The 144179-nt window shown below is 45.6% G+C and overlaps 1 protein-coding gene and 1 pseudogene across 7 annotated transcripts; both read right to left on the bottom strand.

Annotated features, from left to right (window-relative positions):
- Positions 1 to 23518: 23518 nt before the first annotated feature.
- On the bottom strand, positions 23519 to 132472 carry PRRC2C (proline rich coiled-coil 2C). Of its 7 annotated transcripts, XM_088482160.1 has the most exons (36): positions 132157 to 132472; positions 113356 to 113528; positions 91044 to 91221; positions 90765 to 90877; positions 83161 to 83289; positions 82184 to 82437; positions 81073 to 81152; positions 80670 to 80791; positions 77935 to 78025; positions 75267 to 75429; positions 73552 to 73635; positions 62760 to 63252; positions 61781 to 62052; positions 61188 to 61434; positions 60828 to 61041; positions 49982 to 52267; positions 49605 to 49837; positions 49026 to 49171; positions 47446 to 47782; positions 47229 to 47314; positions 46939 to 47127; positions 40100 to 40351; positions 39869 to 39961; positions 39587 to 39688; positions 38733 to 38988; positions 38435 to 38638; positions 38011 to 38165; positions 37564 to 37682; positions 36835 to 37066; positions 36614 to 36715; positions 35262 to 35477; positions 32058 to 32164; positions 27090 to 27225; positions 26391 to 26618; positions 26110 to 26176; positions 25364 to 25453 (listed from the first exon to the last, which is right to left on the bottom strand). In XM_088482160.1, exons 2-35 carry the CDS (start codon positions 113465 to 113467, stop codon positions 26138 to 26140), a joined length of 8070 nt encoding a protein of 2689 aa, XP_088338286.1. In that variant the 5' UTR covers positions 113468 to 113528; positions 132157 to 132472; the 3' UTR covers positions 25364 to 25453; positions 26110 to 26137. The 7 variants fall into 7 exon arrangements, with proteins under 7 accessions (XP_088338247.1, XP_088338256.1, XP_088338280.1 ...); XM_088482121.1 differs by lacking the exon at positions 26110 to 26176 and having other exon boundaries at positions 23519 to 25453; XM_088482130.1 differs by lacking the exon at positions 26110 to 26176 and having other exon boundaries at positions 23519 to 25453; positions 38011 to 38162.
- On the bottom strand, positions 89165 to 89282 carry LOC148540787 (5S ribosomal RNA; annotated as a pseudogene).
- Positions 132473 to 144179: the final 11707 nt, after the last annotated feature.

Raw genomic sequence — 144179 nt, 5'->3', positions numbered from 1 at the left:
CACTTTCCAACTTTACTTTTACATAAGAATGGTTAGGTTACACTGAATACTTAAAAGTACACTGTAATTATGCAGACCTGCACTTCTGGTTATTCTAGTGTGTGAATACAATTTTTTGTTATGTGACATCTAAACAGTTTTTATTTTTTGTCTAAGGCAATAAATAAAAATTAAATAAAGAATTTAGATGTTATCGGATAGTTAGTTGTATGGCATATTTCGCCAACATATTTGCATTGTTTAATTATATTAGTCTGTATTAGCCAGGTTAAGTATCTCTGCGGTTTGACATGCTACCCTAATGTTAAACCAATGTTCTTTCTGACACCAATAATTTTCCACAGTATCCCCAACTGGCCACTATGTAGCCCTTTGTGGTAATTAAGGGTGCTTCTGCTATCCCTTGCCTGTAAAAGATGCCAGGATATTTTTGTGCCTTCTGCTCAGGACCCTGGTGGCCTCTGTCTCTCCTGCTCAGTCGCAGAGCTGCAACGCAGGACACAGGTAGTGAACCCTGTGCCGGAGCCAGTGTGGGCTTCTAATCTGTCTCAGGCAAAGTTGGAACTGGCCAAACAACTGACTTTGTCCATTCTCCTCAGGATGCCTCTGCAGTAGGACCTTCCGATGTTCCTCCTTAGCAGGTCCTTGATTGAGGTTTCCACTTTGTTCCTACATATACTGGACCTTACGTTTCCATGCCCTTCAAAATGGCCTTTTCCGACTTCCTTTCAGTCATATGAATCTGACTGAGGATTATTTTCAGCACCATTCAGATCTGAAAGTGTCCTCCGTTCTGGAGGAGGAACATACTAGTCCTGTAAACGTGGAAGCCTTATTAGATGCAGTTAGATCCACACTGTTAATTAGGGAAATGGAAGACTCTGCTTCTCAGGATCCATCTTTAGTTAAGCACAAGAAAAAGGAAACCGTAACCTTCCATTCCTCTGCACAGTTGGAAGATCTCCTCACTGAAACTTGGACCCTCCCTAACAAGCAGTTCTAAATTTCTAAGCATATTATGTTGTCTTACCTGCTCTCTCTGACAGACAGGTCTAAATGAGACTCCTCCCAGTGGTGGATACTACCATAGCTCATTTGGCTAAGGCGACTAGACCAGTGATTCCGAACCGCGGTCCTCATGGCACACTAAGTGTCCTGGTTTTAGTGATATCTATGCTTGAGCACAGGTGGTTAAATCAAAATAACAGTCACCTGTGCTCAAGTAGGGCTCTCCTTAAAATCTGGACTGACTTGAGGACCGTGGTTGGGACCCCCTGGACTAGACACTCTCTACCTACTGTAGTGTGGATTCTTTAAAAGACACCAATGATAGAAAATTGGAAGTTTTTCTTAAGGTACATTTTTCAGCAGCCATCACCTCCACACAACCAGATCTGGCCACTGCATGGGTCTCTACATCTTTAGAGAGGTGGGCTGACTCCCTATGCAAAGGCTTTTGTTTGGATATGCCACACTCAGTATTGTTATCTACTGTAGAGATTGTACAAGAAGTTTTGGCTTCCCTCTGTATGGTGTCCGTAGACTCTAGCATTCATTCAGCAAGGGTCTTGGCCTTGGTAGCGATGGCCAGAAGGGCCCTTTGACTCCACACTTGGCAGGTAGACAGATTCCAAAAGAGCTTTTGAAACTTCCCTTCAATGATGAGATACCCTTTGGTCCTGAACTGCACAAATGTATTGCTTCTGCTGCCGCCTCTAAGGCTACGTTTTTACCATCTTAGCTGCAAATCCCAAAGTTCCACACTTTCAGTCCTTTTGCTCACAAGGGCGACCCAGGTTTCAGCCCTCCTATCGAGATCAGAGTTTCTCATCTCGCAGTGGAAAGTCTAAGGTAAGAGTGTTAGGCAAGCCATAAAACGGCTCCCAAATCCACTGAAAAACAATCCATATGATGGGCTACACTCCCACTTAGGAGTTCACTGGGTGGGAGGATGTCTGTAGTTGTTCAGCGAGAAATGGTGGAAGACTAAGGGCCTGATTCAGAGCCGGTCGCTATTTGCGCTCGCTCGTCCAGAAAATAGGGGTGGCTATTCAAATGAACCGTTTGCTGTTTGCGGTCTGTTCACGCCTCTAGGTCTGAACGAGCGAACAAAACTTGCGGTCATTTTTTGGGAAACTACGCCCCCTGGCCGCTCGCATCCTACGTCATGTCCGCTATTTATTAGATTAATCGAGTACATCAAACAGGGTATGAGCTGCTCGCTATTCTTGTGGTTGGTTTTTGCTACCACAATTTTGCGAGCAGTTCTGGCTAAAAAATAACCCAGTGACGTGGTCAATGATGCTGCTATTTTAATTATGCACACCCATAAAACGCCCGTTTTGACCTTTAAGCACGCCTGCATTCGGATCTCCACTCCCCGTTTTCAAGCACCTTCCCCTGTTACCACCCACATACGCCTCATCCTGTCACTCAAATTATCAGGCATTCGCTATTTTGCGAGCGCATGAATTTCGGCCGCACTGACTGGTTCGCGCATGCGTATAGCGATCCGTACGCATGCGCAGTTGGGCAAACATCGCTCGGAGCGAACGAGCGGCCGCTTACGAGTGGCTCTGAATCAGGCCCTAAGTCCAATTCTTGGGTACGGGGCATTGTAAGAAGTGGCTATGCCCTGCCCTTCAGGAAGCCTTCTCCCAGTCATTATTTTTACCACTGGTCTGCCTCATGGATCCTTCCAAAACCAGCGCCTTACAGGTTTGCATCAGGTCCATTTTGGACGAGGGCATAATTTCCCCTATGCCTCCATATCAAAGAGGAACACGGTTTTTACTCCAATCTCTTCCTTGTGGGAAACCGATATGGATTCTCCGTCCTATTCTCAATCTGAAATCACTAAACATGTACCTAAGTCCAAAATGGGAGTCCCTCAGATAATGTACATGCTCTGGAACCAGGGATTTTCTAGTGTACCTGGACGTCAATAATGCTTACTTACATATACAGATTTGGGAGGGACACAACTGTTCCTGAGATTTGCGGCCCACTCAGACCACTACCAATTTTGGACTTTGTCTTTTGGGTTGTCGACAGCTCCTTGGGTGTTCACCATGGTAATGTTGGTGATGGCAGCATTTCCTTGGCTCCCAGGGCTCTGGATAATACTGGTCTTAACATAGCAGCCTAGTCAGAAGATATTCTTTACGAACACTTCAACCTGACAATTCGGATCTTTCAGTCACACCAACAGCTCTTGTCACACTCTCATCTGGTGGCTTTAGATGTCTTAGGACACCCGTTTCTTGTTCAAGAATGGGTTTTACAGACCACGGACATCAGTCTCAGGGTCTGTGGTGTGGTCACCATGGCAGCAAACTTCTATCGAAGCCAGATAATTGGCTGAGACAAAATCGCTTTAAAATTAAATCTGCACGACGCCATTCTGTGAATGGCAATGAGATGCCATTTTGCGACTGGCCGCCCAGAGCCATTTTAGCGAATCTCGCCCATTATAAGTACATACGGCGATGCTATTATTTAGCGTTGTGCGATTCCCACGCAATAGAGAGATGTTAAAAGTCCTCATCATACAAATACAGACAGTCACTAAAACATAAAAAATGATCAACCCTGCAAAACACGTACCATGGTGTACTCCACAAACACGTAGTCACACAATGCTAACTAGCGTCTTTGCTCAATACCCCAATACTTACACACTGCACACTTATATAAAAAGGTACCTTAGCATTAACGTGTAATATTCAAGGTTTATTCAGTATTAGTAATGTTGTGAAATAAATGTTATTTGATATCTAAGGTTTAGTACATGGTAAGCGGACCGTGTTTGGTGTCATTCTGATCCACTGTGTCTTTGCAGATTTCCGGTATCATCAGTGAGGAGATCGCAACATTTGTCTGCAAACTATGGACCATAGAGAGTTAAACATTAAAATGTACTCTGTAATGTAGCCAGGTTAGATTTATTATGCAGTGGGAAAATGGACACAAAAGAGCTGTTGGAGGCTGGATTGTGACCATACGAACTGACCTACGAACTATACTGTAACAGAAGAACCAGGAAGAAGAACCAATGGAATCATGCCAACCTGTTCTATTGTATTGCCTATCTCTGTAAGGGTATATATGTGAGCTCTCTGAAACTGGATCTCAGTCTTCTTGCTTTGCTGTTGATGGAGGTTTCTTCTTTGATGCTGGGTTCTGGATCCAGAGCGCATGCGTATGTAACGACTGTACCTTGGGTCTCTATAATTTATTTGCGCTAATTTTATTTAGATCACAGCATGTAACTATCTGTTTTTTTATTTTGAATAATAACTTTTTATGCTTTGGAACCACAATCAAAGTCTGAAAGCAATTATTTCTTGTGCGACCCATAGCGCTAAACAGCGACAATTATTTTAGAGTGTATAGGTAGGTAGGAATTGATAGTTGGGGGCTCACAGTGTGAAATCACGCTACTGGTCACTCGGTAACACTCGGTCAGCGATCTCTCAGCAAAAGGGTGGAGGCACCATAGCAGGAAAGAAGGCATTGTGCCTTCGAAAATCTGCTACCACTTTGTTGCTGAGAGTCTGCTACCTGTTATTGTGTGGTTCAAGAAGCGCTGATAGAATTTATGTTAAAAGAGGAAGTCGCACAATAGTGTAAGGGTAATAATACGTTTGGTGTAGTAGTCGCATTATTGTGTTTGCGAACTAGTCACACAATAGCGTATATGTATTTCCTGTATTGCTGCCACGTGTTTCAAACAAAGCCGTTGAGATTGCATTGTGATATTGATAGATAGCATTGTAAATATCTTGATCAGTGTTGCCATAATCTGGGAAAACGTGTATTTTTCTGCGCAGGAAAAGGGTGTGTAACAGTGAACATTTGTTGGTATGGGTAACATGTTCCCTAGTTAAGGGTATCGTAGGACCCTTAAGTGCTAGGCGCCTGGTTTCGGCCTAGTGGCACGGTAGTAGATACCGCAGTCTATACACATAAGCCGGTGTAGTTGTTGTTCTTTGTGTTAGGTATCAGCTCTCAGTGTGACTGCAGTATTCAGTAATCAATTAGGGTTATTTGAGCATTGTAATTAAACTGCACAGTTGTGGCAAATTGTGATTGTGAGTAGAGGGTGGACGAAATCACTGAAAAGGGTAGGTGTTATTGGAATGCCTACATGCTAGCAGTTGAAAGGTAGTCAAAAAGGGATTAGGTGCGTGGAAGCAGCCTGGTTATTCTTCCATAGGTGTGTGGGTGCATCCTGTTAATATCGTCCACAGGTAAGTGAAAGTAGCCTTGACGTTCTTTCACCAGTCTAAATCTCTATTGAAAAGCTTAGGGTTATTCTCTCAGAATTGGGAGCCAAACAAACGGTAGAGATGTTAGATGATGTGCTGCTGTTGGAAGCACCACTTGGGTCGGCACGGCATATTATGCATTCTAGGTACGGTGCTTATGCAACTAGGTACTGTGATGTATGGTTTAAAATGACGAGGAAGAGTGTTAGACCGTTCCCCAGAATTGGCAGCTTTGATAAGGAGGTATTGAACAATGTCCGAGATAGCATCTGTATGGTGCACGCTCGAATGAAGAAGATAAAATATAACGAGTGTTTAAAGTTGTGGCAGCATGAGGGGGATGCGTGGCTTAAAAGTGTGCACATGATGCAAACTAGCGCCACGATGACACAATACAGGAGAGTGATCACGCGGTGCTAAACTGCGGTGCGTGTGCACCTCAGAATAGCGGCCACACACTGCAAGGTAGCGTTGCAGAAGGTATTGCCAGTGGTTCACGTGCACCACCACCGCCCTATGCAGATGGAGGTGTAGGTACAGTCAATGTAAAAACCCATAAAAATGTAACAAGTAACTTGTACCCTCTCTTGAGTAATCACAAAGAAAATGTTTATGATGCGGATGATGAACCTGTTGTTATGTCTGCAATTTCCCATGCTGTACACATGTTAGATGCTCCATCACAACAAGCATGAGTGGTGGCCCCATCTTCATCATAGTACAGGAAGTAGAGGAAGTTGTTAACTCTATACGTAGCAGTAGTAGACTAAATCCCCAGCCAGGTAACAAGGTCAAAAGTAGCAATGCGGCCGGTCTGCATCCCATCAGGACAATAACTGTTCCAAATGGGAATGTGGATGCGAATGGTGTAGTGCCCACAAGGGAGGTAGCAATGCATTGTCCTTGGACAAGAGCTGAGCTAAATTCCATAATTAATGATTTCCCTGACCCTAAAAAGGAATTAGCGAAATGGCAAAGATTTTTGAAAAATTTGGGTAATGCTCACGAGCCAACCAATAAAGATTGGTGAGTGGTGTTAAGGGCTTGCCTTCCACACAATACCGATGTGAAAAAGTTTATCACGGATTGCGTATTGGATGGAGATGGTCCCTTAACAGACGAGGGTAACCAAGGTCACAATACCCGCATAATAACTCAATTGGGTGTATATTTTCCAGTAGTAGTTAACTGGAGTAAAATTTTCACCATAAAACAAAAAGAGAGTGAATCTGCAGAAGATTACTGTAACCGAGCTCTGCAGGCTATCACCCAGTACACTGGGATAGTGGATATTAAAGATAGCACTCATCACAGGGGAATGATCATCACGGTACTTATGGATGGTCTAAAAGACAATCTAAAGACCCGAGTTCAGACCTCATTACCTGGCTGGAGAGGAGTTACTGTAGACACACTCATGGAATCCGCTATTGAACATGATAAAAACATCCTCAAAAAGAGAGAGACCCAGAGCGAGAAGCTAATGGCTGTTAGTATTCGAGCTCTAGAAGGAATGAATGTAACATCGCAGCCACCAGACACAAATGCACCTGCACAGCTACACACCCTCACCAATCCTGTACCACCACAAACACAGCCCTACCCCACTTATCACACACAGCCTTAAAATTAATACTATACACAACCACCATATTACCCTCAAAATCCTTATCCACACCCACAATCTTACTCTACCACCCACCCCACTCACGAAGGTGCTTTAACTGCAACCAAGTGGGACATGTAAGTAGGAACTGTAAGCTGAAGAAGGAAGGACCCCCTTACCATGGAGTACCTGGATATCCACATAAGGGATATACATAGGAAATTTCCAACAGTCACCAGCTCCAATTGTGGCCTTAAATGCTGTATTGGAGTGAAAGTCAATGCTAGGGGTCAGGTCATACCTGTAGTCTACAGATAGTCAGGTTAACGGGAAGTACTAGGGAAGAACCGGTGATGATGGTTGATGTAGCTGGTACTAAACATCCTTTTCTTGTAGACACAGGGGCGACCAGTTCAGTGATAAAATCTCCCGCTAATTTATAGGTGACCAGCGAGACAGTACCAGCAATGGGTGTAACGGGTAAAGTGCAACATTATCCTTAACCAAATCCACAGAGGTTACTATCGGGCCATTGCATACCAGGCTTTCTTTTCTCCTGGCAGCAGCGGCTCCTACTAACCTACTGGGAAGGGATTTTTTAGGTAAGATGGGATGTGTCATATATCGTACCCCTGATGGTATATTTCTAGATATCCCAGAGAGAGTTGTGCACGAGGTGAGGGATATGTTGGACACTCCCCAAAGGATAATGTATCACTCTACTAGTTCAGGTAAAAACCCATCTCAGGTAGATCAAATGTTATCCCAAATTTCAGATTCACTTTGGACCAAGTATGGACAGGACAAATGACAAATGGCAAATGTAGCTCCCGTAATGGTAAATCTGAAATGCGGTAGGCAAGCTCCAAAAATTCCCCAGTACCCATTAAAACAGGAGGTAGAGTTTAGGTTTATCCCATAATTGAGTGATTATTACAGCAAGGAATTTTAGTCCATACAGCAAGTGTAGCCAACAGTCCCATCTTTCCTGTTAAGAAGAGTGGTGGAAGGGGTTATAGGCTGGTACAAGACCTTAGAGGGGTTAATAAGGTAGTAGAGAGCCAATTTCCCATAGTGCCAAATCCAGCTGTCATTCTTATGCAGATCCCACCAAATGCAACCCATTTCACTGTCATTGACCTCTGTTCTGCTTTCTTCTCTGTACCTCTTCATCCTGACTGTCAGTACCTATTCGCTTTTACATACAGGGGTGTACAATACACATGGACACAATTGCCCCAGGGTTTCATAGACAGCCCCAGTATCTTCTCCCTGCCTTACATGACTGTTTACAATCTTTTCAACCTGCCAATGGATCTGTTCTAATACAATATGTGGATGATTTATTGTTATGTTCTGATTAGTTTATATTTTGTTTAAATGATACTAAACTTTTATTGCTTCATCTCTCGCAAACAGGACACAAGGTTGCTAAGGACAAACTACAGCTATGCCAGTCCAGGGTTAAATACTTGGGACATTGCCTAACCCAGGGGTTACGACATCTGACAAATGACAGAATCCAAGCCATACAGACCATGACACTGCCGTAGAACCAATAGCAAATTTGTACCTTCTTGGGAATGTGTGGATACTGCAGAATGTGGATCCCAGGTTTTTCTTTTTTGGTCTTACCATTACAGGATTTAGTCTCTTCCTCTCAGCCCGATCGTGTCATACACACAGAGGAATCAGAGCAGGCTTTCCTTAATCTTAAGGATAGTCTGACAAGAGCACCTTGCATTGGGAATACCTGATTATGAAAAACCTTTTGATTTGTATTGTACGGAAGCTAATGGTTGTGCAGCAGGTGTCCTCACACAAAACATGGTGATGCCAGTAGGCCCGTAGAATACTACAGTGCACAATTGGACACTGTGGCAAGATCACTCCCAATGTGTTTAAGAAGTGTAGCAGCAACTGCTCTATTGGTCAGTAAGAGTGAGGTGTGGTTTTAAGCCATGATATGATTGTCTATACTCCCCATGCTGTATCTACTTTGCTAAACTCTGCCCAAACTAGACATGTCTCCTCAGCTAGGTTCACAAAATGGGAACTAGCCCTAATAGCACCTGCAAACATCACCATCAAAAGGTGCAGTATGTTAAACCCAGCTACGTATTTACCATATGTGCAACATTATGCACAAAGGGTGGAGAGAGGTGAGTCGCTGGCGAAAGGTGAGTTCTGCAGGTATATTGATACACATGATTGTATGGAATATCTGAATCAAACCTTTACTGCAAGACCTGACATACAGGATACACCTTTAGAAAATGTAGATGTGACATTTTACATGGATGGGAGTTGTCAGACAAACTGACACTGGAGAGTTATGTACAGGTTATGCTGTGGTAAATGACGAGGACATTATAGAAGCTGAACCTTTAGGCCCACCACTCTGCCCAAGTGGCGGAACTGGTGGCATTAAGGAGAGCGTGTGAGTTAGCAAAAGGTAAATCTGCTAATATCTACACTGACTCTAGGTACGCCTTTGGGGTGGTACATGATTTCAGCGCTCCATGGCATCTGAGAAATTTTGACAGCAGCAGGCACACCAATTGCACATTACAGACATATAAAAGGACTACTAACAGCAATCCAATTGCTTAAGGCAGTGGCGGTAATTAAGTGTAAAGCCCATACATGTGAGGATGATCTGGTGTCACTGGGCAACAACAGGCCAGACAAAGCTGCCAAATGGGCAGCAGGGTTAAAAATGAATGTACCAACAGAACAAATTATGACTTTTCAAATGATTGATATGCTGAACTTAATTGAGATGCAAAATTTGTGTTCCATTCAGGAAAAGACAGTCTGGAGCTCAAAGGGATGTGGACAGGAGTCCTCTGGACTCTGGAGAGATGGACAAGGTAAGCCAGTGGCTCCCAAGGCGTACTACCCAAGCCTGGCTGAGGCAGCGCACGGTGTGACTCACTTGGGAAAGCAAGGTATGTGCAAATTGGTGAGAGCATACTGGTGTGCACCGGGTTTTTCTTCTCATGCGGAAAAGAGAGCAATGTCCTGTCTGACCTGCTTGAGGAAAAACATTGGGAAAACGATCCCTACTGAACCATCCCACATTCCTCCGACCGACGGACCTATTCAGGTAATACAAATTGATTTCATCCAATTACCACCATACAGGAATCTCAAGTATGTATTAGTGTGCACTGATGTGTTTTCTAATTGGGTTGAGCCATACTCAGCTGCCACTAATACTGCTGCGTTTACTGCCAAGAAAATTGTTCAGGAGTTTGTATGCAGATACGGTATCCCTATAATTATTGAAAGTGATAGGGGTACTCATTTCACAGGTGAAGTTTTACAAAATATGTGTAAGTTGATGGGTATTAATAGTCGACTTCATACCCCTACCGAACGCAAGCCAGTGCCAAGGTGGAGAGGATGAACGGGACTATTACAAACAAATTAATTAAAATCATGTCGGAAATCTGTCCCCCTTTGAAATACTGTTTGGTAGACAACCTCATTTGATTATAAGCCCACAGGAGGACTTGAAAAGTAACAATGAGGTAACTGTAAGGTATCTTATAACAATGAGCAAACAGTTAAAACAGCAACAGCAGAAACTGAAATTGTTGTCACATGATATGCCTGAAACAAACTGTCATGATGTTGAACCTGGAGAACTTATGATAAGAAATTTCTTGCGTTCAGGTTGTGTGACTGATCAGTGGGAAGATCCGTATCAGGTGTTGCTGACGAGTACAACTTCAGTGAAGGTGGCGGAGAGAGATACCTGGGTCCATTCCACTCACTGTAAGAAGGTCAACCAACCGGTGGAGAAACAAGGCGGAATCGAGGCAGATAATGTAGACCTGTCAATTGCGAGCCTGTTCGGGAAGGTTAAAGGTTACAGTGAGATACCTGAGCTAAAGAAATTTGTAGATCCTTGTTTTCAGCAATGGATTGGTCTGCTGTGGTTATCTGTGTGTTTTCTCCCAGAGTTCTCATTATCTTAGGTTGTTTCAGGATCTCTGGTTCTGTGACGGAGGACAGAGGACGGAGAGGGGAGCTGATGGTGATATCAATGGAGTGGAGTCGGGAGAAGGAGCAATACAGTCACAAGGGTGGTATCTGGCCAAACCCAGTACAGTAATTGTTAAGAGATCTGCTATTCTGGATACTCGGAGACAGTGTAAAGGTCTATCGTCTGAGGATTATTGTATGTGTGAGTTCTGTGGGTTCGTAGTCAATGAGAGATGCATCCAACAGTGCCAACCTAAGTACAACTAGTATTAGGGTGGGTATCCTTTAGAGGATTATCATACTATGGTGGGGAATGTTTTAAACCAAACCGACTGTTGGGTGTGCTCTCACGTGCCCCAAGGACAGCATAATGTAGGATTAGTGCCATTTCCATTAAATGTCTCTGAGATTTAGAATTACAAAAAGGGAAGACACTGGATGGAAAATTTCTTAACACCAAACCACCCCATTTTAAACTCCACCAGTACCAGGTAGATAAAACACTCTTATGTTTGAACATCACCAACTCCAATGAACCAGGAAGTTGGGAGGTGACTGGGAATAACCAGACTATGACCTTCTCACTAAGAGCTGATCATGAGCCTATGAATTATGAACTGTTACGCACAATTAGGTCAGGTGGAAGACACTTCCGGTATAAATATACACTAAGTAACACCAAAGAAATGGTTGGCAGAATACCAGAAGGGTACTGTGCTAGGGTTATACAACCAGAAACATGTATTAACCAGATGAGATAACTTGGAAATGTGTTGGATGATCATGATGCATTCTATTCCTTATGTTCTCCCCAATGATGTATATTATATATGTGGAAGCAAAGCGTATAAGTGGCTCTCTCCGAGTTCCGAAGGTTTGTGTTATCTGGGAAGAGTACTTCCTGAGGTTATGATCCTTACACATGGTGAAATGTTTGGTATTCATAAAAACACACCATCACCATATCTTCACACACAGTATGAACACAGAGACAAAAGAAATATGATACCTGGTGATGTGCATAAAGCCACACAGTTAATTAGTGAGACAACTGGCTTTCAAGTTTTGGCAGCATTGGATCTCACCAGGATCGCTCGGGGTACACTAAAATTTTAGATATATCCAAGATCTTGCTAAATTAATAGATAACATCACCGAGATGTATGATGACACATTCAGGTACACAGGTAAAGAGTTGCAGGCCTACAAGAAAGAACTCGTGCAACATAGACTAGTGTTAAATTATTTAACGGCTGTCACTGGAGGGTATTGCGTAACTTTGGCCACCCAATTTGGTGTAAAATGTTGCACTTACATTACAAACGATACCAGCGATCCCAAGGAGGTGATAGACTGGAAGTTGGATTAAATTATGCAGCTAAAATGGGAATTTTCGAAAGAACCATAATGCTTCAGTGGCTGAAGTAGAGAAGGAAGAGGAATGGGTTTCTTGGTTGAACCCAGTGAAATGGTTCTTAGGTCTAGGAGAGTGGGTCCAGGAAATGATTGCAAGCATAGGTAAACTCCTGATCCTTATATTGGTTGTCATCTTAGTAATTGGCATGTGTGTCAGGTGTGTTCCTACTGTGTTGAAATGTGGAAAATGTAAAGATAAGGTGAATCAAAGTAATGCAATAATGATGGTGGTCAGTAATAACAATATGAATACTGAGGTAAATGTAGGACTGCATTACAATCCTGAACTAGAAGGCACCATGACATAATGTATAAAATTTAGACATGCATGAAATGTGTTATTAAAATGTTAATTTTAGACATCTTAAATAATGTTATGGTGCGTACACACTAGACGATATGCTACCTGAGCGATATCGTCTAGTGTGTACCCGGCAGAGTGTTCTCAATGTCGTTCATGACTTTGAGCACACCCACTGAACGATATCATTAATGATATCGTTCAGCGCCGGGCTCTCTCCCCCATTCCATAACATGCAGCAACCTGACATCATCAGGTTGGCCTGCATGTTAACCAGATGAACGATGATGACGAACGACCCGCAGGAACACGCGTCATCATTATCATTTTTGTTAAAGGTGGACGATAAAGTGGACTTCTGAACGATAACAATATCGTTATCGTTCAGTCATCCACTTTAATCGCCCAGTGTGTATGTACCATAAGTCCCTATTCCCCCTCAAGACTTCCTTTATAGGATTGGTGCATCCCCACATCTTTCCCATGATCCGCTGTGTGCGTATAAGGGTAGTTTTATGTCCCCTCCTAGAGACACATTATTAATGGTTTAAGAACCACCTTGTGCCATCCCATAATATAACATTAAATAATGTCATAATGTAAGCCTAAATTAATTTTAAAATCAGAGTATGATAGCATGTTTGCTATCAAAGGGTGGACTGTCGAAGCCGGATAATTGGTGGAGACAGAATAAGTTTAAAATTAAATCTGCATGACGCCATTTTGCGAATGGCAATGAGACACCATTTTGCGACTGGCCGCCCAGTGCCATTTTAGCGAATCTCGCCCATTATAAGTACATACGGCGATGCTATTATTTAGCATTGTGCGATTCCCACGCAATAGAAAGATGTTAAAAGTCCTCATCATATAAATACAGAGAGTCACTAAAACATATAAAATAATCTCAGAATTGAGCACCATGACTCATAGGTTTCCGTTCCTGATTCTTCACCCAGACTGGGTGGTTTTGTGGACTACCTTATCCTTTCTTCTAAAAGTGGTCTCTGTTTCATATAAATAAGGCGATAGTTCCATCTTTTTTGTGCAGTGGGGATTCCCAGATGTCTCTAGGGTTCCTAGATGTGGAACAAGTGCTCCGTATATGTGGATTGGTTTAAGGATTTTCAATGTTTAAGCTTTCTTCTGTATTCGGTTGTTAAATGGGGTTGGTCCACTTCTAAACAAACCATTGCACATTGGATTCGGGAAACCATAGGTCAGACTTACCCTTTAGCTAACCTTCCAGTTCTACATTCAGCTACCGACCTATCTAGTCGGGACCTCCTGGGCACCTATGCGAGGGCCTCAGCAGAACAGCTTTTGCAGGTCCACCACTTGGTCCTCAGCACACTTTTATAAAATTTTACAGTTTTGACACCTTCACCTTCAGGGACACTAATTTAGAGCGAAGGCTCCTACATGCAGCTCAGGCTCATTTCCTCCCATAGTGGACAGCTTTGGGAGTCCCCATAGTTTTCCAGTATCCCCCATGGCTGAAAGAAAACAAGATTTTGATTCTTACTTGATAAGGAGAGTTATGGTAGACTTACCTTTCTTAACTCTTTGAAGACCATAGGGTCCACAGGGAGACTTTGGGGGGGTGTAGGTGGTGGATGAGACTGGACACCAAACAGTTAAGCTTTTGGACTCGCAGAATGCTCTGGTCTTCCCCTACTGTATCCTGCCCCTGAGCCAAATCAGGTTAACAAGCCTAGGGCAGGAGAAGAGAGAAGGAAGACTGGCACCCAGACGAATCACACCACCAGACAACGGAGACGGAAACCAGTGACTAGGAAAAATAACCCACGGAAGCCAGGTGCGTCAGGGCGGGTGCCCTGTTGACCCTATGGACTTTGAAGAAAGTTAACAAAGGTTAAGTCTACCATAACTCTCCTTATCTTCTTCAGTGTCCATAGGGGATGTGCCAAAGCAGTTGCTCAAGGATGTGGATGCTCCTGTGTCGAGAGGAGAATCCAGTGTCAAAATGAAGCATCCTGAGAGGCAAATATATTGAAGGCATAGAATCTAAGAAAGGTATGGACAGACGACCACGTGGTCACCTTTCAAAGTTGTTAAGCAGAGGTGCCATGGCAGGCTGCCCACGAGGGACCCACAGAGCGAGTATAATGAGTAAGTCTGTGAGATAGTCTTGCGAAGCCACCTGGCCAGAGTCTGTTTGTTAGATGGCCAGCCCTTCTTCTGGAATCCATAGAGGACAAAGAGGGAATCTATCTTCCTAATGGAACTCGCATGGTCCATGTAAATCCTGAGAGCATGGACCACATCCAAGGAGGCCTCACCTGCCGAGAGGTCTGGTGATTGGAAAACCAGGACTACGGAATTCCTCAATGTGGAAATGAGAAACAACCTTGGGAAGGGTTAGTCCGCAGAACAGCCCTGTCCCGATGAAGATCAGAAATGGGGAGCGACAGGAGAGCGCCCCTAAATCCGAGACCCTATGGGCAGATGCAATAGCCAGAAGAAAGTCTTTGTGGTGAGCCATGTGACATCCGCTATATCCAGAGGTTAAAACGGAGGGTCCTGAAGTGCTTGGAGAACCACTGACAAATCCCACGGAGCCACTGGAGGGACAAAGTGAGGTTGAATATAGAGGACACCCTGAAGGAACGTGCAAACATCTGGAAGTGGAGCAATTCAGCACTGGAACCACATGGACAGAGCAGAAACATGCACTTTTAAAGAAGTCAGGCGAAGTCCAAGATACAATCCCGCCTGAAGGAAGGCAAGGATTCGTCAAGGCTTCTGGTAGACCACTGGAAGTATGTATGCCATACTCTAATAGATATGGGCGGAGGCCGGCTTATGCACCGTGAGGATGGTCTGGACCACAGAGCGAGAAAACCCCCTGGACCTTAGGAGGGATGTCTCAAGAGCCATGCCGTCAAAGACAAATGAGCCAGGTTTGGATGTAGACATGGACCTTGAGACAACAGGTCCGGACGTTGAGGAAGTAAGAAAGGAGCGTCTATGGAGAGGCTCAGAAGTTTGGAGTACCAATGTCATATGGGCCAAGCTGGAGCTACCAACAGGACAGTGCCTCAGTCAAGAAATTGGGAAAGTAGGGAGACTAGAGGAAAAAGGTACGCCAGATGGAAGGTCCACTTCACTGCTAGAGTGTCTATGAAGGCTGCTTCAAGATCCCTTGTTCTGGATTTGTATATCAGAAGCTTGTGATTGTATCGAGAGGCCATGAGATCCACGTCTGGAAGGCCCCATTTGTCCACAAGGAGTTGAAAGACCTCTGGGTGTAGAGACAATTTTCTGGCATGCACATCATGATGGCTGAGGAAATCCACTTCCCATTTCAGAAACCCTGGGATGAACACAGCAGAGATGGCCAGATGACGACATTCTGCTATGCGAGAATGTGTGACACTTCTGTCATTGCTGCCCGACTGAGTGCTTCCTTGGTGATTGAGGTAGGCCACAGCCATGGCATTGTCGGACTGTACTTGTAATGGTCTGCCTTGATGGATGTCCTGAGCTAGAGTGAGAGCCCTCGGGCTCCAGGACATTGATTGTCAAGACCGTCTCTGCTGGAATCCAGCATACTTTGAAGTGGTGCTGACCGGTCACTGCTCTCCACCCGCAGAGGCTTGCATCCGTGGTGAGGAGGACCCAGTCCGGAGTCCAAAATGAACGACCCTTGTTTAAGTGAGACGCCTATAACCACCAGGAGAGGGACAGGCGAACTTCCAGAGAGGATCATTGTTTGAGACTTGATCAGATGTGGCAGGCCATTCCATCTGGACAAGATTAGATGTTTAAGGGACCTGGAGTGGAACTGGTCACATTCAGGTGGATACCATGGACCCCAAGGTTTGCTGAGTGAATTGACACTCGGTGACCCTGGAATAACCTGTACACTTGTTCCTGCAGTGCTGTAAGGGGCTGTCCTACAAGGGACTGGTGTGAGGGGCTGTGGTTTGGGGGTCTGTGATGTAAGGTGCTGTGCTATGAGGGGCATTGCTATGTGGGGGACTGTGCTGGGAGGAGCTGTGATAAGTGGGCCTGTGATGGGTTGTAATGAGGGGTTTTGCTCTGAGGGTGGATGTCATATAAGGGAGACTATGCTGTGAGCGGGCTGTGCTGTTAGAGGGTCTGTGCTATGCTGGCGATTGTGCTGTGTTGAGGGGGCTGTGATGTGAGGGGCTGTCATATGAGGGAGATTGTGCTGAGGGGGGCTGTTGTGTGGAGGACTGTGCTATGAGGGGGCTGTGATGAGGAGGGCTGTGCTGTGAGGAGCTATGAGCAGTGCTGTGAGTGGAGAGGGTTTTGCTGTGCTGCGGGAGGATGTTGTGATGTGGGGAAGGGGTTGACATTGGGAGCACAGAGATGGTGCTGGGGAAAAAGGAGATGGCCCTGGGGGGCAAAGAGTAGCTGCAGCTGGACAGTGGGATGTATTGGAGAGACCCAGATGGATGGTATTGGAGAGTGACAGGGGGATGATGCTGGTGAGATACAGGGGGATGGTACTGGCGAGAACCTCTGTTGCATGTTGATGACATTGGCTTTATTCCTACGCTAACAGGCGGCTTCCGAACCATGTGATCTCCTGCATGAATAGTTTAAACTGACTCAAGACACTGCCTGTTCAGGGAGGATCAATTTCTTCAGAGTTGCAAAGAAATCATATAGGTAAGAAAATACTTATTCACATGCTGTGTTTATTCTCTGGTTAGAGGGACTGGGGGCATATCCATCAGCTCCCGGAGTGGTGGGCATGTCCACAGCATGATGAAAACAAGGAGACCAGCTTGCGGGCCACACCCCTTGCCACAGAGCCACACCCACTTTTTTGGCACGTTCCTTTGGCGCGCGCACACACAGGGTTTTTACCCAGGGCCACTTTAATTTCCCAATCCGCCCCTGTACGCAACCATCTGGCCAAAGACTGTTTATTAGCAGGCCAGCCTCGCTTATGACAGCCATAAAACACAATAAAGAATCTGTCTTTCTAATTTAGCTAGTGCGGTCTACATAGATATGTAGAGCCCGCACAACATCCAATGATGCTTCACCAGCCGAAAAGCCAGAAGCTTGCAAAGCTGAAACTACAATTTCTTCATTCATATGAAACAGAGATACCACCTTAGGAAGGTAGCCGGCCCTGGTACGAAGAACTGCTCTATCCTGATGAAATATTAAAAAACGAGAGTGAAAAGATAAGGCTGCTAAATCAGAGACCCTGCGGGCAGAAGCAATACCTAGAAGGAAAACTGTTTTCGCTGTCAACCACTTCAGGTCTACTGATTTCAGGGATTCAAATGGAGGAGCCTGTAAAGCCCTGAGTACCAATTTCAAATCCCACGGGGCTACCGGGGGAACAAAGGGAGGCTGAACCCTCAGAACACCCTGAAAAAATATTCTTACATCAGACAGGTGGCAACCTTCTCTGAAACCAAACAGTGCCGAGGCCTGCACCCTCAGAGTAGCCAGACGGAGACCTCTGTCCAACCTGGCCTGAAGAAAAGAAAGCACTCGTGAGACCCTAAACACCTTTGGGTCATACTTCCTCAGTTCACACCACTGAAAAAATGAGTGCCAAATTCTGTAATAAATGCGGGCAGAGGAAGATTTCCGTGCCCTCAACATTGTCTGTATTAGGGAATTGGAAAAACCTTTTGCCTTTAAGATGTAGGCCTCAAGAGCCATGCCGTCAAATGACATCCGGACCTTCCTCGGCTACAGGCAGGGACCCTGTATTAACAGGTCCTGTCTTGGAGGAAGAGGCCACTGAGTGTCTATGGAGAGACTCTGCAGGTCGGTGAACCAATGGCGTCTGGGCCAAGCAGGAGCTACCAGTATTACTGTACTGCTTTTCTTCTTGACCTTCCTGATGACCCTTAGAAGGGAAAACGGAGGAAACATACGCTAGTCTGAATTTCCACCTTACTGCCAGATCATCCACAAATTTGGCGGCAGGATCCCTGGTCCTGGACCCGTACCTGGGAACCCTGTGGTTGTGCCTTGAGGTCTACCTCTAGAAGACCCCATCTGTCCATGAGTTTCTGAAATACCTGAGGATGAAGAGCCCATTCTCCGGCATGTATATCTGGCTGACTTAGGAAGTCCACTTCCCAATTTAGGACTCCTGGTATGAACAATGTCGATATTGCCGGGAGGTGACATTCTGCCCAGACCAGAATGTTTGACACTTCCGACATGGCAGCCTGGCTCCGCGTGCCTCCCTGATTGTTTAGGTAGGCTACTGCGGCGGCGTTGTCCGATTGTACCTGGACAGTCCTGCCCTTTAATAATTCCTGAGCCTGAACAAGCGCTCTGAATACTGCCAGGACATTTATAGACAGAAGACTTTCTCTTGCCGTCCACTTTCCCTGAAAAGTGTGACGACCTGTCACTGCACCCCATCCTCGGAGGCTGGCATCGGTTGTGAGGAGAACCCAATCTGGAATCCAGAATGGGCGACCCTTGTTGAGACATCTCATCTGCAACCACCAAGACAGGGACAGTCGCACTTCTGGTGAGAGACTGATTGTCTGTGCCTTTATTAGGTGGTACTCCCCTCTCCAGTGAGCAAGGATTAACCTCTGCAATGGTCTGGAGTGAAACTGGGCGTACTCCACCATGTCAAAAGTCGACAACATGGAACCTAGGACTTGCATTGCTGCATGGATTGATACTGATCAGCTGAAAAGAAGCTTGTGTATCTTTAGCTGAAGATCCGCAATCTTGTCCTCTGGCAGATAAATCCTTTGTGCCAGAGAATCCAACCTTGCCCCTAGATGCACCATCTGCTGTACTGGAAGAAGCGATGACAGTCTTAGATGATGCTGCAACTCGTGTGACGACTGAGCCAATATCAGCAGGTCGTCCAGATACGGCAGAATCCTGATTCCCTGACGCAGGCAGTTATTACTGCCATGACCATGCTAAACACCTGAGGGGCCGTTGATAATCCAAAAGGCAGTGCCTGAAATTGGAAATGCTCCTGTAATACTGCGAACCGCAGGAATTGCTGGTGGGATTGTGCAATTGGCATATGAAGGTATGCATCTTGGATATCCAAGGATACCATGAGATCCACTGGTTCCATGGCCAACACAATCGACCGCAGAGTTTCCATGCGAAACCTGGGCACCCTGATAAACATGTTGAGACCTTTTAGGTTTAGAATAGGCCTGTGAGACCCATTGGGTTTCTGAATCAAAAAGAGGTTGGAGTAATATCCTTTTCCCCATTGATTCACTGGAACCGGGATTATAACCCTCAAAATCAGCCGGGAGTGTATAGCCTGCTGGAGGGCCAAGGCTTTCACAGAACATGCTGCCGGAGTTGTGCTGAAAAACCTTTGTGGGGACTTCTCCAGAATGTAAGGGCGTACCCCTGGGAGACCACGTCCTGAACCCAGGCATCCGCTGTTATCAGATTCCAGGTGTCTGAATACTGAAGAAGTTGGCCTCCCACCCTGGGATCCCCCAGAGGGAGGCCCGTCCCATCAAGCTGCAGGCTTGATGTCTTACCTGATAGCTGGATGTCTGTTTGGCCATGACTTCCTAGACTGTGGCTTCCTATAAGCATTGGCTCTGGCAGAAGACTGACCTCTTGCTTTTCCTTGTGGCCGAGAGGCTGACCGCTGAGGTTTAACAGTGGATGCCGAAGGTAGACCAGCCGTTTTAGAGGCTGCCACTTTAGCCACAATCTTGTCCAACAAATGTCCTGAGAACGGAATAGATTCCAGAGCTCTCTTGGACCCTGTATCTGCCTTACAATTCCTCAGTCAGAGGGCTCTCCGGGCCACCACTGATGCTTTGGAAGATAATATCCCCGCATCCAAAGCTGCCCCTCCCAAGTATGACGCTGCACCCTTAACATAAGAGATGGTTGTCAGCTGTTCCCTGGAAGCTTCTGGAAGAGAAATTTCCAGTGTCTTCATCCATTCCTCAATGGCCTTAGAGACCCAAGCTGTAGCCATGGCTGGTCGGATAACCGCACCCACCAGAGAAAATATTGCTTTAAGACAAGCTTCAAGATTCCTATCTGTGGGACAATTAAGCGAGGAAGCAGAAGGTATAGGCAATGTTGCACTCTTAACTAGATGTGCCACATGTGCGTCCACTGACGGAGACACCTCCCATTTAGTGCATTAATCCACTGGAAAGGGATATAAGGCTTCCACCTTTCTTGTAATATGGAACTTCCTATGTGGCAATTTCCATGCTTCCCCGATGAGATCCGAAAGGTGCTCAGACTTGGGAAACTCAGGTTTTATAACCCTCTAGCATTTAAACCATGGAGCCTTTCTTTGCACTGGCTCCTCCTCGTTAATGTTTAGCACAGCCTTGACCACTCTAATTAGATAAGTGACATCTTCAGCTGGAAAACAGTCTTCCTCATCTTAGGGTGATTCCTGAGAGGAACCCTGTGTATCCCGCCCATCGTCAGATGTACCAGAATCTGAAGGCTGAATGGTGTGTGAAGCTGACCGCCTTCTGGACTACGGCTGTACAGGCCTAATTGTCTGTTTAGGCTGCTGAAAAGCTGCTAACGACGAAGCCATATTCTGACTTCAATTAGCATACATGTCCAACCACGACAAATGCATCGGGGGGAAAACCATAGCAGGTTGCAAATGTTGAGAGGGCACCAACATTGCAGCTGGCCCAGGGCCTGCCAATCTCTCCGCAACCTGTACCATAATCAGGGAAAAGGAAGCCCATGGGGGTACCTGCCCAGAAGCTGGCAAACTTGACTGATGTGGAGACTTGATACAGCGGCCACATAACCCATCCTGTATGAAATCCTGTGGGGACGCCGCTTTACAGGCCATACATGATACCAGCACAGGAGCCTCAGTCACCTGTCTTTCAGTTTCTTTGGGCATACTAATCTCTCTATTGATATGCAAAGTCTGAGTACAAATGTGACAATGTTTCACACCCAATATACACACCTGCCACAGAGGGTTAAATGAGGGGAAACAGTGACAGATTATGACTGTCAGTTATTTAGATAAAGGCAGCATAACAGATTTCAAAATAGTCACATGTGATGCATATAGATACATAGTTTGATATATATTATAACCATATGCACCAAGCTTTCAGCCACTACCATATAGCCATACATGACACCAGCACAGGCCTAGTAGTATATTGAGCTCTGTATAACCTGAACACTGTAGAGAGACGCATACAGGGAGACTGAGCCAGCCTCCTGAGAACCTAGCCACCGAGAGCACCTGAGAGTGGTCTCTGGCTGACTCATCTAGAGGGAGACTGGGATGAGCAACCAGGCGGCGAGAAGTCTTACGACTGAACCAGTATCCAGGTTGGGGGAGGGGCCGCCAGGGGATAGCATACCTCTCTTCATGCTGTATTGATCCAACGGGCACACTGACATGGCTGCCGCCATCAAGCCTCTGGCTGTCAGGATCACTGATGTCCCGGTGGTCTAAGGCCGGAGACAGTTTCCACATGGCTCTGCACAACAGCGTCCTCCGGCGGTCTCCTACCACCGGAGGCACGGACTGTCACCCCCGGTCCCCACGTAAGTGGCCGAAGGGAACCCCTTACCTGCCGTCCCCGATGTTTTCCGGTTGCAGTCCTGGGATGGTTAGGCCCGCCAAAAGTACTAGCCCAACGCTAGAGTTGCGGCCCGGCGGGGGAAGATGGAGTGGCAGCACGAGCGTCTATATAGATGCTAAGCTGCTTCAGGTCTCCCCTCCGTCAGCCACGCGCTGCCACTCAGAGAAAAAACAAAACAAAACTTGTTTGGGGACTGCTCCTGCACCAAACAGTAAAAAACTGACTTCCTGCAGCCAGGGGCGGGGTATGTATGGAGGAGGATCCAGTGCATCCTGGGAGCTAAAGCTTGTTGACTGTTTAGTACCTGGATCACTCCAGCTACATCCCAAGATAATTTCTGTGGACCCTATGGAACCCGAAGAAAGAACATATTTCTATTAGTATTTAATCTAGCACCTTGCACCTCTCGCAATCCGTGTAGTTTCTCTTTCCTTTCTGAGTTTTCGCCCTCTGCTCTGGTGCTTTAGCGCGCACTGGTCTGTATCGCAGTAGTTTGTTGCATCACCTGAGTGCACTATAGGCACCAGAGGAGTGAGCAACACCCCAGGCAGGAGAGGAACTGCTTGGGTTGTGACAGGTGCTAGAATGAACACTATGTTCTACCCTTTACGTATACAGATAGTGTGATTAGAGAAACCTCCTCCAAGGTTCTCAGGATATGGTTCTAGTCTCCTGCTGGGTTAATGATGTCCACCCTATTCTTTACTGGGCACAGGTGTTAGAAGATCTGAAACATCTGGTGAGAATGCCCAGTTCCAGTTCACCCAAAAAAGGTTTTTACACAAAACCACTTGAAAAATGTTATCAAACTGGCGACACATTCTATATGCGTCTAAGTAGGCTATAGATTGCAGCAAGTTTTAGTACTGCTACTCTGGAAAACCAATGATAGAATGAACAGATTCTTTGCATAACTGAAGAGAACATTCAAAATGGGTTCTTTAGCGTCTCGTCACTAGCAAAGGACCCTTAACATATTCTTGTTTGCAAAAGTATTGCCATCTATTTTTTCTTTAATCCTGCATGTATTGTATTTCATATTTTTTTACAAAATCTTCTGTTTAAGCCTACTGCCTTGTGATTGATTGCTGTATTCCTAAAAAATGAGACAATAGTGTATATGTATATAGTTGTAACTTTTCCCAATTTTGATTTTTGTTTTCTTAACACTAATTCATAAAATCCAATACCATCATTTTCAAGCAGGAAACATGGATTCCCGCAGCATTGGCATTTCAAGTCTGTCAACGAGGTGCTATTATGATAGAGCAAGTCCCATGCAATGTAGATGCTAGATTGGTGGTGTGGCACAGGCCACGATGTGGAACTTGCATTAATGGAATGGAAGGAACAGATTAGCTCGAAACAGACACCGATCTTTATTTAGAGAATACTTTATTATTTCCTGTAATCAAACCCGGATAGTGTAAAGACCTTACATATTTTCATACAACGCATTTCTCTTTTTTTTTTTTTTTCTCTTAACAGAGCAGGGCTAAGATTGGCTGTAAATTCTGTACAAAGCCAAAAAAGATGAGTGAGAGTTCTATGTTGCTCCCATTTAGTTGCAAAAAAGATGACATCACAGCTAAAAAAAAAAAAAGTAAATATATATTTATTTATATTTAAAAAAAAAAATACAACTAAACTGCAGCTTCTTCTCTGTCTGCACCTATTCTGTACAGCAAGTCAAGTAAAGATATGAAAAAAACATCTGGGTTATTTTAAATTTAACTGTGGGTTTTATCTAACATATGAGTTAGAAGAGGCATTTCAATACTAATTGGAATATCTCCTGTGCCAGGATGCGTAACAGACTCAACTTTTTGTATTTTAGAAAACTACTGCCAATAAAAGTGGTTTGTTGGAACCACAAGCTTTTGATTGACCCACAAATATTTTTTAATATTGTCCCGTGTATCTGCATCTACTGTCTCCTGTCTATGCAGAATTTTCTTACATATCCATGTGTTTCATTTCCCACAGCACCCTCCTCTTCAATTATACTCAAAAGAGTTTTAGAGAAAAACAAAAATCACCCTTTGTTGGACAAAACAGGTTTTCTTTTAAGTTTAATGACAACAGTTCTACAACAAAGCTGCATTTAAAAGATTGTGTAGGTACAGTATAGTGATGTGAGGTTGTTGAAATATTTTAAGACAGCAGCAACATTGGCATGGTTTAAATGGTTTTCAGAAATAAAAATGGGGTACAGCGGGAAAGAAAACGCAATCAGCAGCTAGGTCACAGTCTATAAAACTACATAATGGACCATACATCTGTATTTTTGGATGGTTAAACAGAACTCCTTACAGAAAAAAAAAAAGAAAAACCAGAAGCAGTATGAACTGAACTGCTTAATGCCTTAATTTCACGTGCAACCTGTAACACTTATGCTCCTCTTCTTGAGTCTGGTCCGTGAGAATCTGTACATTAATTGCTTGAGAATAAATGTCTAGTAAACTAGGGCCCAAAACACACACACACATATACACGCATTGGAAAGAGCCAGATACAGGGAGACCAAACACAGTGGGTGAGACAAAGCCAACAGTATAACCCTAAACAAGACCATAAAGCGTGTTTGGGTATACATATATCATGTTGCACTTGACCTCACCCTGCTATAGCATGGCTATGAAAATAATAACCTTGCAGGGTAGTGTTTCTAATTAACCATTCAGTGTAAGCCTTCTGAGGTGGTATACAGACCCCTGCACAGAAAATCTGAATGCCCACATTTAGGCTGCACTCTCTAAACAGTCACATACAACTGAATAGAAACTATAAGATTCCATAGAACGCTAAACAAAATGTCTTCAACCTTTCACACCTTGAAATGCTGAAAGGATAGCCGCAGCAGACGTGCCCCGTTCACATAATAGCTAACTAAACTCTGCTATTCCGATTTCCTACTTGTAGATCAGCTGCTGCATATTTCAGTAAACATAAAAAACCTCATCATTATTACACCTCAGTGTAGTGCTTACAACATAACACCCCACCCCCCGAGCTGTCTCTAGGATTTTGTATCTTCTGTTTTGATGGCCTGAGGTTTTATTGGTCCAGTTCTGATGGGTTTAGTGGAGGTCGGCACTGAAGCTGGAGCCAATACGGCTGGGTCTTCTATCTTCTCTTGCGAGATCATGGAGGGCTCTAACATGGTGTCTGAAGGCTTTGGAGGGCCCAGGGTGATATTCTGAGGTTTGGGAATCACAGGTTTACTCTGTTGATACTGCTGTTGCTGCTCAAAGAAGCGGTGCGTCGACTGTAAAACCTCTGCTCTCTGTTTTGCCTTAAAGGTAAGGAAAGAAGAAACAAAACACAGATGTGTCCCATAAATGAAGATGTGCCAAGGTTTGTACACATTTGGCTTTGTTTCATTACACATTATTCTGGAACTCTGAAAATACATTGACGACATATTTCCTTTTAAAAGCTGAACCATGTAAGAATACTTTATTGTAAGAGGCATTTTATTATGCTGTGCATAAATGACCTGTCACCTACACAAAAACGGTCACTCTAGGACTAAATATACTACATTTACTATGGGTTAATGCAGTTTGATTGTTTCTATATTCTCCTTATACTCCAGCATGAAGCAATCAATTGTGTAAGGTATAAATAGGAATCTGTACAAATATTGGGAGCACCCCCATGCACTGACAGTGCTCACTGTGCTTTAGAGAAACAGACATTAAACTGTCATATTTCAGCACACTGGCTTTGAATGGTCACATGGATCATGTAACATCTGTCCACTAGTGACGCTAATTTAAAGGTGGCTTAATAGCATTCTTGATAGGAGGTGCACAGTTTATAGCACATTTTTCACAAGAACGATGCATCACTAACTAAGATTTTACTCCGTTTGCACAATGTAAACGTGTATCTGTCATGCAGTTCTGAAAAATTTTGAGTACGCATGAATAATAAAATGTCACTTACACTCAACTGCTTTTACCAAAGATGTGCCCTATTTATCACTAGGGTTTAGTTTTGTTCGATCTTCTCTCTATAAACGTTCAGTAAAAAAACAATTTATTATGCACACAGAACCTTACTTTACTGCATGATTTCATTTTTCATTACAAGTTATGAAGCTCCACTGACATCAATGAAACCATGCCACCTACCAGGCAAGAATGGCAAAAAGTCGTGCCAGTTTTGGGCAATGGTTTAAATAGAGCATTGCATATTGTTAACACTGGCCCAGAAGCCAAGCTGACCTTCAGATCTTGCTCTGCCTTTATAGCAGCATTAACTCGCATCCCAGAAGGTGGAACAGGAGGGGCACGTGACACATGGTGAAGCCGCGGATGGTTCATTAAGCCTGTTGGCATCTGTGGCGGCAGCTGACTGGTCAGTGGCATTGGTGGGCGCTGGATTGAAGGTTGGAAGGTGTTTGGGTGTGGTGCTCTGACCAGAGGAGAAACCAGATTAGGCTGGGAGAGCATCTGATGAAAAGAAACAAGAGTTAACAAAACAAAAACACCTACTACTATCTAGTGTACTATCTTGACCTTTCTATGTTGCCCATCAAACACTTATGAAAGCAATTAATCTTCACTATAAATTATTTTATTACATATATAAGCATGTCATCTTTCATTTTAGGTTTCTTTTGCAAGTCATTAAATGCCAATAAAAACCCTATACTGGCACAATGCAATAATCAAATATAAATAAAAGTGAAAAGAACTGATCAAAAAAATCCAGATTGTGCAAACATTTGGCTGTTCTGTATCCCGATCCATAGAAAGAATCCCATATCATAACTGCCTTTATGTAATCTCTTGTAAGTAAATAGACGGTTTCAAACTTAATACATAAAACACACAAATAGTTCGGAGACTGAAGATCATGATGGAAGCACTACAGGAGAAAAACATACGTAACTGTACATTCTAGCGTTTAGGATCTGTTACCTGAGGAGGGAACTGCGCCGTGGGGAAGGGAGGTTGGCCCATTCTAACATTGGCTGCTGTTGAAGTGAATTGATGCTTCTGGTAAATCAAGCTGTTCATTTTACTTGACTGGCTATTGGGGCTGGTTGAACTGGCCCTAGAGGTAAAGAATCACAAACAGACGTTGGTACTAGGCTGCTGATTACATGTGAAGGAAAAGTATAGACATACACATATTACATCAAGTGACAAAGGAACAAGAATGATTTTATGCAACACAAAACAGGAAGGTCGAATTAAATCAAATTGTCTCTCCTAGCCAGTAGATTTAACCACTTGCCTGGCACGGTCATATCAGATACGACCATACCAGACTGGGCTTTCCCTGACATGGTCGTATCTGATACGACCAGTCAGAAATGCCCTGCAGGTGGCTGTTGGAGGAAAATCTTCCTGCAGCAACCAGCCCCAGAGCCTCTGCAACTACATATTCTAATAGTTTGTGCTGATCACTGCTGGGCACAATGATCAGCAAGCCTGGCGCTTACCCCCACCCTTCCTCCACACACACACCCCCGGCACTGCTCCTCACAGACGCTGGGTTATTTGACTAAATGGAGCCTGTGCTCCTGTGCAAGCCCCGCACTGCCAGGGAAGGGAACAGGCAGCCTCCGCCTGCTCCTCCCAGCCATTCACCCCCCTCTTCAGTGATCAGCCTGATGCTGCTCCTTGCAGACGCCGGATTGTTACTATGAAAGGAGCCTTTGCTCCTGTGTAACCACTGCGCTGCCGGGGAAAGGAACAGGCAGCCTCCACCTGCTCCCCCCAGCCACCCACCCCTCTCTTCACTGATCAGCCCGGCGCTGCTACTTGCAGATGCCCAACTGTTACAATCAAAAGGAGCCTGTGCTCCTGGTTAACCGCTATGCGGAAAGGGAACAGGCAGCCTCCACCTGCTCCCCCCCAGTCACTCACCCCCCTCACCACAGATCAGCCCGGCGCTGCTACTTGCAGACGCTGGACTGTTACTATGAACAGAGCCTGTGCTCCTGTGGTAATAAATACAGTCAGGTGCATAAATATTGGGACATTGACAGAATTTTCATATTTTGGCCTCTATTCACCACCACAATGGCTTTGAAATGAAACAAACAAGATGTGCTTTAACTGCAGACTTTCAGATCTAATTTGAGTGTAATTACATCAATATCAGGTGAACGGTGTAGGAATTACAACGGTTTCTATATGTGCCTCACACTTTTTAAGGGGCCAAAAGTAATGGGACAAACTAAGCAATCCTAAATCAAACTATTAGAATATAGCCGCTGCCCCCCTGGTTAGACCCAGCTCTGCTCCACGCAGATGCCGGGTTATTGAACTAAATGGAGACTGTGCTCCCGTGTAAGCACTGCGCTGCCGAGGAAGAGAACAGGCAGCCTCAGCCCACTACCCCCCCAGCCACTCACACCCCCTTTCCCAGATCAGACCCTCCCGCTCCCTCCCAGTCACTCACACCCCCCTTTTCAAGATCAGACCCACCCACTCCCTCCCAGCCACTCACACCCCCCTTTTCAAGATCAGACCCACCCGCTCCCTCCCAGCCACTCACACCCCCTTTCCCAGATCAGACCAACCTGCTCCCTCCCAGTCACTCACACCCCCTTTCCCAGATCAGACTCACCCGCTCCCTCCCAGCCACTCACACCCCCCTTTTCAAGATCAGACCCACCCACTCCCTCCCAGCCACTTACACCCCCCTTTTCAAGATCAGACCCACCCGCTCCCTCCCAGCCACTCACACCCCCTTTCCCAGATCAGACCAACCTGCTCCCTCCCAGTCACTCACACCCCCTTTCCCAGATCAGACTCACCCGCTCCCTCCCAGCCACTCACACACCCCCTTTCCCAGATCAGACCCGGCGCTGCTCCTTGAAGATGCCGGGTTATTTCAATGAAAGGAACCAGTGCTCCTGTGTAACCCCGGCGCTGCTCCTTGCCGACGCCAGGGAAGTGAACATACAGCCACCGCCGCCCCCATCACCTCATCCCCTTCACCCCCACCAGACCCGGTTCTGCTCCTAGCAGATGCCGGGTTATTAAAATGAAAGGAGCCTGTGCTCCATGTCTTAAAATAGTTTAAAAGTGTTTAAAGTGCAAGTTCATGAATTTGAAAAAAAATATGCTATTTTTGTGGCATACTACTGTGTTTCCCCGATAATAAGACACTCTTATTTTTTTTTGGGTTCCAAAAAACACCATAGGGCTTATTTTCGGGGTAGGTCTTATTTTAACTAACATTGACAGCAGTGCCCCTTATGCAGGCCCCCCCTGTAACAGTGCCCCTTATGCAGGCCCCCCCCTGTAGCAGTGCCCCTTATGCAGCCTCCCTTGTGTAACAGTGCCCCTTATGCAGGCCCCCCCCTGTAGCAGTGTCCTTTATGCAGGCCCCCTTATTGCAGTGCAAGTACGGTACTTACCTAAGTCGCCGCCGTCAGGGATGTCCCTCTCACTTGCGCGCTGACTGGATCTAATATGATCCAGCAGGCTCGGCCGCACAGGATCCTCAGCGCGCGGGTGACGTCATGACGTCACCCGCGCACTGCATGACTGGGAACGCTGGTCTCTGCAGCGTTCCCAGCTCAAAAAGAGAATAAGGTAGGTCTTATTTTCGGGGTAGGGCTTATTTTAGACCAGGCTACAAAAGTAAGGGTAGGGCTCATTTTCAGGGTAGGTCTTATTATCGGGGAAACACGCTATGTTTCAAATGAAACAAAAAAAAAAAAACAGAAAAAAAGATTCTTTTTAAATTAAATTGTATTGAATAAGTTTTAACTAGATGTTCCTGACCTAATTCAATCATAAAAAAAAAACACGTCAATTTCAGAGTGGTTTTTGGAAAAAGCATTAGTCAGTTAAGTGGTTAAATAAATACTAGTGCTAGCTGAATGACTTCTGAAATCTTGTGCAAGTACAACACAGTGGGAAACAGACAGTTTTGTAAATGGCACAAATTTCGGCTCATTAATAAATTGATTTCTATACTTAAATCCTTCTTTCTGAATCCATTGGCTGACACTGGCCCATAGACCTTTAGCACTTTGAAGTATCCAATATGTATGTGGCTCCACCATCTTCTAAATATACACCCTGCAGATAACTCCATTGTGTAACACTAGCCATAAAAAAACATTTACCTTTGGTAAATGTAAAAAGGGAACTAGAGCAGAAAAGGTTGGGATCTCAGTGTCCCCCAAAGGATTTAGAGGAAAGGCTTTATTGTAAATATCCGGTTTTATTTTAATCACTTGAGACACAGTGGACCGTGGTGACGCTCCCATGCGGCACTCTTAGATGGGTACGCTCACAGAATTGTGGTGGTAGTGTATACCTTCACACTGTAAAGAATAAGTTTACTTGTGACAATATAAACTTATTACAGATGTGACCCATCTAGCCAGAATCTGGTTTGATACAGGACCTCATCAAGGACCAGAAAATTATTCTTCCTAAACTCGTGTCCTCTACTATTCCCCACAAGAGAAGTGGTCCTAGAATTAGGGCTATATTTACAAAGCGGCAGCTTCTCGGCGGGTTGAAGCTGAAAATTTAAGGCGGCACTCACATTCAGTGTAAAGCACGCCGGGCATGTGAATGTGAGTGCGGCTTTAAATCTTCAGCCCCAACCCACAAAGAAACTTTCGTAAATATAGCCCTTAGAATGCTTAGTAAGCTCTTAATTCTAGGAAACTGATCAGAAGTGCTCCACGAGCACCCTGAAGTTGGCATTAAAGGTATTTAGGTGGTACTTCTCATTTATCTGCATCTCATTTTGGTAAGGGATGAAAGGTTTGTAATTGCTTGTAACCTGGAACTTCCATTCAGATTTAGCACTACGCTGATGCACTGTGTGGTCTGGCAGGTATTGTAGGAAGAGGGAGTTTTCACTTCCCCCACTCTGGCAGACGAGATGTTAATACGGGATGTAGTTGAAATCTTGGCTGTCGGAACACCAGTGCCGGAGTCTCTATACAAGTCAGAATCCAGGCACCAGCATACCAACGGTAAGTAGTGGGGTTAGAAAGAAAGTTAGGCAGTAGGGGGAGAGGGTTATGTTTAGGCACTGGGGGGAGGTTAGGTTTAGGATGCGGGTTAGGATACTTACCAACAGGTGTCGGTATCCTAACCCTATCGGGTTTCCGGCATCGGGTTTCTGACTGCTGGCATCCCGTACCTAACCTATTGCTGGTACTGCTTTCTGCTCTGCCTCGATAAAGAGTCGAAGAAGGAGGAGTTATAGCGGCACGATATGTGTCACTATAATAAATCTACCCACAGTATCATTTACTGAAGTATCAATGTATGTGTGTATATACACACACATATATACATCGCTCTCTAGTATAACTAGCACAGTACTGCGATTCCAGGCTGCTTAATAAATCACTCCTCAGTAGTAGGCCCCATAGCTGTGGACTCAATGCAGAGCCTAAGACCTAGAGGCCAACCAAGCATAAGTACCTCCTTCCTCACCACCACCGGGAGAGAAGTGGGTCACTTACTTGGCCACAAATAAAGATGGATGACGTGGTGGCAGCGAAGGGCCCCAAATTCCTCATGGAGGAAGAATCACAAGGGGAGCCAGCATCTGTGGGAGGTAGCATCAATCACAGCGCCTCCCCTGCCCACATCTCAAACAGTCCAGTGAGGCTATATATATGAGTCAATATATCTGTAGCAGAGTAGTAGATCTTTAAATAAATTCAAATCAGGAACTGCAGTGAGAAAAGCACACTGCACTGAGTTCTCTGCAGAATTAGGATTAAGAATGAGAGAAATAAAACAAATGCAATATTTTAAAGTCCTAATGGAGGCCCTATACAATATGGTCCAATATTCACTAAAGTAAATGAAAGACAGACTCTTGGTTTTAAGGAACACTGAAGATTGTGCGCAGCAGAAATGTCATCCTAAAATCCATTCTAGGCTTACCGGAAAGGACTTGAAGTAGGTGTAGTGCTTCTTCCACAGACAGGTGGCGTACCAGGCTTTACGTGGTCCAACCCACTGCCATAAGGCTTAAGGTCAATATCAGTTACCTAGACAAAAAAAAGACACAATTTAAACTGGACTTAAGAATACAAAATTTTTACAGAGTCACTTTTAGCGCTTGTACGCATACACATATATACAAACACATATATATATATATATATATATATATATATATGCATTCGGTATGGAATGCCGGCTGCCGCATGACCGGCAGTGCGAATCCCGGCTGCGGCAGCCCGACAAAACAGCAGAGCCCGGCAGCGGAAGACCGACAGCGCTGGAAATCCTGATCGTCTAAAGGTAAGTATAAACTATTCTATTCTAACCCCCTAACCCTCCTTAGGGGTGCCTAACCCTAACCTCCCCCCCAAGGGCCTAACCCTAACCTCCCCTCTTTAAGTGCCTAACTCTAACCCCTCCTTCCCCGCTGCCTAAACCTAAATCCCAGGGGGAGGTGCCTAACCCTAACTCCCCCTAGCCTAACCCTAACCCTTCCTCCCCCTAGCCTAACCCTAACACTCCCGGGGGGGTGTCTAACCCTCCCTCCCCCTAGCCTAACCCTAACCCTCCCGGGGGGGTGTCTAACCCTCCCTCCCCCTAGCCTAACCCTAACCCTCCCGGGGGGGGTGCCTACCCCTAAGTCCCCCCCCGGGTGACCTAAACCTAACCCTCCCCACAGCTGTCCCGCTTGCGGCGCCCGGCATCCCTTCGATCGGGATGCCGGGCGCCGGTGTCGGGAAAATTACAGGCGTCTAAATTGTAGACGCCTGTCACTTAACCCTAGCCGAGATTAAGAATTCTAGATGCCGGCGGTCGGGATTGCGAACGCCGGCATCTTAAACATATCCCACATATACACACACACAGATTATATATATATATATATATATATATATATATATATATAAAATTATGTTTTAACTACAGTAAATACTTCAGACTTTCTAGGGCATTTTAAACTGGTCTTTTGGTTTAGATATATGTAACCGATTCACACGTCTTCAGCGATGCAGTTAGATATGATGTCTAGGGCAGCTTCCACAGAAACAGTACAGTAGGCTGTGCGCAATACAAAAGCTTATGGAAGGATCTGCCACTGCAGATCTATTACCACTAGGGGGTGGGGAAAATGCCAATGTGGATATATTTCTCTCCTGGGGGTTCTATTAACATTTGGGGATGGGAGATACAATTACAGAGAGAGCCTGCAGGGGGTGTATGTATGTATGTATGTATGTATATATATATATATATATATATATATATATATATATATATATATATATATATATATATATATATATATATATATATACACACACACATTGACAGAATTTTCATATTTTGGCCTCTATTCACCACCACAATGGCTTTGAAATGAAACAAACAAGATGTGCTTTAACTGCAGACTTTCAGATTTAATTTGAGGGTAATTACATCCAAATCAGGTGAACAGTGTAGGAATTACAACGGTTTCTATATGTGTCTCCCACTTTTTAAGGGGCCAAAAGTAATGGGACAAACTAAACAATCCTAAATCTAACTTTCACTTTTTAATACTTTGTTGCAAATCCTTTGCAGGCAATTACAGCCTGAAGTCTTGAATGCATAGACATCACCAGACACTGGGTTTCATCCCTGGTGATGCTCTGCCAGGCCTCTACTGCAAATGTCTTCAGTTCCTGCTTGTTCTTGGGGCATTTTCCCTTCAGTTTTGTTTCATCAAGTGAAATGCATGCTCAATCGGATTCAGGTCAGGGGATTGACTTGGCCATTGCATAACATTCCACTTTTTAGCCTTAAAAAACTCTTTGGTTGCTTTTGCAGTATGCTTCGGGTCATTGTCCATCTGCACTGTGAAGCGCTGTCCAATGAGTTCTGAGGCATTTGACTGAATATGAGCATATAATATTGCCCGAAACACTTCAGTATTCATTCTGCTGCTTTTGTCAGCAGTCACATCATCAATAAATTAGTGATGTGCAGGCTCGGTTCTACTCTGTTCCGTTCGTTTTTTTTCCCGAATCTTATTGGGTTTCAGCTGTCACTCCAAATGCAAATGTCACACCTAGAATCAACTCCAGACCTTTTACCTGCTTAATTGATAATGAAATAACGAGGGAATAGCCCACACCTGTCCATGAAATAGCTTTTGAGTTGATAGTCCCATTACTTTTGGCCCCTTAAAAAGTGGGAGGCACACATATAGAAACCGTTGTAATTCCTACACCGTTCACCTGATTTGGATGTAATTACCCTCAAATTAAATCTGAAAGTCTGCAGTTAAAGCACATCTTGTTTGTTTCATTTCAAAGCCATTGTGGTGGTGAATAGAGGCCAAAATATGAAAATTCTGTCAATGTCCCAATATTTATGCACCTGACTGTGTGTGTGTGTGTGTGTGTGTGTGTGTGTGTGTGTGTGTGTGTGTGTGTGTGTGTGTGTGTGTATGTATGTATGTATGTATGTATATATATATATATATATATATATATATATATATATATATATATAATAAATCTTTATATACACTTTTAAAAACACATTGTAAATTTACCTGAAAAAAAAACACAATTTTCGATCGGTTTTGGGGGGAAAAAAAAAAATGTACCAGTGAGACTGTTAAATTATATGGTTGCAGACAAAATATCAATTACCTGCTCCAAAACCCACAACAATGGGAAAACTAAAACAATACAGCCATATGAAGTTAAGTATCCTAACGACCAAAAGTTTAAAGTGTTACAATATGGCATATACTCTTCCTTGTATGGCTACAGATACAGGCGCTCAAATAGGTCAAAAAGGAAATGTTTACCATTAGCAGCAAAGATTTAAGGTGTTTAACCTCGGATTCATACAATATTCCAATAATCTAGCACTCTGGGGTATAACTGTACCTATTCTGTTGTAAATATACACAATTGGAGTCTATACAGCATAAATTTAAATATATTGAATGAAAATTAAAATAATTCCTGCAGATATATAGAGTTGACAGAGACCAGTGAAAAGGCTAAAATAAATAAATAAATAGTATGGAATGCCACAAAAATAATTTACATTGTACTTTACAAAAAAAAATTAAAAAGTGAGCTTTTCAGGAAATTGCCACCAAATAGAAGATAATAAAATAATTACAATTGTCACCTTGCCAGGGGCAGCGATCATTCCATGCTGATTACCGGAAGGTATTAGGCCCCGATAAGCCTGGCTCACTTGGCTTGCCCTAGAGAGACTCTGGTGTTGAGCTTGAGGTGCAGGTGGCAGGGCTTGAGATAAAGCAATAAGGGGTTGTCCCCCAGTAGACCCAAAATTGGGCAAGGACAGCTGTGATCCTTGCAAAGGTACGGTCATCTGGAAGCACAAAGTTAAAATAATCTCAATAATACAAAAACGTAATTAAAAAAAAAAAAAAAAAAAAAATGGAAATTCATATTGTAAAAGCACTGCGGCAATCGTGGAAATTACCATGATTAAGTGATGAGTTTAAGGACAGAAGAGTTGACTTTTTTTGTTCTTAAAGTGCTCTTCAAATATCATGTACTCCAGTATATCATGATATCATATCAGAAAAAAGGACATATGCTTGTGTTCTCCATGTCCTAAAAAGGCCCCCAGAGAAAAGGCTTTAACTTTATTGATCAAGTTATCTTTTTCATTTTGTGGGGAAGGGGGGGACGGGGGGACACTCAACCTTGGGCACGTCCAAAATGTGCCACTATTGGTGTGTATGCTCAGAAGTTGTCCTGTGCAACGCCTTTTGGCCAAAACTAGCATCTTTAAATAAAAAAAGGTTTTTTTCTGTATAACGTACTACACTTATAGGCAGAGGACAATGTGGCTGCCTGACATCGCTGAATAGACGAGGTCTTTGACTCTCTTGTACCTGAACAGAATTATCCCATCCTGCATTGACAAGTGGCTGACCCAACTTCTCTACAATATGCTTAATCATTTCCAGAAGAAAAAAAAACAAGAAAAACACATTCTCCTGGTGTAGGACAGGCCAGCTGAACAGAATCTGCTTTCCCATTTCTACAACCCTGGTATGAACACTGCTGAGATTGCTGGAGCGTATCATTGTACGATTTCCTTTATCACAAAAGAGTTCTTGGTGCCTCATTGATGTTTGCAGCTCGCATGATTGGACTGCATTTTTATGGCCTTTCCTCTGGCTAGAGTATTAAACACTGTTACAAGTACTACAGAACACCCTGCACATTGTCGAAAGGGACGAGATTTCTGCGATTTGCCTTAAAAAAAATAGCAGCTTTAAGTTTAATTTTGAAAAGCACCATTCATTAGTGATGCTCAAAAATCAATTTGCAGGAGGAAGGGCGCCTCTAGATAAAACAGATTACCTTTAAGTACTGTTTGTGAACATTTGTTCATGGGCAATATACAGTTCATCATAAATTAAAACTTCTGCAAAAACCAAGAAGGAGAAATAAATGAGCATAGTACTCGTTCTAAGTTCTGGTTGTGCTCACCTGTTGGAGAGCTGTAGGTGATTGAGCAGTATTGTAGAAGCTTGTCTGACTGGGTTGCTGTCCAGAATAAAGATTTGAAGGTTGACCCAATCCCTGCCGTGTCTATGTGGGGATAGATTTGGAATTAAGTTATACATCTCCAATGACCAAAGTAAGCTGAACAGGTAGTGGGGTCTAGTATGTGAGTTTAACATTTGGTTACATGAAAGAAACTTTCTTACCTGCAGAATATGTGTATCTATCAGTTGGGATCCACCCAAACCAGATTGTCCGAGTTGGTGCTCATATAATATAGGAATAGGCTGTGTGTTGGTTGTTTGTTGGTAAGCCAGACCACTCTGAGCTTTCGCTAGATCTTGGTGTTGTACACCAGAGAAATTATGTAAGGCGGCTCCAGACAAGACAACTGGCGAAGGCTGAGACAGACTGCTCTGCAGAAATGCTTGCTGTGACCTGTACAAACAACGTAAAATTTAGGTGTAGTATACATGGATCCAAAAAGGTCTGTCAAACGTTTGTTTTTTAAACGGGAATCCCTAAAGACAGAGTTTCTCAAACTCCGCCATTACATTCCAGGTTTTAAGGCTATCCCTACTTGAGTCCAGATGGTTAAATAAAATTGACTGAGATACGAATTAAGTCACCTGTGCTCAAGCATGGCTATCCTTAAAACCTGGACTGTAGTGGCTGTTTGGAAAACACTGCCTTAAGACTTCTACAAACATGGTTCATGGTTTACAACTCATGGTTAGCAAACTTTCATCATCTTATACTGATATGAGGTATAGTCTGCTCCATCACCTGCTTATGCCTAATATTCCAGTGTCCCCCAATGGATGAAGGAGAAATATATGTTGTACCCACAGGTTGGAGAGTTTCAATTTGAGGCATTAAATTAAATGTAAAACTGGCAAAGTGAAGACCATATTACAATGCATTTGTTTTCTTACCTGTAAGGTTGCAGAGAAGATGTAAACAATTCTTGGGCTTGGGACACAGCAGGAGCAGGTGCTAAACCAAGTTGTGCCTGATGTTGCCCTTGTAGAGGAGCATAGATGGGGATTGGGATCTGAATAAATGAAAAAGGATTGTAGATTACTCTTACCCACACAGTATAAGTGAGCAGGGTCATTCTCTTGACACAAAGGGGACATAGGAACACAGGGAAAGCTTTATGAACCAGGAAACATTGACAAAATCAACTCAGACACCTGAGGTCTGCCCTCAGACGTTCAATTACAGGGCAATAAAAAAATAGAGGCAGAAACAGTCACACTTACCTATAAAAACCAAAATACTAATTTAAAGTTACTTGAGTCAAAAATATGATATATTTGATTAAACTACTAACGGAGAAAGAAAGATGACTCTCCAAGGTCAAATAGATTACCACTTACCTGGGAGAGGCCTGGTTGGAATCCTTGCTGTTGGGAAAGGGTTGGGGGCGCTAGTCGTGCATGCTGAGTATTAAATAAGTGACTTGTGTCCATATAGAATGCTGGAATCTGTGCTGTGGGCCCTGAGCCACAGGAAATAAACAGTTTAGAAGCTGCTAGAAATAAGAAAAACAAGCAGCTTTCAAGTCTATTCCACAAAGAAAATGTCATCATTTTATGGCAAACAAACGTATTTTCTGCTAAACCAACTAATATATAGGAAATACTGGTCACAAATATTTTTATATATATTTTTTTTCAAAACAGAACATACATTTTCTTTTTATTTGTTCCACAATGTAACATCTATGTCTCATCTCACTTTCAGTTGTTGAGTTTTATGCTTAGAGAGGATGAGAGGTCATGTTGAACAGTCAGCTCTTACCTCCTGCAGACTGGGAGACGTACACCTGTGGACTCTGCTGCTGGGTCATTAATGAGGGCATACAACTGAGCTGGGAGAAATGACTGGCCGAGGGCATGCTGTTACTACTCTGGAGCTGCTGTGGCTTCACCTTACAGATATTGGGAGGGTCTGAAGTTGTCGTCGTTTTTGTGCTAAGTGAGGAGGTGGTGTATGTCCCAGCACCTAGACAGGCATAGAACCAGCATGTTAGAGAGATTGAACGTATACAATATATGCTGAACTACACAATCTAATATACACCTAAGCGACATGTTACCTGATAAAGAAGTGGTTGGTGTTACTGATGCCACTGGGATGGGGGGCATAGATGCACTGGAGAAAGAGTTATATGTTACACTGCTCGGAGGAGGGGGTCCTGTGCTATTCCCATTAGCAGATACACCAACTCCACTGCCTGCATTAGAGGGACCCCCTACCACAGATGTACTGGTGGGAGGAGCCACAGAGGTTATTGGGGATCCTTTCTCCGCAACACTTGGAGAGTTCTCCCATGCTTTGCGAGCAGACTCCATCTGGGGGAAAGAATAGTCATTTAAATTCTCTCCATAAGCTTAAGCAAAAGCGGGAGCAATCGTTTTCAGGTAAATGACCATGATTTTAAATAAAGATTTGAATTTACAATTAAAGCAATCAAATTAAATGTAGATTTTAACTTCTAACAATATTAAATTACTAATGACAGCTCAGCATACATACATACATATAATATGCTCTACTATATCCTATGGTGTCTAAGCTCATTTCTGTGGTTATTTAGATGCTCGATAAAACATACAAGCACATACATGTGCAAAAAATCCTATTTCTATACATTCAGCGCAACATTGCTTGTTTGACCAAACAGCATCATCCATAGAAACCAATGATGTTGTCTCCAGGGGCCAAAGGATGCTAACTCTTAGGATGATCGCTTAGAATAATCAGACTCCTAAACAAAAAGTAATCCCCAGCTAGTGATGTCCATCATCAACCAGGCGTCTGCTGTACACACACACAGTTTGTCACTCTGCATAAATGTATCTCTTTATCCACCTTGCTCATGGGTAAGACACTTGTACGTCCCTAAAAATCTATTAGAAATCTACCACTGGTTCAACACCATATATATACCTTTAGAGTGAGGTCAACAGTAGCAGGAGATACTGGAGTTAGACTTGAACTCTGCTGGAGAGTCTCTCTCCGAGACAGAGGAAGTGTGTGGGGTAGAGGTACCTGAAATGCAGATTACATAGATTATACTTGTGCCTATTTCCTGCATGTGAAGTACAAATTAATGCATGCCTAAAAAGGAGTACACACACTATTACTGTTTGCACAATTACGTTTTAAATTTGATTGAAGCAACAGGGACTCATTTGATGCAATCAGCAAAATAAAATGAAAATAACTTACATTAGGCACCAAAGTAGACTCCATTTTAGAGGTGCCTGATGATGCACTGCTTGGAAGGGCGTTGGATGGGCTGGTGTAATCCGTTACGGACTCCTTGGGATAAAGAGAAATAACGTTCAAACAAAGTATTGTTCACTTATCAGATTTACAGTGATGCAACAGAGTCTGCATCTTACTGTCAGGGGGCAGAAGTATGTATCAGCAGACAAATTATCTAACATTCATTGGTACCTTAGTGCTGACTCCAAACTCAGGTGCGGACACAGACAGCATACTGGTGATTTCAGTGGTCACTTCTGTTATAACTTTATTTTCTTTTGATGGAACCGGTTCTGGTGTCCGAACTGTAGTTGGGATTTGTTTTTCTTGGATCTCCGGTTCAGACTGCAGCACCTCTTTCACTTTACGGTTCTTCAGAGAACGTTCCTTGCCGATAGGTCCTGGCTTATATTCCTTACTCTGAATGACATTAAGATCCTGGATCTGGAAACAACAAAGGTTCAAGTTCATCACCACACAAGCAAACAAAAAACGATTAAAGTGAACAACTGATACAGAACCAACCTGTTACACAGCGAAAATTAAATTTTTGTACTTATGTTAAATTAATTTCTCTGAATCCATTATGGATAAAGTAACTTGGGGGAAGTAGACTAAAAGGTCCAGATTTAGCAAACCTCCTAGAGAGGACAACTGTGTTGTTGTCCATAGCAAACAATCAGATTCTAACTATCATGTTCTATAAAATGGTAGCTAGAATTTGATTGGTTGCTATAGGCAAAGTCTCTGCTCTCCTCTTTATGTTTGTTAAATCTAAAGCTAGGTACACACTATGCGATGTGTAACCAGCCGACGGCAGGACATGATGAAACAATATATCGCTCCGTACACATTACACAATCTGGTGTACTACCGCACAATATATTGTTCCATGCTGCATTTAGCAAGTTCACCGTTCAGGAAACTCCTCCCCCTTATATATCTCTACTCTGCAGGAAACGCCTTTATGTTTATTCCCCACAAAACAGAACAAGGGAGCGAAATGGAGAGAGTGAAAATACTACCCCTGAAGACAAAAAAAACGTGGCAAACTTTTGTAAGCATACTGTAGTGTGAAGGGTGGGCATACAGTATCTACAATGGACTTGGAGAAAGGGAAATAAAGCCAGTACATTAATGCCATTTTTGCTTTATCCTATTGGGTAAACTAGATCTTAACTTAGTCAAGTTCCAAAGCTGCCCCAACTGGTGGGACCTTGGCATCTGTGGACACAAGTGCACTTGACTTCTACAACTGAGTAAATACACACTGAGGACCAGGTGGCTGCATGTCAGAGCTGCTCAACGAAATCTGTTTCCAGTCGCCCAGGAGTCACTCACTCATCAGGTAAAATGTGCCTTTAACTTATCAGGAACAGGTTTTACTAGCCCAATGTAATCATTCTGATTTACTACCTAGCAATTGCTTGCTTCAATGGAGGTCAACTTCTCCTATAGGCAACGTATGAAGACCAAAAAGTATACAAAACTTAATTTCAACTTTTAACATTGAACTTTAGAGCCCTAACATCATCCATTGAGTGAAGAGATAAATTGCCCCCAGAAGACTGACCTCGATGCAATGCTGGGATAACAATATCCTGAGTTAAGTGGAACAAGGAACACAACTAGGGTGAATAGAGAGCCTTGTCTGAAGAACGGCCCAATAATCATGAAAAAATTAGATATGGAAATCTGCAAAATGGAGCCCCCAGCTCCTACATCCTCCATGCTGTATAGATAGCCAGGAGAAAAACAGTTTTCCTGTAAGAAACTTCAATACCACTGATTACAAGGATTGTAGGTTGTGGTTGTCAACAAGTCAAAACTCAAGTCTCAAGTGAACAGGAAAGGATTGTATGGACTGCACAGGTACTATGGCATGCAAAATAGTCCTTCTGGTAAATGTGCAACCTTTTGTAAGAGATTAAAGATCTTAACTTTCATAAGAATCAAGGGGTAGATGTACTACAGATAAAATGGAGAGAGAAAGTACCAGCCAATCAGCTCCTGTCACTTTACTGTGTTTGAAAAAGGACACTTGGGAGAAGATTGGTTGGTACTTTTATCTCTCTCCAAGGCTTAGTTCATCTTCCCTCAAGTCTCAATTCACCATACAAACTCCATTGCAAAACTAAAAAAGAATTAAATCTGGCTAACTGAATTTAAGCGGTCGGAAACTGCCACTGAAATCAAGAAATAGGTCTTCCAAATACTAGGCTAATTTATAGGCGAGACATGCTTTTAAGCCTTGAGCACGACACTGACAATACTGTCAGAAAACCCCTTTAAGAATCAGGTTCTCCCAAGTAATTGAATGACTCATGGTCGCGTTCAACGGAGGTCAGCAATTGGGACTCCCCGACTGCAAATCATCCATAAGCTGATCCGACCATTTTTCCACTTCCATAAGAACAAAGTCGAGAGTAAAATGGGTCCAAAGAGGGTCCAGCCACAACATAGACAATTTTCAATTGTGATATTCCTAGGGACCATTGCATTCTTGGTTGTAATAAAGGTGACCTTGGCAAAGTTAGCCTTAGGGACATCCACCCTAGGTGTTGATTCTCTCTTGAGAGAATATAAAGAGTCTGCAACCTGTGAGTGACCTACAACCTAAGGTTTAGTCAACTCTTGGTCTTCCAAAACCTAGTGGAATCATTTATAAATGCACAAGAAATCCTCAATGTTTGAATCCCAGCCACATTACCTCTCTTCTGAAAAGAGCATGAAGTCTAATCCCCAAGGACTAAAACACAGTAGCTCAGTAATGCTGCCCATCCACTAGAAAACAGGCAAAAGACTGCACGATTACGACATTGTAATCATGCAGTCATTTGTCAGTCTGTGATGTGCCTACATTGAATGATCAGTCGTTCAGTGTAGGCACAATCAACCATCTGCAAACATGCTGACCCTGACGTTATCGTTGACCAGCATGTTTGCCTGATGATAGATGTCTAAACGACCAGCGGGAGCGTGCATCGCCGGTCGTTTTAGACATTTTTGCAAACGATTTACGAACGATAACGTTAAATCACTTAACTTAATAGTCTAGTGGATGGGCAGCATAAGACTACAAGTCCAAGATGGAGAGACTTGCCTAAATCTAGAATCTTCTCTAAAGAGGAAGAACCCTTAATACGGCCCAGCAGTGACTTCACTGGACAAGCTTGGCTTGGGCACAAAGCCAGGGAGAGTGGCAATGGGGCACGAACACCACTGTCAAAGCACCTTCAGATTTAATGAGTTGTTTCCTGGGGATGTGGGGAGATGTTAAGCCCATCAACAGAGGCTAAAGTTTTAGCACAAGCTGGTTCTGGCTGATCAGTGCCACCACCCAAAGGTGTGTGCAGAAAGCTTCCATTAGGTAACTTCGGAGTGACATTTTAGATAAGTAAAAACCATCACTGATGCCAACCCTCCAGATTTAGCAATGAAAAATACTCTATCAGACGATGAAGCAAAAGGATAGCTGGTGCAATTACACCAGCGCAGCCCGCTCGGACATCCTGTAGCCAAGGTGACTGTGTGAAATCCCCTGAACACCCTATCCATAAGAGCATTCAAAAAAAGAAAACAAAACTCCTGGCTTAGCATCTATATCCCCAAGGTCTAGTGGCCGCCACAGGTTGTAAGAGAAGCATTCAGATATTTCAAAAATACTAGATGTAATGTCCGGCATTGTCTAGCTTTTATTTGGTTTCTCTGTCTTCACCCCCTCCCCTCTTTTTCCTCACATTTCCTTTTGCTCTCTTTTTTTTTTCTCTTCCCCACCCTAGCAATCTCTCTCCCCCAATTTCTCTATCATTGCTACCTCGATCTCTCCTGTGCAACGAGGAGTCAGTTTTCATTTAATCTGTCATTACATCATCTTTTATCAGTAGTAGAGTTTATAATATAAATCAAAACTTAAATAACTGAGCCCAGGGTCTTACTTATAGGCGCACCACCCGGCACTTTTCTTCCACTGCCTGGCTCACTGTCGCAGCATCAAGCACGTAGAGGGCGCCTTGAGCAAAATAAATGCTCACTGTACTGTGCTTCTCCTGTCGGGAGGAGGATCCCATCCACCCCCCCCCCACCCCCCTTGGCCCACCTTACACAGGAGGGAATCACTGCAAACGCACAGCCTCCCCCCACTCCTACCCGGAGCCTGCCAAACAGTGAGTGAAATGGAGGGGGGGTAGGTGCACAACGGACTGCTGCTTACCTTCTGTAATAGGGCTCAATAAGGTACAGTCCATTCCCCACCCCCTCGTACCTCTATGCCGGGCGACTTTAAAACATTTCTGGGGAGAATACTGTATTAACCATTCTAATATAAATGAAAGGTCATGTCTCTGTAATCACAAGTACAGAATGGCAATGATGGCCCTTAATGGCCGTGCCTCTGATTCTGCATATCTTCGACAAACAAAATCAAATATGGTACTTAAAACTTACTATTCTAAATATATAATAGAGTGGAGTATACCTCCATATTTAATTATAATGGAACTCTGCTTCAGTTACAGAAGTTTGCAGGTGTATTGTAAATTCTGTGTGAATATTCTATAAACCATGTTGTTGCTTTTCAAAATTACAATTGAGGTTTTTCATATCACAACTGGCAAACTAGCGCCACCTTGTGGTGGCCTCAAATGTGTGGCTCGACATAACTGGAAAAGTCTAAAAAGGCACAAAGATCAGATTGTAACCACTAACAAAAAACACATTCAAGTAGTAGCCAATTTTAAAATAGCTCATATGACACCAAACATTTTGCTAAATGTAAGAATAACCAAAAAAACCACTCGCAATCAAAGGAGTCAGGCAACCAGCTAAATAAATGCTCACCCCTCCCCAATCTGAACATTTCCCTGATGCTAAACAATGTCAGTGCATACTGTATGTATTAAAAGTACGAACTGAAAATCTACTAGACCACCTAAACATTGTTCTCACATCAGAGCATAGTGAGGTATGAACAGCAGTGGTACGCTCAATGGTCTTGTGTCAAAAATAGAGTCAATTAGTTGATCAATTTTGCAGGGAAGGAGCCACAACACACTACATATAACTTCTGTGTTGAAGATTTCACACTTTACTGGTTAAGATGTCACAATAGACCCTAGGATTGCATAACTGGCTATTACAGTGCCTTGCAAAAGTATACACCCCCGTTGGCTTTTTATCTTATTTGTTACATTACAACCTTTAATTTATTTTATTTTTTTTATCTGAATTTTATGTAATGATCTGCACAAAAAAGTGTCTAATTTGGTGAAGTGAAATGAGAATATATATAAAAAAGAATCTTTATGAATAAAATTCTGAAAATTGGCATGTGCATATGTAATCACCCCCTTTGCTATGAAGCACCTCAAAAGTTCTGGTGCAACCAATTACCTTCAGAAGTTAGATAATTAGTGAAATGAAGTCCACCTGTGTGAAATCGAAGTGTGACATGATCTGTCAGTATAAACACACCTTTTCTGAAAGGCCCCAGAGGCTGCAACACCACTAAGCAAGAGGCATCACACCATGAAGACCAAGGAGCTCTCCAAACAAGTCAGGGACAAAGTTGTTGAGAAGTACAATTCTGGGTTGGGTTGTAAAAAATATCCAAATCTTTGATGATCCCCCGGAGCACCATCAAATCCATTATCATCAAATGGAAAGAAGATGGTACCACAACACACCTGCCAAGAGAGGGCCGCCCACCAAAACTCACAGACTGGGCAAGGAGGGCATTAATCACAGAGGCAGCACAGAGACCAAAGGTAACCCTGAAGGAGCCGCAGAGTTCCACAGCAGAGACTGGTGTATCTGTGCATGTGACCACAATAAGCTGTACACTCCAAAGCTGGGCTTTATGGAAGAGTGGCCAGAAAAAAGCCATTACTTAGTGATAAATATAAGAAGGCACGATTTGAGTTTGCCAAAAGGCATGTGGGCGACTCCCCAAATGTATGGAGGAAGGTGTTCTGGTCAGATGAGACTAAAATTTTACTTTTCAGCCACCAAGGAAAAAACTATGTCTGGCGCAAACCCAACACATCCATTACCCAAGAACACCATCCCCACAGTGAAACATGGTGGTGGCAGCATCATGCTGGGGGATGGTTTTCAGCAGCAGGGACTGGGAAACTGATTTGAGTCAAGGGAAAGATGGATGGTGCTAAATACAGGGATATTCTTGAGCAAAACCTGTTTCAGTCTGCCTGTGATTTGAGAGTGGGACGGAGGTTCACCTTCCAGCACGACAATGACCCGAAGCATACTGCTAAAGCAACACTCGAGTGGTTTAAGGGGAAACATTTAAATGTGTTGGAATGGCCTAGTCAAAGCCCAGATCTCAATCCAATTGAGAATCTGTGGTCAGACTTGAAGATTGCTGTTCACAAGCGGAAACCATCCAACATGAAGGAGCTGGAGCAGTTTTGCCTTAAGGAATGGGCAAAAATCCCAGGGGCAAGATGTGGCAAGCTTATAGAGACTTATCCAAAGCGACTTGCAGCTGTAATTGCCACAAAAGGTGACTCGACAAAGTACTGACTTTAGGGGGTTGAATAATTTTGCACACTGAAGTTTTCTGTTATGTTGTCCTAAATGTTGTTTGATTCACAATATTAAAAAAAACAACTTCACAGTTGTAGGCATTTCTGTGAATGAAATGATGCACACCTTCAAGCAATCCATTTTAGTTCCAGGTTGTGAGGCAACAAAACATGAAAAATGCAAAGGGGGTGAATATTTTTGCAAGGCACTGTATATAACTCAATCTAGTCTTATCGCTAGGCTTTTTTAGCAGGGCACTGCGCCAGATTTTAAAATGACAAAATGCGCCTTGCCCTACCTGCCGGCGCTTGCTGAAACAGCCTGCTGTGTGTGCCTGGTGCTGTCCCCCCCGCGGAACGAAGTGAGCACACCTTATGTCTGCATTCATCTTATTGCTATTTCAAATGACGGGAGAGTGCATGAGCTAATACATTATAATAGTATAGACCTACTATTGCTTAGGCCACAGATCAATAAACTACTATTACCTTTTGGGTCTTAATTGGGCCAGCTCGGGGCTGCTTTTGTCTCTGCTCTTTTGGTTCAGGAAGCGACTCTGATGTCTTCTCGGGGAGAGATGGAGAGCCTTCATTATCACTGCTGCTGGATGCTGGGGCCCCAAACTGTATGGTTTCCCTTGTCAAGTCTACAGCGACATCTTGACCATTTTTAGCCATCTAAAGCAGAAAGATGTTCTTTAATAGCAGCCAAGTATTTTTTTCTATGTAAAATGTAGCTAAGGAACAATACACACAGCATGGAAAGCACAGGTAAGTACCTCTGAATTGGTTGGTGGCACAAATCCTGTGAGAGGTTTATTCCAGGCGCTTGAAGATGGTGGTTGTGGAGGATTTATTGGGCCCACTGTAACAAATAGACATGGGCTTTAAATAAAAGTAACGGACAAGTTACCTTCAACCAGAGACCTATAAATTGCGATAGACAAGAGTGTGAACTGAGCAGTTTAACTGTCACTGCACATAATGTGCACTTACGTTTCTTAGATAGGTCATTCAGAACATTTGGGGATGCCATCTTGTTTTCCCACAGTTCAGTTCCAAGAGAGTTGGGAGTTTGTGGAGGGGGCTGAGCTTTCACAGGCCCTGGAAACTCTGAGCCATTTGTGGATGGCTGCGGTTGAACAGGTGCTGGAGGCTGACTAGAAGGCATTGTTGCAGGTACTGCCTGGGTTATACTCTGTTGTGCGGCCAACCCAGAGGACTGGGCCTGTAATGCTGCTGCTTGTTGTTGCTGCTGCTTCTTCACAAATCGAGGAGGAAGTTTAGAATTTTGACCTCGTCCTTTTTCACCAGAACCTTTTTTGTTCCACACCTAAAAATGAAAAAATAATTCAATCAAATCGAATACAAAAACCATTAACATGATGCGATACAAAATGTTACAATTCCCATGGCTGCAATGTAGGAAGTTTAGCAATAAATTAATGGCTGGAAACAAGTGAATTACAATTTACATTTCTGGACACAATGTTGATATAATGCAAATTGCTCTCAAAACACTAAGCTCCATTTGTACAAAGCTCTGTTGCTTTGTATGCTTAACGAGGCCAGAAAGAGAACCATATACAGGTTGAGTCTCCTATATCCAAATATTCAGAAATTCGGAATATTCCGAAACACAGAATTTTTTTTAGCATGACTGAGATTGTGACACTTTTGCTTTTTGATGGTTCAATGTACACAAACTTTATTTTAGGCACAAAATTAAAAATATTGTATACAATTACCTTCAAGCTCTGGGCCTGATTCAGAGCCGGACGCTCTGACAGAGCGCTCGCTCTGAATCAGGGCTGTCCCTGCTCCTTTTTGGAGCGGCCTCCTGGCCGCTCGCATAGCTGTGGGTGACCACCCACAGCTATAGTGAGCAGCCAAAATGATGGTCGCGATGGTCAAGACCATCGCGACAATCAGGCTTGCGATGAGACCCTGCGATAGGGTATCGCTGACGCAAGCCCAGGAGTGCTTTTGGCTCTATCAGAGCCAAAAGCACTCCCACTGACATCACTAGTGATGTCAGTGGGGCCGGACGCAGAAGGTAGGCGTTCCCATGGGAACGCCTCCGTCTATGCAGCCACGCCCCCGGCACGCCCACCAAAGGGGGCGTGCTATCAACATCGACAGCACGCCCCCTTTGGTGCCAGACCCACAACGACGGCTTGGCCATCGTTATTCGGGTCTCGCGCATGCGCACGACGGAGCCGCCTCCGTCGTGCGCATGCGCACTTGAGCACCATCGACCCACTTGCGAGCGCTCAGCGCTCGAGAGCGGGTCTAAATCAGGCCCTCTGTGTATAAGGTGTATATGAAACATAAATGAATTTCAAGTATGTACACAAATTTTGTTTGAGCCACAAAATTATTGAAAATAATATATAAAATTACCTGCAGGCTTTGTGTATAAAGTGTATATAACACATAACTGCATTCTGTGTTTAGATTTGGGTCCCATTCCCAAATATTCCAAAATACCCCTGGTCCCAAGCATTTTAGATATGGGAGACTCAACCTGTATAAGTGTTCTGCTATCGGGATGCTTTCTCACGCTATACCAGTACCGTTTGCTCTTCTTTCTTTCTCCGCTCTTCATCCTGTAGTCGCTTCTGCTGTTTCTTGGAGACCACCTCTGTGAAACCATCATTGAGGTTAGATTGAGAGTCTTCTAGTGTTGTTACCTCGGGATGATCATCTATTATCACAACACCTGAAGGAATAAAATTAATATAATGTAGTGTAATATCTGTAAAAAGATAAAGTGTAATTCTAAGATGGTTTAAACATTTCAGAACAACATAATTCTACTGCAAGACGTGGCTGGTGGACTGTGACAGTACAATGACCAATACACATACATTCAATCAATCTATACAACAAAAAAGATGTTCTATTAGGTAACTCTAGAAGTTTAATTTTATAGAATGGACAGACAACTATACAGAACATGGAACCTCCCTTAATGAACAAAGTATATAGGCGACAAATTATTTACATAAAACCTGAAAGTATTGGTACAAATATATAGCCAATTCATATAATAAATTGAATGTATAGGCAAATTTTGTATCATTCTTTAAGTAATTAAGATTGGACCAGAGAGCAGAAGCAGGCTTAAGATAATGATGTAAGTAGTAACTTACTTGCATAGTTGTTCAGGTCAAACTGTGACAAGGCATCCACCTTCTCCTTAGGCTTCTTTACCACCAGTTTAGGCTCTTCCTTCTTCTTGCCTGCAGCATCCTTGACTCCTTTTGGTGGTGCAGAAGCACATCCGTCTTCTGAGTGTGGGCGATAAGGGTGGTAATGGTGATGATGACTGCTGCCTCCAGATGAATCTGCTGCATTCATCCCTGGATTCTGGTCATCTATTGGCCTAGTGGTTCAATATATAAAATGACTGCATCATCCAAAGAAAATATACAAGGATTTCTTTCAAAATGTGGTAATCTATAACCAAATGAAGAGTTTCAAAATTATTCAAAAACAATGACAAATTAGTTTGTAGTATTTCTCTTACCCTCTTTTCCCCCTCTGCAATGAAGTGCCACTTCGCCTTTCATTCCTGGGTCCTGAGTAATGCCTGCTGGGTTTGGGAGCACCAGTATTCCCCCGGCGATTTTGACGATCCATACCAGGTCGTTGACTAGAGAAACTTCTTTTGGCACTCTCTCTTTTGGGTGGTGATTGAGCTAAACCATCTGATGCTTTGCTGGCAGCAGGCGACTGAATGTTAGATGTCGCTGCTTTTCGCTCATCCCTTTCCCTTCGCTCATTAAAGTCGCTACTTTCAGAGGCCGTTTCCCATTCCTCATTGGCCTGATCAGACGAGTTATGATTCGACAAATCTGGGGTTTTGTTACCAGAATAATCTGAAGGGAGTTCATGGACATTGTTTGAAACAGGGACTCCTTGACTAGAACCAGTAACTTCTACAGGTTTGCCAGCATCTTCTCTTTCTCGCTCTTTTAAACGCCTGAACCTTGGAGGCTTATCCTGTCTAGGTGGTCTAGTAGGCCGTTGTCTTCTTGGTCTGTCCCTTGAAGGGTCAAACTTTCGTTCAAATTTCATAGGTGGTCTCTTATCCCCTGGGGGTAATACTGTGTGCTCCTGATGCCTGTGTTCTCCTTCATCCATTCGTGGAGGTGGTGGCAGTCTTGAATCTTGCTGCCTCGGAATCCACTGATTGTCTCTATAATTAGATCTTCGAGGTGGAGGAGGGCGGGTTGGACGAATGCCTGGCTCCCTGCCGCCACGACGAAAATTTCCTGCTCCTCTGCCTCTACGGGAGGGTTCACCTTTTGGCAAGAAACCAGGTTTTGTTCGAGAGTCTTCATCTCTAGAGAAAGGTCTTTCAGTCACCCTCATCTCTGATCTCGACGTTCCAGCTTCTGATTTTAAGGTTGAAACCGATTTGGGTGCTCGTTTGATTTCAGAACGTTCATCTCTACGAGGTTTGCTTTTGCTAGAACTCTCTTTATCTGACAGAGGTGTGTCACTTGCACTTTCACGCCCTTCACTGTCAGAGTCTGTTTCAGAACCACGTTGCCTACGTCTTTTTGGCATGACCTCAAAATCAGAGCTCTCACTCCGCGTTTCACTTTCATCCCTGCGCCTAATGGCACCTGGGGGAAGCTGCTCAGAACGAGGCTTGGTGTCTCTGTAATGTGGGTAGTCTCGGCTTTGGCCTCTGCCTCCCCGTCCCCTACCGCCATAGGAACCCCTATAACTTCTTCCTCTAGAGTAATATTCACCACGTCCTCGACCTCTATAACCCTGATCGGGAAACCAGTCTCGGTCTCTAGCCTCCTTCCTGTAGGACCTTTGTGGGAGAACAGGTTCTCTTCTATGAGGAACGGTAGCATGTGGGGGCATCGAAACTAAAGGAGGCTTTGCATCTAGTTTGGGCTTATCAGAGGGAACCTCCTTGCTATCTTTACTGACAACTCTAACAATCTTCTCCTCCGTACTTGATTGACTGGCTGGTGTTGGTGGAGCAACAGATTTGGGCACTGGATCAGGAGAAGTATTCTCCAATGTCTTCTCTGAATGCAATGTGGTAGAAGTTGACACTTTAGGAAGTGAAGTAATTTCAGGTGACTGCTTATCTTGCTCAGTTTTATTGACTATTGGAAGTGGACTAGGCGTTGGGTGAGCTGGTAGCAGTTTACGGTCAACTTTATCTGGTTTCACAGGTTTTTCATGACCAAGCTTCTCCTCTTCCTTTTCTTTTCTCAGTTCACGCTCTTCTTTCATGTCACGAAGTATAGGTTTTTTAATGGGACCAGATCTTCTTACTGGTCTGTCTATGCCATCTTCCCTGCTTCTAGATCCTGGTCTGGGTCCCCATCTTGTTTCAGATTTAGGTTTAAAAGGCTTTTCTATTTTTGATATCTCAGGTGGCTTTGAACTCTGAAAACTCTCTTTTCTGTGCTTTTCTTCTACAGTTTCTTTTGTAAGCTCAGGCGGCCTAATAGACACTTTAGAGTTAATTTGTACTGTCTCTACCCTCCTTTCTTCCTGTTTCAGAGTGTGTGCAGACTCACTGGATAAGCTTCTGGTCAAGATAGGTTGGATATCAATGTGAGTGGCTTCTTCCGTAGGGACTGGCTTCTCTGAATGATCAATTCCTATGTCCTTTTCACCTGCTTGAGGAAGCTGAACAGGTTCAGGATGTCTTACAGAAGCACTGTGAAGATCTGGATCGCGTGGCCTTGAGAAGAAGTCAGCTTTGTGGTTTTCAAATGGATTATGGTCCATTGGGTAGGTTTCAGAGATGACATCGTGCTCCACAGATGTTTCACTTCTAAATGAAAACAGAAAAAAAATATACTGAAAAAGGTTTTTATAATAAAGCATATATAGATGAAAAACAGTCTACAAATTAAATACACTTTCCGAAAGTACACAAAGCAAATAAACACATCTATAGCTGGACAAACACAACCCTTTACATTAATCTAAGGACTGCAAAATGTTCATTTAGTCGAGAATGACTTGTTTTTCTTACTGCGTTAAACTATCATTTTCTTTTATCAGCACAGACAACTTTATGATTTGGTTTCGTTTTCATATAAAGAGATTTATTATGTGGAACTTTAATATGCAATTTTTTTTGCTTACTTTAAATACTTTTATTCAAATTCATAAAGTGAAACTAGATCCTTGGGTACTATAGAGGCTCAAGCAGGAGTTGGGCACTAAAAAAAAAAAAAATCTAAAGCATGAGGACTCCTTTCTATATCCCCATATCAGCTGGGAATCTCAGCTATCACAAATACACACTATAGTGCGTATTTTACCCGGTATTAAGTACCGAGGACTCACCTATAAAAAAAAAAAAAAAAAAAAAAGCTGGGACACATTGTGCCGTGGTCAGGCTACCAGGGATTGGCTGCAGCACAGTGCGTCTACGGGGACAGCACCGTAATCTCTCCTGCAGCCGGCCGCAGTCAGTGTCCTCACAACCCGGTCAGACACTAGAGAGCCAACTGTAGCTCCCTCCTGTGTCTCCATTCCCGCAGCTGCTATGCGCAAGCCCACCTGGGGAGATGGTCACCGAGGAAATGGGCGCGGTCAATCCTCTTGTGACCAGGAAGTTAATGCCTGGGTTGGGCTCTGGAGTCTGACAGTGCTACTGGTGGCAGATATGTATCCGATTCCGCCGCGGCTGAGGAGGTACGTTGATTGGCGGGGCCCGGTCTGTGTATAGCAGCCTCCAGCAAGGCTCAACATAACCTCATGGATCACAATATCTACTGTGGTGTTACAGGCCCCAGCATATTTCCCCAGGTCTCTCCGAATGTTATAGGACTACAAAGCCCCAGCATGCTCTCCAAATACTATAGGACTACAAGTCCCATCATGCTCTCCAAATGATATAGGACTACAAATCCCTGCATGCCCTCCAAAATGATGTAGGACTACGAGTCCTAGCATGCTCCAACGAAATAGTACTACAAGTCCTAGCCAGCATACTCTCCTGCTCTTTTCCCTCCAGATGACTCAGCACCAGCGTGTCTCGGGGGCCACGGCCCAGCTGTCCTGCACGCATCACTAACAGCGACGCTGTAATTCAAATAGGCACCGGTCACGAGCCAATCGGAGCTCGCAGACCGGCAGCGGCTGCCGGTCCGCAAGCTACAATTGGCGCGCTGCGCCAGATTTGTATGACAGCAATGCTATTTTCAAGAAAGGGCTGCACTGAGTGCCGGGCTGTAGCGGCTGCCTGCTGATGCGGGCGGGCCAGGCAGCAGGTGAGGGCTGCTAGATGGACACAGTTAGGTAAGAGGCTGCTGGGTTACTGTGTGGCATAACATCTAAAGACCATGCATTACTGTGTGGAATAATTTGTACGGGGTATTAATGCGTGGATAATATGTAAAGATTGGGCATTACTGTGTGGCATAATGTGTAAGGGATATTACTATGTGGCATAATGTGTAAAGATCAGGCATTGCTGTGTGGCATTGTGTGAAGGCCAATCATTACTGTGGCGCATAATTTATAGCGGGCACTGTGGCATAAATGTGTAAATGCCAGGCATAACTGTGTGGCATATGGTGTAAAGGTCATTACTGCGTGGTATAAATGTGTAAAAGGCATTACTGCGTGGCATAAATGTGTAAAAGGCATTACTGCGTGGCATAAATGTGTTATAAGGGGCACTACTGTGCGACACAACGTGAATGAGGCCTACTATACAGTGAAAAGCTAAAACAGCCATCCCCACCCGTGAGCCGCTGTGACCCGCATGGCATGTATTCACAGTGCAGGGAGAGCTTGAGGGCAGCCCAGCATTTCCATGCTGGGCACGCCCACTACAGTGGTGAAAAGCGGACGCATCTCAAGGACACGTCCTTTTTCTAAACAACAACCACCCTTTTTCGGACACACAACAAAGGCGCGCAAAGTGTCCCTTTCTGACAGGCGCTCCCAGCCTGCCCTAACATGAAGACTAGGGCACTGCAGCAGATTTCTTGGATATCTGCTGTGGTGTCCTGTACATACATCCCAGTAGTTTTTAATATTTACATACCACCTCCAAAAATGGTTGTCTTCCAGGATATTCCACATAAATCCTTTGATAAATATGCCTCTTACTACCTAAAGCCTTATTCATAGGCTAACCATACTATCCCTTTAAAACAAGACACAAATTACACAGGTTCTGTGGCTGGCTGACTTCAAGCCTGGATTTCATCTGGTTTTACTCAGCCAGAGAACCTGTATAATCCATGACTATCGATTTAAAGGGATGATATAGAAAGCCTACTTATTCACTATGGGTTTTGTGTACATACAAGTCATATCACCTGTAAGATCATGGACATGCATTTAAGGGGTATGTGGGAATATCTGATGCTGTTGGGGGTATCAGATAGGCATTCTAGGGGTATGTGGGGTGGCATGTGGGGAGGTCTGAGAGGCAGATGGGGAGCTCTAAAGCAAAAATGATGAGACCCAGAAATGGTCAGGTAGGACCCAATTTTTTTTAAACTGGTGGGTCCCTGGGACCCAAATATTTGGTCACTCGGCGCAAATCACTGAATCTGTTATTTTATTAACGGAAGCCCACAAAAAATTCATTCAATAAGAAAAAAAACATGGTAGTTCAGACCATGTCAGATTTTTAAACAGTCCAACTCCTGCCTGAGTGTCTATATACCCCAATTTTGAATGCAGTGTAAGGAAGCTTGAAAAAAAAAAAAAAAAAAAAAAAAAAGCCCTGACGTGGTCTGAACTTTAATTTCTTCTTATTTCATCAAATTCACCGTGGGGCTCTGTTAATAAAATACAGTTTCCCATCTTATATGGGAATATAGAGGTGAGTCTGGAGCAAGTGGGAGGGCTTTGAGGTGGGGTGGGGTCGGGGCAGTTTCAGTTCCAATATATTAACTATTTAGATCCTACTCCTCAGCTTCCCCTCTAAACAAACAGTCTGCAGTGTCTCACCGATTAACTCAATTCCTCTGAGTAAAAAAAAATAGAAAAAAAAAAAATAGTCAAATCTGGGGAACACTGCATGCTGCCGGACTTCCCTAAACAAACTTTGAAAGAGCAGGGGGCATGCACTAGGTCACTTATACGCAAAATGATGCCCAATACTGGCGTAATTTTCTGCAAGCATGTTGAAACAATAACATTTGGTGGAGATGTATGCTGATGTATCAGATTTCACCTGGGTAGACCTTAGATATTGCCACCTAAACTCCCCTATTTATAATATTTTGGACTGCGCTGCAGCCCCACTCTGTAGCCGCCACTCATCCCAAACAATGAGCTTGACAATTCCACAGCACTTCGGCAATGTTGCATTGTCATCCAACCACCTCAGTCAAGAGGAAATATTTATCCCTTGGGAGTCGACTTTCTAAAATTCCCTGCTTAGTGGGTGCTTACATCATGAAAGGATTACACTCCCCGAATTTCATGTTTCAAGGTCCAGTGGTTTGGGCTGAGCATTGGGGAGTCAGTCAGGGCATTGCACAGGGGGAGGAAACATTTTAACCCTTTTCACTCCCTTAGGAGTCGAAATTCAAAAAATCCCTGAGGGTGCCTATGTCATGGAAGGCATATAATCTCTGAATTTTATGTTTCTAGGTCCAGGGGTTTGCCCTGCAAAGTGCAGCAACTCGACATTACATTAATTCCACAACTGGACGGAAGACCTTTGGAGAGATGTTAACCAATGCTGTCTGGATAGCTTCCCACAGCTCCCTCATATCTGTAGGTGCCGGATCTTGGGTGTGAATGGACCTCACCACATGTGGCCGCCACGTCCCACATGTGGTGGCCACCCCCTTCGTCGGAACTCTCCAGAATGCTTCTCGAACCAATTCTTGGCAACTTGAACCAATGAAACTGCATTATCCTGCTGGAATATTCCATCATTGTGGGGGCACAGTAGCGGTTGCCAGTCAATGACGTGTTCAGGCATACAACCCATGCCACTTGAACACACCCCATACCATTATGGAACCCCCGTCAGCCTGCAAGGGGCTTTGTTGACGTGGGTCCATGGCCTCATAGGGTCTGTGCCACACTTGAGCCTTACCATCAGCCCGAAACAATTGGAACCTTGACTCATCAGACCACGCCACATGTTGCCAGTCCTCCAGGTTCCAATGAGCAACATCACAAGCCCAGGTGAGGTGCTGTGTTCCGGTGTCGTTCACAGAGGCAGTCTTCTGCTTCCATATCCCATGAAAGCTAAAGATCATTGCACTGACCTTCTGGAAATGCGTCTGTACCCCCTGCACTGAATGTGGATGTGATTTGACCCAGAGTTGCTTGTCCGTGTTACCAGATAATTCTGGCTAGACATTGCAGGTCACTATCTTTGGTCGGCCACTGCGCTGTCCACGGTGGGTGGTAATGCCTTCCATGATTCCATGAGATATTCTCGGTACACAAAAGGAATGTTGAATGTCCTCACAACTTCGGAAATGCAATGTCCCATCCGTCGGGTACCCACTATCATGCCCCATTCAAAGTCCGATAATTCACATCGCCAAGCCATGAGCAGCCTAGCCGGTGTTCAAACTGACTCACAAGATTTCAGATTACAACTGATGCAGGTATGGGCTGTTCCAAGACAGCACAGTACGGTGACGCCACCTACCTTTACATACTGCTATCCCATGACTTTTGGCACTTCAGGGTGTATATACACATGTAATTATAATTATATATATATATATATATATATATATATATATATATATATACATATATATACACACACACACACACACACACTCACACACACGTATATACATTGGACGGATTTTGATGGGGTTTCCACTATGCTATACAGCATTGGTCGAGGAAAGTTTAGGTGTATGAACCATTCTGTGACAATAGGGAGCAGAGAAGTCACAATTTTAGTGAAGTAGTCACAGAAAATAAGAATCTTGCACCAAGCTGTCCGTATAGGAGCTGCCCATAGTGCTGAAAAAGCAAAAGAGCATCTGAAACGGAGACAGAGATAGCCATGTGCCCTGCTCTTAGCAGCAGCCTGGAGAGGAGAGTAGGTCTGAACTTCAGGAATGGTGGCCAATTTCCTTTGAAAACAGGAGCGATAGGGCCAAAATGTGTCCCTTAGGGAGGGCAATCTAAAGCGGCCCATACACTGTGCGATAAAGCAGCCGATCGGACGGATTGGTACGATTTGGCTGCTATATCGCACCATGTATGGGCCTAATGTCAAACCGAGCCTGCACCCGTGGGGTCGTACATTGCTCCTCCTGATCTTACTGCAGGTTTAGTCGATCAGGGGATGCGATGTAGCGCTATACGGGTTTGTGGGAGCCGGCATATCGGGCAGTTGGCCTCCCGATCAGTGTGTGTGGGGAATGCCCAATATGTCGGACGTCGCATAGTGTATGGCCCGCATTAGACCCTTAATCAACCCATCCTGCAGAAAGGACAAAAGTAGACACTCGGAATGCCTCAAGTTTAAACTTGTGGCGTTCACACCAAGAAATATATATCTTTCATACCCGATAAGTCTGGGAAGTGACTAGTTTGCGAGCCTGTATCATGGTTTTTACAACAAATTCTGAAAACCCTTTGGCCCTCAAGATGTTGGATTCAAGAACCATGCCGTCAAAGTCAAAAGAGGCAAATCGGGGTGACAGCATGGACCCTAAAGTAACAGATCTGGACGCAGGGGTAGACAATACGGAACGTCTGCCAACAAGAATTGCGTACCAATGACAGCGCGGACAGTCTTGAACCACCAGAATAACCGGCCGTGCCACTGATCGAATCCGCTGAAGTACCCTTGGTAACATTACCAGAGGATGAAAGATGTATCCTAGCCTGAACACCCAAGGTGCTCTCATGGCATCCACCAGGGATGCCTGTGGTTCCTTGGACCGAGATCCGTACCCTGGAAGTTTCCTGTTCAGACGGAAAGCCCTTAGATCTATGTCTGAAGACCACCATCTGGAAACTATTTCCGCAAACACTTCCTGTGTAATTCCCATTCCCTGTATGCACACTGTGGCGACTTAAAAAGTTCGCCTCCCAGTTGTCCACCACTGGAATGCTCGCCAGCTGCGTGTGCCACCCTGGTTATTTATACAAACAACTGCCGTGGCATTGCCTGATTGGATTCATACTAGTAGGCTCCTTAGATGGGATTGAGCCTGAACCAATGCATACCAAATCACCCCCAATTCTAGTGTATTGATTGAAAGAGGTTTGATGGACGGACCCAAGACCCTGTTAGGCTGGCATCTGTGGTGACATTGATCAAATTTATTACTGACAACTGGCAACCCCTGTTCAGATTTGCATCCTGCAGCCAAAGGAGTGACTGAATCTGAATATCTGCCCGTTTAATCGAGGGTCTGACTTTACCCCATCGATGAAGCAATTGGTTTTGCAGTGGTCAGGCATGGAATCTGGCGCAGTTTCTAACCAGTAACTGCACAGCTTTGAGGACTGAGATATGAGGCATCAGTAAAATTATCTTTAGTCTGGATTGAAGATCCTGAATCTTTGCCTGCGGAAGAAACACTTTGTGACACTGTGTGTCGAAGTGAAGACCCAAAAATACCATCCTCTGATATGGAATTAAATTTGATTTGGGAAAATTGATGATCCAGCGGAATCTCTGGAGCATGCCTATGGTAATCTGAAGATGTTGTTGCAATACGGCTACTGCAGGTGCTCTTAGCAACAAATCGTCAAGATAAGCCGACACATTGACCCCCCCACTCCTGAGTACGGACATCATGTGTACCATAACCTTTGTAAAGAAGCTGGGAGTAGTGGCCAAACAGAATGGCAGTGCCTTAAACAGAAAATACAGATGCCCCACTGCAAACCGCAGATGATGTTGATGACCCCTCCATATAGGAATATGGAGGTAGGCATCTTTGATGTATATGGAGGCCAGAAATTCTCCCTCCTCCATGGAACAAATGACTGACCTTACTGACTCCATCTTGAATTTTTCAAAGTGGAGATAAGGATTTAACCCCCTGAGGTTGTGAATGGGACTAAACAACCCATCTAGTTTGTCTAGCAGGAAATGACTGGAGTAAAACCCCAGGCCTTGCTGTTGTACCGGAACAATTACTCAGGAATCGGAAAGCGCAGAAATTGCCTGCATTAGAGCAGCCTCTCTGCAACCATCCGCAGGGAGAGGAGTGGAAACAAAAATCTTTCTGGAACAGGACCCCCCACAATTCTAAAATGTAACCCCTGGTTACCAGTCTACTTATCCAAAAATCCAGGTTGAATTGAATCCATGTTTCCCGGAATCTGAGTAAGCGGCTTCCCACCAGGTCAGGTCCCAGTCTGTGACAGTCATGTGGATTGACCTGCTTACTTAGCAGCAGGGCAACAAGTTCCGGGGACACCACGCCCCCTGAACGCAACTATATGGGGACCCCTAAGCATACCCTGGGAAGGCCTGAAAGTTTCCCCAGCCTTGGGTTCGAAAGGAACGAAACCTAGAAGATTTTGGTTTTAGTGTTCATACAGGAAGGTAAGGACTTCTGCCTCCTGTAACCTGATAAATAATTTAAATTAATTCTGGACCAAACTTAGAACCTCCTTTAAAAGGCAGTGCCTCCAAAGCATGCTTGGGACTCTGTCTGCTTTCCATGATTTTTAAACCATAGAGAACTTCTGGCGGAAATGGCCAAAGCAGAAACATGAGACTGTACCTGAATAGTGTCTATTAAAGCATCACCTATATAGCTAGCTTCAGACAAATCTTCTGATTGAAACCCAGCAATCATCTCGGCCACCCAGGAATTGATAGCCTTTATCACCCAGGCACTGGCCAGAACAGGCCGCAGCGAGACTCCTGCCAAAGTGAATATAGAATTAAGTACAACCTCATTCTTCCTATCCATAGGATCCTTAGGTGTTACAGACTGTGTCGTGGGGATAACAGTATTCCTGATGAACCTAGCAATAGGAGCATCCACCGTGGATGGAATTTCTCAAAGCTTGGTATCCTCTGCCGAAAAGGATAAAGATACTTAAATTTCTTTGGAATATGAAATTTGGAATCAGGTTTTAACTAGGCTTCTTTATAATATTTCTCCAAAATGTAAACATTCAGGGAAAAGAGATACATGTTTCTTCAGCTATTCCAGTGACTAGTTCAGTTGGTTTTCTTATTTATATTAAAATTAAAGTTTGACGATTTGCTTTATGGCTCTCCGTTTTCATAACCAATCAAAACACTGACTTTCTAACTTTACAATGGCTACATAATTTTTCTTTATTTTAAGTGAGCAGGTGTTTGACTGGTGGCTAAGGAACGTCTCTTCAGATTTTGTATTGCTTAGTTAACAGTTATGTTTTTTTTTTACACCCAATAAAACAAAACACTTTACCTGTAATCCTCAGGTTCTTCTGGTTCTTTTGCAGAGGTAGAAACCTGTGGTGTGTCTTGGTGTGGGTAAGGCTCAGCTCCCCACATCATGCGAGGCTCAGAAATTGGTACACCATGGTCTCGAACAGATCGAGCCATGTGTTCATATGGTTCCGGTGCTGTCGCTGAAGCCTCCATTTGTTCACGTCTCATTAAGGGCTTGGTCGGTATCATTCCTGTATAAAGAGAGAGCATACTGATGTAAGTTGCACTAAGTGGAAAGTTAGTGTCTCAGTTACGTACGTAAAACAAAGTGAAAAAGGGCGATTGATAACATGGACTCTTAACAGTGACAGAATACGAAGAATAAAGCATATCATACCAGGATGCATTGGTGGCATGTCCATGGCAGGCCTTCCAGACATCATCCTAGGATCCATATAAGGCTGCATCATTAGCCACCGAGGATCGAAGGCCATGGAAGCCAAATGCTGAGGGTGTGGTCCTAAGGACTGGTAAAGTGGCCTGTGTTGGGGGGGAGGCACGGGACTGCTTGAAGGTTGTGCCTGAGCTGGCTGAGAGAGTACACCTTGTTGCTGTTGCTGCCACTGCTGTTGCTTCATCTGCTCCTGAAATAAAAGTAAATTAAATTAATATAAAAAATACAATAACGGATGTGAAATTTAAAATCTAACCATTCTGTAACAGTCGAATACAGGATGCCGGAACTCAGCATCCCGATGCCAGCATCCCGACTGGGTCACAATCCCGACAGATGGATGTATATTACCCTCCCCTACCCCTCCCTCCGCATAGCCTAAACCTAACTCCCCCCTCCTAACCCTAAACCTCCCTCCCTTGTGCCTAACCTGGGATTCTGAACCATGTCGGGATCCTGGCACCGGCATTGTGAGCATTGGCATCCTGACAGCCGGGATAATTACTACATCCCCTATAACAAGCACAGAAATGTACCTGTTGTCTCTGAAACCTTGGAGGCAACGACTTCTGAAATTGCTTGGAGTATCCAGAGGAAACTGGAGGACGCATCTGGGTTCCAAGTTCAGACTCGCTCTCATGTTGTATTACAGGCGCTGGGGAGGGAGCGGGAGGTAGGGTGCTGACTGGAGACTGAACTGTAGGTGGCTCAAGAACAGGTGTTGGCAGCCGGACAGGTGTCACTGGAGAAGAGCTCTCTCTGTCACTTGAAATGCTATCCTTCCTGACAAATGGTGCTTCTTCTACCACTACGAAAAGGAAAATACTTTAAAACAGCAAATATTTTAAACAATGGCAAATATGGGATCCACCCCCTGCAATACTTTAATCACCAGTATTGTTGGGAAAATTATACAGTTGAATACAGGCCATATATATCTATTTCCAGGTCAAGTTGTTTCCCATAGAAACTTTGCCAACTTGAGAACCAAAATGGTAGCCTTGGGTTAGCAATAATAACTGAACGAAAGAATATACAACAGACAATGCGGATTAGAGACCTGTGTAACATACACGGTATATGCCAGTTGACTTATTGTTTGTGCTTATTGGCAATTACTACTCTTGGAGCCTGCAGAGGGCTCAGACAGTTGTTTTTTTCTCCCCTGAGAGAAAGGGCAAGATGATAAAAAGAACTGAATAATTTTTCTGTTCACAATCAAGGGCGGTATAAAAAAAACCAACATACATACATACATTTCTGGGTGGTTGCATGGGAGAAAGGGATTAACGCAGGGTTTCCCAAACTCGGTCCTTAAGGCACCCTAACAGTCCAGGTTTTAAGGCTATCCATGCTTAAGCACACGGTTAAATCAAACCGATGTACTAATTAAGTCACCTGTGCTTAAGTATGGATATCCTGAAAACCTGCACTGTTAGGGTGTCTTGAGGACCAAGTTTAGGAAACATTGGACTATATGCAGGATTAAACCTGTAAACCCTTGGAAGACCATACCTAGATCTGAATTATTGTCTTCCAAAACACTGGTGTTTCCGTTCTCGTCTGGAGCTTCGGTGTCTGGTTGAGCGGGTTCTTCCTCCTTCCCTTCCTGTTGGACAGGAGTCTCTGGCCTCTCTGGTTCTTTTTCTTTCACAGGCTGTTCAACCTCGGGTACCTTCTCTTCTTGCTGGGGAGGTTCTTGCAGGGGCTCTTCAGTCGTCACAGTCTTTTCCTCAGGTGGTTTTTCTGCTGCTAACTTTTCAGAAGAGGCTGATGGCGTTGTAGCGGCAAACTTCTCATTCAAACGCTTTAATTTCTCAGCGCATGCAGCTTTCCTCTGCTCGTCCATTCGCCTTTCTTCATCTTCACGTCTCTTGCGGGCTCGTTCCACAGAAGCGGAAACCTCTGCTTGCTGTCTACGCCTTTGCTTCCATATCTCATCCTCACTGGGACGTGACTGTAAAGGGGTCGGCCTAGGAGGTACGCCTGGGTGGCCTTGAGCAGGATGCTAAAAAAAATGTTTCAAAAATAAATTAGGTTTGGCTGTGGTTTCCTGGTTTATGGTCTCAATTCTATTTTTGTTAACAAAACAATGAGTTTGTGCTTTAAATCTACGCCAGCATTTCACATATGCCAACGTTTCACTAACTACCAGATACTTTTGTAACAAATCATTTTATATATTGGGGACTCCAGCTAGATGTAGGTCACTAGAAACAATGCTTTTCTGGGATTAGGTTAACACTACACTTCAATGAATCTTAACACCCTGTTTTCCCCCCAAATAGGGTTTTGGTGTTCTAAAAACAGAACATTTTAACATTCTGGCTGAAATGCTGGCCACATATTGTAATGGTGTCAGCAACAGAAAGAAGCCGGCCAGCTATTCTGAAAAATAAAAAACATACATTTTGTTGCTTAAACACAAGACTTAGGCCCTGATTCAGAGATGGACGGTATTGCACAGTCATAGGGAAGACGCTGTCTCGGATCACCATCATGACCATAGGTGTTTTGGCCAGGATGCTTAAGCCGAAACGTACTCAGCCTTGCTGTCAGAATTGCACAGCCGGGTCCAGGAAGTCTGCCCTGGGCTCGGCACGTTTCCAAAACACGCCCCCATTTTGGAGAACGGTCCTCATGTTCGCCCCCCCCAAACGGTGGAACCAGTCAATCATGCTGCGGCTGAGGGGGGGAGGTAAGTGACTATGCAAGACCCGTTCTGCACATATGACAGGAGATGTACACAAACCATCGGTTTTGCGTACATCATCTGAACCAGGTGCTTAGACCTTTCTAGTTCATTTATAAGAATGCAGCGATGACTACAAACTGATCTAATGCCTACACATACACAAAAAAAATAGAACAAATAAAAAGGTTAAGAAATAATACTGAAACCAAGTGAATAATTTTTTTGACCCGACAATAAACCCAGACTGCCGATGGGTCATTATATAGCTGTGTGTCACATCCATGCTTTCAGGGTCCCCCATGTGGCCTGGCCAATATAAGCTCTAAGGTAGAGATTCCCAAAACTCTGTCCTCAAGCCACCATAACTGTCCTGGTTTTAAGGATATGCATGGTTGAGCACAGATGGTTAAATCAAATTGACTGTGGTACTTCTTAAGTCACCTGTGCCCAAGCATGGTTATCCTTAACACCTGGACCACTATGGCACCTTGAGGACCAAGTTTGGGAACCTCTGCTCTAAGGTAAGAACTTCCACAATGCACCCTCATTGAACACCATACCTTGTAACAGACAGCGCTGCAAATTATTAGGATTAACCACACATTTAATTCAAGTATTTCCAAAAGATAATATGAGATATGGTAAGAACTTACCCTTGTTATCTCTATTTCTACGAAGTCCATAGGGTTCCACAGGATACCTTGGGGTATAGGTGTGACGTCAGTCGCAGGGCACCAAAGAGTTAAGCTTTCAGCCTCCCAGGATGCACTAGGTCCCCCTCCTATACCCCGCCCCCAGGCCAAGGCACCTCAGTTAGTTACCAAGCCATAGGCCGGAGGAGGAGAAGGAAGAGAGAGAACAAAGATCTGGACACATACAAGAATCACATTCTCACCAGAGGGAGACGGAAAACCGGTGACCAGAGCAAAGCCCATCTGCAGCACAGGTGCGACAGGGCGGGAGTCCTGTGGAACCCTATGGACTTCGTAGAAATAGAGATAACAAGGGTAAGTTCTTACCATATCTCATATTTTCTACTTCAGGGTCCATAGGGTATCCACAGGATACCTTGGGGATGTCCCAAAGCAGTATCCTTTAAGGGTGGGGACGCTCCTGTGCAGAAAGGAGAATCCGCCGCCCGAAGGAAGCATCCTGAGAGGCGAAGGTGTCAAACCTGTAATACCTCACGAAGGTATGGACAGAAGACCACGTAGCAGCCTTGCAGATCTGAACTGCCGAGGCACCACGTCAAGCTGCCCACGAAGGACCCACAGACCTAGTGGAATGAGCCTTCAGAGAAGGAGGGACCGGTAGGCCTTCATGAAGATAAGCTTCAGAAATAGCCATACGGATCCAGGCTGCCAAAGTTTGCTTTGAAGCAGGCCAACCCTTTTTACAGAAGCCATAGAGGACAACAAAGCGTCCGACTTCCTAAACAAAGAAGTGCGGTCCACATAAGTCCTTAAGGCCCGCACAACATCCAAAGAGGCCTCACCCACGGAAAGACCCGGTGAGTTAAAGGCCGGAACAACTATTTCCTCGTTAACATGAAACTGGGAAACAACTTTGGGAAGAAACTTGGGCCGAGTGCGGAGCACTGCCCTGTTCCCATGAAAAACCAAGAAAGGGGGTCTACAAGAAAGAGCCCCTAACTCAGAAACACGTCTGGCTGAAGCAACGGCCAGAAGGAAAACAGTCTTAGCTGTTAGCCATTTAATATCCACTGAGCCCAGTGGTTCAAACGGCGGTCCTTGGAGAGCCCTCAGGACCACAGCCAAATCCCAAGGCGCCACAGGTGGAACAAAGGGCGGCTGAATACGGAGAACACCTTGCATAAAGGTGCGCACATCCGGGATTGTAGCAATCCTACGGTGAAACCAGACAGATAGGGCCGAAACCTGTACCTTCAAAGAAACAAGGCGAAGCCCATGATCTAGTCCCGCTTGCAGGAAGGCGAGAATCCGAGACAGACGAAACTCCCGCGGTGCATAACCTCTCGGTCGACACCACTGGAAGAACATATGCCACACGCGATGGTATATCCTCGCGGAAGACGGTTTCCGAGCTCGTAACATGGTACGCACCACAGAGCTGGAAAACCCCCGGGACCTCAGCATGGCCGTCTCAATAGCCACGCCGCCAAAGACAGCCGAGTCAGGTCCGGGTGAAGACAAGGACCCTGAGACAGAATGTCCGGTCGTAGCGGCAACCGCAGAGGACTGTCCACGGACAGACCCTGAAGGTCTGAGAACCAGTGCCGTCTGGGCCACGCGGGAGCTATCAACAGGAGCATCCCTCCTTCCTGTTTGAATTTCCGGACTACCCGTGGAAGAAGGGAGACCGGAGGGAACAGGTATGTGAACCTGAACGTCCACCGGACGGACAGAGCATCCACCAGAGACGCCCCTTCGTCTCTTGTGCGAGACCCGTACACCGGCAACTTGTTGTTGTGCCGGGACGCCATGAGGTCGATTTCTGGAAGACCCCACCTGTCCACCAGTAGTTGAAAAACGTCCGGGTGCAGGGACCATTCCCCTGGATGAACGTCCTGGCGACTTAGAAAGTCCGCCTGCCAATTTAGCACTCCCGGGATGAAGACCGCTGATATGGCCGGAAGATTGCGCTCCGCCCAAACCAGGATCCGAGAGACCTCTACGAGAGCCTCCCGACTGCGAGTTCCTCCTTGCCTGTTTATGTAGGCCACGGTGGTAGCATTGTCCGACTGGACCTGCACCGGGTGACCCTGGAGAAACCGCTGTGCCTGCAGGAGAGCATTGAAGACCGCACGGAGTTCCAAGATATTTATTGGAAGCTCCGCTTCTGTCGGCGTCCACCTGCCCTGGAACAAGTGTGGACCCGAAACTGCTCCCCAGCCCCGAAGACTGGCGTCCGTTGTCAACAGGACCCAATTTGGAACCCAGAACGGACGTCCCTTGTTGAGGTGGGTCGTCTTTAACCACCACGCAAGGGACAGGCGAACCTCCGGGGTGAGCACAATCGTCTGGAACTTCAGAGACTGAGGCAGCCCGTTCCACTTGGACAGGATCAGGTGCTGCAGAGGTCTGGAGTGAAACAGGGCGTATTCCACCATGTCGAACACCGACACCATGGAGCCCAGTAACCTCATCGCCGAGTGTAAGGACACCCGGCGGCTGTGCAGACAACTGCGCACCCTTGACTGTAAAGCAGAGATCTTGTCCTCCGTCACGAAGATCCTTTGCTGTCCCGAGTTCAATAAGGCTCCAAGATGCAGAATCCTCCGAGACGGGATTAGAGTGGACTTCTGCCAGTTGATTAGCCAGCCGTGCCGTTGCAGCAGTGCAATGGTCAGGTCCAAGTGGTGTAACAGGAGCTCTGGAGATCCTGTCACCAATAACAGGTCGTCCAAGTACGGCAACATGCGGACTCCTTGCAGCCGCAGAGAAGCCGCCATGACCGTCATCACCTTGGTGAAACACGTGGTGCTGTCGCCAGGCCAAAAGGTAACGCCCGAAACTGGAAATGGTCGCTGCGGTTGCAAACCGAAAGAACTCTTGATGGCGCAAAAGAATAGGGACATGCAGGTAAGCGTCCTGTATGTCCAATGACACCATGTAGTCCCCAGGTTCCAGCGCCAGAATGATGGACCGTAGGGTCTCCATCCGAAACTTCGGGACCCGCAAAGACTTGTTGAGTGCTTTGAGGTTGAGAATCGGACGATATGACCCATTGGGTTTCTGTACCAAAAATAGATTTGAATAGAAACCCTGGCCCCTCTGGGAGAATGGAACAGGCACTATAACTCCAGCCTGGAGCATAGTGTGCAATACCTTCCGCAGCTCCGTAGCCTTGTTCCGGTCTGATGGTAGACCCGTGGTGAAGAATCGAGCCGGGGGTCTGTGCCGGAAGGAGAGGGCGTACCCGTGAGAGACCACCTCCAGAACCCAAGTGTCTGTCGTAGTGAACGACCAACACCGGGAGAACTGCAGCAGGCGGCCTCCCACCCTGGGATCCCCCAAGGGGAGACCCGGACCGTCAGGCCGCAGGCTTGTCATCTGGCTTGGGGGCCGGACGTCTGGTACTCCATGCCTGTTTCCGGGGCTTGCCCGATTTCTTAGGGCCAGCCTGTCGAGGAAACGACTGTGGTTTGGGCCTGCCCTGGGCCCTAGATGACCGAAAGGACGATGGTCCAGAACCAGAAGGAGCAGCGGCCGACGGGAGACAAGCAGATTTGGCTGCCGCCAGCGTGGCCACAATCTTATCCAGATCCGGACCGAAGAGAACTTCTCCGGTAAACGGCAACGCTTCCAGACCTTTCTTGGATCTGCGTCCGCCTTCCAGGATCGCAGCCACAAGGTGCGACGAGCAGCTACCGCTGCTGAAGAAATTCTAGACACCAGAGTACTAATGTCTAGAGCCGCCTCGTTGATGTAGGTGGCCGAATCACGGAGATTGCCAATCAACTCCGCTTGTTCGGCCGGACAGTCGGATTCAAAAGAAGCCTCTAATGAATCCGCCCAGCGCTCCATCGCTCTGGCAACCCAGCAAATGGCCATAGCCGGCCGTGCTGCCCCCCCTGCAAGGGAATAAGCGGACTTCAGGCAGATTTCTACCTTGCAGTCCGTAGCATCCTTAAGGGAGGACATGGATGGCATCGGCAATGTGGCACTACGGACAAGACGGGTCACGTGAGAATCCACCTGTGGAGGGGATTCACACTTAGCAAAATAATTATCCGCGAACGGATAAGCCACCGCCAGGCGTCTCTGCGGCTGGTATCTTTTGCCAGGTTGTTTCCACGCCTCCTCTAAATGGTCCACCAACTGACCCGAAAGAGGAAAGACTGTGGCATCGCCCTTCACATCTTTGAAAAAGGCATACTTAGATTTAGCCGCTGGGGGAACTTCGTCCTCAATCACCAAGGCTGTGCGGACCGCCCGAATAAGTCCAGGAATATATACTTTGGACTTAGCATCAGCGTCCTTAGTATGGAAAGGTTCCTGATCGTAAGGATCCAGAATCTCCCCATCATCAGACGTCCCTTCGTCATCCTCATAAGGAGCGGACAGAGACGCCACCGGCCTTTTATGAGGCCGCATCACAGACTCCCCTTGCAATACATCCGACAAGTGCTGTAAAGAACTCGTCAGGGAGTTAACCCACGCTGGCTCCTGAGAACCCGGGTGCGGGGAAATAGGGAGACTGTGGGGTACCACCAATTGTCGTGGGAACCCCTGCATGGGTGACGACACCACAGACTGCTGGGACAAACCCATCGGAGTAAACGCGGGCTGCGGAGCTAACTGGCCCACTAAAGCTGTTAACGCCTGAGCGAAACAAGCCCAGGGCGGCTCCTGTACCGGTGCTGTAACCGTAATAGGCCGCGCCATGGACAACACTGCCGGCAAAGGCCCTCCGCGCTACCCTCCCCCTCCGCTAACGGTACTTTGCACGTGGTACACTGTAGCCGGAGGGGAAAATCACTTTCAGACATGATGGCACCACGTATGTGACCTCTCTCACCAATTAAGTATTAAATAGGCGAGAGACCACCCTGCAGCACCGCACCGCAAGGGCTTTAGCAGAAAGAACAGGGACAGTAATAAAGCTGACAGTTTAGTGAAGAATAGTTACAGGCAGCGCTAGCACAGTCACATACAATGCAGAGAAATAACAATTCCTGCACTAACAGCGCTGATCACTCAACTACACAGACACAGGGCCTGGTAGGACACAGCGCTGCATACACAGACCTGAGCCACAGCGGAGGAGAGGTATGCGGGGGGACCCAGACCACGATGCTTCCTTCCAGACTTCCAGCAGCGTTCACCATGCGTTGCAGAGAAGATGGCCGCCGAGGAGCAGAGAGAAGCTGGCCTGGGGGAGGAGCGCTGACACAGGACCAGTCAGCACAGTGCAGAGAGGGCTGTGTGCAGCGGGGGAGGCGCCGGCTGTGAGACAGGGAAGGCGCGCTCCCCTGGCATGCATTTAACCCCTGGGACGCCGCAGCGCTACCGCTCTGCTGCGGTCCGCTATCCCAGGGGGTAGTGGAAGCGCAGGTTGGTCGCCTGGCTCCACGCTGCAGCCAGTCCCCAGGGAGCCCCCTGCCTGGGGACTTAGGACCATGTGATCAGCGGGGACCCACCGCGGGACCCCGCTGCTTACCTCTGTCCCCCTTGAATCCGGCCATGGTCCGGAGCATCTGGGGTCACCGCTAGCTGTGACCCCAGACGCCCACCAGCATCCCCGGATCAGTACCGGCGTTCTGGTACCGGCGGGGTGTAGGGAAGACAGCATGGACGTCAGGACTGACTGTCCATGCTGTTCATCCAGTTGTGCAGCCACAGCTGCATGAAGAATAAGCTTCAGGGGCTCTTCTAGCCCCCACTCCAACAGGTGCACCCGACTCCGGCCGGGCACCAAACTAAACTGAGGTGCCTTGGCCTGGGGGCGGGGTATAGGAGGGGGACCTAGTGCATCCTGGGAGGCTGAAAGCTTAACTCTTTGGTGCCCTGCGACTGACGTCACACCTATACCCCAAGGTATCCTGTGGATACCCTATGGACCCTGAAGTAGAAATATTTAATAAAAATGGCCATGAAATATCCAAAAGGACAATATAAAATTGTAAATATAATAGACATACAATAATTAGCTTATTCCAATTAGTAATACATTTGAACTGCTCTTTGTTTTCAAAGTCACCAGTAATATGGTAACATTAATTCTTATCGGATAGCTCCACAGAAAAACAAAATAAAAATAAGCATGTAGATTTAAATTGCCAACATTTGCTAATTAGTGCTTTTTTCAGGGCTGCTGGAAATTTTAAGGATTTTGTAATGATAGTGTTCCTTCTCCCCTACAATCCACTTATTCAGTTGGAGGACCACATATAATATTATTTCCTCAGTGTTTTCACTGGCAAAATTTATTTTTTCTTTTTTGATGGAATATTTCCCTTATAAAGGTAGCCGATTGGATTCGGCAACTAAATTTACGGATCAACTTAGTCACAATAACTATGGTCTAAGATTCACTAGCACCATTCACGCTACATATATGACGTTTTTGGATATTGCACTTTTCGGTGGTGGGTAATTTCCTCACAATGGAGACTTATATCAAAAAGGTGGACCAGAATAGGTATTTGAATTACAATAGTAGTCATCATATCAAATGGAAACTTAACATTCCCAAAGGACAGTTCCTCAGACTAAGGAGGAACTGTTCATCCATAGAAACCTTCTCTAAATAAGCAAAACTCTTATATGATTCATGGATCAAGGTTATCCGACTGATCTTTTGGATCAAGCACTGGTACAAGTAGGGGAGTTGGATAGAGTATCCCTTCTAGCCAATAAAGATAGAACCTTATCATGCAGGAAGAATAAGGTTAAGGATAGAACAGTAATGTTTGTGACAATATAATGCAGAAGCTCATATGATTAGAAAAATAAAAAAGAATTTTCATATTTGACAATTAGATGATGTCCTGGGAAGCACGGGACTGCTAGACAGTAATGTTATTTTTAGAAAATCAGATAATTTGACGCAGAAACTTGCTCTGAGTTTCCTTAGAAGAAAAAGGGATAATAGGGAAAAGAATAACAGTACATGGATTCCAGAATGACCAGTAGGGTTCCATCAATGTGGCAAAACGGGGTGTTTTACCTGTAAATGTTCAAACAGAAAAACGTTGAATTCTGTTCATTCATGACAAAAGAAATTTCCTACATAAGAGTTTTCTGAATTGTATTACAGATTACGTGATATATGTGATGGACTGCGGGTGCGGCTCTCAATATGTGGGCCATACCACCAGACCACTACATGTTAGATTCATGGAACAGAAGAGAAATGTGCTTATGAATTCCAGAACTCATTTTCTCTATAGACATATGACAGGTTGCCAAAAGGGAAATGTAGCTAATATAAAGATTAAGGCAATAGAACAGGTTACATTTACAAAAAGAGGTGGAGATAGGTATAATATGTTATGCAGGTGAGAGGCCTTCTTTATTTATAGTTTGAAAACACTGTGGCCAGAAGGTCTTAATGACTCAATTGAACTTAATAATGTGTGAGCTATCTAGGGTTGTGAACATATGAATGAAGTAGTATTTCTGTAGCAGAAGCTGACGTCTTTAGTAAAAAGTAACCCAATCTGGGTTCTACATAAAACCCAATGTTTAGAGACCAAGAAATGTACTTATTAGGATTACTAAAGAATACATGAGAATGGTTTAGGTTTGTCTACATAATATTTTATTTTATCTAGTTATTAATTTTTATCAATAGTATTCATGTATTATTCTTTATTTTTATTATTTTTTGTGATGAATATTCGTGGAGTATGTACCACCGCAGCTGGTTTATGGGGAGAGTATGGAAAGAAATGGGCAAACTAACAAATTAATATAATTCCTAAAAGGCTGCTAGGATATAAATGGAATGGCCACTAGAATGTGCTAAACTCCATGGATATAAATAAATGGAGTACAAATGGCCGCTGGAACGCATGAGAAAAACAGAAGCAGTCATCCAAAATGGCCGCTGGAACGCATATGACGTCAGCTGGAACCACAAGTAGCTGCAGTATAACCCGCAAACAATGGCATGAGACACAGCAGGATTGACTCCTACAATTTTAGAGGTAATTAAGGTGGTTTAAAAGCACCATTTGTAATGTGGGGAATATTCTGTCTGAGGAAGCCGCTGAGACTCAAAGAGGCGGGGAAACGCGTTACTCAATACCCACAAGTGTCTGTGCTGCACGCTGCATGTAGCAAGGAACATTCATCTTAAAGTGCACTGAGGCTGGGAAGAAGGATCACTATAATCTCCTCCTCAAAGCTCCTAGTGAGTATTACCACACGGACTGTGTGATTTAAAAGCCACTAAGAGGACTGCGCTATTATTATTCTCACCATAGTGAGCTGACCACCTGAATGTTGGAAGTATATCATTGGTGTATATACCATCAAAAACAATAAGGTGTGGACTATCTGCTACCCTTATAAGGGAAATAATCCATATTCCATCAAAAAATAAATAAATATATAAATATTATTATATGTGGTCCTCCACTGAATAAGTGGATTATAGGGGAGCAGGAACACTATCATTACAAAATCCTTAACATTTCCAGTAGCCCTGCAAAAAGCACTATTAGCAACTGTTGGCAATTTAAATCTACATGCTTGTTTTTTATTGTTTTGTTTTTATGTGTGGAGCTATCAGATAATAATTGATGTTACCATATTACTGGTGAGTTTGAAAACAAAAAGCAGTTCAAATGTATTACTAATTGGAATAAGCTAATTACTGTATTATGTCTGTTATATTTACAATTTTATATTGTCTTTTTGAATATTTCATGGCCATTTTTATTATTTTTTATTATTGAATATATCTTTTGAAAATATTTGAATTAAATGTGTGGTTAATCCTAATAATTTGCAGCGCTGTCTGTTACATGGTATTTTTTCAATTTTGTATTGCTGAGAGGGGTGGCAATCCCCTTTAAATAGATAGCTGCAGCAATAATTGGATTAACTAAATATAAGTGTGTGTGTGAGACTAGGCGCCAGGTGGTTTCTTTCTTTTTATTTATATTGTTAAACACTATACCTGTTGAGGAGCATTCTTTGATTGCAATAGAGGAGGAATAGTTTTATCCAACGATAAAAGGGATGGAGGCATCTGGCGTCTGTCCTATTGCAATGCAGAAAAAGAATAAAATTTAATTAAAACAAGCTTAAAATGGTCAAACAATAGAGGTCACGATTTAAAATATAGCAATAGTCTGTGTGCACAATAATAACTGTTAGTAACTTGTGTTGGTATATCAGGTTAAGCATATTCCAATGAAAAGGAATGAACAGACATAATCTAGTCAACGATCAGTGTGTTAAACATTAATAAATGGGTCCAATAATGATTTAAGGGAAGGCGTCATACTGTTAGAAAGGTGTGTCCTATTGTTTCGCAATGAGTACATCTCTATGTGTTTTTACATGGAACAGTTAGTAATTTGTTTAACCCTCTTTATGAGGTTCAAATGCTACATATAACAACCCTATTCAGAAATCCACTGTACAAGCTCAGCTGTCAAATCAAAGCCACTGGCAGCCACTAAAACGATAAAACTTAGCAGAGAAACTGAATTCAGTGAGCATAATAATGACACCTCTTGCGAAGGTATTGCTGCCAGACACAAAGCAGAACACAGTGACAGTAATACATAGGGAGTGGAAGGAAAAAGAATACGAAATTCACATGGTGAAGAAATGAAAATGCTTTGGGGAACAAGGTCAGGGTGGATCTGGTCATAAATGTTATTTTCATATTTGACAATTAGATGATGTCCTGGGAAGCACGGGACTGCACGGGACACGGGATGATGATCCAAGTGTTGGTGTGGGATAGTGCAATGACTGAACTGATGAGTTTTTCCTCATAGCAGGTAACATTGTGCTGGGGAATAAATCAAGCCAATTGGCATGCCAGGGTCAATGTTACACATTGTTTTATTCCGTAAGTCTCTTGATTTGCTTTCACTTTGTCTACAGATAGGATATATGCATAACTCACCTGTTAATAACTGGGCACACAAAGTTAGTTGTGGGTAGGGTTGGCCATCGACCATTGATTGTTAATATGCGTTGATTGCCGGTGGTTTAGCCATAGATAGAAATCCAATTTTTATTTTTTTCAGCCTGGTGCTGGGACACAGCCTAGCCCAATCCGGTGTGACTCACGAAGCCCCGCCCCCACCTCTGATTAGCCCACTGCCCAGTGAGTAATAGCACAGGGGTGACCACTGATGTGGCGAAACCATTGATTGTTCCCAGTCGAGCTCATGTTATCGAGGTTAACCACCAATGGTACCATTGATGGTTAACCCACTGATGGCCATTCCTTCTCATGCATGTGCTCTGCTCCTGAGATAACGTTAAGACACTCTCGTGGTGTTCACGTTTGCCTGCCACATATACCCCTTCCCCCCTCCCTTTTTCAGTTCATATCCATTTTAAAATAGTGGGGTCAATTCAATTAGGGGCAAATCAGCTCACCCCTGTACATAAATGCGTGCACATATGGCACTTAGGGTCACCCCAGACTTGCTGATTTTTGTTCGGAGCCCTTTCAATAGCACTTCACACTGCTCGTCCTAATTTACCCCAAGGAATAGAAACCCCAAATGAAAAAAACGGACTTAATGAAAAACTGCATTGCGTGCTTATACTGCTGAAAAACAAAGATACTGAGGTTTGGGAAATAGAACAATATGTTATATGAAGCAGGGTAATGATCAGATAAAATAATTATAAAACAAACCCAACCTGTGTGTCAAGAGGTGGCCCTTTACCAAGCAGAGACTTCTGTCCCGTTATGTGTGCAGCTTGGGAAGTAGTAGTGGTTGCTCGTTCTTCTGAATCCTTACAGACCTCTGAATTTTCAATAGGTTTAGCATGGACTTGCTCGTTTTTTGAGATCCGTTCGTCCCTATGCAGATTAAAGTGAATGTATTACTTTATATTGTTTATTTCTTTAAAAAAAAAGTTAAAATATTGACGTTTCTGCTTAAAGCTGTGGCAAATTTAATTCCAAAGCATTATTATAAGTTTTTCTAGCACAGAAATACGATAAATACTAAAATATATTGGTATGGTCAAATGAATATTCCAGTGTAGCGGTACTGGTATTGACGTAAATGTTTCTAGATTGTCCAATTTTTTTTGCATTTTTTAAATATTTGGGGGATGAAGCTACATAATAATTCTGCTTCTCTGTTCAGTCTCCAACATGCATGCACCGTGGGAGGGGGTGTGCGCCTCAACGGCTACCACTGCTAGGGAGACGGGACAAACCTAGTGGCACAAAATAGGCCCACCAGGAATGGGGGCAGTATTAGAGCGTGGGCGGGACAGCGCAGAGCTAGATAAGAGACGGGATGAGCATCAGTTATAGCGGGGGTCAGATTAGCTGAAAGAGGAGGTGAGGCCAGACAGAGGAGTGGGGGTGCAGACTAAGGTGAGATGGCGAGTCCACTTACTAGTATATATTAATCTAGTTGCTGCAGAATACCTGGCTTTTATAGGTACTCATCCAATACAGCCTGAGTACCATTGTTATTGTCACAGTCCCATAATCACTATCTACTTTTCAAGAAAGTATTAATCTTATCAAATTTTGTGATAATCTTTCATAACACAAAAAACAAAGCTGTCAGAATAACCACAAGCAGATGCCGAAACACGCAATGAAGAGGGAAACTACCCAGTTAGTATTAGCTCATGCGGATCTAGTATTATCGATTTATATTTATAAAGTGTCAAAATTAGGGATGTGCAGGCTCGGATAGGTTCGAGTTTGCACGCTGAGTTCGGATTTTTCCCTCCAAAAAAACGGAACGACGTTTTGCCTCTTTCTGAGTTCATTTTTTTTGGAGGTAAAAAATCCGAACTCGGCGTGCAAACTTGAACCTATCCGAGCCTGCACATCCCTAGTCAAAATATTAAGCTGTACTATACATTGGAGGGTAGCAGGGGTGCCATGATACAAAACAGATGACATACAATGCACACAATGCAAACATTAGGGGAATATAAATTGTAACTATTCTTGAACGCACGAATCTCCCCATATTTTTTTTTTCTTTTATGCCTGCCGCCATGAAGTTCCTTACAGCTTATATTATGTACATTTCCTGTGTACAAGTCACCAGAGAAGAACATTTTAAGTTAAAGTTGGACAAGATGTACATTGTGAAAAGCACACTGAAACGTTGTTTATAAAGTAAATGTGTGGCCACTGTTCAATTCCTATTAAGCCAGAACTACAGTTTTAGTATTGTGCTCTACATATATTGTTTTACCTTGTACATTAGGAATGATTTATGTTTGCAGTTTGGAACAACAGAAATCCATTTTGAAAAGTAAAGAACTGGAATAAGAACCACCAAGTTCTATGTGAACAGAACCTCCTAACCTTTCATATGGCAAATGTATGGGAAACAAAATGCAATTTTAAAATCTCCATTCCAACTGCTGAAGCAAAAGTTTACAAACGCGTTGTGGCTGTTTGAACCAACAGTATGAATTATTATATACAAGAGTGTGGAGCAATCACAAAGCATGAGAAGGAGGGAAAAACTATTTCCAAGAACAGAAAAGTGGCGGCCACGTCCTTTAAAGAAAAAAAAAAAAAAACCTCTCGCATTAAGGGTTTGTTTCATTAAGAGATGTGGGAAAATCAAGCTAAAAGGTGTCAATATGTACATAGACATCTAATAAGAGGTACAAATATAATATAAATCTCTCAAGGAATGGAATGGTTATTCCAGACAGCTCATTAAATCTGTACAGCTTTGTTTCTACACTGCAAGTTAGAGCTGAGATAGAATATTATCCACCCCCCCCCCCTCCCACCACCACACCAAACACTAATAAACTTACATCTGTTTGCACATGTTATGGTATTGTCCTTAGCTGGGTTTACTCAAAGCTAAATGGGATCCCTAAAAGCTTACTGACCATAAGCAGCAAGTATGGGAAAGGAAGGCTTTAATTTTTCATTATGCACATTGACTTATGAACAGGCATTTCCATTGTATGTACTATTCACCTTAGATACCCCTGTAACAGAAGCACATTCAAATATCAAAGGCTTTGAAATGGGAAGGAAGTGTATGTGTGAGGTACTGTACAATAGGCAGACCAACCTTCTATCAAGTGAGATCACTAAACTATTCAGAACAGAAGAGAAATGGAACTACAGTTTCAGCTCGAATGCTCAAAATGTAAATAAACAAAATACTGGAAAAACACTTGGAGTATAACAAATATTTTAATAAAAAGAATACAATATACAGTACAGTAAAGTAAAAATACAAGATACACAACGCTACATCACATTCATAGAAATAGTAAGGTCACAGGTGATACACCTTAAGCTTGACATTTGAATATATATATATATATATATATATAACTTGTTAAGGTAGATTACCAGCTTTCCATCTTCTCTTTGTGACCAGGTGAATGCTCCTCATCATCGCTGAAGTTTAATTGCTCGGTGTAGTCTACTTCACTTTGTTCTCCTACAAGAAGGGATAAAATATATAACTAAAATGCCTTCTGTGCTACAGTCCCAAACAAGCTGAAGTCTCGTACAATATAAGGAACTAGATCTAGGTTCAGACTTCCTAGCTCGATGCACAACAGAATGAGTTATTACCAGACACGAACTACTGCAACAGAGCCCAAGAGCCCTCAAAATAGTTTTCCCCTTACAGTGGGTACACACCTGTGCGATTTGTTTGCCAACCTAGGTATCTGCTGCAGACCGGGCGGCTAATTGGTAAGCCAATACACACTCACCAATCTGCCGCTCAAAGTATCTGTGCTGACATCACAACTGGGTGGGCAATGAAATTTGCCGGCCCAGTTGAGATGCGAGTCACTGTCGGTCCCTGCAGAAAATGTATGGGTAGTCGGCAGTTTGCCCATACACACAGCCAGATGTGCCATTATATCTGCAAGACATATCAGCATTGGGTGTGCTGCAGGGCTGATGCGATATGTCTGAATGCCGTCATTTACAGACATATCGTCTGTACACACCCGCCAATGCATAAATCGTTCTTCGGCTGATTGAACGACACATTGAATGGTGTGTTCCCAGCATCTCAGGGAATCTGCTCCTTATATCCTGCAGCCAAAGTCTATATGGATGCTGCTAACCATAGGAGTTAGTTAAGGAAAATAAAATAAACTCTGCAAGAGACAACCATGTTAGAAAATGTCCTGTTCATGTGGAAAAAAAACCTAGCTTCATATTGGTAGGGGATTTAGAAGGGGGGAGAACCTGCAGACTTTGATCATATTCTTAAAGTGCCATACATCTAAGTAGACCTTCCATACCCAGTTGTTCAACAAATGGATGCAAGAAGATTCATTTCAAATAAATAGCTAAGCGGGTTTTAATTTGTATATGCTTTTTTTTTGATAGGGGTAGAGAAGACCAAGCACACCTAACAATTCAGGTGGTGGTCTGCTCTTCACGTGATATTTAAGATTATTAGTAAGTTTCTGCAATATTTGGTCTTGACAAATGACAACTTAAGTGTTCCTGAAACACTGATTCAATAAAGAAAACTTTTGCATTAATAATCTTATGTGCGAAGTCAACATTTCTGATTTCAACAGTGTCCCCTTAAAAATGTATCTAGAGAAAACAAGAACATGCTATTGATGAGGAAACAAGTGCATAATGTGCATACACACTGTCAGATCAGACAACGATATCATTGTCTGATCGTCCTGCATGTGCTGGATGATCGATATCGATCATCCAGCACACCACCAACCCACAAACGACTAGAACAATCGCGGGTCCCTATAGGAACCTGGTCGATATCGACCAGGTTGGACTGCATGCACGGGCGATGGATGTTATAGTTATCGACCATCCGTGCCCGCACATCGTCCGTCGTTTGGGGGTTGGAACGGGCCAAAAAATGGACGATATGAACGATATAGCGAAAAACTATATCGTTCATATCGTCCTACAAAGTCTGACCGTGTGTATGCACCTTCTGATGAAGACCATGATAAAGTGGAATTTTTTGTATTAGCAAAGCTATGAAGAGCTTACCATAGTGCAGAGTTACACAAACATTACAGTCCAGGTTTTAAGGATATCCATGCTTGAGCTCAGGTGACTTAATTAGTACATCAGTCAATTTGATTTAACATCTGGACTTAATCATGAATATCCTTAAAACCTGGACTGTAATGGCAGAGTTTGGGAAACTCTGCATTATAACAAGCTCCCACTCGTTTATATACACAGATTATACAAAACATGTTCACTAAATGAGGGACAGCGGCAAAACGGCAGATGACAGTACTGAGGAATGGCGTAAAATCAAGGATGTGGGGAACAACAAGTTGAGTACACCCTATTGGAATAAAAATATCAAGGGATAGCCATCTCCCCAGTAGCTGTAGCTCAAAAGTATGTACAACAAACTAGTCAAGAAGAGTTTGCAACCTTGCCAGTCGGAGCATTCACAGGGTGCTACCTGCCATCTTGGCTGCCAAGCCATGCCCTCACAAAGAGTGAACATTAAAACGCTCAGTTAATGCAGCTGTCAATTAGGGACTTTCAGAAGTCTTGCATTGTATAATAACAGACCAAAAACACCTCAAAGCCAAAACAGCAATCACTGGTCCCTCGGAGGTTCGCTATTGCATAGGACACCCTGTACAGGTGATGATCAGTGATCTCTAAAGCTGCATATACACACACAACGATTTTGTTACCAACAATTTTATGAACGATTTTATAAATGATTATCTGTCAGATTTTTTTAAAGTGTAATGAACGATTTTTTTGAACTACAAATGATTTTTGCATATTTCCTTAATGAAAATCGTTGAGTTGACAAGTCTGACTGAACTACAAACGTGAACGCGCATGAACGATAATCGTTAATCGTTTGACTCAGAAAGTGAACGTTTTATTTCAAACGATTATCGTTAAACGATATCATTTAACGATAATCGTTCAAAAAACTGTTGTATGCAGCTTATGTGCTATTCTGGGAACCAATGGAAAAATGATACATTTAAATAATGCTTGTGAGGACAAGCCCTAAAGTTGGCAACACATACATGGGGGTCAAGTAATCACAAAGCTATCAGAGAAAAGCCACGAAGTAGAAAGCAAGAAATATATACCTGCCCAGCCTTCGTCTGTTTCAGTGTCCAGGTTATCCAGCTCCTTGAGTTCGTTCGCACTTATGATGGAGGGGCGCTCAACACCCTCAGCAGCCCAAGCTTGTGGGGGTCTTCTAGAGAGTCTAAGTATCCAATCATTAAAACAGTACATTAAAATATTGCAAAGACAAATGGTCTGTATCTGGTCTATAGACAGATAGATCAACAAAAAGTAACAATTTTAAAACACCTACTGCAATATCCTTCCAATACAGTACATATATGTTAGCCTATTATAATGAAATGCCAACTGTAATTTAATTTTGCATTCTAACTTACACTGTTGCCCCAGCTGACTGTACAGTTGGAAGTAATGAAGCAGCAGCCCCTGACCGCTGTTGTGAAACAACTATAAAATTCTCACCTATTGTTTTCTGCTGGTGTAGGATAACGTGTTGACCCCTGCATTGGGGGGAATGGAAGCCGTGGATACGAAGGGAACATCTGTGATTGAAAACATGAAAAAAAAATTAACATTCTATGTATATAAAAGCATATTCTGTTGCGCTTTAAAATGAGGGCAAACAGGCAACAGTTCATTTTTGTTAGTAACTTGTAGGATTAATACCAATTATATATATTTACTTTTTTTAGATTCAATAGAAATATAAAGAAGTAGAAAAATGTATCTTCTGTCTCTAAAGTTTGTTCTTCCTCCAAAAACAAAGTTGATTTTACAAAATAAGGAAGAGGCTGAAAACAGAAGGCCATGTCACATAAAGAAGACGCTAGAGATTATTATCTGACATTACTACAAGATCCGGCTACCATGATGTTATAACCAGTCCGGAACTGCGTGAATTACTCTAAAACTCAATAGTTCATAAACAAAAAAATAAACAAAACAGGCATCAAAAACATTCACCAAGAAACAAATTTAGATCCTGGGAACTTGTGCAATATGTAGCATTTTTCATTTTAAGAGAAAAGTCCTACATTTGCTATGTTGGAATGACAGAAATTACCTCTAAAGCTGCATACACACGCAACAATTTTGTAAATGAACAATTTTAGTAAACTATTTTCGTTCATTTTTTCAAGGGAACAAATGAACGAAAATAGTTTACTAAAATCGTTCATTTACTACATGTAATGAACGATTTTTTTGAACTACAAACAATTTTTGCATATTCCCTTAATGAAAATGGTTGAGTTGGTCAGTCTGACAACTACAAACGTGAACGATAATCGTTCATCGTTTTCACTTAGAAAGTGAACGATTTTTTCAACGATTGAACGATATTGTTAACGATAATCGTTCAAAACATCGTGTGTGTATGCACCTTTAGTCTATTTCCAGCTTTGTGCCTCCATGAATATCCATCTGCAGTCAGAAAAATAAATACACATTATATATAAAGTCTCTGTGTGGCACTCGCATTTGTCACACAGCCTATACAGTTATTTCCATCACAGTTGTACAAAGATACATATATTAGATAAAGGCTTTCAGGACAGAGGTAGGGGACGCTTACATTTCCAGCAAATTGAGGCATCATGCCTCTGTACTGAGGAGGTAGGCCAGGTTGCTGTCCATTCAATTTGAGTTGATTGGGGGGGCCAGGACAAGCAGCTCGTTTATCCCCAATCTTGCTCTGGTCTGCAGCACCAGGGAGAGCAGGATTAGAGGCTCCATCCTCTCCGAGTGAAGCAACGTTTTCTTGGTCAGAAGGTGTAAGTGGCGTGCCAAGGTTTCTTCCTCCACCCTCCCGCCAGCTGGCCACATCAGCTATGTAAGAAAGAACAAAAGTTAGGGCTCCAGCACTTGTCACAGTAATACATACCTAAACAGTATAGCAAAATAAGCTGTTGGGAAAACAAATGTCCATTCCTCAAATAAAGTCAATTAGGTCTGTATATTTTTATATGATACAAGTATAACAGAACAGGCATATGCATACTTCAGTCTTCGTGCCCCCTCTACTATTCCCTGTCCCCCGCTGCCCACTATCCCCCATGCGGTCCCTTTGTCCTGCAATCCCAGCCACTCTCTCATAACTACCCAGTCCTCCTCTTCCAGGTCTGCCCCATCTCCCATGCTCGCAGTGGGAGCCGTTGCGGCACGCCCAGACTGCCACTGTGTGCGCATTGTGGAGACGGAACAGCCTTACACAATAACTAGATAGCTTTCCCGTACTTCGTGAGCACTGAAGAGAACTGGTGCAAAGCACAAAGGTGCTGTGATTCATGGCTTGACAAAGCGACAAGTGCATTTACAACGTGGGGATGTAAAGAAGGCTTTGAACTCGTGTTTAAGCAAGAATGAATTCTCCCAACACATAACCCTCTGAATGCATGCACCTAGTGCCACCTAAATCCATTTGCCTTCCTTATACCCAGGACTACAGTATGATGGGAAACAATGATTTATTTCCACTCAAGCACATGTCACTCAACCTTGTCATGATTAAATATTTAACAGTGCATATTACAACATCTAGACAAGCATTACTTTGTGGGCGCAAACTGGGTCCAGGTCCATAATTATCATCTGTAACTTCTTTCTCTTTTACTTTTTCCTGGTCCCCAGCTGCCTGCAGACTGGGAAATTCTTGCTGGAAGTAACGATTCACCTGGACACCTGGAATGAGTACAATCCATATTAATATATACAGCAGGTTATTTGCAGAGAACTGTAATGGTCTTTGCTAGTATTAACTGGCTGCTTTGAGCAGTACATGTGATATAGAGGAGGAACAGCCTATGCTGTCAAGCTTTAACCTTTTAGTGCTCAGACTCCTCCAGCTCCACCTATACCCAGCATGCTCTAGTGTTCCCCTGGGATGAAAGAGGAATAAAGATCATCAGGAAGTACTTAAGGCTACCCCACCAGAGGTAAGAGTTAATGGTTCAAAAGAATTGTCCCCTCATTGGACTATTTAGTGCATTGTGAAGAGAAGGTATGCTGTATAGCCGCAAACCATACCCTCTTCCTACTACTGGACGACTTGCGCATGCAAATCAAATTGCTGATATGGACCTCGTCTTCTAATTTCAGCGCTCTCTGATGAAACTTTTGACCTTATATTGATTTAAACTCAAGATTAATATCTTATATATGAATTCTAAGAGGTCCAGTTGTCTGCAGCTTTATCATAATCAAAGTCTGTAGGATCAGGTCTCTCTAGGGAAATCAGCATCAGATTATTTAGTGTACTTGCTGGACACAGATGGCAGTGCTGCCCAGATATTGCCCCATTTGCTGGTTGGACTGAAAGCCAGCCCATATACTTCCCCAATTTGTTGGCTACACAGAAGGCTCTCCAGTAACACATACGTGGCCTCTGAAATGGAGACTGTGGACTGCCTACTTCCACTATCATCTGTATATGCTCTTCCTTTTACACTAGGGGAGGGATCTGATCTGCCCTCCACTGTGACGTCGCCCGGCACTGTAATGCAGCCATTAAGTCGCGCTGAGCTGACATTTCTATATGAAACGTCAGCGCAGCGGGACTTTCCGCTGTGTCGCAGTGCTGGGCAACAGGGGAATTTTTCTGGGCGGACCTCCCCAGAAAAAAACTTGGGGAGAACACTGACCTTCTCCCCCCAGCAGGGAGAGCGAGAGAGGATGTGCTGAACATCCTAAACTCATCTCCAGCCGCCTAATATAACAGCCGGTGTGACAGCTGCTACAGTGGCTGATGTAGAGAAAAAGAATACATAAATGAATAGGATTTCTTATGTTTCCATAGGCAGTGCTGTGCTAAAGTGTCCTGCTCTTGCGAGCACTTGGAAAAAACTAATTGTCTGCAGGCTTGAGGTTTGGGGATATAGAGGGGGAGGAATTCAGACAGATGTCAGATTCTTCAGGAAGAAACTCCTTCCCAAGTCTTCTATAACCCATGGTTCCGGTGTTATCCAGATGATAAAAAAAATGGTATATGCACACACTAACCAACGTGTATCATACTGCCCATTTTACTTACAAATGGCATCGTAGCAGAAACTGGAATTTAAATTGTGCATTCTTAGATGGCAAAAAGTTCAAATGGAATTTACACCTTATTTCCAAATGATTTCATCATGAATAGGATATTCACATACATCATAAAGCAAAATTAAGCAATTTTTTTTTTTTTTTTAATACCAAGATGAGAGGGAAAAAATACTTTATGTTCTATTATGATAACACCCACACTGCCACTTTTCACAAACAGGATTTTGGTACTTACCGATAAATCCCTTTCTCCGATTCCACAGATGACACTGGAGTTCAAGACAGTGGGGTATAGACGGTGGTAGAGCAGAGCCTGGCACTTTAAATAATCTAGAAGTGTGACTGGCTCCTCCCCCCTCTATGCCCCATCAGCCCCAGTTTAAGAACTGAGCCCGAGAGGAGACGGAGGACAACAGAAAAATTAGGAAAAGGAGAAGACCACAGAACGGAACAAGACCGACTGAAGGAGAACAAAGGAACCCATTGCAGGGAACCCATGCAGTCACACAACTATAGAAACCAAACAAAACGGCAGGTACGCAGCGCTGGGCGGGCGTCCAGTGTCCCCTGTGGAATCGGAGAAAGGGATTTATCGGTAAGTACCAAAATCCTGTTTTCGCCTTCATCCACTAGGGGACACTGGAGTTCAAGACAGTGGGGACGTCCCAAAGCCAACCTCCCGGGTGGGAAGCGCGGAGAACTTACTGACCCCTCGGCCAAACCAAAACAGGGACCGCCAAGAACCATAGGCCCAGCGGAAGCTGAGGATTAAGTGTCGTAGAGCACAGGAGATAAATACCACTCCTCGCTAAACAGTCATAGAAACTTCCATAACGTACAGGTTAAGTCAAAAGGAACAGAACGGCTGGCGAGAGAACAAAGACAGTTGAGAAATGTCAGAACCAGTTATCTCAACTGAAATAGACCAAACCGGACCGTTGGTAGCCGAGAGCACCAACAAGAATCCATAGAAGGGCTGTAAACTAGAACAAACTCGAGAACCGTATTAGAGGCTAAACAGTAAGCTGCAACAGGTGCAGACAGCAGAATCCCAGCACAGCTGGACATAATCGTATATACAGAAGTATAACAATATCAATATACAGAGCTAAACTTGTCCACAGACTCCTAACAGAGTATGCCGGGAGTCAAAAGACTAGACCGAACAGTCGCCCTGAACCATCCTTGAGGTCCAACTACAACAAAGTTGTTAACCAGCGGAAAGGTTAGGCCATAGAAGTCTCCAAAGAGTGGAGATCCCACTGGGCATGAGCCCTAGGCGAAATAGAGAGGATTGAGACCACAAGACCCTTCAGAGGGTCAGACAGCAGTACATCACATTGTGAAAACAGGGATAAAACAGCAACTGAAACGCTGCCGCTAAAAAGAAAAACAACTTCCAGCATTATGGAAGTGCCTAGTCAGTACCAACTGCTGGCCCAAACCCTACCAGTAAAAGAGCACGAATGCAACAGTCAACCAGGAAGAGCTACCAATATAGGGAAGCATCCAGTCAGCAAGGCTAGAGCACTAGGACAACCATGAAGGTACCCATCAGGTACATGTCAGTGTGATCAAATATCAACAGCTATATAACAGAAAACCCAACCAGGCCCCCTGCGTGGAACATAGTGACTGTTACACATCTATGTAAAGACGTGCACTAGCCCATAGGTGCGCTTCGGTCCATAACCCCAACAGATTCTAGTAGATAGTGTCACTAATCCAATGTTGTAACGATGCACCCACACACCAGGAAAACTCTAAAGTGTAGAGCCAACTGATTAAAAGAGTGGATGGCTGCTAGGACAGCAGCTAGGGTGCATAAGGGAGAATAACACTATGTATGTCAGGTTGCATGAAATAGGAGCATCTTCCTAGGCATTAGTGAGGTATGCTCTTACCTGTGAGCGACCAAAAGCCCTCTGGACGCTATGTAGAATGTCACTGACCTTTACCATCACACAGCAACCTGCCACGTTAGGAATAGAGAGTAGCTTCAGTGGGCCAAGACCAATGCTCTACAGCACGGACATCCATCTGGAGATGTGCAGTATAAAATACTGTGGAAACTAGCAAAATGTTAGTGGAGACAAGAAGATCGTAGAACAGAACTCTATACTTGAGCCTGTTCCATAAGAGATGTGTATCTGTATAGTCGTGTTTAGACTATACATATACCCCTAAAACGATCTGCTAGTGTAAGTACCCTTACATAAATATTTATAATGGTGAAGTGCGTATTATGCCCACCAATCTAATACCACCCAGGCATGACACTCTTATATCGGCAGGTGGCTCTAGGCCTTCATGATATGAAGTGTACACAAGGGCCCCTTAGAGTCTAATTTTATTGAGATATGTGACAATAATATGGAGTACCAGAATTGATATTGAGAAGTGTACCTGTACTTAAGGGTACCTGTACTTAGACATAGAACGCGTTTGTCATCCCAAGTATTCATACAAGGAACGCATTTGTCATCCCAAGTATTCATACAAGGAATGGGTGTCTAATAAGTCTTCTACCAAGTGCATCATTGTAAATAATAATGGGTCCTCCGAACGGGGTGCTGTAGATATAGACTAACGGGAACCGAACTATAACCCCAGGAGGGTGTAAGTACGTATCTTTATATACATGTGTGGACATACACGAAGGCCCCAGGACATATATAGGGTCCATACTGGAAGCAATGCCTAAGACTATTACTATGTAAGCCGCATCACATGACTAGTTTATAGAGCACCATATAATATGTATGGATCTAGCCTACAGCTTCTGGGAAGCCCAGGCGGCATTCGCATGCGTGTAATTATAGGTAAACCTAATGATTGTGGAATTATAGGCATACCTACACACATACATAAATATATATATATATATATATATATATATATATATATATATATATATATATATATGAATATGTACACACACACACACACACACACAACTCAAACCCCAGGGAGTGTGTGTGTGTAAAGCGGAGTTATTGTACCAACAACCGCATCAGGAGAGTCAGCCTCCAATCGCAGCCTCCTTCTATCAATATGCTAGGTATCAGACAAAACAGATAAGAACAGATCTTACCTCTGCTCTTATGGTAAGGTTAAGAAGCGATATCTACATATGGATACGCGTACCTCATACAATCATATATTATACACATATATATATATACACATATATACATACACATACATATACATACATATACATACACGCACGTGGCTTGCCTCCACTCAGAGAGACTGCTCATGTGCCGCGTGTGGCCGTCATTCTGCTACTGCGTAGGGGCAGGATATTTTAGCAGCGTGCTGTCCCAGACTGGTTTTTCGATCCTGGGACCCTTCCGTTACTGGTGTACTCGCCTTATCAGGTGGGCCATTTTATCTCCAGATGAACCCGTTTTTGAAGTGGGAATCAAAAAGACGACCTCAATGCTGTGAGGCAGTAATGCCACCGCACTAGCCGTGCATCACTAACTTCTTCTTGTATGTGCCACCGAATGGAGCACAGAAGATATAAATCTATATAGATGCAATACCCTCTAAGGTAAGCACAGAAAGCTGTGAAAAAGGTTTTAAGATCAGCCTTAAATGTAGTATATGGGTTTCCACATATATACATGGGAAGAGTACTGCCCCTCTCAAAGGCGAGCCAATGTGAGGCATAAGCCTGGGGAAGGGACGCAAAAAAGAGCTAACCCTGAGTGAAGGGTATGCTATAACCATAAGTGCTAACCGCGGCGCCAGAACAGCGGCTAATACTATACATTTAGGCAAAGTAGTTAGTATACCATGAGGTAGCTCAGACTTTAGATGAAGCAAGGCACCCTTTGTGATAGATGCGGTGAGGCAGTTCCAAGGGAAAGTCTGACAGGGGGTAATAGCAGGCGCTGCAATTGGCGGGACTGTGCCTCGTCAGCACAGCGCTACTAGCCGGGATGTGCACCAACTGAATAACTGGCCCCTCTCAGAACCTCATAACGCGGTGTTATAGTTCAAAATTAAAAGGGGATTGGGCTAGTTCCCATTCTGCTAGCAAACCAGCCATCACTATACTCCTGTCACCCAGTGACAGGCATCCCTACCGTTTGCGCTGAAGCACTCCCAGCGTGGGAGGGGGAGGGCATAGGAGACCCACGCTAAAGCACTCCCTGCTGCAGGTAGTGCACTAAACTATACTACCTGCGTGCAGGAGATGACAGTAACATTTTCTAAAAAAGAACATGAGCAATAATTAAGAGCTATGAAATGTATGTTCTATAATTACTGTCCTTAGAAGGGAAGCAGGGGGCGCTGGAATACCGCTCTGAGTGTGCAAAGTGTTCCACTCCAGTCAGCACTGCTAGCCCCGTTAATAGAACTGCATAAAGCGGAGTAGTTGTAAATCCGGTTTGTGCCAGGAAAACGGGGGAGCATTCAAGGCTCCTGATGCAAAACCCCTCATTAACTAAACATCTCTCCTGCTAGGCCGGAGAGGATTCATGGGAGCACTGATGTTGTTCTAGGCCTACAGCTCCCGGTATTCCCAGGCGGTCTCTATCCAAGTACTAACCAGGCCTGACCCTGCTTAGCTTCCGAGATCAGACAAGATCGGGCGTGTTCAGGGTGGTGAGACCGTAAGCTGCTATGGCAGGGCGTGCCGGTCATACAGCGCTACATTGGGGAGCTGCATTTGGTATAATGTTAAGGCTATTAGCCCTATGCTACAGACTAGCCAAAAGGGAAGCCTGCTCAGCTGCTGCAAGCACAGAGAGTACACACAAACTCCACACAGCTAGGGCCGCGGTGGGATCCGAGCCCACAACGTCAGCGCTGAAAGGCAGCCATGTTATAGCGCAATGATAGCAGAACCGCGCTGCTCTATGTCCAGCAGGTCTGTTGTAGCTTGACTGTGCCTCAGCTGCGTACACTAGCTCGCCTTCTGAAAAGGGAAGACGCAGCGCTCCTGTTATGGAGAATGGCGGGCCTCCACGCATTCTTAGCACTTGCTGCCTGGGGCACATAGGCTGTACTAATACAGGCAAGAGGGTGCGCGGTGCAATGGAGACTCTCCCACTATCATCGCACCACTTCTCAGCGGTGCAGCGTCTCCTCCTGTAACAAGAGGAGAGACATTGCAGGTACAGACAGGCCCACAGTAGCGGCGTCTAACGGGCGCGCGGGAGATCAACTCGGCGCCGGTGTTATTTGTGAGCACTGGCGCGGTGTATTACAGACAGCCGCTAAGCGGCTCCAAGTGCCCACGTCAAAGCCGTCGCCGGAGCTTCTACATTACAAGCCCCGGCGCGGCTCAATTATTAGCTTGTCTGCTCCGCTAATGGCGGGCGTTTAGCGCGCCTACCGCGGCTACACCTCCTGTTCCCCATCTGGGGAGGAGGACCCGGACTGCGGACTGTCGGCGCTGCACTGCCTTTCAAGGGGGAGAGCCCGCCTCAACACTGAGCCACAGAGCTCAGTAACAAATGGCACCGCTGAAATGGCGGGCATTAACAGTGACCGCTAGCAGCATGTCACTGAGCCCAGCTAACTTCCACTGCTCCTGCTAATCAGGAGCAGTGGTCATACTTACGGACTGCTGCGGCCGGGATGCTGGGCTGAGGGGGCGGCGTGGAACCCGGACACATGCCGGTGTGAGCAGTGGCGGGTCCTCGCAGGGTCGGATGACTCCATTATGTGTGCCCCCTCCTTAGGGTCACCGGACACAGGCTGCAGTAGCCGTGTGGTGCCCTTCCCGGCGGCTCCCACGTAGCAGGCAGACTGCCACAGTAAGCAGCCTGCCTGTCCTCAGTGCTTGTAATAAAAGCTTAAATATAATTAAATGAGAAAGGCTGGAGACAGCCTGATGTGCGACCGGCTCTCTCGGGCACATTCTAAAAACTGGGGCTGATGGGGCATAGAGGGGGAGGAGCCAGTCACACTTCTAGATTATTTAAAGTGCCAGGCTCTGCTCTACCACCGTCTATACCCCACTGTCTTGAACTTCAGTGTCCCCTAGTGGATGAAGGAGAAATATCCCTTTATTGGTCCCAAAATATCCTATGATGAACAAGGTTTTAGAGACAACTTTAGAGCCTAGGTGTATGTGACTTTAAAACCAGTCTTACCATCTCCTTGCCCACCTGGCTTTGTACTGGCCCATGATTTGGCAACAACAGGAACCTCTGGCGTAGGGGGAACAACTGGCTTTGGTGGTGGTGGTGGTGGCACTTCTGGTATTCTAGAGCAAAACACAAAAAAACAAAATAAAATGTCACTGAACTACTAAACTACCTAATCTAAGCAATTTTTATATAAGACAGCTGAACATAAAATAAGTTTCTAACAAATAAATGCTTGTAATTGTTGTACATAAAAGGTCTTTGAACATTAGTATTTCAACTTACTTCTCCTCTTCACACTGATCTTGTTTGGATGCCCAGCCTGTTCCATCTTTGGGCACAATGTTCACGTTAGGGTCATTGCCTTTATTTTCTGCTTTCAGACTGGGCAGGTTTGCAGGTGGAGGCATCCGTCGAGACACGGCAACTTTTCCCAGGCTTTGAAGTCCATGGCGTGCAGCAACTTAAATAAAAAAAAAAGATAATATACATAAAAATATGGAACAAAGATTGATAGTTAAGTAAGCTGGTTTTAAATGGTGTGTGTGTGTGTGTGTGTGTGTGTGTGTGTGTGTGTGTGTGTGTGTGTGTGTGTGTGTGTGTGTGTGTGTGTGTGGAGGGAAGAGGTGCTATTTGCCAAATGAGACTTAACAATATGATACACATTCCTTTATGTTGTAGTAGTCATTTGGTGTTGCCATTTGTGGTTCTATTTAGTAGTTTATAAATCTTATAGTGCTACAGCCCCTACATGCAAAGCTTACAGGACTGGGGTAATCATAGCTTCAGAGTTAGCGGGGAACGCAATTGTTTTTTGGGCACCCAACAGAGCTATTTAATTCATGTACTGATAAAGCGAGATTGCTGCAGACGCCCTTTATTGCTTCTTGCACCCACCAGAGGTGGCGACCAGAAATGTGCAAAAAATATGAGATATGGTAAGAACTTACCCTTGTTATCTCTATTTCTACGAAGTCCATAGGGTTCCACAGGATACCTTGGGGTATAGGTGTGACGTCAGTCGCAGGGCACCAAAGAGTTAAGCTTTCAGCCTCCCAGGATGCACTAGGTCCCTCTCCTATACCCCGCCCCCGGGCCAAGGCACCTCAGTTAGTTACCAAGCCATAGGCCGGAGGAGGAGAAGGAAGAGAGAGAACAAAGATCTGGACACATACAAGAATCACATTCTCACCAGAGGGAGACGGAAAACCGGTGACCAGAGCAAAGCCCATCTGCAGCACAGGTGCGACAGGGCGGGAGTCCTGTGGAACCCTATGGACTTCGTAGAAATAGAGATAACAAGGGTAAGTTCTTACCATATCTCATATTTTCTACTTCAGGGTCCATAGGGTATCCACAGGATACCTTGGGGATGTCCCAAAGCAGTATCCTTTAAGGGTGGGGACGCTCCTGTGCAGAAAGGAGAATCCGCCGCCCGAAGGAAGCATCCTGAGAGGCGAAGGTGTCAAACCTGTAATACCTCACGAAGGTATGGACAGAAGACCACGTAGCAGCCTTGCAGATCTGAACTGCCGAGGCACCACGTCGAGCTGCCCACGAAGGACCCACAGACCTAGTGGAATGAGCCTTCAGAGAAGGAGGGACCGGTAGGCCTTCATGAAGATAAGCTTCAGAAATAGCCATACGGATCCAGGCTGCCAAAGTTTGCTTTGAAGCAGGCCAACCCTTTTTACGGAAGCCAAAGAGGACAAACAAAGCGTCCGACTTCCTAAACGAAGAAGTGCGGTCAACATAAGTCCTTAAGGCCCGCACAACATCCAAAGAGGCCTCACCCACGGAAAGACCCGGTGAGTTAAAGGCCGGAACAACTATTTCCTCGTTAATATGAAACTGGGAAATAACTTTGGGAAGAAACTCGGGCCGAGTGCGGAGCACTGCCCTGTTCCCATAAAAAACCAAGAAAGGGGGTCTACAAGAAAGAGCCCCTAACTCAGAAACACGTCTGGCCGAAGCAATGGCCAGAAGGAAAACAGTCTTAGCTGTTAGCCATTTAAGATCCACTGAGCCCAGTGGTTCAAACGGCGGTCCTTGGAGAGCCCTCAGGACCACAGCCAAATCCCAAGGCGCCACAGGTGGAACAAAGGGCGGCTGAATGCGGAGAACACCCTGCATAAAGGTGCGCACATCCGGGATTGTAGCAATCCTACGGTGAAACCAGACAGATAGGGCCGAAACCTGTACCTTCAAAGAAGCAAGGCGAAGCCCATGATCTAGTCCCGCTTGCAGGAAGGCGAGAATCCGAGACAGACGAAACTCCCGCGGTGCATAACCTCTCGGTCGACACCACTGGAAGAACGTATGCCACACGCGATGGTATATCCTCGCGGAAGACGGTTTCCGAGCTCGTAACATGGTACGCACCACAGAGCTGGAAAACCCCCGGGACCTCAGCATGGCCGTCTCAACAGCCACGCCGTCAAAGACAGCCGAGTCAGGTCCGGGTGAAGGCAAGGACCCTGAGACAGAAGGTCCGGTCGTAGCGGCAACCGCAGAGGAATGTCCACGGACAGACCCTGAAGGTCTGAGAACCAGTGCCGTCTGGGCCACGCGGGAGCTATCAACAGGAGCGTCCCTCCTTCCTGTTTGAATTTCCGGATTACCCGTGGAAGAAGGGAGACCGGAGGGAACAGGTATGCGAACCGGAACGTCCACCGGACGGACAGAGCATCCACCAGAGACGCCCCTTCGTCTCTTGTGCGAGACCCGTACACCGGCAACTTGTTGTTGTGCCGGGACGCCATGAGGTCGATTTCTGGAAGACCCCACCTGTCCACCAGTAGTTGAAAAACGTCCGGGTGCAGGGACCATTCCCCCGGATGAACGTCCTGGCGACTTAGAAAGTCCGCCTCCCAATTGAGCACTCCCGGGATGAAGACCGCTGATATGGCCGGAAGATTGCGCTCCGCCCAAACCAGGATCCGAGAGACCTCTACGAGAGCCGCCCGACTGCGAGTTCCTCCTTGCCTGTTTATGTAGGCCACGGTGGTAGCGTTGTCCGACTGGACCTGCACCGGGCGACCCTGGAGAAACCGCTGTGCCTGCTGGAGAGCATTGAAGACCGCACGGAGTTCCAAGATATTTATTGGAAGCTCCGCTTCTGTCGGCGTCCACCTGCCCTGGAACAAGTGTGGACCCGAAACTGCTCCCCAGCCCCGAAGACTGGCGTCCGTTGTCAACAGGACCCAATTTGGAACCCAGAACGGACGTCCCTTGTTGAGGTGGGTCGTCTGTAACCACCACGTAAGGGACAGGCGAACCTCCTGGGTGAGCACAATCGTCTGGGACTTCAGAGACTGAGTCAGCCCGTTCCACTTGGACAGGATCAGGTGCTGCAGAGGTCTGGAGTGAAACTGGGCGTATTCCACCATGTCGAACACCGACACCATGGAGCCCAGTAACCTCATCGCCGAGTGTAAGGACACCCGGCGGCTGTGCAGACAACTGCGCACCCTTGACTGTAAAGCAGAGATCTTGTCCTCCGTCACGAAGATCCTTTGCTGTCCCGAGTCCAATAAGGCTCCAAGATGCAGAATCCTCCGAGACGGGATTAGAGTGGACTTCTGCCAGTTGATTAGCCAGCCGTGCCGTTGCAGCAGTGCAATGGTCAGGTCCAAGTGGCGTAACAGGAGCTCTGGAGATCCTGCCACCAATAACAGGTCGTCCAAATACGGCAACATGCGGACTCCCTGCAGCCGCAGAGAAGCCGCCATGACCGCCATCACCTTGGTGAAAACACGTGGTGCTGTTGCCAGGCCAAAAGGTAACGCCCGAAACTGGAAGTGGTCGCTGCTGATTGCAAACCTGAGGAACTGTTGATGGCGCCAAAGAATAGGGACATGCAGGTAAGCGTCCTGTATGTCCAATGACACCAAGTAGTCCCCAGGTTCCAGCGCCAGAATGATGGACCGTAGGGTCTCCATCCGAAACTTCGGGACCCGCAAAGACTTGTTGAGTGCTTTGAGGTTGAGAATCGGACGATATGACCCATTGGGTTTCTGTACCAAAAATAGGTTTGAATAGAAACCCTGGCCCCTCTGGGAGAATGGAACCGCCACTATAACTCCAGCCTGGAGCATAGTGTGCAATACCTTCCGCAGCTCCGTAGCCTTGTTCCGGTCTGATGGGAGACCCGTGGTGAAGAAGCGAGCCGGGGGTCTGTGCCGGAAGGAGAGGGCGTATCCGTGGGAAACCACCTCCAGAACCCAAGTGTCTGTCGTAGTGGTCGACCAACACTGGGCGAACTGTAGCAGGCGGCCTCCCACCCTGGGATCCCCCAAAGGGAGGCCCGGACCGTCAGGCCGCAGGCTTGCCATCTGGCTTGGGGGCCGGACGTCTGGTACTCCATGCCTGCTTCCGGGGCTTGACCGATTTCTTAGGGCCAGCCTGTCGAGGAAACGACTGTGGTTTGGGCCTGCCCTGGGCCCTAGATGACCGAAAGGACGATGGTCCCGAACCAGAAGGAGCAGCGGCCGACGGGAGACAGGCAGATTTGGCTGCCGCCAGCGTGGCCACAATCTTATCCAGATCCGGACCGAAGAGAACTTCTCCGGTAAACGGCAACGCTTCCAGACCTTTCTTGGAATCTGCGTCCGCCTTCCAGGATCGCAGCCACAAGGTGCGACGAGCAGCTACCGCTGCTGAAGAAATTCTAGACACCAGAGTACTAATGTCTAGAGCCGCCTCGTTGATGTAGGTGGCCGAATCACGGAGATTGCCAATCAACTCCGCCTGATCGGCCGGACAGTCGGATTCAAAAGAAGCCTCTAATGAATCCGCCCAGCGCTCCATCGCTCTGGCAACCCAGCAAATGGCCATAGCCGGCCGTGCTGCCCCCCCCAGCAAGGGAATAAGCGGACTTCAGGCAGATTTCTACCTTGCGGTCCGTAGCATCCTTAAGGGAGGACATGGATGGCATCGGCAATGTGGCACTACGGACAAGACGGGTCACGTGAGAATCCACCTGTGGAGGGGATTCCCACTTCGCAAAATAATTATCCGCGAACGGATAAGCCACCGCCAGGCGTCTCTGCGGCTGGTATCTTTTGCCAGGTTGTTTCCACGCCTCCTCTAAATGGTCCACCAACTGACCCGAAAGAGGAAAGACTGTGGCATCGCCCTTCACATCTTTGAAAAAGGCATACTTAGATTTAGCCGCTGGGGGAACTTCGTCCTCAATCACCAAGGCTGTGCGGACCGCCCGAATAAGTCCAGGAATATATACTTTGGACTTAGCATCAGCGTCCTTAGTATGGAGAGGTTCCTGATCGTAAGGATCTAGAATCTCCCCATCATCAGACGTCCCTTCGTCATCCTCATAAGGAGCGGACAGAGACGCCACCGGCCTTTTATGAGACCGCATCACAGACTCCCCTTGCAACACATCCGACAAGTGCTGTACAGAACTCGTCAGGGAGTTAACCCACGCTGGCTCCTGAGAACCCGGGAGCGGGGAAATAGGGAGACTGTGGGGTACCACCAATTGTCGTGGGAACCCCTGCATGGGTGACGACACCACAGACTGCTGGGACAAACCCATCGGAGTAAACGCGGGCTGCGGAGCTAACTGGCCCACTAAAGCTGTTAACGCCTGAGCGAAACAAGCCCAGGGCGGCTCCTGTACCGGTGCTGTAACCGTAATAGGCCGCGCCATGGACAAACACTGCCGGCAAAGGCCCTCCGCGCTACCCTCCCCCTCCGCTAACGGTACTTTGCACGTGGTACACTGTAGCCGGAGGGGAAAATCACTTTCAGACATGATGGCACCACGTATGTGACCTCTCTCACCAATTAAGTATTAAATAGGCGAGAGACCACCCTGCAGCACCGCACCGCAAGGGCTTTAGCAGAAAGAACAGGGACAGTAATAAAGCTGACAGTTTAGAGAAGAAAAGATTACAGGCAGCAGCGCTAGCACAGTCACATACAATGCAGAGAAATAACAATTCCTGCACTAACAGCGCTGATCACTCAACTACACAGACACAGGGCCTGGTAGGACACAGCGCTGCATACACAGACCTGAGCCACAGCGGAGGAGAGGTATGCGGGGGGACCCAGACCACGATGCTTCCGTCCAGCGCTTCCAGCAGCGTTCACCATGCGTTCTGGAGAAGATGGCCGCCGAGGAGCAGAGAGGAGGCTGGCCTGGGGGAGGAGCGCTGCCACAGGACCAGTCGGCAGCATGCAGAGAGGGCTGTGTGCAGCGGGGGAGGCGCCGGCTGTGAGACAGGGAAGGCGCGCTCCCCTGGCATGCATTTAACCCCTGGGACGCCGCAGCGCTACCGCTCTGCTGCGGTCCGCTGTCCCAGGGGGTAGTGGAAGCGCAGGTTGGTCGCCTGGCTCCACGCTGCAGCCAGTCCCCAGGGAGCCCCCTGCCTGGGGACTTAGGACCATGTGATCAGCGGGGACCCACCGCGGGACCCCGCTGCTTACCTCTGTCCCCCTTGAATCCGGCCATGGTCCGGAGCATCTGGGGTCACCGCTAGCTGTGACCCCAGACGCCCACCAGCATCCCCGGATCAGTACCGGCGTTCTGGTACCGGCGGGGTGTAGGGAAGACAGCATGGACGTCAGGACTGACTGTCCATGCTGTTCATCCAGATGTGCAGCCACAGCTGCATGAAGAATAAGCTTCAGGGGCTCTTCTAGCCCCCACTCCAACAGGTGCACCCGACTCCGGCCGGGCACCAAACTAAACTGAGGTGCCTTGGCCCGGGGGCGGGGTATAGGAGGGGGACCTAGTGCATCCTGGGAGGCTGAAAGCTTAACTCTTTGGTGCCCTGCGACTGACGTCACACCTATACCCCAAGGTATCCTGTGGATACCCTATGGACCCTGAAGTAGAAACTCCAGGCTTTAGGATGCCCAAACTGCATTTTCAGCAGCAGACCCAATGGTTTAGACAGGTTTACCCGCTTTAAACACGGTGCGTTTAGGTGCGACATGCACAAATAGAAATAAGTGTCCAAAACAATTTAATATCACTCCCCCCCTCGCTTTAGAAGGGACATCTAGCACAATTCAAATAATTGAATTTCCCCCTTAAAGTTTCAGAAAGTGTGTTCATTTACAGACTATAAAAAGTAGTGGTGATCCAATCTGGAAACAAAGTTGTGCAAAAGAAAAAACAAAACAAAAAACACAAATGGAAAAAGAGGTTACCATAATTTGGAAGAAGTCGATATTATGTCAATGTTATCTGTTGTCATTATAAACATGCTGACATATAGAACCTGTCAACATAATGGTGTTGACATGTTGACTGGAATTAGACTTCATAAATGCTTACACAAATTCAACAACTAGAACATGAGGACCAGCAGCTTTATGTGCCAGCAAATATGGGCTAATAGTAATAGTATTTTAAAAACACAAAAAGCTATTATAAAAGGTCTACCTCCCCAATAACTAAATCCAAACAAGAAAATAAAAATAATAATGAAAAGGACACTACAATGGGCGGACCAGTTAGAGCTGTTGCTTCGTTTCTACGGCAAAACGTCTACTTTCCTATTAATGTTTAATCATCCTTACAAAACAGATGGACCTGTCTCTCAAGAGTCAGATAGCCAAAAATATCACAGTAGTTCATCTATTTTGCACAAGCCCAGACCATTCAATGAACATTACTAAAACTGGAAAAGCTTATTACAGTACATAACAGAACATTTAAAACAAAACCAATATCCCACCACAACAATTACAATTGAACACACCCACATTCTCAGACACTGGTCATGGCAGTATAAATATACTGAAAATATATATATGCACATTTTTTGACAATAACATTTTAAAATTAACTTTGGCTCTGTTCCCTCAATTACTTCTCATGGGTGATGCTGGCACCTCCGAGTATCTGGCTGTGCTTAGCAACTCGGCAGAAGCGAGCAGATGGATTTCTCTGGGGTAGAATCAATTGTTGTTTGGGCGCCCATTAGTATTAGACGGCGCCTATACAATTTAATCTCCCCCTCTCGGGTAGTTTCAATTGTTGTTTGGGCGTCCGTTAGTAATGTTTTAAGCAAGCAGTGGTAATTACTATATGCGTTCATATGTAGACATACACTTGCTAGATTATTCTGCTTGGGTACTCTGTTGTTGCCATCATGTTTTAGTCTACGGCTTCACCCTCACTACTCATCTCCATATCATGACACTGTCCCAGTCACATGCAGCTCTGCACTCAGTAGTCACTGCTTCAAAATAACTACACTCATCTGCTGCTGTAGCCATTCTGATGATCTGATGGGCCAAAGGCGGTTTTACCTAACCCACTTCAGAAGAGGCTATACATTGCTGAACAGATGTAGATTTAAAAGACAAATAGGCGCACAAACTCGAGTCAAACACTTTTAAATATTACAGTAAAATGGAGAGAAGTACTATACATATAGTGAAACATAGAATGCAAGTGGTTCATCAAAGGTAAATTAAAAGTAATTTTTGTAATTGCAATAATTAAACAACATGTACAAAAAAGGTACAATGCCTGCTAGTTAGGCTCTTCTTTCCTATGTATCCCCACCATTAACAGGAATCTCATTTAAGCTGGTGGAGGCAAGAACCATGTAAGCGATTTAATCTCTCCATCTGTATGCAGTGGTAAACAAGGCTACAGAGTGGAGAATCACAGAGACTGATACCAGTATATACTTAGCGTCCACTATGTTTAATACACTGCTTATACATATACACACACATAGGCACAGAGGGGGGTGGGGGGGGGCATGGTGTTTAAGGGGCTACACCTCAAAAGCTATTGGAGGTACCAAGCATTTGGCATGGGCAGGCAGAACTGTCGCTTAGTGCTGCATGCCAAATTTCAGGGCAAAGACATAAAAAATAAGGAATTGGGAGTAATCTAAAGGTCCAACTGTCAGTTTTTTCTGACACTCAATCAGGACCACTTTTCTGCTGTTCTCTGTGAGGGATTTTTGGGAAGGCATAAGACAGGGTACAGGAGGGGGGGGGGGGGGTAGCGGGCCTTAGCTGCGGCCAGGAGCCAGGGAAGGTAACGGCAGTGTGGGCGGCGGTGATGCGGGCTACAGGACCTGGGGAGGTAGCAGCAGACAGATGCAGGCTCAGATACGTACTGGTTATGCTAAAACAGGATTTTGGTACTTACTGATAAATCCCTTTCTTTGATTCCATAGGGGACACTGGAGGCTTCATGACAGTGGGGTGCTAACGGAGAGATGGCACTATAAAATTTAGAGTGTGACTAGCTCCTCCCCATCTTTACCCCCCTACAAGCCCAGTCTTAGGAAACTGTGCCCGAGGAGAGCTGGAAAACCAACAGAAGAGGAGGAGGTGAAGCAAGTACACAAACACATAACGTGTAGAAAGTTTGAAAAACCGTAAATTAAAAGAAAACCAAAAGTCATAACATATAACAACAACCATGGCAGGAAGGAAACAGCACAGGTTGGGTGTCCAGTGTCCCCTATGGAATCAGAGAAAGGGATTTATTGGTAAGAACCAAAATCCTGTTTTCTCCTTCATCCACTAGGGGACACTGGAGGCTTCATGACTTCATGGGCGGGAGAGCGCTGAGAACCCTGTAGAACAGCATGGCCATACTGCGATGCAGAGGCCGCAAACGTGTCAAATCAGGAAAACCGGACAAAAGTATGCCGGCCCAACCAAGTGGCCGCCCGGCAAAGTAACTCCATGGAAACCCCGCAAGCAGCCGCTCACGAGGAACCCACCGAGCGAGTGGAATACGCTGTAACCGAAAGCGGAGGCTCCCTAGAGGAGGCTACATAGCCCTGTCTGATGGTCAGACGAATCTAGTGTGCAAGCGTCTGTTTGTAAGCCGGCCAACCAGTACGAGCTGCATCATACAAGACAAACAGAATCAGATTTTCGTAGAGCTACGGTCCTATATACATAGATCCGGAGAGCTCTAACTAAGTCCAAGGATCTAGAAGCTGGTGAATCCTGTGGAACCAGCACCACAATAGGTTGGTTTATGTGGAATGCAGAAACCACCTTAGGAAGAAAGGCCATTCTCGTACGAATCTCCGCCCTATCTGCATGAAAAAACAAGTACGGAGGACGACAGGAGAGAGCCCAGAGTTCGACACCCTTCTGGCCGAGGCCAGAGCGAGAAGGACCACCCTCCATGAAAGGTACTTCAATTCCACAGTCTCGAACGGTTCGAACAGAGAAGACTAAGAAAGAAAGGAGGAGATCTAGGTCCTATGGAGCCGTAGGAGGTACAAAGGGTAGTTGTAAACGGATAACCCCCTGCAGAAAAGTCTGAACATCTGGGTGTAAGGCCAGTTTCTTCTAGAAGAAAATGGAGAGTGCAGAGACCTGAACCTTCAGGGATCCCAGACAAAGTCCCGCTGAGAAGCCTGCCTGCAGGAAAAGTAGGAGTCTGGCACCTTAAAATTTGTAGGAGGCGATACCCGCCGTTCACACCATGTTACATAAGCCTTCCAAATGCGGTGGTATTGTTTGGAAGTAACTTCCTTTCAGGTCCAGAGCATAGTAGGGATTACAGTTGATGGGATCCCTTTTCGCCGTAGTATTGCCCTTTCAATAGCCACGTCGGCAAACGTAGCCACATTAAGTTTGGATAGACTAAAGGACCTTGCTGCACGAAATCCTCTCGCAGAGGTAGAGGCCACGGATCGTCTATCAGCAGAAGGAGATGGTTGGAACACAAAGCTCTGCAAGGCCAATCCAGAGCCACTAATAGAACCTTGGATCTCTTCCTCTTGATGCATCGTAGAATCCGAGGCAGGAGAGGAAATAGCGGGAACAGATAGACAAAGCAGAACCTCACTGGTGTTGAGTGTGCGTCCACTGCCACGGCCTGCGGGTCTCTCGTCCGAGAGTAGTACAGAGGCAGTTGATTCTGTCTGGACGCCATGAAGTCAACTTACAGAAGGCCCCACCTTTGGACAAGTTGTTGAAACACCGGGGGATGGAGCTCCCACCCCCAGGGGTGCACGTCCTGACAGCTGAGGTAGTCTGCCTCCCAATTTTCCACGCCTGGAATTAATATTGCTGATATCGCCACTGCGTACTGTTCCACCCAGAGCAGGATGCGGCTTACCTCCATTGCTGCCTGACTTCTGGTGCTGCCTTGGCGGTTTATGTACGCCACCGCTGTGGCGTTGTCAGACTGGACTGACTGATTGACCCAGCAACAGGTGATGTACTAACTGAAAAGCATAGAACACTGCCCGTAATTCCAAGATGTTTATCGGCAGAATCGGTTGCTGTGAGATCCAGCGGCCCTGGAAGTGGTTTTCCAGAGTCACTGCCCCCCACCCTGGCAGATTTGCGTCTGTGGTGAAGAGAGTCCTATCCCACACTCCGAACCTCTTGCCCTCCCAACAGGTGAGACAAGCTCGAGCCCAAGTTTTGGGATTTAGCTTCACGCGCTGGTGAAGGAAAAGATGGGACCCTGACCATTGGGATAGGAGGTGCAGCTGAAAAGGCCTGGAGTGGAAACGGCCGTAGGGAATGGCCTCGAAAGTCGCCACCATCTTCCCGAGGAGTCGTATGCAGAAGTGCACCGATACTCGCCGATGTTGAAGAACCAGCCTCATCATCTCCTGAATGGAGGCTGCCTTTTCCTGAGGAAGGAAGACCCTCTAACGAACCTTGTCCAGGATCGTCCCCAGAAACTGTAGCCTCTATGACAGCTGCAGATGTGACTTGGGAAAATTCAGGAGCCACCCGTGTCATATTAGCAGCCTGTCAGTCACTACAATGTTTTGTAGTACCTGATCTCTGGAATGAGCTTTCAGGAGGATATCGTCCAGATAAGGGACAATAGTGACCCCCTGTGACCAAACGAGACCCATCATCACTGCCATTACTTTGGTGAATACTCTGGATGCCGATGACAAGCTGAAGGGCAAGACTCAGAACTGGAAATGAGAGTTCCGAATGGCGATTCGTAGAAACGCCTGGTGAGGCGGCCAGATTGGAATGTGGAGGTAAGCATCCTTGATATATAGAGATGCCATGAATTCACCTTCCTCTACCCCCTCAGGAGAAGTCCCAAACGTGAACAGCTCCCTCTTGAACCTGAATACGCTCAAGTAGGGATTGAAATCCTTCAAGTTCAGAATAGGTCTGACCGATCCGTCCGGCTTCGGAACCATAAACAAACTGGAGTAGAATCCCTGTTTGATTTGATGTGTGGGAACTTGGACCAATACCCGAGCGGTCAGAAGTTTGTCTATCGTTTCCTGTAATACGACACTCCTGTCGCTGGAAGCTGGCAAACCTGTGGTGAAAAACCGAGGAGGAGGTTGGAAATCGAGTTTGTACCCCTCGGTGATGAGGTCCCGAAACCAGGCGTCTGAACAAGATGCTGTCCATACTTCTCTGAAGTCCCGAAGACTAGCTCCCACACTGGGGTCCCCCAGGTGAGAGGGAAACCCATCATGCACTGGGTTTGGTGGTGGACTTAATTTCCTGTTGAACAGAGGACACTGCAGATCTTCCATGGCCTTTGGAACCATGAGAGACTGTAGGGCTTTCGAGGAGCAGTAGCAGCAGATGGGAGATAAGTAGACTTACCCCCAGTAGCTTGGGAAATCCACTTATCCAGTTCTGGGCCAAAGAGGACATTGCCTGTGATAGGTAGATTTTACACAGCTCTTTTTGATTCTGCATTTGCCTGCCACTGTCGAAGCCAAATTGCCCTGCATGCTGATACCGCCAAGGTCGACGTTCTAGAGGCGAGATTACAAACATCCTTCTACGCCTCTCCAAGATAGGAAGCAGATTCCCTATATGTTCTGCTGGAGGAATAAGGTCCTTAGTGGAGAGTTGAGCCCGCAACCCTCCAAATAGCTGTGTAGCCCAAGTTTCAATCGCCTTGTTGGTCCAGCAGCTCACTATTGCAGGACGAAGAGTCAGGCCTGCTGCTGTCATGCCTGCTGCTGTGGAGAGAATCCAGTTCCTACGATACCGGAAAAGAGGCAGCTTGCCTTTGCTTCTTCAAAAAGAAGGACGGCCGTGTAGGCCGTTGATCCTTCAGCTTTAACACCTGGCGGATTGCTGAAATCAACGCCTCTATCCCTTGGGACACAGGTTCTGGCTTCTCCTCTCCAGAGTCCTGTGTATATTCCCCCTCCTCTAGAGCGGGCATATCCACATCCTCAGTCTTCCGACTGGAGGACTGAGGGTAACAATCTCTTCTTGGAGATCTGTGGAGAATGAACCGTGAACGGAGCATTGGATGGTGCCATGGCTTTTGTGATTCCTTCCATAGATTTTGCTAGTGACCGCGCCCAGACCGGTTCCTCTAGGGCAGTGTTGGCTAACCTTGACACTCTAGCTGTTATGGAACTACATAACCCAGCATGCACTGCTACAGTTTTGCTATTAGGGCATGCTAAAACTGTGGCAGGGCATGCTGGGATATATAGTTCCACAACAGCTGGAGTGTCAAGGTTAGCCAACACTGCTCTAGGGTAGTCGCTTGAGACCTAGAAACCTCTCCTTACAAGAAGCCTCCAGTTCTGCAGCCAAGTGCAACATAACCGTTGTGAATTGCGCCGCCCATATCAGCGTTTCCTGCATCAAAGTTTGAGCAGATTGCTCTGTATCACAATTTTCACACAACAGGGAGCTAGAGGATTGGCCCTTTGCAAATTTTTATGCACATTTTGTGCAAGTAAAGGAAGCCTTAGAGCCCCCTTCAAGCCATGGTACACAAACACTGAAAACACACATAGCACAGTAGCATAGCGGAGAGTGAAAAATGCAGAGACTGAGATGCAGAGAGGAGGGCAGAGGGGGAGGAAAAACACACCATCCCTAACAGCACTCCTAGCAATGCTAGAAACGCTAGGCACAGAGTAAAGTTACTATGTGCCCTAAAGCTCTCGTGACCAGCCTAACCCCCACTGATCACTCAGTTCCAGGGAAAGCTGTTTCAGTCTCAGCACTAATAGCGCGGTCAGCAGCAGCAGGATGTAGGGATCTCTGTGGAAGCGCTGGGGGCAAAAAGCAGATACACGGAGAAAGGCTACCCCACTCACTATGGTGCCTGTTTTGAACTGTCAGCACTAGCATACTGCTGCTGATCACACTATACATACCGCCCGTTTATAATGCCTGGCTACCCCGCTAATCGGGGAGCCAGAATCATACTTACAGATCTGCCATTGCTGCCAGTGGCGGTCTGCGATGTCCGCTGCACGCAGTGGTGTGCGGTAGACCCCAGAGACAGTGGTCCCTGTAGCCGAGGACTCATGCGCTAACTGCAAGCAGTTGCGATAGGGCCCCCCCAGCACACATCTATACCCCACTGTCATGAAGCCTCCAGTGTCCCCTAGTGGATAAAGGAGAAATACAGGGGACAAATGACGTAGGGATCCCCTGTATTAAGTACAACCAGCACTGGGCTATTCAAAACCAGTCCTGGTTGCTGTTTTCCACCCATCTGCATCACTTTGGCTCCCCCCCTCTACAAGCCTTTCTGTCTCACCCATCCACACCACTCTTATCCGATCTGCGCAGCTCTATCTTCTGCTCACACCTCAGTTGCATAGACTCCATGTGTGCATTCCAATGAGCACATAATTCTATGAATTAGCAGCTGCATCACAGCAGCATTCTCACTGTAAGAAGTGCTGAATCTGCAGTTAACCACAGGGTGAGACGGCATACCAAATCTGTATGGCGCAAGGAACACGTCCACTAAAGGCATTAGCCTTACTGATTGGAATTTCATTGCTTTTTTAAGTTTGAGTGGAAGAAATTCAGTAGGTTTTGTGAAGTTTCAGATCATGTCTAAGAAGCCTTAATGGGACATGTGAAGCCGTAAGGTTGTCTATGGAATAAAATTTTTATATATATATATATATATATATATATATATATATATACACACACACACACACACATATATACACACACACATACTTAATTGGGACATTGACAGAATTTTAATATTTTGGCCTCTATTCACCACCACAATGGCTTTGAAATGAAGCAAACAAGATATGCTTTAACTGCAGACTTTCAGATTTAATTTGAGGGTAATTACATCCAAATCAGGTGAGTGAACGGTATAGGAATTACAACGGTTTCTATATGTGCCTCCCACTTTTTAAGGGGCCAAAAGTAATGGGACTATCAACTCAAAAGCTGTATCATGGACAGGTGTGGGCTATTCCCCCCGTTATTTCATTATCAATTAAACAGGTAAAAGGTCTGGAGTTGATTCTAGGTGTGACATTTGCATTTGGAATCAGTTACTGTCGGCTCTCAATATGAGATCCAAAGAGCTGTCACTATCAGTGAAGCAAGCCATCATTAAGCTGAAAAATCAAAACAAATCCATCAGAGAAATCCATCAGAGAGATAGTAAAAACATTAGGTGTGGCCAAATCAACTGTTTGGAACATTCTTAAAATGAAGGAACGCACCGGAGAGCTCAGCAACACCAAAAGAACCGGAAGACCACAGAAAACAACTGTGGTGGATGACAGAAGAATTATTTCCCTGGTGAAGAAAAAACCCCATCAAAACAGTTGGCCAAATCAAGAACACTCTCCAGGAGGTAGGTGTATATGTGTCAAAGTCAACAATCAAGAGAAGACTGAATATAGAGAGTTCACCACAAAAACAGGAAGACCAAATTAGAGTTTGAAAAACAACATCTAAAAAATATGAGATATGGTAAGAACTTACCCTTGTTATCTCTATTTCTACGAAGTCCATAGGGTTCCACAGGATACCTTGGGGTATAGGTGTGACGTCAGTCATCGGGCACCATAGAGTTAAGCTTTCAGCCTCCCAGGATGCACTAGGGTCCCCCTCCTATACCCCGCCCCCGAGCCAAGGCACCTCAGTTAGTTACCAAGCCATAGGCCGGAGGAGGAGAAGGAAGAGAGAGAAAAAAGATCTGGACACACACAAGAATCACATTCTCACCAGAGGGAGACGGAAAAACCGGTGACCAGAGCAAAGCCCATCTGCAGCACAGGTGCGACAGGGCGGGAGTCCTGTGGAACCCTATGGACTTCGTAGAAATAGAGATAACAAGGGTAAGTTCTTACCATATCTCATATTTTCTACTTCAGGGTCCATAGGGTATAAACAGGATACCTTGGGGATGTCCCAAAGCAGTATCCTTTAAGGGTGGGGACGCTCCTGTGCAGAAAGGAGAATCTGCCGCCCGAAGGAAGCATCCTGAGAGGCGAAGGTGTCAAACCTGTAATACCTCACGAAGGTATGGACAGAGGACCACGTAGCAGCCTTGCAGATCTGGACTGCAGAGGCACCACGTCGAGCTGCCCACGAAGGACCCACAGACCTAGTGGAATGAGCCTTCACAGGAGGAGGAACCGGCAGGCCTTCATGAAGATAAGCTTCAGAAATAGCCATACGGAACCAGGCTGCCAAAGTTTGCTTTGAAGCAGGCCAACCCTTTTTACGGAAGCCATAGAGGACAAACAAGGCGTCCGACTTCCTAAACGAAGAAGTGCGGTCAACATAAGTCCTTAAGGCCCGCACAACATCCAAAGAGGCCTCACCCACTGACAGACCAGGTGAGTTAAAGGCCGGAACAACGATTTCCTCGTTAACATGAAACTGGGAAACAACTTTGGGAAGAAACTCGGGCCGAGTGCGGAGCACTGCCCTGTTCCCATGAAAAACCAAGAAAGGGGGTTTACAAGAAAGAGCCCCTAAATCAGAAACACGTCTGGCCCAAGCAATAGCCAGAAGGAAAACAGTCTTAGCTGTTAGCCATTTAAGATCCACTGAGCCCAGTGGTTCAAACGACGGTCCCTGGAGAGCCCTCAGGACCACAGCCAAATCCCAAGGCGCCACAGGTGGAACCAAGGGCGGCTGAATGCGGAGAACACCTTGCATAAAGGTGCGCACATCCGGGATTGTAGCAATCCTACGGTGAAACCAGACAGACAGGGCCGAAACCTGTACCTTCAAAGAAGCAAGGCGAAGCCCATGATCTAGTCCCGCTTGTAGGAAGGCGAGTATCCTAGACAGACGAAAATCCCGCGGTGCATAACCTCTCGGTCGACACCACTGGAAGAACGTATGCCACACGAGATGGTATATCCTTGCGGAAGACGGCTTCCGAGCTCGTAACATGGTACGCACCACAGAGCTGGAAAACCCCCTGGACCTCAGCATGGCTGTCTCAACAGCCACGCCGTCAAAGACAGCAGAGTCAGGTCCGGGTGAAGACAAGGACACTGTGACAGAAGGTCCGGTCGTAGCGGCAACCGCAGAGGACTGTCCACGGACAGACCCTGAAGGTCTGAGAACCAGTGCTGTCTGGGCCACGCGGGAGCTATCAACAGCAGCGTCTCTCCTTCCTGTTTGAATTTCCGGATTACCCGTGGAAGAAGGGAGACCGGAGGGAACAGGTATGCGAACCGGAACGTCCACCGGACGGACACAGCATCCACCAGAGACGCCCCTTCGTCTCTTGTGCGAGACCCGTACACCGGCAACTTGTTGTTGTGCCGGGACGCCATGAGGTCGATCTCTGGAAGACCCCATCTGTCCACCAGCAGTTGAAAAACGTCTGGGTGCAGGGACCATTCCCCCGGATGAACGTCCTGGCGACTTAGAAAGTCCGCCTCCCAATTTAGCACTCCCGGGATGAAGACCGCTGATATGGCCGGAAGATTGCGCTCCGCCCATACCAGGATCCGAGAGACCTCCACGAGAGCCGCCCGATTTCAGGTTCCTCCTTGCCTGTTTAAGTAGGCCACGGTGGTAGCGTTGTCCAACTGGACCTGTACCGGACGACCCTGGAGAACCCGATGTGCCTGCTGGAGAGCATTGAAGACCGCACGGAGTTCCAAGGAACAAGTGTGGACCCGAAACTGCTCCCCAGCCCCGAAGACTGGCGTCCGTTGTCAACAGGACCCAATTTGGAACCCAGAACGGACGTCCCTTGCTGAGATGGGTCGTCTGTAACCACCAGGCAAGGGACAGGCGAACCTCCGGGGTAAGCACAATCGTCTTCGACTTCAGAGACTGAGGCAGCCCGTTCCACTTGGACAGGATCAGGTGCTGCAGAGGTCTGGAGTTAAACTGGGCATATTCCACCATGTCGAACACCGACACCATGGAGCCCAGTAACCTCATCGCCGAGTGTAGAGACACCCGGCGGCTGTGCAGACAACTGCGCACCCTCGACTGTAAAGCAGAGATCTTTTCCCTTGTCACGAAGATCCTTTGCTGTTCTGAGTTCAATAAGGCTCCGAGGTGCAGAATCCGCCGAGACGGGATTAGAGTGGACTTCTGCCAGTTGATTAGCCAGCCGTGCCGTTGCAGTAGCACAATGGTCAGGTCCAAGTGGCGTAGAAGGAGCTCTGGAGATCCTGCCACCAATAAAAGGTCGTCCAAGTAGGCAACATGCGGACTCCCTGCAGCCGCAGAGAAGCCGCCATGACCGCCATCACCTTGGTGAACACATGTGGTGCTGTCGCCAGGCCAAAAGGTAACGCCCGAAACTGGAAGTGGTCGCTGCGGATTGCAAACCTGAGGAACTGTTGATGGCGCAAAAGAATAGGGACATGCAGGTAAGCGTCCTGTATGTCCAATGACACCATGTAGTCCCCAGGTTCCAGCGCCAGAATGATGGACCGTAGGGTCTCCCTCTGAAACTTCGGAACCCGCAAAGACTTGTTGAGAGCCTTGAGGTTGAGAATCGGATGATACGACCCATTGGATTTCTGTACCAAAAAAAGATTTGAATAGAAACCCTGGCCCCTCTGGGAGAATGGAACAGGCACTATAACTCCAGCCTGGAGCATAGTGTGCAGTACCTTCCGCAGCTCCGTTGCCTTGTTCCGGTCTGATGGTAGACCCGTGGTGAAGAATCGAGCCGGGGGTCTGTGCCGGAAAGAGAGGGCGTACCCGTGGGAGACCACCTCGAGAACCCAAGTGTCTGTCGTAGTGACCGACCAACACTGGGCGAACTGCAGCAGGCGGTCTCCCACTTTGGGATCCCCCAAAGGGAGGCCCGGACCGTCAGGCCGCAGGCTTGTCATCTGGCTTAGGGGCCGGACGTCTGGTACTCCATGCCTGCTTCCGGGGCTTGGCCGATTTCTTAGGGCCAGCCTGTCGAGGAAAAGACTGTGGTTTGGGCCTGCCCTGGGCCCTATAAGACCGAAAGGACGATGGTCCAGAACCAGAAGGAGCAGCGCGGCGACGGGAGACAAGCCGATTTGGCTGCCGCCAGCGTGGCGGCAGCCAGTAAATGGCAACGCCTCCAAACCCCTTTTGGAATCTGCGTCCGCCTTCCAGGATCGCAGCCACAAGGTGCGACGAGCAGCTACCGTTGCTGAAGAAATTCTAGACACCAGAGTACTAATGTCTAAGGCCGCCTCGTTGATATAAGTGGCCGAATCACGGAGATTACCAATCAACTCCGCCTGTTCGCCCGGACAGTCGGAATCAAAAGACGCCTCTAATGAATCCGCCCAGCGCTCCATCGCTCTGGCAACCCAGCAAATGGCCATAGCCGGCCGTGCTGCCCCCCCCCACAAGGGAATAAGCGGACTTCAGGCAGATCTCCACCTTGCGGTCCGTAGCATCCTTAAGGGAGGACATGGATGGCATCGCAATGTGGCACTACGGACAAGACGGGTCACGTGATAATCCACCTGTGGAGGGGATTCCCACTTTGCAAAATAATCATCCGCGAATGGATAAGCCACTGCCAGGCGCCTCTGCGACTGGTATCTTTTGCCAGGCTGTTTCCACGCCTCCTCTAAATGGTCCACTAACTGACCCGAAAGAGGAAAGACTGTGGCATCGCCCTTCACATCTTTAAAGAAGGCATACTTTGATTTAGCCGCTGGGGGAACTTCGTCCTCAATCACCAAGGCTGTGCGGACTGCCCGAATAAGTCCAGGAATATATACCTTGGACTTAGCGTCAGCGTCCTTAGTATGGAGAGGTTCCTGATCGTAAGGATCCAGTATCTCCCCATCATCAGACGTCCCCTCGTCATCCTCATAAGGAGCCGACAGAGACGCCACCGGCCGTTTATGTGGCCGCATCACAGACTCCCCTTGCAACACATCCGACAAGTGCTGTACAGAACTCGTCAGGGAGTTAACCCACGCCGGCTCCTGAGAAACCGGGAGCGGGGAAATAGGGAGACTGTGGGGTACCACCAATTGTCGTGGGAAACCCTGCATGGGTGACGACACCACTGACTGCTGGGACAAACCCATCGGCGGAAACGCGGGCTGCGGAGCTAACTGGCCCACTAAGGCTGTAAGCGCCTTAGCGAAACAAGCCCAGGGCGGCTCCTGTACCGATGCTGTAACCGTAATAGGCCGCGCCATAGACAAACACTGCCGGCAGAGGCCCTCCGCGCTACCCTCCCCCTCCGCTAACGGTACTTTACACGTAGCACACTGTAGTCGGAGAGGAAAATCACTTTCAGACATGATGGCAACAAGTACGTGACCCCTCTCACCAATTATATATTAAATAGGCGAGAGACCACCCTGCAGCACCGCACCGCAAGGGCTTAGCAGAAAGGACAGGGACAGTAATAAAGCTGACAGTTAGAAGAAAAGTTACAGGCAGCAGCGCTAGCACAGTCACATACAATGCAAAGAAAAATCAATTCCTGCACTAACAGCGCTGAACACTCAACTACGCAGACACAGGGCCTGGTAGGACACAGCGCAGCATACACAGACCTGACCCAAATCGGTGGAGAGGTATGCGGGGGGACCCAGACCACGATGCTTCCGTCCAGCGCTTCCAGCAGCGTTCACCATGCGTTGAAAAGATGGCCGCCGAGGAGCAGAGAGGAGGCTGGCCTGGGGGAGGAGCGCTGCTACAGGACCAGTCGGCAGTGTGCAGAGAGGGCTGTGTGCAGCGGGGGAGGCGCCGGCTGTGAGACAGGGAAGGCGCGCTCCCCTGGCATGCATTTAACCCCCGGGACGCCGCATCGCTACCGCTCTGCTGTGGTCCGCTGTCCCAGGGGGTAGTGGAAGCGCAGGTTCAATACCTGGCTCCACGCTGCAGCCAGTCCCCAGGGAGCCCCCTGCCTGGGGACTCTGGACCATGTGACAGCGGGGACCCACCGCGGTACCCCGCTGCTTACCTGCGGTCCCCCTTGAATCCGGCCATGGTCCGGAACATCTGGGGCCACCGCTAGCTGTGACCCCAGATGCTCACCAGCATCCCTGGATCGGTACCGGCGTTCTGGTACCGGCTGGGGTGTAGGGAAGACAGCATGGACGTCAGGACTGACTGTCCATGCTGTTCATCCAGATGTGCAGCCACAGCTGCATGAAGAAAAAGCTTCAGGGGCTCTTCTAGCCCCCACTCCAACAGGTGCACCCGACTCCGGCCGGGCACCAAACTAAACTGAGGTGCCTTGGCTCGGGGGCGGGGTATAGGAGGGGGACCCTAGTGCATCCTGGGAGGCTGAAAGCTTAACTCTATGGTGCCCGATGACTGACGTCACACCTATACCCCAAGGTATCCTGTGGATACCCTATGGACCCTGAAGTAGAAAAGCCATTACAGTTCTGGAAGAACATCCTATGCACAGATGAGACACAGATCAACTTGTACCAGAGTGATGGGAAGAGCAGAGTATGGAGAAGGAAAGGAACTGCTCATGATCAAAACATACCACCTCATCAGTGAAGCATGATGGTGGTAGTGTCATGGCGTGGGCATGTATGGCTGCCAATGGAACTGGTTCCCTTGTATTTATTGATTATGTGACTGCTGACAAAAGCAGCAGAATGAATTCTGAAGTGTTTCGGGCAATATTATATGCTCATATTCAGTCTAATGCTTCAGAACTCATTGGACGGCGCTTCATAGTGCAGATGGACAATGACCCGAAGCATACTGCAAAAGCAACCAAGGAGTTTAAGGCTAAAAAGTGGAATGTTATGCAATGGCCAAGTCAATCCCCTGACCTGAATCCGATTGAGCATGCATTTCACTTGATGAAGACAAAACTGAAGGGAAAATGCCCCAAGAACAAGCAGGAACTGAAGACATTTGCAGTAGAAGCCTGGCAGAGCATCACCAGGGATGAAACCCAGCGTCTGGTGATGTCTATGCGTTCCAGACTTCAGGCTGTAATTGCCTGAAAAGGATTTGCAACAAAGTATTAAAAAGTGAAAGTTAGATTTAGGATTGTTCAGTTTGTCCCATTACTTTTGGCCCCTTAAAAAGTGGGAGGCACATATAGAAACCATTGTAATTCCTACACCGTTCACCTGATTTGGATGTAATTACCCTCAAATTAAACCTGAAAGTCTGCAGTTAAAGCACATCTTGTTTGTTTCATTTCAAAGCCATTGTGGTGGCAAATAGAGGCCAAAATATGAAAATTCTGTCAATGTCCCAGTATTTGTGCACCTGAAAGCACATCTTGTTTGTTTCATTTCAAAGCCATTGTGGTGGCAAATAGAGGCCAAAATATGAAAATTCATGTAAATAAAATAGCTTAACCTAATATGACTATAGCTTTGCCAACAAAATGCATTATGTGGAAGTGTTGCAAGACACTAAAGTTAATGACTGCCATGAGATACTACATATAATTATTGGTGCCACTTACCAGTAGTTTTTTGAGTTTCTAGCGATTTTCCCTTGTACGTGTTAAATAGGCTGAGAGTAGCATACTTTTTCCCATCCTTTGCTTTTGTGCTCTGGCCTGACTTCTCCGACATGTCGAAGGAAATTCATCGAGTCTGGTACAACCTCTCCCTCACTTTTAGGCCCAGTTCTCTCCTAACATCAATAGGAAGGAAAGAAAATTAATATAAAGAAAAAAAATAAATAAATCATAGAAACACATTCTTTTCAAATACAGAAATTCATATGACGAGACATATGCAGGGAGCATATATCTCTGTAAAGGACACACTTCTGATTATAATGCTTAAACTACAAAAAAGCAGTTATTTGTAGAAAGGCTATGGACTCTAACCAGGTAACATTTCAGCAAGATCTTCAGTGGTGTTGAAAATAATATTCTATTATACCTGATGCTCATGAAACACAGATTGCATTAAAATAAAGGAACCCTGTTCCCCATGAAAGTAATAAACAAACCTAGAAGATGGACCATTGACATAAATTTCCTCTTGTTATCTCCATAGCCAGTTCTTACCATATTAGACACTGATGGGCACCTCAGTAGGGTAAATAGCCGTACCCATTGAAATGTTTAACAAAACATTCCAAGCGATAGCGCACTTGTGAAACCTTTACACCAACTTGACTAATTCTATTTTAGATTTAGTGGGCAATACATTTTTCTTGGATATAGAGAGTACTATGGTAGCCCGTTAGATTATTTGGTAAAAATGGCCAACCAAAATCTTATTGTTTATGCAAATACTAGTGCAATGTGCACACCTATCTCTTCATGAGATATCAAAAAATATATTTGTAATTACATTGAGAGTGCCAAGCAGATGTTAAAACCCCATCACCAGTTTAGCATCACATTCTTAGAAATAGGAAGATTGACAAGACAGGCATCAGCAACTGATTGGCCTATTGCTCAGTACTACTATATGCTGTCAGTTAAAAATCTTGGCAAACCTGTACCACCAATTAGTATTGTTCATTGTAGCACCTGTCACAACCTGTGCAGTTCCTCTTTTCAGTCTGGGGCGTCGCTCTCTGCTCTGGAGCTTCTAGCATACCTTGGTCTATATCTCAGCAGTTTGTAGCAACAGCCGAGTGTACTAAAAGCACCAAAGCAGAGAGCAACACCCCAGGCAGGAAAGTGGAACTGCACAGGTTGTGACAGGTGCAGAGTGCTAGAATTAACTCTAAAACATGCATGAGAAGGGACATGGCACAAGTCTCTCCCCATTGCATTTCTTGAAAGATATATGGAGAAAAGATCCACAAAAGGAACTGATATTTGGAGATGTAGGTGCAGATATTCATCATGGTAAGGTATGAAAGTGCATCTTTCTTTTGTATCTCCATAGAGATCCATGTCCCCTCCATTCACTTGTGTGTGCACATAGCCTACCTCTCAACAATGGACCATAACTGCCCTGGGTAGTACATCCAATAATTATATGCTTACAAAATTGGAACTACCAATGTGCAAATTATGTAACTTTCTGAAGTCTGGAAACAAAGGCTGCACAAAGAAAACTACAAACTGATACCTGTACTCACAAAGAACCTTATAGAAAATCAGTCACATTAAGGATAGTTGGTTCAAATAATGTACAGATAATAATGGAGGTGGCAAATTGTTCTATAAATTAAAATGCTACATACAATTATATAAGTGACACCTATGTAAAAAATTATCAAGGCACCTATGTGATAACATCATTATAGCATCTCTTTTCCTATACAGGTAGTCACTTTCTGGAGTCCAGTTAACTATGTTCAAGAGTTGTAAGTGAAACTAGCCCAGTCCACACATTGGGAGATACATTTCCATGTTTATAAAGGCACACATCCAGTAGAAGACAGGCAAACGTCTGCACGATTATGACAGTGTAATCGTGCAGTCGTTTGTCAGTCCGTTCAGTATAGGCACATCAATCATCTGCAAACATGTTGAACCTGACGTTATCATCAGGTTGTACAACATATTTGTCAGATAAGACGTCTAAACAACCAGCGGGAGTGCTCATCACTGGTCGTTTTAGGCATTTCTCTTATCGATTGTCAAACGAATTGCGAACGATTATTGAATGATTTAACAATATCGTTATCGTTCAATCACTCAATTTAAGACTTTAGTGGATGTGTGCCTTTAGGCAGAGGATCCCAAACTCGGTTCTCAAGGCACCCTAACTGTCCAGGTTTTAAGGATAACCATGCTTTGGCACAGGTGACTTACTTAGTTCCTTACTCTTTTGATTTAATAATTTGTGCTCAATCATGGATATCCTTAAAACCTGGACTATTAGGGTGCCTTGAGGAAAGATTTTGGGAACCTCTGGTATAAGAACTTTGCAGAGAATGTTTCCTGAGTAACCACTATGTATACAGATAATAGCTTGTAGTAAATAGATAAAAAATGGTAAGGAAAAATAAATAAATCAGAACACTATTAGGAGAATGACTGTATAAAACACCTTAAAAGTGGACGTGCCCTAAAAGTGTATCATTGCAGAAATATTTGTGAAAGTGGGTTAGGGAGCACGAAAAAGAAAAAAAAAAAAAATATGGTTGCACTCCTTGCACGACAATTTTATGCCTAGATCCACTATGATGCGTTAGACTGATCAGATTGGGGTTCAAACATCAATCTAGAACAGTCCGCATATTAAACATACATTCTGGGGAAGTCACGTAACAGGTACAAAAAGTGTTTATCACCCAACTTACAAACTACGGGGAATATTCAATTAGCCGCTAGTTGCCAGACCTATTCAATCAGCAGGGATTCCTTGCGCGTGAGTCCCCGCAGGTCGAACTTTACCTCGCAGCTCATGGAGGTGCGATGTAAAAGCTGTGTAAAAAAAAAACCCAGCAAATCAAGCTTGTGAGGGGAAAAAAAAAAAAAAGAAGTGTGTTTCCACAGGCGAGTCCTGATTTTTCCGTGCAGGAAAAAGGCTATTTTATTGAACAGCTTTTCCCTGCGCTGCAGGATTTTGGCCGGCAAGTAGCAGCAGGGTAAACCCTGCTGCTAATTGAATACCTGCCTATGTCTATACATGATTCTGGGGAAAAGCAGATGTACTTGCAAAATGGATTAAGGTTTTCTAAGCTTAGAGTAAAAAGCTGCATTGGGAATCCCAGTGCATTCACTTAGAAATGTCTTGATGGTGCATATTATATATTACAATGTACATAATAAATAGACTCCTGCAATACTCTTTTTTTTTTAACCTTCACATTAATTTGTAAACACCTACACTAAGTCCATTAGTCTAATTTGCACATAACGATTGTGGTCAATCCTCAAGAGTCAGGTGGACAAACAAAAACCCAGAAATTCTGACAAACTCCAAGCATTGATTAGGCAAGAATGGGCGGCCATCAGTCAGTATGTGGCCCAGAAGTTGATTGACAGCATGCCAGGGCAAATTGCAGAGGTCTTGAAATAGAAGGGTCAACACTGCAAATATTGACTCTTTGCATAAACTTAATTTAATTGTCAATAAAAGCCTTTGACACTTATGAAATGCTTGTAATTTTACTTCAGTATACCATAGTAATATCTGACAAAAAGGTCTAAAAACACTGATACAGCTCCGGTTCAGACCCGGAATGCGGTAACAGAGTTCCAACCCGGATCAGACACGGAATTTCCCCAGCGCCGACCCAGGATATTCCTGAGTTGGCGCCGCTCACATCAGAGCAGAGTCTGCATTGACCCGGCTTTTCCGGCATTGAAGTGGACACTTGGGGATGACATCATCTCCAAGCGTCACTGAAGCCGGACCAATCAGCCGGCATGCAGCGCGCTCCAGGTCATCATGACCCGAATCGCACCGTTCACACTGCAGGATTTCACGGGTTATTCCCGTGTTAAACCCTGCAATTTACCTGGGTTGGATTGCCGGGTCACTCGACCCGGCAATACAAACCTTTACCCTTTTACACCAAGGAGCTATCCGGGTTAACCCTGCAATAACCCGGGTTTTAGCTCTGGTGTAAAAGGGGTATGAAGCAGCAAACTTTGTGAAAACAATAATCAATCTCAAAACTTTTGGCCATGGCTGTACATGCTTTCACCCAAAAGACTACTGTTACTTGCAGATACTGTAATATAAATACTATTAGAGATTACCTAACCTACAGTAATTGGCAAGTGGTATAGTTTACAAATATTACCCTTAAAATTACATACTAGTGAAAACAAAATCCACAAAGTAGACTGATCAATTAAATAGTTCCATTAAATTTTCTGCTGTCAGCAAATTATGTACATTTAACTAAAGTCCAACTCATGGATTACGATCCTCAGGCCTGAGCGGACAGGAAAGAGGTGAGTCCTGTACTTAGGAAGCAAATACATATCAATCATTAAGTGTTTAGTTCAGCTAGTCTGGTAAACAGCAACTCTTTTGGTTGCGGTATATTTCATAGTCAAGCAATTACAACAGGAGATGTGTTAAATATTTCAGCACTAGGACATTCCACAGATACAGGCAATTCGTTGGAACTACTCAATTAAACATGATCACATTCAAGATTTTACCATCATTGAATTCATACAGCCTCCACGTTTTGCATTCATACTAATCTAGTTAATTGACATAACACAGGATATCATCAAATGTATATCAACATATCCAAAGGGTTACCAACACAAGCAGTACATGTCGTTATCAAGCATCGCCATTGTCATGATAACACACACAACTACATACTGTACGTATACCAACATTTTTAGGTTCGTAACTATTTGAATGTACTAATGATACATTTGGACTCCTTCTGTTTGATCAGGGAGATGTGTCAACTACAATACATCCATTATTGCATTATGTGTGTTTTCCTGTATATACTCATATGCCTGAGGAAGAGGGATATCCTTAATGAAATGTTGCATTGTATCAATTTGTGCACTAGATGGCATAAACATTTTTTATCTACATATTTAGGGGGGAAATTACAATGTTTTTGCCTGCGGCAGTCAGTTCCGGGCACACAATGGAGCAATTCAATTGTGTCAAAAGTCTGGTTTGGGTGCCACAACCTGGACTTTAGACGGGTTTAGCCGTTTTACGTGGCTAAACCTGGTCTAATAGGGCATGACAAGCGGGATAATTAATGGGTACCCACAAACAATTGAATTGATGCCAATTAATTACAGTGACTTAAAAGAACAATTGAATCGTCCCCTTAGTATGATCCTGCTGCTTCCATAGATTAGACCTGTAACTACATATCTGCACCTTTGGGGAGAATTCAATTGTTTTTTGCTCAGCTGTAATTAATGGGCGCCAGATGGAGAAAATCAATTGTTTTGGGCGCACAATAATTATCTCGCTTGACGCGTCCAAAAATACAGACTTCAGCAGCGTAAGGGGGCTAAACCAGTCTAAAGTCCTGGTTAGGGCACACAAACTAGACTTTTAGCACATCTCTGGTTGCCACCTCAAAAGGGTGCAAACAGAAACGTCGGCGCCTGCAGCTCTCAGGTACGAATGGAGCAACAACATAATGGCTCCGTCAGGGGCCCAACAAAAACTATTGAATCCCCCCCTTGTCTCTATTAGTGGCTGGCTTTACCAATTTGCAGGCTTGGAGTAGATACAAATAGCCATGTACCAGGCATGCTTTCCTTTGGACCTTAATGTTACCTAACTAAAGTGGCCAATGGAGATCTGCTAATGAGGTTTTGTGCAAGCGCCACAGCACTTAAGGAAATCAAGATGTTGTACACATTGGCCATTCAGACTGACAAGTCATCTCAGACTATAGATCTGATACCTGCACTGAAATACTACTGGAGTTAGGGGGGCATAAAGGAAAGGGACAGAGGTTGACCAAAAGTGGACTAGGCTATCCATTATCTTAATTTCAAGAATAACTAAACTAAAATCAGTCTAATATGGGTTGCATCTATCAATACAAAGTTATAACATTTAATTTAACCTACAAAAGCAAAGTCTATGCAAAAAGGAGCAGCAATAACAGCACACACATTTAATAGAGACAAGTCCAAGTAAGCGCTCAAAGGTATGTATAATTGGGAAAGGAGAACAGTATTAGGTTTTGCACCCATTGGCATTTGAAATACGTATTTTAACACGTCAAAACGTGTATAAACTGCATAGTGTCAGTGCATTAGAGGTGTTGGGAGATGACTGTATAGAGTATTTAACTATTCAGGCAAGAGTCCATCATGTTGAAATTGAGCAAAAATGTGGTCAATGTAATACACTATAGTGTACAGCCAGATATATACACATAAATCTATGATCTTATTTAATAGAATGATTTTCATGCAAGATGTATGAAAAATGCATCATTTTAATGTCAATGGGTAAATGGTCTAAAGTAGCAAACATGTAGCATACCTATATGTGTGCGCGCAAAATGTTAACTATTAGGATAAATAGTAAGTGGATCCTGCAATTTCTTGGCTTAACTTCAATGCAAAGCAAAGAGTAACGTAGCCTGTAATCTGTGTGTTAGATGAACATGTTTTTTATTATTGCTAGTTACAAATGTCATATTTACCTATTGTGCCTTGAGACCTATGTAAATAGAACATAGTGCAATGGTAATTGTCAGGAGTACCCAAGTACAGCTAAGCACTGCCCAAGAGAAACTTAAAGCCTGCAAGTCTCCCCAGAGCACCAGCTAGCGGTCTTAGCAAAAATTTTTATTTTGTAGCCTTCAATACACAATGCAGTAAATCAGTCCAAATAATGCAATCCAAAGATGTGTGGGGAGGAAAACTCTTGTGCTTCCTGAGCCCCATATACAGTTCTCCCAGTCAAGAGTTTTCGGTAAACTCCACTGTTTTGAGTTCATGTCATGTAAATGGATTTACTAATTGTAATAATATGGAGTCCATCCCCACCTACCCCCTTGCTTATAAAGGTGTATATGAAACAAATCAATTTAATGTATGTACAGAAACTTCGTTTGAGCCACAAAATTTGTGAAAATATTGTATGAAATTATCTGCAGGCTGTGTGTATAAGGTGTATATAAAACAAATGCATTCCCAATATATTTCATTATGGTATGCTAATATTCCAAAATACGGAATATTCCGATATCCAAAATACCCCTGGTCCCAAGCATTTTGGATATGGGAGACTCAACCTGTAGCAGAATTGCGTGTGGGGCCAGGGACCTCACTATTCACTGTATTTAGCCGCATTGTGGAACTTGCACACAGCTAGGACATCTGCTAATCCCCTCCAGCACTGCTGGGGTCTCCAAAGTGCAGGGCATCTGATGCAGTGGCTATGGAAGGAAATCTGCTAAGTATACAAACTGTGCAGATCCAACCAAAGTTCTGTTATAGGATAAAGGTACAGATTTTATAATGATACTATTTAATGTGGAAAAACACTTTACTTTGGTAAAATCTATAGGTATGTTATTATTACACTACCAACAAATATGAATAGATGCTTACATCAGGGCTCGACAAATCCGGGGGCCAGGTCGCCATGGCGACTAAGATATTAGTCCTGGTGACAAAGTTTTAAAAGAGCTGGGTATATTTCTGATAAAGCCAATTGGTTAAAAGAAAAAAAAAAAAATACTCCCGCTGTCATAGGAGGAGTGCGTTCCCATCACAATCAATCAGTCTGGCTCTACCTCCTCTATTCTGCCTGCTGGACTGGAAGTGTAAAGAGGAAATGGAGACCGGACACAGATCGGCACCGGGAGCAGCAAGGATCTAGGTGTGAGGTTCCAATTGTCTCTGTATGTACAGTTCCATAAACCCCTGCTCCCAGCTATGCTGCTGCCGGCATGCGCCCAGGGCTCTGCAGTCTCTTGCTGCACCGGAGATGCCATGCCATTCCCCGCAACCACAGAGGCTCTAAGCTCTGGATAAAGAGCAGCTACAGCGGGATAGGCAGAGACAGCTACAACGGCGTGAAGTATGTGGAGTACAGCCAGGTGCTGCTGAACTCCAACGGAGGGGAAGACTTGCTGTTGATTTGGGACAGGTAAAGCAGCCATGGGCGGAGTAGGGACTGGAAGTGTGGAGAGCTGCGGGGGAAGCAAGGGGCTCGCGTGAACTTGTTGGGAAATGAGCTGTCTTGTAACAGCAGCCAGAGCTGTAAAAGGGACGTTAGTACAGGAGGCTGCAGAACCAGCGTTCCCGCTAGGCTGTTTCAGCAGAGTGGGGCGCCGCGCCCTGCCCTATGTCTGAAGGGCAGAAACCACCCTGCCCTCCAGTGTGGCACCCCGCTGAGACAGCCTGCGGGTTGTATATCCACCCGCGGGCTGCAGTGTCCCACGGGTGGTCAAAACGGAGGCGCAGCCATCACCGCCGGTGAATAGATGCCAGGCGCACAGTGACCACAGCACTTGGGGCATGTCCGTAAGTGCCGGGCAAGCCCCCAGGAGTGACGAAAAGGGGACGCGGCATAAAGACACGCCCTCTTTTCTTTGGCCATGCCCCTTTTTGGCCGCAGGCGGCGCGGACAGAAGTGCCCTGTCTCTAGGTCTGGCACCCTGCCTAGAGTGAACACTAAGAACTATCTGCACACGTGCTATAGAGACCGCTGGGCAGCACAGATGGTGTAATGGTAGCATTACTGCCTCACAGCACTGAGGTCGTTGGTTCAATACCCACTACGGCCCTAACTGTGTGGAGTTTGTGCTTGCGTGGGTTTCCTCCGGGTACTCCGGTTTCCTCCCACACTCCAAAAATATACTGGTAGGTTAATTGGCTCCTAACAAAAAAATTACCCCTAGTGTGTGTATGTGTGCACATGTGATAGGGAATATAGATTGTAAACTCCACTGGGGCAGGGACTGATGTGAATGGCCGAATATTCTCTGTAAAAGCGCTGCGGAATATGTGTGCGCTATATAAATAACTGGTAATAATAATAATATGTTTTTGTCTACCTTGTGATTGTGCTCACGAGCATGATGCCGATGCACGTCCCCGCTCGTCGTACATCGCATCTTCTGATCTGCCGTGCTGCAGGGCAGATTAGCCAATCTGGGATACAATGCATTGGCTGCAAGATAGATCTTTAGTCAAATTGGACATTTTTAACTCCAAATCGTGATCACGACGGCAAGGGAGCTCCCGTGAAAGTTCATGAGGAAATTGGCCATAAAATCGTATCGTGAGCACATCGGTATATGTGTGGGCACCTTTAGAGGTTATTCTTTATTAGCCTGGTGGCTCTCCCATATACATTTGTGCTGTAATAGTGTTTTGCTTTTTGTTTTTTAATTTGTGCACTGGTTAGAGCAAAGTCCTAGAAGGTTTGCCCTTGAAGGCTGCTTAGTGACCTGTGATCATCACACTGTGGACCAGGGTTCCTGTGTGCAAAGATCAGACAGTTACAGTAGCCTCTACAAGTGTGCCTCTGCCTCAACCATCCCCAACTCGCCTCTTTCCTTACCCCTCCCCTCAGGAATGTTACTCATTATTCCACATGTGGCATAATATGAATTTAGTCCCTACTGGGTGGTATAATATGAATTTGGGCTCATACTGTGTGGCATAATATGAATTTGGGCTCATACTGTGTGGTCTACACAAGTTTTCATATATTTCGGTCTCAGGCGATAGGTCTGGCTCCTAAACTTTTAAGCTGGCTCCAAGATTTTATTAAAAAAAAGTCCTGGCTTACATGGAGAAATCAGTGACTCGTTTACAAGGGTTCAGTATATTTGTCAGACATTCACATTGTCAAATTGTGGCCACAGACATTTCCATGAGGCCTTATGATGTAGACTGAGTTTTGCTGATAGCCTTCAGTGTTTGCGAAATACGCGCTACAGCAAAGGAGGAATGCATTTTTTTTAAATGGGAGGGTCCTGCAGGATGCGCTCCATATGCTGTAGCAGCTAGCAATGTTGCTGCCCGTTCCCATTATGATCCATGTATGCCTTGTCAAGTGTGTATGTTAAGTATTTGGGCCCCCCCCCCCCAGCATGTCAGCACTTTCCTCCACCATAATGTGATCAATACCCTGTGGCCCTCCACCTACTTGTTATCACTGTACCATGGTACCCTTAAGTGCAGTGCCAGTGTTTGCTGGAACACGTTTGAGCAGTGATACCAGTGTGTGGTGGGACCCTTTGGTGCAATGCCAGTACAAGCCCCTTACCCCCTCCTTGCCCCTCAGTACAGCGCCAGCTATTTACCCTTGCCCCCTCCCTACCCCCTGCACTGCCTTCCCCAAGCACTGTTGCAACTGCTTTCTGCACTTAACCCCTCCCTACCGTCAGCGCTGCCTGCCCTTACCTCCCTCTACCCCAACTTCCCCCTGCCTTTAACCCTTAGCTCTACCCCTACTGCTGCTTGCCCTTAACCCCTTCTACCCCAACTGCCACCTCTTCTCATCCAGATAATATGTGATGTGACCCAGAAACAGTGGAGTAGGAACCCAATTTTTTTTAAAGTGAGGGGTCCTTGGGACCCACACATTTTTTCGCTCAGCGCGATCATTGGCCTTGTATGTTAGAAGTATTTTATAATGGATTTGGTAAATACAGGCAACTGATGAAGGGACTGACAAAGCTGGGCATCAGAAGAAAGTCTGGAGAGAAATTGTAGGGGACCAATAAGGAGAATATCACATTTCAATATTTTGAGATATGTGCGGATTCTGGAAAAGTTGGATAAATGTAACAGGATTTGTACAAGACAGACTGTGGAGAGCAAAGGACGGTTCTGAAACAAAGATAACACCTAGGAAGCCAACTTGAGGTTTATTGTCATGTTGTTAACAAAGATAAAGGGGTGAGGCGGGTAATTTGTTTTTTTTGGGTTTAATGGATTATAATTAGCTCTTCTTTTGAAAGACTTTTTGGGAATACAAAACCAAACTGTAGGCTGCCCATCTTTTCCATTCACGTCCCAGGTGCGGTACGTATAGGGTATGCAATCGGGAGCCGACTGCCTAAATACCGGCAGCCGGCTTCCCGACTGTCATATCCCGGCAAGGGTGAAATGTCGGGCGTCTAGATGTAGACGCCCGGCATTTCCCCGATGCCAGGAGACCAGCGCCCGGCATCCCGATCGTAGTGATGCCGGGCGCTGCGATCGGACAGCCGGGGGGGGGGAGGGTTAGGGCTCCCGGGGGGGACAGGGTTAGGCACCCCCCCGGGAGGGTCAGGCTAGGGGGAGGGAGGGTTAGGCACCCCCAGGGAGGGACTTTGTGTTAGGCACCCCCGCGGGGGACTTAGGTTTAGGCAGCGGGGAAGGGGGTGGTTAGGGTTAGGCACTTAGAGGGGGGATTAGGGTTAGGCACCCCTAAGGAGGGTTATGGTTAAGGGGGTTAGGTTAGGTTAGTAGATACTCACCTATCCACGATCGGGATTTCCAGCGCTGTCGGGCTTCCGCTGCCGGGATCTCTTCTGATGTCGGGAATCGAACCGCCGACGATGCGGCCGGCGGTATTTCATACCAATTCAACGTATAGTATCAGAAATTGTATACTGACTGAAAATAACATTTTTGTAACCAAGCATTGTATGTTTTGTGTATTAAAAGGAATTAGCGATGTAAACTGCTAGAACGGAAGGCCACAGCAGAATCAGCCTACTGGAACTGGACAAAAATTGAGCAAAGCAAGCAGATCATGTGTAATTGAATCTGGCCTTAAATATTAAAATGTATACATTGCGTCTTTATGCTCTAAACCAGAGGTTCCCAAACGCAGTCTTCAAGGCACACCAACAGTTCAGGTTTTAGAGATATCCACTGTTAAGCACAGGTGGTTAAATCAAATTGACTGAGGTACTAATTGGGCTCAATTCACTGTGAATTGAATAGCAGCGGGAAGGAGCTCCCGCAGCTATTCAAATCAGCGCACTGTTGTGTCTGAGAATGCAAGTTCTCGTGCCTTAAACATGGTGTATAGTCGCAAGAACCGGCATTCCCCAAGTTACGTGCCTGCTGCAATGCTGTTTCTGCCGCGCTAAGGGTAGAAAATAGCATCGCGCCAGGAGTTTAGTCGGATTTCTGCTCATACCACAGGGGGGTGCGAGAAGAAATCCTTCAGTCGGCCTTAACAGCGCGCTGAATTGAATTGAGCCCATTAAGTCCCCTGTGGTCAAGCATAGATAACCTTAAAACCTGTACTGTTATGGTGCCTTGAGACAGAGTTTGGGAACCTCTGCTTTAAACTAATGCTGGGTACACACTGGACGATACATTGTTCATACAGTCGACAAACGATTTATCTTTCCTACCATTGGTCAGTATCTGAATTATATCATTCACAGATTCTGTCGTGCTGCACGGCAGATGCGATATATCGTGCAAATATATCGCTCACATCGTTCAGTGTGTCCACACGATCAAACGATATATCGGAATCAAGAATCCATTAAATAACACATCACAAGTGGGCGGGCATATTCAAATGGAGTCTACTGGACCGAAATATCAGGGGGACGATTGGTAATTGTGTATGCCCAAGTTTGTTTGTGCATAAACCTTTTCAATCATTGGATCGGTCATCCAGTTGGCTGATCCACTGGCCCAGTGTGTACCCCACAAAATTCATTGGTCTTAAGAAGAGAAGCGTTTGTTTGATTATGTTAGTGGTTGAATGCTAGACTGCAAAGTACTTAAATTTGAGGGCAACTAAGCAAATTATTACAATTTTTACTACCAGATTTCATATAGAGTACTAAGTGTGTGCATTTGTGAGTAACGTAGGTTCCTACTGACCATGATAATTGTAGATGGTGGCAGTTACCATGATTAACCAAATAACTGACGATTTTTCTGGCAAAACCGGTCAGAAACTGCCGGGTCCGCAGAAGAGTCCGGGGAGTCGGAGGAGATCAGTTCTGCACATGTGTAGAACATCCTCTTCAGAAATACAGCGGGGAGGTGCGGTCATACCTTGTTAGTGGAAACACAGCTGGCTGCATTCGCATCCCATACGACCAAGTCAGTTAAGTGGTTAAAGAGGCATGGGGATGTCAGAGACCGTTTTGCGGAGTAAGGAGGCCAATCTGTAGAATTTAGGAGGATGAGCAATAGACGGAGTGTGCTTACTTGAGGAACCCTCACAGAAACATACATAAGGTGTGAACTGGTGAGGGTTATCCTGGACAACGTGTTCTTAAGGGTGAGATATTTTGCATCCTTAGACCTTATATTATGACATTTTGTTTTCAGAGATGGGAATACTTTGAAAATTTTTAGACTTGTTTTCCCTGATTATATAACATAACAAATTGATAATATACATTCCAGAAAATTTAGGAAAACTTACAGTAGGTGTATATCTACCCTAAATCTTCAAGGCACTTATAGCATTTCCACCATTTGGTTATCAAAAACTAGGCGGTAAAAACAGACCTATAGGGATATACTTAAACCTTAACCATATGTATATTAACTAATGGTGTTGTGAACAAGCCAGGCTGTTCTGTTTAGGGAACAGTGGGGTACCCATTTCCTGTATGCAAGTGATAGGCTTAAGTAATGAATTATTCAAAAGTGAAAAACCACTTTAGTTTTGGCTTCAGTTCATTAATATAGGAAAATTGGAGTTATTCTTTCCAGGGTTACCCCAATCTATTTCTCCGGGCTCTAGAATGGTGCGAGAAGAAATCCTCAACAGCGCGCTGAATTGAATAGCTCCGAGTGCTCCCTCCCGGCGCTATTTAATTTGCGTACAATTGAATGGAGCCCTCTGTATGGTCCAGTGCTGCAATTCTCTCCAAATAAAGCAAGCTCTCAAAGCATATGTCACCAGGGTAAGATCTCTGAATAATGTATAGGGGGGAATTCAATTGTTTTTTTGTTTTTTTTAAATGGGCGACCAACACAGCAATTCAATTGTTTTGGGCACCCATTAATTATCGCCCTTGTTGCACCCAAAAGTACTGGGTTTAGCCATGTAAAGCTGGCAAACCCATCTAAAGTCCTGTTTAGTGTGTCCAAAGCACAGTTTGATGCCCAAACCATGGACTTGTCGCACATTTCTGCTCGCCACATCAGGAGGCTGCGAGCAGAAATGTTGGCACCAGCAGCTCTCGCGCCTAAACAGAGCAACAATTGAATTGCTCCGTCGGGCGCCCAATAGTTAAGGCATCCAAAAAAACAATTGCTTTCCCCTTAGGGCTCGATTCAATTGAACGCAAATTAAATAGCACCGGGAGGGATCTCCCGGAGCTATTCACTTCAGCGTGCTATTAAGGATTTCTTCTAGCATCCCTCTAGGGAAACAGCATTTACCGGGAAGTTTAGTCGGAGAATGCCCGTTCTCGCGACTAAACACCCTCTTTATGGTGCGAGAAAACAGGTATTCTCGACCTAACAGCATACTGAATTTAATTGCTTCGGGAGTTCAATTCCAGCGTTATTTAATTTGCGTTCAATTGAATCGAGCCCATAGAGTCCAAGGACATTCATTTACTGTTCACAGCTCAAATATTCAAAAAAAATGTAAACTGAAGCTGGTCATTTTCTTATTTTTGCAGCTTGATAATTTGTAGATATATACAGTATATCATAACTGCATGTTAAGGAGTAATTATAAAGCTCTCCATGAGTACAATTTCAATAGCGGACACATCTGTAAATCTAAACAGGCTGCTTAAATATTTTTATTTCCTCTGGAGCACCAAAATAATATTTTTTTTTGTCATACCAACATTTCAAGCTGTTATAGATCTAGCATTTATCAGGGCAATTCCCCATTCTGCTGATGCCAGGGTTAGGTCATCATCAATATCCAATTAGCTGATTCAGACCCAAAAATTATCGGAATGGGCAAGTCGTGAATTTTTGATTTTGACAACACCCTGAGAAATCACTGATCGGAGACAGCCGATCAGAATCAGGGATTGGCCCCCTAGATGTATGGCCTGCAGTAGTCTTATACAGTGCACATTTCTTTACTGTTTCCAGTGTGATATCTGACTTACAGGTCTAGTTACTAAGCAGTGTTAGGAGACAGATGCCCTGATTCAGAGCCAGACGCTCTGACAGAGCGCTCGTTCTGAATCAGGGCGTTTTTTTTTTTTTTTTTTATGGAGCGGCCTCCTGGCCGCTCGCATTGCTGTGGGTTGCCACCCACAGCTAATGTGAGCGGCCATGATGATGGTCGCGATGGTCAAGACCATCAGGCTTGAGACGAGACCCTTGTGGTCGGGTCTCGTGGTCGCAAGCCCCAGAGAGCTTTCGGCTCAAACAAAGCCGAAAGCTCTCCCACTGACATCACTTGTGATGTCAGTGGGGCCGCCCACAAACGGTAGGCGTTCCCATGGGAACGACTCCGTCTGGGCAGCCACCCCCCCCGACCAGCCCACCAATGGGGGCGTGCTGTCACTCAACATCGACAGCACGCCCCCTTTGGTGCGAGACCAGGAGCGACGGATTGCCCGTCGCTATCCAGGTCTCGCGCATGCGCACGACGGAGCCGGGTCCATCGTGTGCATGCGCTCTGGGCTACCATCGACCCGGTTGCAAGCGCTCAGCGCTTGCGACCGGGTTTGAATCAGGCCCAGAGTGAAAAGTGATAAGGTGCCAGCTAATCCGCTCCTAACTGCCTTCTCACAAGCCGTGTTTGAAAAATTACAGTTGGGAGCGGATTGGCTGGCACCTTATCTCTCTGTCTCCTTACACTGCTTAGTAAATAGACCCCCCAATCTTGTTACCTCACAAAAAATATAATTAAAGACAAAAAAAAAAAAAAACTGTCGAGGCCCAAAGGTAATCTTCAAAGTCTGATGTAGAATGTACTATTAAGTGATGTGCAAGTCAAGAAAAGTCCTCCAGGTCCAAAAAGTTGGTCTGCAGATAGATTTAATCTGCTTGTGTGCTATTTGGGCCTCTGGGGGTCATTCAGACCCGCTCGTGAGCGTCAGGACGCTCGCAAGCAGGTCGATGTTCCCCACTGCGCATGCGCACGACAGAGGGAGCTCCGTCGTGCGCATGCGCGAGACCCGAGGAGCGACGGGCTTTCCATCGCTCCGGGTCTCGCACCAAAGGGGGCGTGCTGTCGATGTTGATTGACAGCACACTCCCTTTGGTGGGCGTGCCTGACAGACGGAGGCGTTGCCATGGGAACGCCTACCGTCTGAAGCCGGCCCCACTGACATCACTAGTGATGTCAGTGGGAGTGATTTTGGCTCTGATGGAGCCAAAATCACTCCTGGGCTTGCGGCAGCGAGACCCTACCGCAGGGTCTCAGTCGCAAGTCCGATGGTCGCGATGGTCAAGACCATCGCGACCATCTTTTTGGCCGCTCGCATATGCTGTGGGTGGTGACCCACAGCTATACGAGCGGCCAGGAGGCCGCTCCATTTTCATGGAGGAGGGCACTGATTCAGAGCGAGCGCTCTGGTCAGAGCGTTCAGCTCTGAATCAGGCCCTCTATGCGAATGGTCAACTGAGATTAGTATTTTGTGATTTGCGTTGTAAAGTTTTCACGTGACATGGATGGTGACACTGGGCTTTGGTCGTGTCTATAAAAAAAATTGGCTGCATACAGCAGGTTGTCTGGGCTATGATACAACTAGTTAAAGTTGATTGTAGGCTTGCTTTTATTGGACATGAATTGCTACTAACAGTACCATATATATTAATTTAAGTTATTTAGTAGTGACAAACCAGAAATGTTACCATCCTGTAATACTCAAGGGGGGAATTCAATTGTTTTGGGCTCCCGGAGCTCCTGTCTAAAGTGACATGAGTTATTCAATTGTACCCACAACCAGGTGCACGCTGGTGGCAATTTCCGCATTCTTAACCGAAAAATGCACATATATCAGCAGCGCAAACCGGCCTTTTGCATACAAAGTGCCAGTTAAGGTGCCCAAAAGCCCTACTTTGGGCAGATTTCTACTCACACCTCAGAAGGCTGCGAGCAGAAATCAGCAATAAGTAATGGGCATCCAAAACAATTGAATATCTCCTAGTGAGTATAGACGGCAGCTACAGGCACCCAAAATAATGTAACACCCCCCCCAAGAAGGAAGATAAAAAGTTCTGTCTTTAAAGTTACAGTATTGCTGGGAGAATGACAGCAGAAGCAGACTCCCGTGTGCATACCCATAATAAAGATTGACATTTTAGATCTAATGTAAATGTATGACTAACTCAGTATTAACCATTTATAACTATCAAACTTACACAAATGGTTCAGAGTATTAAAATGTTTTCCTACGACTTAAATGGACGATATAAACGATAACGATCATATCTTTATCGTTCATATTGTGCATTTTTCGGCCACCAACGACGTGCGGGCACATATGGTCGATATCGACCAGGTTACTATAGGGACCCACAATTGTTGATCGCGGGTTGTTATAGTCGTTGGTGGGTACATGGTGTCGATCGTCCAGCACACCTGGGAGATCGAACAACTATATCATTGTCGATCGTCCCGTATGTACCCACCATTAGTTTTACTTTAAATTTTTAATAGGAACATTAGATAGTCTAAATAAAACCTGCTATACACAGACAACACCGTAAAATTATTAAACACTGTATATTAAAACTGCAGCAAAGAGGCAACAAACCAGTGTCTAAGACACTTTGTTTAGCTGACTGAACTTTAGTACTTGTTAACCTACGAGGTAACAAAACAAGAAATCTCTAACAAGCCAAGCATCCTTCAACTGTGAAATTAAACATTAAAATATTTAATGCACGAGTGTGCAATACATATGTTACTCCATTCAATTAAAATCTATGGGTTAACTGATGCACAGGAGCTAAAACTATTGGTTTACACCGCAAAAGATAGGGAGCATTTTATTAGCTCACTTCCTGATTTCATTGTGAAGATAACGAGCTGAAACCTTTTGTTTATGGAGAGTATCATCTCCCAAGGAGGCCATTCTAGGACAAAGATGATGCAGTGTTTGTCCCATCTGGTGGTCTTATCTTCCATTTCCTTTCCCACATGTGAAATGTGAGACAAACGATAGATTTGCAGTTAACCTGATGAGGATGGGGACTATTTTAACAGATTTTTACTGTAAACTTAAATAGATCTGAACACCTACATGCACACACACCTCTATATACACACTTATAGGCCACAGCTCAAATCGGCATAAGACAGGCTGCACACACAATAATGGGATTACTAGAATGTCACATTAATTTAATCACACAGCAATACATATGCTGGTTTAAGTAAATACCAAACAAATAAATCAAGAGATTTAAATTATAATTCTCAGGAAAGAAGGTTAAAGTACATAAATGTGCCGACCATGAAAACGTATATGTTAACCTGCCCAGGGCCTGTGACACCATCTATTCCATTAGCCAAATATCTATTGGAAATCCATGGAGCAGATGTAAAAGCTGTAAGACACCAGGCATGCATCTTTCATCATAATGTTACCCAATGGGGGATAGAGGGCACAGGGGGCTGTACCACACAAGAAATACAGTACCAAGGGATCTATGTAACAAATGCAGCATACTAACTTGCAAGTCATCTTTATTCTCAATCTGAAAATCGTGTATGATCTGCCACATTATAATCACATTCGTACCACGCATGTGTCCAGCTCCTTTTCCCATGTAGGAATTGGAGATGATGGAGATAGTCCCATCCCCCAGATGCCAAGGTAACCAGCCATTACAGAGGTACCAGGCCCCATCTCTCACCCTCCAGCACTGCGGACAGAGCCAGCCCAGGACCCCAGTGGCTGAACGGGCCAGGATGTGGGCCTGTGCGGCAGCCGCCAACACACAGGAAAGGTCCGGGGGACAAATGATGCGATCAGGGTACTGGACCTCAATTAGCACAAAGGCGGCTCTCACCTGGGGGCAGCGGCGTCCTCACTGCGGAGAATCGGGGCTGAGCGGTTGGTTCTCGGAAGCGGAGTGAATGGCGGTGATGCCGGCGCGCAGTTATGACGCTGATTGGAAAGGGCCGGCACGGACCCTGCCTCCGCCTGGTCGCCGCCGTTTACCTGTCCTGCTCTAATACAGTGACAGAGATCCCCCCCAGGAGCTACACGCAGGCCGCACAACCTGACTTGCCACCTGGATTCCCACTGTACTCCCCCTCCGCACACACACCAGCAGCTAGCGAGAGCCCCGGCGCCAGAAAAGATGGCCGACCGCCAACGGACAACGTCAACACGCAGGCGTGGAAGTGGCGACGGTCTGTGGTCTTTTGCCAGTGACAAAGATGGCGACTGACTATAGATTAGCCCATGCTTCTGATTCTATGGTCATTCACAAAAATGGCGATTGACCGTTTTCCGGCCATTTTTAGTTTGGGCATTGGCTGCATACAATAGACACGAGAAGAGGCGTCTCTGTGCTCGATAAAGAGCTTTGTGCTGTTAATTGCTACAGTGATAGTCACCACGATGCTGTGGGAGTTACATGAGCTGATGATGCTGTAATGTTTCGAGGTGTTCAACTTCGAATTTTATTTGTTTCGAAAGCAACAAAGGTTCAGCGTGCTTGTGCTATTTCTTTTTGTGCTAGAGATGTCTAATTTATCCCAACGGTGCTTGTTTTATGGTTACACGGGCCCCTGTCCAGCTGAGGAATTTTGCTGATAATTTCATATTTTTAAGTGAACTAATTACTGTAGTCCTTAGGAATGTATTAAGGATATGGCTGTTCAAAATATATGGCATATTATTATTTCCAGTTATTGGTATAGCACACTCATATTCCATAGGGGCCCATTTATCAATAATCACATTTGCATTGCGATCTGGGAGCCTTTTTGGGGTCCAAAATTCAATTGCAGGATGCAATTATACTGCCCAGATGTATTAAAAAGAACATGCAGGGACCAGGGCTCCAAACCCATCCCTGCGATGTTCTCAAAGTGAAGAGACCGCATCTCCGGTCTTGTCACTCCTGTGCCAGGACTACTGACCATGCATGCACGACAGCCTTTGCTGGGGAGGTTCTGGAGCAATCCTCTCCCAGTAAATTTTGAGAAGTGTAGCCCATTAGCTACAGCAGCACAAACCAATCTTCAGATGGGGTTAGCTATGGGAACCACAATCCAACAGTATTGCATCCCCCATAGAAACCTATGGGGGTTAAAGCTGCTGTCAGAAATGGAGGGACCTCCTTCATACATCGGGGTGACACTAAATCTTTGCTGGTATACCCCGAAAACAGTTGTCTTCGGGGAATATGCTGCAAATTGTTATTGATAAATAGGCCCCATAGTGCTTTACAGAGAATATTTTGGACATCATTCATTCCCTGCCCCTCCGAAGCTTACAATCTATGGGCCTGATTCAGAGCCGCCCGCTCTGAATCAGGGCCGGGCTTTTTTTTTTTTGGATCGGGCACAGCTATTGCGAGCGGCCATGATGATAGTCGCGATCAAGCGACCATCGGGCTTGCGATGAGACCCTTGTGGTAGGGTCTCGTGGCCGCAAGCCCCAGAGAGATTTTGGCTCTAACAGAGCCGGAATCTCTCCAATGACATCACTCGTGATGTCAGTGGGGCTGCCCCCAAACGGCAGGCGTTCTCATGGGAACTCCTCCGTTTGGGCAGCCACCCCCACGGCTCGCCCACCAAAGGGGGCGAGCTGTCACTCAACATCGACAGCTCGCCCCCTTTGGTGCGAGACCCGGAGCGACGGACTGCCCGTCGCTAGCCACGTCTCGCGCATGCGCACGACGGAGCCGGCTCCATCGTGCACATGCGCTGTGGGCCACCATCGACCCGGTTGCGAGCACTCAGCGCTTGCGACCGGGTCTGAATCAGGCCCTATATTCCCTATCACATCTACATGCACTAGGGTTAATTTTATTGTTTCTCCATTAACCTACCAGTATGTTTTCAGATTTTAGGAGGAAACCCACACTAACAGAGAGAGCATACACACTTCACATAGTGCCATGGTGGGAATCAAACCCAAGACCACAGTGTTGTGAGGCAGTAATGCTAACCATTACACCAACCATGCTGTCTGGCTCTCTAGCATTGCTGGATGCAAACTTTTTGGCTTGGTTATACGGAATCGGTATGAATTACCGCTGGACGCAATCCTGACAGCGGCTGGCCGACATGGCTAAAAATCCAGATCATCCCAAGGTAAGTAGTAACTAACCTCTCCCCCCCTAACCCTCCTTAGGGGTGCCTAACCCTAACCTTCCCCCCAGTGCCTAACCCTAATCCCCCCTCTAAGTGCCTAAACCTAACCCCTCCTTCCCCGCCGCCTAAACCTAAGTTCCCCGGAGGGGTGCCTAACCCTCCCTCCCCTAGCCTAACCCTAACATCCTGGGGGGTGCCTAACCCTGTCCCCCCCGGGAGCCATAAACCTAGCCCTCCCTCCCCCCCCCCCCGGCTGTCCGCAGCGGCGCCCGGCATTGGTAAAATGACAGGCGTCTAGATTTAGACGCCTGTCATTTAACCCTCGCTGGGATAAAGCAGTCGGGAAGCCAGCTGTCGAGATTACATCCACCGGCTTCCCGACTGCATACCGGTTATACATATATGTTCTAACAAAATGGGCAGCGTGCTCTAGATGCATGTTAATAATGCATCTATGCACTTTTAATGTCTTGTGCTTTTGCAAATACAATTTCATACTGTGGCGCACATTAATGCTTAATAAACCGTTTGGGCCATGTTCTAAGGGGTATATTTACTAAAGTGAGAGTTTTTAGAAGTGGAGATGTTGCCCATAGCAACCAATCAGATTCTAGCTATTATCTTCTAGAAGGTGCTAGTTAAAAGTTAAGTAAAATCTGATTGGTTGCTATGGGCAACATCTCCAATTCTAAAAACTCTCACTTTAGTAAATATAACCCTAACATTTTAATGGCAACATTTAACATTTTAGAAACAATCATGGCAACAAGCTTCATCCTATTTTTAAGGCAGATTTTCCTGGGATTATGGGCCTGATCCAGAGCCGCTCGTAAGCGGCCGCTCGTTCGCTCCGAGCGATGTTCGCACAACTGCGCATGCGTATGGGTTGTAATACGCATGCGCGAACCAGTCAAGGATATTGTGTGCTCGCAAAATAGCGAGTGCCTGCTAATTTGAGTGACAGAATGAGGCGTTTGTGGGTGGTAACAGGGGAAGGTGCTTGAAAACGGGGAGTGGAGATCCGAACGCAGGCGTGCCAAAAGGTCAAAACGGGCGTTTTAAGGGTGTGCATAATTAACAAAGCAGCGTCATCGACCACGTCACTTGGTTGTTTCTTAGCCTGAACTGGTCGCACGATTGCGGTAGGAAAATCCAACCACAAGCACTGCGAGCAGTTCAGATACCTTTCGATGTACTCGATTAATCAAATAAATGGTGGAGATGACGTAGGATGCGAGCGGCCAGGGGGCGTCTTTACAAAATAGCGAGCGCATATTTAGTTCGCTCGCTCAGACATAGAGGCGTCAACAGACCGCAAAGAGCGAGCGCTCAATTTAAATAGCCGGCCCCTTTTTCTAAACGAGCGAGCGCAAATAGCGTCCGGCTCTGAATCAGGCCCTATGTTTCCTCAGTGTTCCAGCCACTTGACCCTATTACATAAACTTCACTCATACTTGCCAACTCTCCCTGATTGAAATAGAAGCTAGAAGAGTCTAGTCATCTCCCTGATTGGACCTCATCACCATTATGAAGCTGTTATATATTTAAAAAAATCAGAGATATATACATTCAAATGGGATCATTAGTATAATTTCTCTGCATTGGTTATAAGGCACAAGGGGCCTGATTAAGCAAGGAATGCAATAGCGATTACCCACGCAGTCCCACTGCGATAGTATGCTAATCCACTGCGATCGCTATGCTGCTGCAGCACAACATGAGGAAACCCATATTACCTTACATACACCTGTAATACTTAGCAAGACTGCAAAACCATCGGTACCGTCGTATACCATCGCAGCCTCATGCACACTTGCACAAGGTCAGACCTTACTCAGAAATTGCTAAACTTCCTGTACGCAGTGAGAGCTCAGGCTGCGTATGGCATCGCATTTGATAATGTTTGCATGCCCCTGCAACGCCGTTCAAACGCACAGGCATGCCTGCGTTTCTCCGACCACCCCCCAGTCACCACCTTCAAACGGTACTTCCTGTCAATCACTCTGCGATGGTCCTGCGTGGTCTCTGCGATCACAGTCCCGATCGCAGTGGCTGGTTCGGACACTGCGTTGCATGCACAGTACGCAACAATCGGCCGATAGCGTGCATATTAGCAGTTGCAATCCTTGCTGAATCAGGCCCAATGATCCTTATGGCTACATACATTTACAAATAATGTTTCTCTTGTCTACTTATATGGAACCACTTGTAAAACACAGCACAAGAGCAAACCCTGAGACGTATTAATGTGTTTTCATTAACAACTAGATCTTACTAACTGCTTTGGGGCTCGTTTACATTTGGATGTAAATCAATTTTATGACACGCCTCTCAGATATAGTAGTACGCATCCACTCTAGGCAAGCTCATAGGTGTAGCTTTCACAGTCTCCCTTAAATACTTTTTGAAAAGTAGGCAAGTATGCTTCACTAGAGTCACATTATCTTTAGGTTCCAGTCTCTGCCCAGATTGAAAATTCAAAACGGAAGACCATATACCAGGTGAGCTGTGTAGGCACTCTACATGGCTTTCCTGGTATACAGTCTTCCGTTTTGAATTCTCAGTCTCGGCATTCATAGTATTTATACAGCTCATGGTCATCTTGCAAATCCCAGTCTCAGCATTCACAGTGCTTATACATAGGGCTTAAAGTAGTCCTGGAGAGGTGGTGGAACTCATCCTCCCTGCTACCTACTCCTCCCCCTCCAAGGCTAGGTGGAACTACTCTGAGAGGCCAGGACAACTGTGAAAACTGGGCCTGATTCAGAGCCGGACGCTATTTGCGCTCGTACGTTCAGATAAAGGGGCCGGATATTTAAATAGAGCGCTCGCTCTTTGCAGTCTGTTGACGCCTCTATGTCTGAACGAGCGAACGAAACATGCGCTCGCTATTTTTTATAAAATGCCCCCTGGCCGCTCACATCCTACGTCATCTCCGCTATTTATTAGATTAATCGAGTACATCGAAAGGCGTATGAACTGCTCGCAGTGCTTGTGGTTGGATTTTCATACCGCAATCATGTGAGCAGTTCAGGCTAAAAGACAACCAAGTGACGTGGTCGATGACGCTGCTTTGTTAATTATGCACACCCTTAAAACGCCCGTTTTGACCGTTTGGCACGCCTGCGTTCGGTTCTCCACTCCCCGTTTTCAAGCACCTTCCCCTGTTACCACCCACAAACGTCTCATTCTGTCACTCAAATTAGCAGGCATTCGCTATTTTGCGAGCACACAATTTCCGACCGCAATGAATGGTTCACGCATGCGTATTACAACCCATACGCAAGCGCAGTTGTGCGAACATCGCTCGGAGCGAATGAGCGGCCGCTTAGGAGCGGCTCTGAATCAGGCCCACTGTTCTAGAAGATGTACTAAGTTCTGGAAAGTGATAAATTGGAGAGTGATAAACTACCAGCCACTCAGCTCCTAACTGTCATTTTACAGGCTGTTTGAAAAATGACAGGAGCTGATTGGTTGGCAGTTTATCACTTTCCAATTTATAACTTTCCAGAGGTTAGTTCATCTACCCTTTAAACAGAAAAATAAAGTTCTATATCATAAGTGTAACTCTTAAGGTGCTCATGCACTAGTAGATTAAATTGAGCGATTGAACGATAATATCGTTATCGTTCAATCGTCTGCAAATCGTTTGCAAAAATGTCTAAAACGACCAGCGATACGCGCTCCTGCTGGTCATTTAGACATCTATCATCGGATAACGTCAGGTTCAGCATGTTTGCAAATGATTGATGTGCCTACACTGAACGACTGCTCGATCAGTTTAGGCATAGCACAGACTGACAAACGATTACAATGTCGTAATTGTGCAGTCGTTTTGAGGTCTGCTAGTGGATGGGCGCCTTTACACTGGAGAGACAACATGCTACTATTCTCCACCAGCGTCATTCCCCTGCATCTCTACAGTGCCACCCCCTTTGCTACTCATAAGCGCCACCCCCCATGCATCTCACCAGCTTCATCCCCTTGCATCTAACCAGCTTCATCCCCCCCTATGTCTCACCAGCTTCATCCCCTCTGCGTATCTCCAATGCCACTCCCAACCATCTCTTCAGCATCATCTTCCTGTGTTTCTCAAGCATCAGCTCCCCCTGTATCTCACCATTCCTGGGTCTTCACTCCAGCACCATTCCCCTGTCTCTCCAGCTTACCCCCTTGTGTCATTCCAGCAGCTCCCTGCCCCTTTGTCTCACCATCATCTCCCTGCCCCTGTGTCCCCCACCAGCACCTCCCTGGCCCTTGTCTCCTCCCAGACCAACAGCTTATCCCCCCCATGTCCCTCTAGCAGCAGCTCACCTCCGTGCCTGCCCTGGCCCCTGCTCCTCTTCATGACTCCTCAGTGCACTATACAGCGGTGGTGACGGCATGACTTCACATAATCTGTGCCACATAAGGAGCCGCCGGGATGCAGGCCCAGAAAGTGAGTGACAGGAGGGGCGGGCCATGGGCGGAGGAGGAACATTGGGGTGGAAACCGAGGGGGGCGAGGTGGCCGCTGCCAGAGTGGCTCTCTGTCTGTGGGACTTCTTTGCAGGGAGGTGTAGGTGGAACTAGTTCCACCTACTATTAGAAGTGATAGAACTCAGTTCCGCCCGTTTCTGCCCACTTTGACCCCTGCTTATACAACTTACCTGTTATACAGACTTCAGTTAGCAAATTCCATTCTCAAGCATTTTCAATGACTAATTTATTTACCTGTATCAGAGCTTTAGCTATATTGTGCCAAATATACTTTGCTCAGCTAGTACCTGCTAACCATCACAGCAGGGCCGGATTAAGGCTTGTGGGGGCCCTGGAGCAACTAAGTTGTGGGGGCCCCCACCAAACCACACGGAGCCTACCCTCCCTCTCCCGCCACACGGAGCCTACCCCATCCTCTCTGATTACTTACTGGCTCTGTGTTGTGAATGCAGCAGCACAGTCAGCGCTGCTGCATAGAGCGCAGAGTGGCTACTGAAGCCCGACATCAGTGATCAGCGTCGCGGATAGGATGTCATACGATGCTGATGAGGGGACTTGCGAGCCGTTCTGCGCTCTGTGCGGCAGCGCTGACTGTGCTGTTGCATTCAGAACACAGATCAGCGGCAACTCAGCCCCCATCTGGGAACAGGGTACATTATACATTGTATATATATATATTTTTTTTTAAATTTATTTATGCACGTGTGTATTAAACACGCACACACACACACACACACACACACATATATATATATATATGTAGCAAACGTATATTATATATTTATATATATATATATATAATAAACACATATACAGTATACACAAAAACACATACATCCACACATATACACTATACATGCACACATAAACATACACACATTCAGTATAAACTCACATAAACACATATACACTAACACATATACAGTATACACACATAAACACATGCATACACACACACATATGCACACATATACACTATACACACTCATATACACTATACACACATATATAGAATACACTGTGATAGAAGCACAGGTAAAGTGGTCAATGGCAGGTACATTTGTCCTAGGTTTTTGGCCTATGTGTTCTAAAAAACCCCAGGAGAGGTCTGTTTTGTAAGCAGACCAGAGTATTGGCTTTTGGAAAAGCCGGTTTGGGTCCTGGGGGTGTGGATGGGAGGAGAGGGAGGGCTCCATATACAGGCCACTCCAGGTTTTGGGCCTTTCAGCCTGGTAACAGGCTCATTAGGGCTTGCAGCTGGAAATGGCTAATATAAGCATGGTTTGTTTGTGGCTGAGTGTCTCACACCTGGGAGAGCAGGCAGACTAGCCTGTTCAGAGACACTTGGTGATACTCCTTGTAAGTACTGTGCACGTGTTTTGTTGATGGTGAGGGCAATAGGCCCTACCATTATTATAGAGAGAGAATCTGCTGTGTAGCTAGTGCCCAGCCGGGCTAGGACTTATGTTTTGTTTATGTTTATATTCATTTGGCACAATAAACACTGGTGCTGACCAGTTTGTACGAGAACCCCTGACTTGTATCCTGTTTCTACGGCTGTATGTGTGTAAAGAGGGAGTCCATTTACCCCAGGTGAGGGACCCCTTGTGATGTTCTGGTTTTGTTGTGGGCCAGGGGTGGTGATAGGAGCAAACACAGAAACAGATTTAAAACAAAACGTGGAACTTTTAATGAGTGGATTAGCAGACATGAACAATGGGAGAAAATAAAGTCCAAGGATGGCACTAAAGTGCAAATGGGAACTGAGGTGAAGCAATGAGTAAAAGTCCTGGTAGTGGCAGATAGGAGTAGTCCAGTTATCCGGGTCTTGTGAGGCTGTAATGAATTGCAGGTTTGAAGTGAATTGCAGGCTGTAGTGAATTGCAGACTGAAGTGAATTGATAATGTCTAGGGGATTAGCAAGTGGAGGCAGGGTGCAGGGTAACAACTGACACAGGTACTCAGGCAAGGGAAGGCAATAGGAGGGGGCAGAGGATTCCAGCAGGGTATGGAGCAGGTAAGGTAAGCAGGCTAAGGAAAAGATCCAACAGGCAGTAAGTGAGCACAGGAACTCTCAGCAGCGGCTGAGAAACACGTTGCACTGGCAATGAAAGAGAGCTCTCAACTCCCTTAACTACCCAGTGCTCCGCTGTGACAGGCCCCAGCACCACCTCACAGGTAATATCGCTGACCGCTATGCCGAGAAACCCTGGTCGTGACACCCCTATCCCGACTGTGTCACAACACACATAAATACATACATACACACTAACACATGTACACACACATACATACACACTTTCACATACACACACACATATATACACACATTAACACATACATACTAGGGGTGTGCATCGGCCACTTTTTGTGTTTTGGATCTGGATCTTTCTTCGTGTTTTGGATCTGGATTGGTTTTGCCAAAACCACCCTTCCGTGTTTTGGGTTCTGGGTTTTGTGTTTTGTATCTGTATTTTTTTTTTAAAAAAGCATAAAAACAGCTAAAATCACAGAATTTGTGTGTTTTTCTGCTCCTATGCTATTATTAACCTCAATAACCTTAATTTCCACTCATTTCCAGTCTATTCTGAACACCTCACACCTCACAATAGTGTTTTTATGTCCAAAAGGTTGCACCGAGGTAGCTGGATGACTATGCTAAGCGTCACGAGTGGGCGGCACAAACACGTGGCCCATCTAGGAGTGACACTGCAGTGGCAGACTGGATGGCAGTTTGAAAAACTAGGCCCCAAACAGTACATAATGCAAAGAAAAAAAAGAGGTGCAAGATGGAATTGTCCTCCCACCCACCCTTATGTTGTATAAACAGGACATGCACACTTTAACAAACCAAACATTTCAGCGCCAGGGTCTGCCACACGACTGTGGCTGAAATGATTGGTTCGTTTGGGCCCCCACAAAACAAGCTGGCAATTAATCTGTCCCTGCACAAACTGGCTCTACGGAGGCAAGATGTCGTCCTCATCCTCCGATTCCTCACCCTCTTCAGTGTTGTGTTCATCCTCACAGAGTATTAATTCGTCCCCGCTGGAATCCACAACCACAGGTCCCTCTGTATGTTCTGGAGGCTGGTCTCCCTGGAAGAGTTGATAATTCATTTTATGAACATCATCTTCTCCACATTTTGTGGAAGCAACCTCCTACGCCTTTTGCTGACAAGGTTCCCGGCTGCACTAAACACTCTTTCGGAGTACACACTGGAGGGGGGGCAACTCAGGTAAAATAGAGCCAGTTTGTACAGGGACCTCCAAATTGCTTCTTTTTCCTGCCAGTACAGGTACGGACTGTCTGACATGCCTACTTGGATGCTGTCACCGATGTAATCCTTTAACAGACAGACGCACGCTTGTCGCTGCTGCTTTAAGGATGCAGGTGCGGCTACAGCCCACACATTTCACAAAGACAGAAAAAAAAAGAAGAATATTTTTATTGTTTGTGGAACGCACTTTGAGGGTTACACCACCCTTTAACAGACAGACGCACGCTTGTCGCTGCTGCTTTGAGGATGCAGGTGGAATCTAGACGGGATTTGGAACCGGGGACACACTACCTCCATCAATTGTCTAAATCCCACTGCACTAATGGCGGATACTGGACCCACGTCTAACACCAACATAGCAGTCAAGGCCTCAGTTATACGTTTTGCTTCAGGATGACTGCTGTCGTACTTCATCCTCATCACTAGGGACTGTTGGAGGGTCAATTGTTTAGTAAAAGTGGTGGTGTTCCTACTTCCTCTCTGGGATGATGAACAACTCCCAGCAGCAGCAACAGCACTAGGAGGAAGTGGTTCTTGATCTTTCCCTATTTTATTTTTATCGGAGAAAGTTTGGTCCTCCATTTATGTTATATTGATATATACGTGCGGCTAAAGCGCACACAAACACAGAAAATATTTTTTCATTTTTGCTGGAGAGTAGTGCACTTTGTGGGTTACACCACCCTTTAAGAAATGAGCCAGCCGGCTCTTTACTTATGGGACACAGGCGCACGCTTGGCGCTGCTCCTTTGTTGATGCACGTGCAGCCACAGTGCACACAATTCACAAACACAGAAAATATATATTTTTTTGGTTTGGACTGGAGTGTACTTTGGGGGTTACAGCACCCTTTAACGGTCAAGCCAGCCTGCCCTTTACTTATGACACAGGCGCACGCTTGGCACTACTTTGTTGATGCACGTGCGGCTACTGCGCACACAATTCACAAACACAGAAAAAATATTTTTTTTTAGCACTTGGGGGGAGCACCCCTGATGGACAGAGCACCCCTTGGATAACACTACAGCACCCCTTTAGGACTGGGACACTGCACAGGACTTTGGAATGGACACAGCCCCTATGGAGAACTGACTGCACAACACAGTCCAGCCAGCCCCTATGGACTTTGAAGTAGTGGACAAAGCCCCTATTAACAGCAGCACAGCACAACACAGCCAGCCCCTATGGACTTTGAAGTAGTGGACAACAGCAGCACAGCACAACACTACTCTGCACTACACTACACTACACAGCCCAGCCAGCCCTAACTTCCACCCTCCCTCTTCACTGTCCACAGCCGAGTGAGAAAATGGCGCTGACACGGGTACCTTATATAGGATCCAAAACCCGCGAGACCCGGAAGGCGGGATGATGACGTTTTGCCTCGATTTCAGATCCGAGTCAGGCGGGAAAAGTCGAGCCTGACTCGGATCGGGGGGGGTTCGGATTTCAGAAATCCGAACCCGCTCACCCCTAATACATACACATAAATACACAATAAAACAGTACATTTACACACTTTTTATACAGCTGCTCCAACCCCTCGCACCGTAGGCTCCATCCCCTCGCGCTGTAATGCTGTGATTTGCGGGTCATTTGGGGGCCGGGCTTGATGTATTGGCTCCGCCCTCTCCTGCCACAGTAGCAGGGGGAATTGGTCCGTCAGGGGGGTTTCTAGCTACTCAGAAACCCCCCCCTGCTTGCTCTAGAGGTGGGGGCCCCGGGACGACCGGCCCTGTCGCCCCCCCCCCCCTTAATCCGGCCCTGCATCACAGTAGTATTTGGTTTCACCTGGTACACTACTCCTACTCTGCAGACCTGGTGGTGTATTTACTAACCAAGGTCAAGTTACACCTGCGTTTTTAGCTGCCACTCCCTGTTCCATCCCCCAAATGCTCTCTGCTTTTCAATCACAAAACAAATAAGGAATCACAGCATGCGACTACGGTAATGTACCTCGGCACATGCACAGTGCGATATAGACGCATGTGCAGTGGCAAGAAAT

This window comes from Taudactylus pleione, unplaced genomic scaffold (genome assembly GCF_031769625.1).
Source record: "Taudactylus pleione unplaced genomic scaffold, aTauple2 ptg000017l, whole genome shotgun sequence".
NCBI lineage: Eukaryota > Metazoa > Chordata > Amphibia > Anura > Myobatrachidae > Taudactylus > Taudactylus pleione.
Note: the sequence above shows the minus strand (reverse complement) of the source record. Positions and strands in the feature narration are given on the sequence as shown.

Excerpts from the sequence above, each read along its gene's own strand:
- PRRC2C (XM_088482121.1), bottom strand. The coding sequence starts at position 113,467 with ATGTCGGAGAAGTCAGGCCAGAGCACAAAAGCAAAGGATGGGAAAAAG. Across the intron at positions 78,026-80,669 it reads AACAGACGAAGGCTGGGCAG|GAGAACAAAGTGAAGTAGAC; the intron begins GTATATATTTCT and ends CCCTTCTTGTAG. Across the intron at positions 49,838-49,981 it reads TTGCAGAGGGGGAAAAGAGG|GCCAATAGATGACCAGAATC; the intron begins GTAAGAGAAATA and ends TTGAACCACTAG.